The 144,179-nt window shown below is 37.6% G+C and overlaps 3 protein-coding genes and 1 long non-coding RNA gene across 5 annotated transcripts; 1 reads left to right on the top strand and 3 right to left on the bottom strand.

The window, feature by feature from the left end:
• Positions 1–54,907: 54,907 nt before the first annotated feature.
• LOC126633199 (uncharacterized) lies at positions 54,908–66,478 on the bottom strand. 2 transcript variants are annotated; one of them, XR_007626983.1, is made up of 4 exons: positions 66,194–66,476; positions 65,992–66,101; positions 65,366–65,432; positions 54,908–55,316 (listed from the first exon to the last, which is right to left on the bottom strand). XR_007626983.1 is itself a non-coding variant. In XM_050303774.1 (4 exons), the coding sequence occupies exons 1-4, from the start codon at positions 66,200–66,202 to the stop codon at positions 65,368–65,370; spliced, it is 351 nt and encodes a 116-aa protein (XP_050159731.1). In that variant the 5' UTR covers positions 66,203–66,478; the 3' UTR covers positions 64,709–65,367. The 2 variants fall into 2 exon arrangements, 1 of the variants encoding a protein (XP_050159731.1); XM_050303774.1 differs by lacking the exon at positions 54,908–55,316 and adding an exon at positions 65,512–65,678 and having other exon boundaries at positions 64,709–65,432; positions 66,194–66,478.
• Positions 66,479–68,077: 1,599 nt separating this feature from the next.
• Positions 68,078–113,883, bottom strand: LOC126633245 (uncharacterized). Its single transcript, XR_007627008.1, has 3 exons — positions 113,743–113,883; positions 68,301–68,384; positions 68,078–68,200 (listed from the first exon to the last, which is right to left on the bottom strand). It is a non-coding gene; the product is annotated as an uncharacterized LOC126633245 (long non-coding RNA).
• A 1,912-nt stretch (positions 113,884–115,795) lies between these two features.
• On the top strand, positions 115,796–118,571 carry LOC126629520 (uncharacterized). Its single transcript, XM_050299588.1, has 5 exons — positions 115,796–116,231; positions 116,663–117,470; positions 117,598–117,685; positions 117,768–118,025; positions 118,335–118,571. The coding sequence occupies exons 1-5, from the start codon at positions 115,796–115,798 to the stop codon at positions 118,569–118,571; spliced, it is 1,827 nt and encodes a 608-aa protein (XP_050155545.1).
• Positions 118,572–137,408: 18,837 nt separating this feature from the next.
• On the bottom strand, positions 137,409–141,503 carry LOC126633173 (probable WRKY transcription factor 13). The gene is made up of 3 exons (XM_050303727.1): positions 140,967–141,503; positions 140,570–140,824; positions 137,409–137,978 (listed from the first exon to the last, which is right to left on the bottom strand). Exons 1-3 carry the CDS (start codon positions 141,344–141,346, stop codon positions 137,801–137,803), a joined length of 813 nt encoding a protein of 270 aa, XP_050159684.1. The 5' UTR covers positions 141,347–141,503; the 3' UTR covers positions 137,409–137,800.
• Between the last annotated feature and the right edge of the window lie 2,676 nt (positions 141,504–144,179).

Here is a 144,179-nt window from a genome sequence, read left to right as displayed (position 1 = left end):
AACAATATGAAAAATTTATTTTCTCCAAGTAAAATTTTGTAGCGTGACAAGCAATGAACGATTCCCAAACATGATCATAAAAGTTATAGAAATGTAGAATATATTTTACCGCAAGTACCTCAACCATTGAACACAAATCTTCATCAACATTGTGTTTATCTAGAATCAGGGCAGAATCACAATCATTAGCACAATGAGTTTCAATTTACAGAGTAAATTGAATTTCATTAGCTACTTTAATCACCAGCATGTAATCTTCATCATACTCATCATAAATTGGTAGAGAACTCCAATCGACTAAATTATCGATTTAGTAAAATCCTGACAACAACAACATGATAACCAAAGAATCGATTAGGGCTCTAATAACCAACTAATGCAGGGCACAGCAGATAGAAATGAATTAAAATTACATATAAGATTGACAGGTAGGGTCCACTATCTCCTAGTGCGAGGAGAGGCCTGAAAACCCTATAAACTTTGGTTCTAGTACCAGCCTACAACGTAGACACTAGAAAAACAAAGCAGCAGACTCTCACAAAGAGAAAGGCACAAAAATGAGAAACAAATCTCTCTGAAAATTTCATTCATGAACCAAAATGTTCAACTCCTTCGTCTTACGTAAAGATGTCGTATTTATAATCATTTTGTAACATACATTCAGAAATTAAAAAGGGAATAAACTAAAATGACAAAAAACTGAAAATTACATAAAGAAAGTAATCCAATCAGCCAAAAAAGTCCAAAACGCCCTGGCTATTATTAAAAGCATACATGGCAAATAATACTCTGGCTGATCAAGGGTAGGGTTACCATTATTCGACGTTCCTAAGACATTTCTACACATAAAATCCGACCAAATCCTATAGAAAGGTTTTAGAAGAGACTTTGACACCTGCCCTGTAACATAAGGAATAGACGGATCAACATAGGCCTCATGATGGTAGGCACACAGGTCATATTGACTAATTGCAACATTATATTTTGATGACACGAAAGCAGAACAGATCAAGTTTAAGGACAGCGCAAACGATAAATGGATCAAAAGCAACCATAACACCATGAACATAAACAGATCCACCCAACTCAGGAAAGTTTGATGGAATGTTATAGTAGAACTCTTGAACCATAGATAAATTGAAATTGGGAGGAGGAGAATTTACTCTTGAAGTCAGTGGCGATCAACTCAGTCATTAGAACGGATAACATCATCAAAGGAGAGATCATCCCAGATGATCCTTCGTTTAAGCATTACCTTATGAGCAGCCACCATGGAGAAAAAGTTCGTGGCTTGAGTGGATGAAAAGATGAGAACTTGATCATCACTTGCAGCTCTAAAGGAATTCCTTGTAGTTTTTTATCGAGTAGAGCGACAAGGGGGCTGAGCATGGGCAGAAGTCGAGTTGCCGGCCATTTGTGAAGAAAATTTTCTGGCGAAAGAGTTTGAGAAATAAGGAAAAGGGAACTAAAAGCAAATGACACAAAATGAAAAGGGTAAAAACCTAGTTGGGTAAGAGAAGTTTAAAACCTAGGACATTGTGAAGAAATATAAGTCGTGCGATGAAAAACCAATGGATGAGATGTACCTAGTTAAAAACAGATGGTGTAAAGACAAGAATACCCTTAATGAACCTCACCTTTCTAAGTAGATAGCCTGACTAGTCAGAAGGTTGGAATTTACTACAACACAACTAATAAAGTGCAACAATATGTAATCACAAGGGAAGACAACACACAAACATAAGAAAACAAGCTACAGATACAAACTTAGCACCATTTGAGTTACAACCAACTACGAACTTCACAGAGAAAATCCAAGTACGAAAAGATTCAATAACCAAGCTTCCATGACAAATTTAAATTTTATTTTCTGACAAAGTAAGCATATTAGAAAAGAAACATGCAATGCAATACTTCAAGAACAAATCTTTAGAGTCACACATGTATAGCACAACATAGATTAACACTCGTTCATACCACATCCATGATGTGTCAGGGTATGGGAAAGGGATTGGTGATAGCCATTGAAAACTAAGTTACATGCAACTAAGCAAAGATTTAATTCAAAAGCTAATCAAACTTTTAATAACCCATTGAGATTAAGTCACAACCCTCACAACATAAATTGAGCCAAATCTAAATGCAAAACTACTCACAATGAAGAACCAAGCCTAAAAGAACTTATAAGTTGGCAAATGAGATACAATGCACATGACAATTTGATGCGTAAATTAACTTAACACCCAAATTAAACCCTCTTGTTGACAATTGTAGTATATGTATAAGTAGGGATTGTTCTTAAACCGGGGATTAGGAGGGATTGCTAAACACTCTAAACTGACTCAAATAGATAAAACTAAGCTTTAAAACACTTAACTAGACTCAAAAGACTCAAAACAAACTCAAAAGACTCAAAACAAGCTAAAAACACTCAAAACTGCCTAAAAACACAAACTGGGCAGTTTTGAGCTCTAAACACAATTTGGACGAAATTTGGGTTTCTAAAGGCTCAAAACACTTAAAAACACAATCTAAGACAAGTTCTAACTAATATGACTTAACAAAGTAAAGGGGGTTTAGTTTTGGACGAAAATAAGTAAATTAAAACAAGAACAATTTAAACAGATTCTTAAGCAAATTTAGGTGAATTGATGAGATATGGGGTAACTAGAGGGTTCTTCTCCACACTTGACACACTTGCATTCAAATTGATTTCCAATTGCTTCTCTCAATAAGTCATGAAACTCAATACTCCAGGTTAACTGTGACAGCACTTTTTTAACCTTCAAGTTCTCCTTAAGTTAATGAATTGGATGGGAAAGCACATACAACAATTCAAAGCATTCTCTAAAAGTCCCCTACGTGAAAAGCACTATAAAGGTACAATCAAAGATCATTAAGTTTCATGAAAACTATAAGCATTGACAAGGCAATTGTAACTATGAAAAGCATGAAACTTTTGCCAAGAATTCACTTAACACGATCGTTTATAAGCGACCTCCACTACTTGCAAATATAAGTTTGTAACTATTAGGTGAAACTCCCTTATATTTTAGCTTCAAATCCTTGCATGAAAGCTAAGTGTGCACTCTTAATAAACATACAAGAATAAGTTATCAATCAAACGGTGAAGCAAATTGAATTCACAACTTATGAAATAACAACTGAAGGTAATCAATTCATAATGCAAGTATAATCATGGTATTGAATAGCCCCCTAGCCAAGAGGGGCTTAGTTCCTCATGTTCGCAAAACAAAGATACATAAACTTAAACATTGCAAACAAAAGAAAGATTACACCTAGAAACGCTCCAACAATCCAACATCTTGAATGGCAAGCACGTCCAAGGGTCTCCTTCTTTCTTCTTTGCTGCGACACAAGGGTGTTTGGTGATGATTTGTGGTGAATTATGGTGGTGGATGGATGTAGGTAGGTTATGGTGAAGGATGGAATGCTTAGAGTGGTCATCAAGGGCCTTTATTTATAGGGGAAGGAAGGGCTACGAATTTGAAGTGGTTTTAGGGAAGGATTTATGTAGGAAAAGGAATGTGATTTTGGGTCAGAAAATAGGCAAGAAAGGTGCAGGAATTAAAGAGAAAAGGAAAGGGAAATTCGGCAGAAATTGTAGGACAGATTTAGGGATGTGTTTTGAAGCACAAAATAGGTAAAAAAAGATGTAGGGTGCGGCATAGGGTTTTAGGGAAAAGGAAATACGTTTTAGGACATAAAATAGGAAGGAGAATCTATCCCTTGTGCAGCAAGGGATGGAACAAAACAGGAATGTGGTTTAGGTGTAGAAAATAGGAAAGAAAGGTTGTGTCTTGTGCAACAAAGAACTAGATATTAAAAGGATGGTGCGGCAATATCTAGGGCAAGTTCTAGGACTTCTAGAAACATGTAATTAGGCAACCTAACATGTTTTGAAACCCTTTTGTGGCTGGAACATAGGTGAGGAAGGATTAGGAAACTTCCAAGCCAAGAATAGAAACTTTCAAGAATGGAAACCTCCAAGAATAGAAACTTTGGTTTCCAATTATGAACTCTTTGTTCTTCATTTTCATTTCTTCATTTCATTATTCATTCCTAGCCTCCTTTAATCTTCAATTTCGTCCATCCACCTTGCTCCAAGCATAAGCTATTCATTCCATGCCCAAAACTGCTCCAAAAGGCTCCAAAATGCACATGTTTGCATACTTTGTCCTTAAAACCTGAAATTGCACGAAAATAGCTTAAAATACTAAAATTACTAAGTACTAGCAACGTAAATGCAAGGAAACAAGCTAATTAAGTCGCAGAAATATGCTCCTATCACAATTGATAGGATTGGTGAGACTTGCACTTTGACAAACTAAAACACATTTTGAGACTTTCTTGTGACAGGGAGAGAGGAATTGAGTGATCAGGACATTGCATGAGACAATACTTTGAGGAATTTGGAATTTTCTTTTCTTCCCCCTTTTTTTCTTTTTTTGAATTTTTGAGAACTTTGCTTATAAGCGAAGTGATTGAAGCTCAGATAAATGATTTTACTTTTGAGAGGATCTGAGCACAATGAAGAACAAACTGGTGGTGTTTTGCACTAGAAAAGACACTTGGCCCAATTTATAGAGAAGAATTGTCACTACACCTCAATCAAGACCAAAGTAAGTCTAACCCTCAAATCAACAAGTGTTTTTGTCAAATGAGACAAATATTTTCACAAGCTAATAGCCATAACAGGGAGAACATTTGGCATCACAAAGAAGGAGTTAATCAAGGCTAATCTACAAAATGCCAACAAGTGAGACACTTAAGAAATGCATAAAGTGACACACAGACTTAACTGATGAGTTGATTGACAAGACAGATAATGAATAAGAAAAGAAACATGCAAAAGAATAACAACATGGAATCAAGGTTACATAACCTATTCAGTCAAAAGCACATAAGTCAATAGACCATTGAAGTCTTTTGCATCTTCAATTTTTCAAAAGACTTATGAAATACACAACTGACTGTTCCTCACATGGCATGAAGTTTATAACAAAAACATTTCTTTGCAGAAACCTACCAAGAGCAAAATATTTGATCCCAAGACACTTGGAAGATAAATAATTGACAATGATCATCCAAACATCTAATGCACAAACTTGATTAGGATACACATCATAAATCAAGTTAAGGCTATAAATCAGAAGAACAACCCACATTACAGAGATGCAATCAAACAAGGTATATGCAAAGTTTGCATTCACAAAAGAGAGGGAAGCATACCTTGGTGTTGTATTACCTCCAGCAGTCAATATGAGAGGCATCTCACCATGAATCCACAACGGAGATTGAATGAACATAATTTCATTCTCTGGATAATAGTCTTTGGCAAGATCAAAGTGATTCCTCTTTGTGTGAGATATAATAGGATGCCTTCCCAAAATGCAAGGTTCACACAAGTAACATTCGGAGATGAAGACTTGTAATTGTTCACATTGGACCATTTGTTAAAAAGAGTTAGTGTTCCAACTTGAGCAATCATCACACCCAAAGGCAACAATTGAATAGCAATTTTCCTTAAATCTTGGAACCACCAATATGTTCTTTCCATGTTTATCAACAACTCTGCAACTTGTCTTGGAAAAACAGACTTCATTGGCCACTGTGTCACAAAGTTGACCATTACTAAGAAGACTGGTGGACAACCCAGTCACATAGTAAACATCTTCAAGCATAGGAAGTTCAAAAATTTCCACCACTCATTTTCCAACAATCTCGGCCTTGTTTCCTCCACCAAACTCAATCATAAGAATCTTTGTCACCAGTCATATGATGAGAAGAACCGTTGTCAAGGTGCTAGGTATCTGGCCTAGAAGATGATGTTGAACTGTGAGCAATCAAACACTTCCTAAATCCACGTTGAAAGCCACTTGAACTTGACTTGACATTTCTTAAGCTTGAAGAATTAACAATATTGGACATTCTACTGACCTCTAAGGTTAAATGCTCCACTTGTTCATTTAGATCATTTTTCCTTTTTAGATGTAGTTTTCTACACCTAGGTCTAATGTAGCCAAGATCACCAAAATGATGGCATTTGGGAACGAATCTAAACATTGAAGTAGGGTCAGTCAAAAGAGATATAATAGATAATTCCTGAGAAGGAAGCAAGTTCAAACCCATGGAACTTGATCTACTTTCATCACAAGCAACCATATCATCACCTTCAAACTGATTCCTTATAGCGAATGCTCTTTCTGATGAGTCAGCACCCATAGACAGATAGTTTAACTTATAAGTAGCCTCATTCAATTTAGAAGTCAGCTTCAAATTAGCTTCCCTATACAGTTCATTGTTTTCCTGCATCAAATGAATTTGTTGAAGCAGACTTTAATGTGATATCATTAAACTCTGAACATGATCTTCAAGAGAGGCAATTAAGTCATCCTTTTCACCATCATCACCATAGAATGAGCTTGTTTCATTTAGCTTGTTAAGTTCAACCTCTAATTGTATAATTTTGTCACTTAGTTCTTATCTGACTAGTCGGAGAAACACTGTCACATCCTGATCCGGGCCCCCACCACATCCCGGGCTCGACTTGGCCGTAGCACGATATTGTCCGCTTTGGGCCTCGACCATGCCTTCACGGTTTTATTTCTGGGAACTCACACGAGAACTTCCCAATGGGTCACCCATCATAGGATTGCTCTCGTGCGAACTCGCTTAACTTTAGAGTTCCGATGGAACCCGAAGCCAGTGAACTCTCAAAAGGCCTCGTGCTAGGTAGAGTTGGGAATATACATATAAGGCTTACATGATCCACTCCATTAGGCGATGTGGGATCTTACAATCCACCCCCCTAAGGGGCCTGACGTCCTCGTCGGCACACTTTCGGCCAGGGATTGGCTATGATATCAAATTGTCACATCCTGGCCCGGACCTCCACCATATCTTGGGCTCGACTCCACTATAGCATGATATTGTCCGCTTTGGGCTCCGACCACGCCCTTATAGTTTTGTTTCTGGGAACTCACATTAGAACTTCCCAATGGGTCACCCATCATAGGATTGCTCTCACGTGAACTCGCTTAACTTCAAAGTTCCGATGGAACCCGAAGTTAGTAAGCTCCCAAAGGCCTCGTGCTAGGTAAAGATGGGATCTTACAGACATAACCTCTTCTTGCAACACAAATACTTTTTTGGTAAGCTCAGCATTATCCAATGCTGAAACACATATCTCATCAAACAACAATTCATATAAGCTTGACAATTCCTAAGCTAATGACGCATTAGTATCATCCAATAACGCATCTTTTTCACTGGAAAATGCTTCATCAATAGATGCAACGAATGCAACAATCTCTTCTTTATTATCTGATGACTTGTCTGATGACACATAATAGCATTTTCACTCCAAGTGGCCATCATAGCCTTTTCACGTTTCTGACGAAGAAGTCTAGTGTTGGCACACTCAGCAGCACAGTGTCCAGTTCCACCACATGTAAAACAAGGACTATAAACTTTTGATGGATTTTTGTCTTTCTTTCCTGAGGAATCACTAGATTTTTCACCATAGAAAGGTTTCCCACGATTGTTTGATGACCCCTTAGACCACTTGACATCCCTTCCTTTGTTTTTGAAACCTCTTCTAAATTGCTTTGCAACTAGGGCAAGATCATCTTTTGAGAGCAAATCACAAGAGTTACTTGTAATGTTGCTATTATCAACACTCTGAATAGCGACATCTTTTCCGTTTTTGGTGACACCTTCATCCATATCAAGCTCCATCTCATAAGGAAGGAGTTTCCTAACTAACTTTCAAAGTTTAACTCATTTAAATCTTGAAACTCTTGGATGACAACCTTCTTTCCTTAGAATCTTTTGGGCAAAGATCTCAAGATCTTTTGAACAATTGTCATTTTATAGATTGGTTTCCCTAATCCCAAGTCTTTATTCATCGAGATTTCAACTTTTCATAGAAGGCAGAGAAGGTTTCATACTCAAACATTCTTAGATTTTCAAACTTTGAGAGGGTCATTTGAAGCTTTAAATCCCTCACTTGTTTGTCACCTTCTTGAAGGATTTGAAGTTTATCCCAATCTTGCTTGGCAATTGTACAGTAGCGAATATGAGCAAACTGAGTTGTTGATCTGGCAGATACAATGACATTTCGTGCCTTCCTTTTTGCCATGGCAGATATCACTTCACCATTAGTCCATTCACTTTTAGGTTTGATCACCAACTCCCCATTAACAACTCTAGAATGAGCCCTCCACTCAAGAGTAAGATATTCAACAACAAGGAAATCCTGTTGTCGCACCCTGGACCCGGAGTTGGTAATAAGAACTCGAACCCGAATCCGAAATGTGAGTTAAAAGCTCAATAAATAAAAGGAAATAAAACGGGTTGGAAAATAAATTCCTCTTATAAAAATAATTCATGATTCGTAAACAAATCAAGAATTCTTTACAACGCACAGTAAATAGAGGAATAAACTTTCTCAACTCCAATCTAATCTGATCTCATTTTGCCTACGTTCTTTAATGTCTAGTTCGTAAGCCTACAGAACAATATAGGGATGAGCTTCAACAGCTCATTAGGTAAATAACCTTATCACAGTAAATTGACAATATTAAATTAAGTGTCACGAAATCATATAGCCAAATATCAAATAATGCATGAATGCAATGCAACCTCTTCAACTACCCCTATTAGTAAAACATGCAGACCTGCACATCCTATACCATGCATTTTACCCCTGCAAAGGTGGTTCAAATGTTCTATTGAAACTAACCCCCATTTGATATCCCAAGTTCATAAACCCCTTTTGCTAGTCATCTTATTTAATTCATTGATCCCAGCCTAAATCACCCACATTGACAATTCCCATCGATCCTATTCTAATGTGATGTGGTAAAAACTAACACACAAATTAAACCCTATTAAGATAGTTGTAGTATGCGTAAGTAGAGATCGTTCTAGGCCGGGGATTAGTTAGGGATGCTAATCAACACAAATTAAACTTAAAAACTGAAAACTAGACTAAAACAACTCAAAACAAGCTAAACTGACTCAAATAACACAAAACTAAGTTAAATTGACTCAAAACAAGAACTAGAGGGTGATTGGAACGAAAATTAAACTAAAAAGACTCAGAATACTAAATGGGGGTTGTTTTGACGAATTTAAAGTAAACCTATGTACATGCAGAAACAAACTAAAGGTAATATGAAATTGGATGTTTTTAGGGGTGAAAGGCTAGCTAGAGGGTCCTTCTCCACACATGACACATATGCATACAAATCGATTTCCAATTATTCTTCCTATAAACCATGAATGACAATGCCCCAAATTAATCGTGAGAAGCACAAATTAACTTTAAGATTTTCCTAAATTCATTGAATTGGACTCAGCGACGCAACCAAATTATTCTTATCAAGTTCCCCACATGAACTGCATAATAGAGATACATATCAAAGATCATTAAGTTCTATGAAAATCATAAGCATTGACAAGGCATTCATAACTATGAACTGCATGATACTCTTGCTAGGAATTTACTTAACACGATCGTGACTAGCAACCTCCACTACTTGTAAACATAAGTTCATAACTATTAGGTGAAATTGCCTTATACTTTAGCATCAAATCCCTGCATGCAAACTAAGTGCCCTTAATCAACACACAAGAACAAGTTATCAATCAAACAGACAAGTAAATTGCATTCATGATTTATGAGACAATAACTGGATGTAATCAATTCATATCACATATATGTTCATGGTTGAATTTTCCTCTAGCTAAAACGAATTTAGTTGCACATGTTTGCAATTAAACAAAGACAATTAAAATTAAACATTGAAAACAAAAGATAGAATACACCTAGAAACACTCTAGCAATCCAAAGGTCTTGAATGGTAGACACGGCTCCAAGCTTCTTCTTCTCTTTCCTTCCTTGCAAAGTTGCGGCACAATTGTGTATTTTTCTGATTTTAGGCTCTGTTGTGTGTGGTGCTTTGAATGGTGCGAATTTGGTGTATATATATAGCTAGGCCACGACACAAAGGTTGTAGAGGAGAAGGATTTGCATGGAAAATTTCTAGGGGGAAAAGAATTAATGTGTTAGATGGATTGGGACTCCTAAATTCAGATGGGAAGGATTTAGAATAGGATAATGACTCCTTTTGCAGCTGGAGATAAGTTTAGATAATGTTGGATTAAATAGGATAATGTTTGGATAATATAGGATAAGATAAGATAAGACTGGATAAGATAAGGTTGGTTAAGGATAAGGTTGGATATGATAAGGTTGGTTTGGATAATGTTCATTCTTTTTAGCTGATTCCTTATCTTATATGTCTTGAATTAATTCCTTCAACCCTTTAGCACATTCCTAGCCTCTTTTGATCTTCAAAAACATCCATCCATTATGCTCCATACACATGTTATCCATTCCAAGTCCAAAAATGCTCTAAAATGCTCAAAATTGCACTTTCTTGCCAACTTTGTCATTTGAACTTGAAAACACACGAAAATAGCTTAAAACACTTTAATAAGCAGAATATTAGCTATGTAAATGCAAGAAAACAAGGTAACTAAGTCGCATAAATATGCTCCTATCATAATGTGCACACCAGGCTCTCCTGGAACTGGTTTCACAATGAATAGATTCAACTACACAAAAGATTCTTTCCAACTACCCTCATTTCCATGCTTCCAATCTGAATACTGAAATTTCAATGACTTCAACATGAATGATGCACAAATAATGTCATCTTATCTTTCACATGTATCACAGTATATTCTCAACGAATAGCATTCCAGCAATAATTTCATAACCAAGAACAAGTAGACACTTAACTGAAGCAATTAGCCAATTATTATCCAATCACATTAATCAACCAAAAAGATCAAGAATATTAACTTCACGAAATTTAATAAAATCAATTTCCGTAATGGTTTGCCTTATTCCCCTACCTGGATTCCAAAGCTAAAACAAAGATCCATGTCACTATTGGAATAGCTAAGCTCCACATACTTATCCATGTCACTATCGAAATAGATAAGCTCCACATACTTATCCATGTCACTATCGAAATAGCTAAGCTCGACATACTTATACGTACTTATCCACGTCACAACTAAAATAGTTAAGTTCCACGTACTTATTCACATCACTACCGAAATAGCTAAGCTCCACACAATTGAGAAAGCTCCTTGATCACTCCTAACGCCATGTATTTCTTCCACTCTATTTTCTTTTCTAATCTCTCTTTCTAACATATACATACATACATACATACATACATACATACATACATACATACATACATACATACATATATAATTATGTATGCAAGACTACTATATGCAGGCAACCTGACTAAAGACGGATGGAGATGATATGAATGGGATTATGGAATGGCTTGCTATTTATAGGGAAAAGAAGCGGCTGAAACTTCCTCCTAATTGGTGGGTTTTGACGGCTATTGAAAGCTAGCATGAAACGTGCTAGTTTTGTGGAGAAGTTTGATAAGAATGTAACACAAATATGACAACTAAGGCAGGTGATAGTCCTCCTTGGTTGGCAACAAAGTGAAGGTGTCCAATGCATGGCTAATGACTCAAAGGTTTGAGAGACAAGTGTACATGACTAACCATTCGGCATTAGAGTATTCAACAAGTGTTTCTAACTGTCCAAGTGGCTAAGTGTTGGTTGACAAGTGGCAAATAAATACAGGTGGACAACAAAATCAAAACACATGGCAATTGAAGATGATGACAAAGAGAGAAATCTCTTCGTACAAAAACTGAAGGATTAGGATTTGGCATTCTAAGTTAATAACTATAATGGAGGGATGAGTAGGCTTAATTAGTGACTAAGCTATGCATGCAAACCTGTAGCATGCACGACACGATTTCATGAAAATATGTGATGGTTCCATCAGGAATTGGTTAGAGTAAACGGGTTGGCTAAGAGGATATTGGTCAAAATACTATATAATATATAAAATTAAAAATTCGAGTTCTCACACTTGTGCCTCAAGGAATATTTCAAACTTCTCACACCACGCCACATAGTTCACACCATCAAAGAATGGAGGAGAGTTACATGATCCAGCAACACGATCACGATCCATGATGTGAGACCATCCAATACTAGTAAAATCCTAGAGATTATTCTATGTATGTCTAGAGTAAGGCTCTGATACCAATTGAAATTGGTACCATGAGGAATACCCTACAATAAAAACTTAGAAGCAACTATACTGACTAGTCAATGAACTAGTCAACTGAGTACAGGTTGTTAGATATCCACAAGCATATAAACCAAGTAAACTGATATTACTAAAGCAAGACAAATGATCTCCAGTTATTGTTTTAGCCTTTTTTCTTGAGTTGAGTTTACTTAGTTAACAAAGTGTCAATACTAGCACAATTTTATCTCTAACAATGATTATTTGGACATAAAGGGTAACTTTGCAAAGTATTGAACACAAGTGAAGTTTTTTGCCAAAAAAAGCCCACCTCTGGGTTAAAAAACTGGGGACTCTCCAATGAGCCCAATCCACAAGTGTAAACAAGGTTTTTACAAAGACCACACAAACTCAATTCCTAGATCCCTATCTACGGAGTAGCTTTACCTTTGTGCAACTTTGCCTTACATGAGATGAACTCCTTCAGTCTTCATGAAGTGGCAACTCCTCCTGAGCTCTTCACCTTGTGGCACTAATATCAACACGACCACTGAAATGATATTATGTACTCACTGTAAACACGAAAATTTTGTATCGAATGGAACGAGAACAAGTGTACAAAGTAGATTTGTATTGATGAATTTATGGGGTCACAATCTTTGTTTACAATTTTCCTTTGACTTAGTCTTCAGATTTGATGTAGATGCGTAAATTGTTGATCCAAGGGTCGTGATGACTTGATCTTGGACAAACGATTGAACAATTTCTTCAAGTTTTGAGCTTGAAACAATGCATGTATAGTCTTTACCTCTAGATTTGTGTATAACCTGCGGCAAAGGTGATGTTGATGTGAGATTTTGTTGATTCAAGGGTCTTGGTTACTTGATCTTAAATCGAACGTCGTTGCAAGTTTTGAGCTTGCAACAAAGTCTTGAAGGAATCGACACTAGTGGTTGTTGATTATTCAAGGGAATGCTTCGGCTTTGGTCAAAAGAAAGCTTTGGCTTTGGTTGTACGTTCTTCGAAAAAAGCTCTGGCAGCGTAATAGTCTACAAAGATCTGGCAGAGGTTATTCTCAATGTGAGAATTCTAGCCCTTCAAATATAGAAATTATCAACCTTTTGCTTGTCTTGGGACCTTGTATTTATAGACTTCTCAAAACTTTCCTTTGGAGGGATATGGCTTTCATTTGTCTCTTGATTCATCCATGGGAGAATTTAGGCATGTTTTGTGTCTTAATTTCAGCCACTTTCCTTTGCTTGATTTGTGCCATATGTCAGTGATGACTTGTCCATTTGTAATGAGTCATATGCCATGTGGAGCTTTGTGATGCATCATTTGTATGCAACAAAATTTGTATGTCTACATTCATGAAATGAGGATTCAATGGCTAGTTATGTTCTCCAGTCAAACAGTTGAAGAAGAACCTAACATGCATCCAAATTCTTAGTCTAAGAAAGATATGAAACTTTGAAGATTAGACAAAGAGCTTGATGCAAAACCATGAAGACAATGTAACCCGAGTATACAGTGATTGGGTACTTGTGCATGAGATGGTTTTGTGGCTAGGGTTTCGGTTTTGAAACTTAAGAGGTAGCTTTAGGTTAAATGGTCTATTTTTCTTGAACTATCAATAACCTAGCCAAGGAACAAATGAAACGTTGAAAACCCTTGTAATGAAAGAGATGGATGTTTCAGACAAGGGAAACAAGGAGGCACATGTCATGAGCCAAAGAGACCTTCCCAAGTCAAATGTGATAGATCCACACACAGGAAAAGGTGTCAGATGGCCCATATAGGTTGTCTTATTTTGAGTGCCTAGATAGTTGGAAAACAGACTAAAATTCTAACTAAACAACTACACTAGACAAAATGATTCTGGAAAAAATAAGCTTGACATGCATATGCAAATGTATGATTCAACCCTTTTTAGTGAAGATGGTTGGTGCCTTCATGATTTAATTCTAGCAGAAATCCCAGATTAACATTACACCCTAATACTAAACTATGAGCATGTGTGGTACCATATACAAGATTAGACAAGGGTAGCCAAACAATAAAACTAGTATTTAACATAAGACTTTGGGCTGCTTAGGGGTCCAAGGATCAAAGCCCATACCCTTTGCATTTCACGCAAGCAACGTTAAGAGAGACCTATCCTAGTTTACCCCTTCAACGAGGAAGCCAACCTTCTTAGTTAGAACTAAACTCCATTCCTGCATTAAATGCATGCTAAGGCCAGTAAATCAGGCATTTAATGCTAACTTTCCCTTCCTAGCTTGCACAGACAACCAATGCACGAAAGCCATGAGGCGCACTACCAGAAGTAGTGCATGTGGAAGGCTGGCCTGGGAAAGCTGTGCCTCGAGGAGAAGCAAACTGTAGGCTTCAACATTGTAGCTATTTTACACCAAAAGGGAAATAATAAAAAGGCTAGGGAGAAAGGAAGGGGATGACCAAGCCACAACGGGAGATTCCGTTAAAGTGTAGAGAATAACCTTTCACTTACATAAGAAGGGAAACAAACCATTTGAAAGAGGGATGAAAGGTAACACAGAGAGAGATAGAGGAGAATGCATAGGGAGAAAAACACCCAAGAAGAAACCCATAGAGCCCACTTAGCCCAAAAGCATGCTTCAAGCCTTAAGAATCAACATCCATGCAACCCTAGTAATTCCTATAGCAATCCATTAAACATCTCAGCCATTAGAAGCCTTACTATCACCCTAGGAAAGCCCAAATCATCCAACCAAGGGAGACAAGAGGATGTTCTCAAAGCCCAAGTCCACTTCGACCTAAAAGTCCCCCAACATAAATTGGCGACTCTACTGGGGACAAGTTGCAATCTTGATTCAATGGCTCCAAGATCTAGAAGAACCACTATCAGGAGTGGCAATGCCTCAAACGCAGGCGAGCTTACTTTTTGACTCGACGAGTTTCAACGTGAAAGCCAGCATCAGTAAAGCTATGAAAACCTAGACGAATATGACATGTCAAACATCATCGCAGCCATTCATGCCTTGGGTAAAGACCATAAAGAAATTGCTGCCACTGTGAAAGAGTTAAAAAACTCAATCCGGATGCTAATCGAGAAAGTCAGTGACAAGGACTGCATGTTTAGTGAAAAGGCTTCTTAGGAGGAGTCAGCTGCTGTTGCTGGCAAAGATCCTGAGAAAACACCATCTTTCGTCACTCAGGAAGATGTCATAGTCATGCTAAAAAAAAAAAGCTGCATAAGATTTTAGACGATTGGAAATATGTTCTTGAGCCACCATATCCAACCAGCATTCTCCATATGCCATATCCTAAAAGATACGAGACTCCTAACCTTGTTCTCTTTGACGGAAGGAAAAGTAGCCCGGAGGAACATATAAGCCATTTCATCGGCACTTTGGGTCCTTATGCTAGCGATTGCAACCTCCATCTCAAGGAGTTCTCAAAAAGCCTAATTGACCTCTCTTATACTTGGTATAACACTCTGGCACCAGGTTTCATCCAGACCTGTGAAGCGTTGGCAGGCAGGTTTTGTAAAAAATACTTCCAACATGAGGAAATGTTTCATGATGACTCACTTAATAATATGAATCAAAGGCACGAGGAAGATCTGGTGACTTTTGTCAAACACTTTTGAAACCTTGGCCTTAACTGCTATCATGAAAAGAATGATGAAGCTCTTGTGGAGATTTGTATCAGCAGCATTGTCGCTAACTACAAGGTTTACTTGAAGAACATCAGTATTAGCCAGTTCTCAAGCCTCCTGGAAGAAGTGAGAAAGACCAGCTTGTTAGTCAAGCCTTCCATGGGGAGATCCTGGAAAGCTGACAAAAAGGAAGCTCATCATGCCCTAACTGTGGATGACAGATTCGACAACAACCCACGGAAAATGAAGCGAAATGAGAGTGAAAGGGAAATCTATCATCCACTAGCGTGCAACGACAAGGAATTCCAAGCCATCCTTGATGCCATGTTCGCAGATGGGGCCATCAAGCTGCCATAGCCGTACAAAGCCTCTTCTAGGGAAGATAGAAAGGAACCCAGATACTGTCATTTGCATCGGTATATGGGACAACCCTCTATTGCATGCCAAACTTTGAGAAAAATTCTCCATGCAAAAATCTGGGAAATGATGCTAGACCTTCCATGCAAGATGCAAGCCATAGACACCGACCCTCTACCAAAGCGTCGAGAGAAAGAGGTGAAAGTTGTCATCACATGCTCCGAAAATGACGATGCTTACCACCCATAGATCAACCATCTCTAGTCGCAGAGCTATGATACGCTATAGCTTCAAGCTAAATGATGGGGAAACAACCTTGGTAGAGCAACTGTTCAACTAGGAAATGACGGTTGTGACTTTGTACAGCTTTCTCGACATGGAAACCGACGTTGTTGAGTGTTAACTTTCCTAAAGGTAAGGGCCTACTGCAAAAAAGGCCTTTCAGGAAAACCTGAAGTTCAACTCCCTCTTTAACCAGCTTAATATGGCCCAGAAGTAAGGATCGCCGCTCCTGAAGCTCTTATACATGTTTCCAAGGACTATGGCTTTCAATGCTACACTGCCCAATCGCAGAGGGCTTTCTTTAAGAACAACAATGCCATTATCTTCACTAACGAATACATGGAAATGGTTTTCCTTAACCACTGAAGGCCATTGTACTTAGAAGGGCAGATTAGTAACGTTTTCATCAGGCCAGCTTTGGTTGACATTGGTTCCTCCGTCAACATTCTATCCTTAGCAGTGCTCACTATAGCAAGCGTCCCAATGTCAAAGGTGGTAAGGTCTCATATCTCTATCAATAGGTTTGGGAATAGCAATGAGAAAACTATGGGATAAATCAAGATTGACTTGAAGATTGGCCCTATCAGGTCATTTACTAAGTTTCGTGTGATTGACATCAATGTGGCTTACCACATTCTACTCGGACGACCATGGATAAACAAGCATAGATTCGTGGCCTCCACCTACTACCAATGCGCCAAGGGAAGATTTATCTAAGGCCTATTCGCATCCTAGGAAACCAAATGCCATTCGACCTAGATAAAGTTCATTATTCTGATGCTAAGCTTTATAATGATTTCCTAAGTGCTAAGACTGGGATATCACATGCATCAGGGATACCTTTACCCCATTGGGAAAAAGTTCGAAACCTCAGTGACCAAGAATTCCTAGCCACTATGGAAAGAGGTAAACACATACAGCCAGAAGCTAATGCCTTTGCCTACATTCCACCTCAATGCTCCAAGCAAGGAAAAGCTTTTAAAACTAAGCAATGTCAAGGATGCATGCAAACTAAAAGGGATAACCAAGAGGTACTTTGTGGATGAGGCAACTCTGAACCAAGAAGGATTCAATGAGGAACCATTGAGATGCCTTGGGCCATCCGAGTTATCACAAGTCATGCAAGAAGTAATAGAGAATGAGGTGAGCATAAGGAAGGAAGAAATTACACAAGCAACTGCTGAGCCTAGGATACTATTGGCCAACCATGAGAGAAGACACGCACAATATGGTCAAAAGATGCCATGCATGCCAAGTCCATGGAAACTTGATCCACAAGCCTTCAACACTACTCAAGACGTGCGCACTTCATAGCCATTCCATACATGGGAGCTCGATTTGATAAGAATAATTAACCTGGCTTTCAAAGGCCATATATAGATCTTAGTAGCCACTAATTACCTCACAAAGTAGGTGGAAGCAATCCCTCTCATGAAAGCAAGAGGAGCAACAATATCAAATTTCATCAGGGAATGCATCGTTTGGCGATTTTGGATACCTTACAATATAGTGAACAACAACAACACACCTTTAGTGAACAAACAAGTGCCATGCTAAATAGATATGGGATCAAGCACCGTAACTCCACATCGCACTATCCTTAGGAAAACGGTCAAGCCGAAGCCACAAACAAGTCACTAATGAGGATCATAAGCAAAATGGTTCACGACTACGCTTGGGGCTGAAGCACGCATCTACCAGATGTCCTATGGGCCTATATCACATCTCGAAGGAATGCTATGAGTTTTTCTCCCTACTCCTTGTTGTATGGGTCTGAAGCCATTTCCTTGTGGAAATGATGATGCCCACGACAAAAGTTTCAACATTCAACAATGTATAATAGGATGCTGCAACATGCGCAAGTTGGAGGTGGAAAGAGCTTGAGTTACTCGAGGAAAAAAAGGCGGAAACAACCTTATACCACCAACAAGTTACCAAGCCTACAATCTCACAATTAAGCCACGGAACTTCAAGGAAGGAGATATTCTCCTTAACACAGCTAAGGATATGAGGCATATCTCCGGACCTTCAAAGTTTGCCCCACATTGGGAAAGAATTTTTGTGATCAAGAAAGCCTATTGAAATGGTTACTACTACTTGACATCGGACAAGGAAGGTATGCTAACGGAGCCTATCAAGGAAAAATGGCTAAAGCCTTATTACTGCTAAAACACTCATGCTTATTTTAAAAGAACAAGCTTCTTCTATGCGATCACCATCTTGCTTACTCTATGAGGCCTTGTAAAGCCATGCAACGATTGATGTACTCCAAATTTTAATGAAATGAAGGAGCATTTTGTCAAAATCTTTGGTACATTCATCTCTTTACATCGGCAAAAGTAACTAAAAGGATTTTTTCTAAACATGCTATAGCAGTAATGAAGCCAAGGTTAAAAGGAAAGCCCATGCCAAGCAAGCTGCCCTAAGGGTCAAATCATGCTAAGTTTATAATAAAATCTCATGCCAAACAAGTTGCTCAATGGTTCAAAGTAATGCCCATGCAACATGCCAAGCCAAATTACGACACGCCATGCAAAACCATTCGAGTCAAGGGAATAAAGCCTTTTCAAAGAAATCAAACAAATCAATGCCAAGCTTAGCAATTCAAAATCAATGCTAAGCCTAACAAGGCAAAATCATTGCTAAACTTAACAAAGAAAAATCAATGCAAAGCCTAACAATTCAAAATCAATGCCAAGCCTACCAAGGCAAGATCAATGCCATACCTAACAATGCAAAATCAACGCCAAGCCTAACAAGGCAAGATAAATGCCAAGCCTAACAATGCAAGATCAATGCCAAGCCTAACAATGCAAAATCAATGCCAAGCTTAACATTGCAAAAATCAAGCCAAGCAAGGAAAAGCTTTTAAAGCCAGCAAGCCAATCAATGCTAAGCAGGTCAAGCTTTCCTGACATGCTCTTATTTTCTACGAAGGCTACAACATATTTCCTCAGGGAAACTCACTAGCAAAGTGCCAAGTGACAGAATCAACTATTTCTCCCAGGAAAGCAAGCAAAAGCTTGAGCCTATATCTTAAAGCATAAAAAGAATCTATCTAGCAAATTCTCATGCACTTGAAGTAAGAAAAAGCCAATGTCATTGCAAGATTAAAAACATCACAAGCTTCATGCTAAATTCAATGTCAGAATCTGAAGCCAAAGGTAAATGAGCAAAACATGAAATGAGGTGGCCTCATGGCCATTATTCAAAGAGCAATAAGCTAGCTATCTAAAAGGAAATTACAAAGAAAAGTAAAGGTGGAGTGAGGAAAACAACTTTCTTCATAGCTTGCTACTGCAACATCTCAAGGTTCATGCTTTGCCAAGAAAACAAAGTCGAAGGTTAGGAAAGAACAAACAATCAAGCAAAGTGCGTAGCTGTAAGAAGGTGAAGAGTTAAGCGCAAAACACCACCATTGGAATGAACTGCTAAAGGTGCCAACATGCAACTAATCCATTACGAGTTGAAGGCAAGATGTTATTTCCTTAAAGCTCCCATGTACCAACTTCTTCAACATGAGCTTCTCAATCCCTAGTTCCTTACACTGCAGTTCGAGAACACGATCCAGTTTGCTGGCTTTAGCAAACTGATCCAGGACCCTTTTTTTTTTCTCAAGCCAAAACCCGCAAATGGTATCACGCAACTCTACCAGCTCTCGACTAGATAACCCATTGGCACACCCAAAGCTGCCACATTGCTAATCACATATCACCAACATAGCAACATGTGCTATGTGAGTTCCATGACATAGAGCAAGACACTGAGCTCCTAAAAAATCATTACGTGCATGAAAGGAGATAAACTAATCAAGCTCACAACTGCATTACTGACATGTTGTAAGAACCTGCCCAACACATCAACCAGTCGAGAGCGAACCTTTACTCCCATGAAGTCAACCTGGGAAGAGAAAGCTTCGCCTGAAGGGATCAATTCCTCAATCGAACTTAATACCCTAGCTTCATTGGCAATACTATGCTTAAACTTCCCGAAGGCCTTATGCCACGATGCCCACACTTCAACCGAGGCTTGCTCTTCAGGGGAAATGACCTTTGGAGGAGGTGTGATTTCTAGTGGCTAAACATCGCTATCATTCGCAGCTTCCTCATGAAAAGTTGCAAACTCGGGAAAAACACCACTGAGGGCTTGAATACCTTTTGTAGCCTCTGCAACACCAACATTCACCTACTAGGAAAGCACGAAAACATGCACAAGTGAGGGGACAAATCAACAAGAAAAGACACAAAGTAGCACAGCCGACAAAAGCTTTCCAAGATGAAACTCCAACAAACCAACATGCTTATACATGCACACATGCAAAAGAGATGAAGAAAACATGCCAAGAAAAGTTTAGCTACTTCCTACATGTGTAAAATGCAAAAACTTAGGAAGAAGGCTAATAATCACAAATACACGCAAGGGCAAGCATCGACGAAGAACAGGAAATATACCTCTGTATCATCTACTCCCACTTAAACGTCATCGTTCAAAAAGTCGACGACTTCATCAAGATGAACATCCCCTGCCACTTTGTTATCATCCTTGCCACTAAGGGCTGGTTTTGTATTGATGTGCTTTGAAAAAAAAAGCTGATTCTGCTGTGCTGTGAGAATAAGCAGCTGTGAAATAAAGCATCAGAGTGTTTCGTAAACTTTTTTGTAAAAGTGCTTTTGGAAAAAAAAGCAATATGATAATGTTTGGTAAACTTTTATGTAAAACAACTGTGACTGTGTGAAATGACCAAAACGTATAATACTATATGTGTTATGACAAGCCACGACGTCATTCGCTGGTAACCTCTTCACCTTCTTTTTCCTCTCATTCCACATCTTCTTCTTCCACAAGGTTGTTGAAAATGAGACCCACCTCCTTACCTTCTTTATCGACCGCAACCCTGTTCTCAAATCCCTCATCTCCTGCCTCGACCTCACTAGCGTCAGTAATACCAACCATTGCTTTCCTAGATCTCCAGCCGAGTCCCCTTCTCCGATCTCTCTCCGAGGGAACCTTAGATGACGATTTCTTTTCCAGCGATGATGACGACGTTCGCTCCCTCTCCGACATAAAGATTTGCGAAAAGCTAGAACAGAGGAAAATCTTCAATGGGGCACTACCCGTTTGGAACCACCCCAAGTTCAGTGATGAACTTCTTCATCCAGAATGCTTCTTTGCCGGCTTCAACTGCAGCGACATATTCAGCCTCTGTTGTGGAATCATCAATTACACTCTGTTTCTTGCTCTTCCAACTGACAGCCCCACCATTCAGAGTGAATACGTATCCGGAGTTGGAACTTCTATCATCGACGTCAGATTGAAAATCTGCGTCTGTATAGGCTTCCACTCGCAACTCTGCTGCTCCTCCATATACAAGGAACATGTCCTTAGTTCTTCTTAAGTACTTAAGGACCGTCTTGACAGCTGCCCAGTGTTCTGGTCCTGGGTTAGATTGATATCGACTAGTAATGCTCACAGCATATGCGATATCAGGCCTTGTGCATATCATGGCATACATGAGACTCCCTATGGCAGAAGCATAAGGAATCATATTCATTTGCCGTATCTCTTCAGGAGTCTTAGGTTCCATGGACTTAGAAAGGTGAATTCCATGTCTCACAGGAAGAAAACCTTTCTTAGATTGTTCCATCTGGAACCTACTTAGCACCTTATCAATGTACATAGATTGGGATAATCCAATTAATTTTCTGGATTTATCACGATAGAGCTTTATCCCAAGTACATAAGATGCATCTCCTAAATCTTTCATGTGGAAGGTTTTGGACAACCACACTTTTACAGAAGAAAGTATTGCAGTGTCATTCCCGAATAGTAATATGTCATCTACATATAACACTAGGAATACAACTGCATCCCCAACGACCTTTTGATAAACACAATTGTCGTCTTCGTTTTGAGTAAAACCAAACTTTTTGATTTCAGTGTCGAAACGAATGTTCCAGCTCCTGGAGGCTTGCTTAAGTCCATAAATGGACCTTTGAAGCTTGCATACCTTAGTCTTTTCAGACTTGGACACGAAACCTTCGGGTTGAGTCATATAGAGCTCTTCCTCTAGGTAGCCGTTCAGAAAGGCCGTCTTCACGTCCATTTGCCAGATTTCATAATCATGGTACGCAGCTATAGCAAGCAAAATCCGAATGGACTTAATCATGGCTACAGGAGAGAAGGTTTCTTCATAGTCAATCCCTTCTATTTGCCTGTAACCCTTGGCTACTAATCTAGCCTTATAAGTCTCCATGTTCCCATCAACGCCTATCTTCCTCTTGAAGACCCATTTGTTTCCAACAGGTACAATGCCTTCTGGAGGGTCTACAAGAGTCCAGACCTGATTTTGATACATGGAATCCATCTCAGATTTCATGGCCTCTTACCATCTCTTTGAATCAATGTCGGACATTGCTTCAGTGTAGTCCCTAGGGTCCTCCTTTGTGTCATTGTCACCCAGAAGGTGCAATTCCGCAAAGTCATTGTCTAAGCCATACCTCTTAGGTGGCTTACTAACCCGTTCAGATCTACATGGAGCTAGGGGTTCAGGAACAGGGTTGTCAATATGTCGAGTGCTTGTTTGTGGTTCATTATTAATCTCATTAATTTCCATCTCTTTGCTTATAGTTCCTTTGAGAACGAATTCGTCTTCTAGAAACTTAGCAGTTCTGGCGACAAAGACTTTCTGGTCGTCAGGATGGTAGAACTCATATCCCATAGTTTCTCTAGGATATCCCACAAAATAGCATCTTACTGATCTCGCTTCAAGCTTCTTGACATATGCTTCACAACCCCAAATCTTAACATGATTAAGACTTGGCTTTCTTCCATGCCATATCTCATAGGGCGTTTGTGAAACAGATTTGGAAGGTACTCTATTAAGCAAGTAAGCTGCTGTATATAGAGCGTATCCCGAGAATGTTACTGGTAGATCAGCGGAACTCATCATAGAACGAACCATGTTCATCAAGGTTCGATTTCTCCTTTCAGAAACTCCATTAAGTTGTGGAGTTCCCGGTGGAGTCCACTGTGATATTATTGAAGGGAAAATTATAAGATTCTAGCATGGGATTTCATAATGACTATCATGCATATACAAATCAAATTTAATATACGAAAGCAGCGGAAGCATTTATAACATATTATCAAAGCTATAGTCATGCAAATCCCCTTCAAGGTTTATAGGTTTATATATAATGCATCAAAACAATTTTTAGAATCAAGAACAAAGTGAAGGTTAGTCTTATACCTCTTGATCTAGACTTGAGACCAAGGATGGACCACCTCCAAGCCCTTTGCTCCTTGAAATCCTTGAGCCTAGCTTCCCTCCTTGCCTCCTCCACTTTGTTACAATGAGTGCTCCTAGGTTCTCTTCAAGTTCCCAAAGTAGGAAACCTCTAAAGATCCTCACCCACTAGTGTAGTGAGAAGGATGAAGGAATAACCAAAAGGGTGTAAGAGATGTTAGTAAAAACCCCCTTTGGTGGCCGGCCTTTGTGGTTCAAGATGGCTATTTTCTTTTGCCTCTTTTGTTGTTCAAAACTCACAAAAACCCTAATGAACAATATCTTATAAAGTTGCTTATATAGACAAAAAGAAAACCTAGTCAACACTTAACTAAATATCTCTCCAAAACCCACATAATATGGCCGGCCCTCTTGTGTTGTTTTTGGGCTTTGGGCTTTTATTATTTCAAGTCATCCAATGCTTGAATAAAAGCCCAATGGGTTTAGGCCCAATGGGCCTAATTAAACCCGAACGTTTCTTTAAGCCCAAAACGATCTTTATCGCTTTTATGATTTTTCTAGACTTTTCTAAATTAATCACAACACATAATTAATCTAATTAATTGTTTCCATCATCCATTAGTTACTCACTACAATAGTGTTGTGGTGAACAATCTTTTAGGTTCTAATTAGCAAGGCAGTGAGGTGATTGGCATTAATCCAATTGCTTATATTTAATTCAATCACTTAGTGAATTAAAACCTCATTTTAATTCACCTTTCTTCTTTGACGACTACATCTAATCATTTAGAAGAACTCACAAGCTATGAGTGACATCTAACCATATGTCATAGCTACCCAAGCTAATGTAGAAGTTTATTCAAAGAACCTAGTCAGTTGGAATTACAATGTAATTCAATCCTTTTCTAATACAATACTCTCAATCACATCATTAGGGTATGGATATTTCATGTCAAACCCCTAATGTGATTATTCCTTCTTATATGATCCAATTGAGTCGTTTAGGAACGCTTTCCTTTATTACGCTCGATACTTCGGCCGAAGATTCCCGAATCATATCTTAGAGTATTCTTCCTCTCTTATCGAGGATTAGAGATTCCTTGTTGCGCATACACTTGCCTTCATGACTAAGTGGCTTAACCCCAACTATGCCGTTGACATTCTGATAGAGTGACGTTGACATAATCAAAGATTAAGTACTTAACCACAAGACAACGACGATGCCTCAGGTCAAAGGACTACTTACATTATTCCAACCATTAGAGTTACTTGCTTGACATGTGAGTAGACCTCCATGCAAGTACTCTCTTTCGATTGTGTTCAGTGAACTCATTCCCTTAATGAGCACCTACATACTTGTCTTAGTGTCACAACACGAATGGGATGAGACTTTCCATCCTTCCAATTGAAGCGGACACAGTATGTACCGGTCTAAGCATTGTCAGCATCCCTCCGACAATCCAACGACCAGGAACCTTTTGGACATAATGGTTATGTGAAGAAGGTCTCTGTAGTCTAACATCATTAGATTACTTCTTCAATCGATCCATTGTCCATGGATTCACTATTCAGGACATATATCGTTTATTGAGATAGTCCTAATTAGTATCTTTGCCATTTGATGTATAAGAATCATCCATACATCGATTCATTTGTCCTGAAAGATTTCTTCCAAAGATTGACTTTCAGGGCATATTTCCAACAATTATTCCACACTCTTTGAGATAATCTAGGAACTCATTACTCAGATATTCACCCCCTCGATCCGATCTTAGGATCTTTATCTGTTTCCCAGTTTACTTCTCAACTTCATTCTTGAATTCCTTGAACCTTTCAAAGGATTCTGACTTGTACTTCATAAGATATACATAGCCAAACCGAGAGTGATCGTCGGTGGATGTGATATAGTAGGAGAAGCCTCCTCTCGACGTAGTAGACATAGGTCCACATACGTCAGTGTGGATTAACCCTAGAATTTCAGTGGCACGCTCTCATTTTCCAGTAAATGGAGATTTGGTCATCTTCCCTTTCAAGCAACATTCACAAGTACCCATCTTGTCATTACCTAATGGGCGGATATATCCGTCTTTCGACATCTTGTGAATCTTATCAAGGTTCACATGTCCAAGTTTAAGATACCACATCTTTTCTTGGTTAATTTCTTCTCTAGCCCTTTTGGGTTTTGAGGTATTCCCGCTTGCAATACAGTGCATCCCACTATTCGTCTCTAGGTGAAAAAGTCCCTCTATCATATTACCATGAGAGATAATACGATCGTTCAAGTATAAAGTGCAACTCATTTTGTCAAACAATACTGAGTGCCCATCTCGTAAAAGCTTAGAGATGGAAATCAAATTCTTTATACATGAAGGAAAATATAAACAATTTTTAAGTTCCAGGACTTCCCCAGAGGGTAGGTCAAGCATGTAGGTGCCTATTGCTTTTGCAGAGATTTTAGTGTCGTTCCCAACTCGCACAACCATCTCCCCATTGCGCAGTGATTTGCTCCCCGCTAGTCCCTGCATCGTATTACAGATATGTTGACTAGCGCCTGAATCAAATATCCAGGAATTGGAGCTCACTGTAAAAGCACTCTCTATGACAGAAATAGTCTCTTCAAAAGTTCTTGTCATAAGGCTCGCAATGCGCACCCTGTATTTCTTCTTCCAACGTTCATCCTTTCCACAATGAAAGCATGTTCCTTTGGATTTCTTTGCCTTCTTCTTTTGCAACCTTTTCCTTGTGTTTGCATTCTCACTCCCACTGTCCATTTTGAAACCTTTTTCAAATTTACAGCACATGTCAATCATCTCGTTTAAAGAATGATCGAATCTATTCACTTTATAGTTTACAATAAACTTAGTGAAATCATCCGAGAGAGATGCAAGGAAAAAGTCTTGGACCATTTTCCCATCGATGGAAGTTCCTAAACTTTTAAGATCTTTAAATATCTTTTCCATCTTTTGTCCATGCTTATGGACCGATGTCCCCTTTGCCATTTTGGCATTCATTAGACTACAAACATTTGAGAATCGTACATTACTAGTCTCAATGTCATGCATCTTATGCAAACTTTCAACCATGGCACAAGAAGTGTCCATGTGCTTATGTAGCTTCATAAGCTCCTCACTAAGTGAAGTAAGGATTAAGCATTTGGCTTGTAAATCATCCTCATAGTGTCTAACATAATTTTGACACTCCTCCTTTGAAGCTAGATTCGTAGGAGGTATATGAGGAGGGGATTGCTTAAGCACATACAATATGTCTTTCACCTTTGAGACATTCTCAATATGGTGACACCAAGTAAGGAAACGTTGGCCCTTAAGGCCCTTTTGGTCAAGTATAACGGTGGGTATAATTTTAGGCATGTCGTTAACTACATAACATAACAGAAATCATATTAGATTGTTTGTTTAAATCTATTTGATTGGGTCTTTGAATCAAATAGTACCACCCACTATTTTTGGCAAATTCCACATCCCTCAATAGAATTCGAGAGTTATATTGAACTCTTAGCGGGGTATGGGAGACTCACCATTACCAAGCCCACCTCATGATGATACGATGTTGGTTAGCAAAAATAATGATGAGAGAATAACGCATTATTCATTTACAACCTTTTGTAATTACCCATCCGTTTGGCCTCTAGAGAATGTTGCCTCACGATGATACGATGTCGGCTCCATTGCACTTAGTTTAAGTTATTCCCACCATGCTTAGTTTGTGAAGGGGTTCAAGAATAGCCTCACGATGATACAATGTCGGCTATCCTCGTTGCCTACACTCACCTCATCATATGTTTATGGACTCCTCTTGGATGTAAGCACATACTTTGAACTCCCCCATGATAGGGTGAAGCCGGTGCATGAGTCACAAACGATTGGAGCCCACCACGGTGGAAGGCCTATGAAGAAATGTTCAAAACATCTCTCGCTTATCAACTTAATATTCGTTTGTCGAGGGAGTAGTTTTGGGCTACATCAAAATCATTTTAATCATATTAAAAGAACTTGGACCTATCACAACTATTGGTCCAAGTTAATATGAATTAGTAGCATATAATACTCCCACTATTTCGAAGAAATAAATGAGACTATATGGAACTACTAACGAATGCATTGCATCCTCATATGGACTATATAGTCATATTAGGTTTTAGGATGATTATGAACCGATTAATGTGATCCAACATGAGCCTTGTGTTGGACCTTGGGTTTAAGGTAGATAGTTGTTGATTTTAGTTACGCGTTTAATCCAATTAAACCGTTATTTCCTATTGGGCGTTGGACCCAACTATTCCATTTTGAATACATATAAACAAAAGGAATACGTGAAATAATAAGAAGGGCTTATGCCCATTTACAACACAAATGATGGACTTATGTCCATTTACAACAAATTGAATTAATCAAATTACATTCAAATCTACACTACCAAACCCAAACATTCATAATGTAAAGCGGCCAATCACATAGCTCAATTATCGAGACCTTTGGTTCATAATCACCCTTTTCTCAATTAATCACATTAACTAAGAAAGCAACTTAAACAATTGGTTTTTGGATCCATAGAATTGATTTAAATGGAACTAAATGAAATGAAAATCCAATTCTCATTAAAGAGACAAAACAATTTTGTTCTCATTTTATTTGGGCCAAAAGGAAACTATGACCACAACAATTGGGCCATAATGCAAATACAAAAACTTTTGGGGTCACTTTGTAAAAACACAATAGTCCACAACTTCATGTAATTACAACTAGATCCCAAAATTTTATTAATGTAAAAACATCATTAAAGGATCAAAACAATTCGTCCTTTAGAGTTTTTGGGCCTTAACGTAAAAACGTAAACTTTTGGGCCAAAGTGCAAATACACAAAAGTATCAAAACTTTATGTAATTGCATAAAAGACCCCAAAAGTACCCCCACTAGGGGTTGGCCGGTTTTGGAGTGTGAATGAGTGTGAAAGGGTTTTATGCAACTTGATTTTGGTGGGTGAGGTAAAGGTGAAATTGATGGTTTGTAAGAAAATGTTTTGTAAAACATTAATGAGTTTTGACAAACATTAAAACCAAAATTAATGTTTCACCAATAACTTTCTTTCACCCATCAAAATTAAACCAAAACTTTATGAAAAACATAAAACTTTTGAATCAAAACTTCAAACCTTTTTGTTCTTGGCAAGAACTTCAAGAACATTTGAAGAACACCATGAAAACTCATAATAGCTCCATGAATGTTTTCATTCACCAAAACTCAATTTTTCACCACTCAAAAGAGGGCTAATATCCTAGGGTACTTAGGGGTTCCAAAAGTCACCTTAAAACCATTTTAACAAGACAAACATGAACCCAAAAAATCACCCTAAGGATTGGCCGAATTTCCCAAAATACATGGCACCAAATTTTAGTTCCAATATTCATGCTTAAATGAAATACATCTACAACATTTGAGATGCTAAATTTTCTAGCAAAATTTATATATTCAAAAGCAAGAATAAAGCTTGTAACATTTACAACATTTAAATCACAAATCATGAAAATCACAAAACCCAAAAGGATTCCCCATAAACTAGGCCGAGGCTCTGATACCACTTGAAGGAAAAAATTTGTCCTAGCTAAGAACAAGTATGAACATTTGAATACTCATGCAAGCTATTAACACTTTAAAGTAGGCATGCATTAAAAAACAATTCATAAAACCCATGACTTTCAAAGCCTAGTATATGGTGAACCAAAATAAACTCTTTAACAACATTAAAGATAAGTAAAGATTTAGAGTTTCTTTACCCTAGAAGCTCATCCTTGTTTACACAAGGGATTCACCCAAGTGGAGGGCCTTCAAGTCACCTCCAAGCTCCTTGAATCCTCCTTGTGTTTTCCTCCCTTTAGTGCTCCTTTGAAGATTTGAGGAAATAAGGATATGTTCTCCAAAACACCAAAAGTTTGATGTCTCCAAGTCTCTTCACAAAGGATGTATCTTGTGAAGATGATATGGATGACTTAGGGAAGAAGAGATTGCTAGATGTCCCTCCCCTTAGTGGCCGGCCTCTTAGAAGAAAAAGAGAGAAAAATGTTTCACCCAATTTCAACAAGAAAACCCTAAATGAAATAAAGCTATAAAGTTGAATTTATACTTCATTACAAGTGAGTGGCAAACTTGTAATTAATCCAAGTTTGCCATATTCACCCTAATGGCCGGCCCTCATTTGTTATTGGGCTAATTTGCCCATTTTGTTTTAGTTGTCATACAACTTAAACATAATGGGCCTTGTGGACCAAAACGCTTTTGGGCCCCGAAACCTAAAACCAACATATAAGCCCAATACAAACATTTCGTATAATTAATTAACTATTTAATTAATCTTGACCATTCTTCAATTAAACCATTTAATTGCTTATCCATTTCATTTGATTTCTTCACATACATCCTTACTCGGTGTACGATCCATTAGGTTCCAATTAACGAGGCAGTGGGCGATTGTTACTCTTAACGATCGATTGTGAATTGAAACCACATTTCAATTCTCCCTTTATTGATTAGTGTTTGCTAACCATTAGGGCTTCCACAAACCATGAGTGACGCCTAACAGCATATCATGGTTACCCAAGCTAAGTAGAATTGGTTGGAGAACCTATCCAGTTACAACTACAATGCAATACGGTCCTTCTCTAATACAATACTCTTAATCACATTGTTTAAGTGTTAGTTTGTTTCATGTCCACTATCCAATGTGATACTTTCCTATATGATTCCCTTGAATATGATTTGGAACAAACTTCCTAAGTCATATTCATTTGTTTTAGCCAAAGACTTTAGAATCATATCTTAGAGTATTCTCCTTCCACCATGGAAGGTTAGAGATCCCTTGTTGTGCATTCATATGCTTACATGACTAGATAGCTTGACCCCAACAATGCCGTGGACACTCCGAGGGAATGCCGTTGACATGATTAAAGATCAAGGACCTAACCATTAGACATCTATGATGCCTCAGGTCAAAGGACTACTTTGCATATTGCAACTTTAGAGTTCATACATGACATGTATGTTCGAACTCTCTTTTGATCGTAGTTCAGTGTACTCGATTACTCTTTCGAGCACCTATGTGTTTGTCTTAGTGTCCAACACCAAATGACTTGAAACTAGTCATACTCACGCTTGAGTCAACATAACACATACTAACCTTAGCGGATTGTCAATGCCCAATTGGCAATCCTCTGGCTAGGAACTTTTTAGGAATGAACATAAGAGAATGGTCTCGATAATCTAACTCACTTAGATCACTTGTCTCTTAGATCAAATACATCCCTTGGATTCCCTTATTGCTTAAACACATGATACAATAAATAGTGATTAACAATAAGCTTTGCCCTCCATTAAACATATAAAAGTTTAATACATTAATATTCCAAAAAGCTATTACATCAAATGAGTGGCTTTGTGGGCATACTTCCAACATTTGTTGACCTTAGCATGATGTTAGTCAAGACTACGACGGGGTCACTGCCGTCGATTTGATCTATGGACGTTTGTCTTTCCTTATAAGATATTCAAAAAAGCCCGCTGGCTAAAGGTCCTGCAAGACTAACCGAGATAAAGGCATGGGTAAGCATTTGGAAGAAGTAATCTTTCACTTCAAAGAAACATCTGCTCATACAACAGAAGTCATTGATCTTAGCACAAAGGTGTCACCCCAACGCCTTCCCCCCAAAACGCGCCACTCAAAATTCAAGATACTTAAAATCTCCAACCCCTGGAAACAAAAACATTTCCTAGTGTGAACTGCATATATGAAGAACAAGAATATTTGGGAAACACCGAAAAGAGAGGAAGGTAGCATGCAAGAAACCCAGAATGATGGCTTCAATCAACAAGCCACTCACCATCTAGTCTAACATCTTGATGCTCTCTGAGCGAGATTTGGAGGATGTCTACTCACCCCATAATCGTGCCCTTGTCATCAAAGTTCAAATCTCAAACCCCATGGTCAGTTGAGTCTGGGTGGACAATGGGCCAAGGGTCAATGTCCACTTCAAGGATGCAGTAGAGAAGATATAGATCTTGGATAGCATTAACAAAGGAAAGACCACCCTCCACAAGTCCAATGGGGCACCGATTCGATCCTTGGGAACTGTAAAATCGGCAGTCCATGCAGAACCCTACAACCATCTAGTAACCTTCCACATCTTGGACTGCCCAACTCCCCACAATGCCATTCTTGGTAAGAATTGGGTACACAAGATGAAAATTGTTTCATCTAATTACCATCATCTACTCCACTACCCCCACTCCGAATGGGGTGAAGGAGATTAAGAGAGACCAAACAATGGTGTGCTGCTTGTTGGAAATGTGCCCTAAAACTAATCATATGATGATACTTTACAGACATTTCACATGTTAAACTAATATAGTTTAATATAAAGGGCAAAGATTATTGTTTGAAGCCGTCTCATATAAATGTTATACGCTTAAACGATAAGTCCAAGGAATATGTAATTGGGAGAATGCGATCTAAAGAAGTTAGATTCATGAGACCATTCTCTTTCGTATACATATCCTAAACGTTCCTAATCATAAGATTGCCCATTGGGCATTGATAGTCCGTTAAGATCAGTACGTGCTATGTCTTCTCTTAGGAAGAGTGACTGGTCTCGAGTTATTGGTGTGACTGACACCAAGATAAGCATGTAGGTGCTCAATAGAGAATGAGTCCACTGAACACTACTAACAAGGAGTTCTCATACACATGTCACATGAGAACTCATGGTTGGGATAATGCAAAGTAGTCCTTTGACCTAAGGCATCATAGTTGTCTTGTGGTTAGATCTTTGATCTTTGACTATGTCAAAGTCACTTTGTCAGAAGGTGTCCACGGGATAGTTGGGGTTAAGCCACTTAGCCATAGAGGTAAGTGAATGCGCAACAAGGGATCTCTAACCTTTAAACCATATGAGAGAGAATACTCTATGATATGATTAAGAATCTCTGGCCAGAGTATGAATGAGATTTAGGAAATCGTTCCAAGTCACATTCAAGGTAATCATATAAGTAAGAGAATCACATTGGATAGTAGACATGAATAAACTATCAAACCAAACAATGTGGTCAAGAGTATTGTATTAGAGAAAGACCGTATTGCATTGTAATCCTAAATTGAATTGGTTCTCCACCTCTTCCGATTAGCTTGGGTAACCATGACATACTGTTAGGTGCCACTCATGGTTTGTGGAAGCCCTAAACGTATATAATCACTAAACGGAGAATTGAAAGTAAGTTTCAATTCACAATCGATTAGAAAGAGTTCTAATTGCCCACTGGCTCGCTAAAAGGAAACTAATGGATCGTACACCGTGTAAGGTAATGCTTGAAGGATTTGACGGAGATGAGTAAGGAAAATTAAATGGTTTAATTGTTTATGGCAAGAATTAATTAATATGTTAATTAATCAAACAAATAAGTTAGTTTTGGGCCTTAAAGCCCAAATTGGGCTTCGAATCATCAAGCCCATTAGCTTAAGTTGAAGGATTTATTTTGAAAAACATGTTCATTTGAGCAACATCATATGGCATGCAATTAACAATTAAAGGCGGAATCATGCTTGCATGTACTCAAAAACAAAACATTACCATGAAATTCAAAGCCTAGTAGATTGGTGAACCAATAATCAACTCAAAACAAAGTGAGTTGAAATTATTACCTTTGTAGATTCCTCTTTGCATAAGCAAAGGCTAATCACCCAAAGAGATAGGGCCTTCATTCCTTGCTTCTTAGATCCATGGATTTGGATGGAAAAATAGGTTTCTCCAAGTTCCCAAAATAGGGAACCTCTAAGTCTCTTCACCAAGGTTTGATTGTAGAAGAAATGAGTGACCTTGGAGTAGTAGGATTGCTAGATGTACCCTCCAAGGTGTTGGCCTCTTTAGAGAGAAAATGGAGAGACAATACTCACCAATTTTCCCCCAAAATAAACCCTTAATCACTTAATGAATATTTGGCTATAAAATCATTTATATAGTCACTTCTTTAAGTGACCTAAACAACCAAAACCCTAATTCATTTCATCATGGCCGGCCATTTAGGGGATTTTGGGCTTTTGGGCTTTAATGAATCTTCATTCATTAAATTGTCATACAACTTAAGTTAATGGGCTTGACGTTCGAAGCCCATTGGGCCTTAAGGTCCAAAACTATCCCGAAATCTTTAACGAACTTATTCGTTTGATTAATTAACATATTAATTAATCCTTGCCATAAATAAATGATTAAACCATTTAATCATTCTTACTCATTTCCGTTTAATCTCCAATCTCTACCTTTTACGGTGTGCGATCCATTAGGTTCCTTTTAGCGAGGTAGTGGGCGATTAAAACCATTTTACATCGATTGTGAATTGAAACTATTTTCAATTCTCCCTTTAGTGATTACACACGTTTAGGGCTTCCACAAACCATGAGTGACACCTAGCAGCATATCATGGTTACCCAAGCTAATCAGAAGAGGTGGAGAACCTATTCAGTTCGGGATTACAAATGCAATACGGTCCTTCTCTAATCTAATACTCTTGACCACATTGTTTGGTATGATAGTTTATTTACTCATGTCTACTATCCAATGTAAATCGTTTGCTTATATGATTTCCTTGAATGTGATTTGGAACGCATTCCCTAATCTCATTCATACTCTGGCCAGAGATTCCAAATCATATCATAGAGTATTCTCCCTCAACTGTTTGAAGGTTAGAGATTCCTTGTTGCGCATTCACTTGTCTCCATAGCTAAGTGGCTTAACCCCAACGATGCCGTGGACACCCCGAGGGGGTGACTTTGACATAATCAAAGATCAAGGACTTAACCACAAGACAACTGTGATGCCTCAGGTCAAAGGACTACTTTGCATTATCCCAACCATGAGTTCTTATGTGACATGGAATATGAGAACTCTTCGTTGATCACGTTCAGTGTACTCATTCTTTATTGAGCACCTACGTACTTGTCTTGATGTCACACACACCAATGACTCGAGACTAATCACTCTCCCTGAGAGAAGACATAGTACGTACCGATCTTTACGGACTGTCAATGCCCAATTGACAATCCTATGATCAGGAACATTTAGGATGTGTCTACGAAAGAATGGTCTCATGAATCTAACTTCATTAGATTACATTCTCCCAATCACATATTCCTTGGACTTTATCGTTTAAGCATATAACATTTATATGAGACGGCTCAAACAATAATCTTTGCCCTTTATATGTAAAACTAGATTAGTTTAACATGTGAAATGTCCGTAAAGTATCATCATATGATTGGCTTTAGGGCACATTTCCAACAATCTCCCACTTGCACTAGAGCCAATCAGCTTGATCATCAGTGATGATACCTCTTCTGTAGTCATTTCATAAATGGCTGAGTAGTAGGCCTAGACAATGGATATCTATATGTTATCCATAGAAGCAACCTTGAGAATAACGACGTCACCATTATACATGATTCTCAATCATGTGGTTCAGTCTCTCATTTGTGTTTGGACCTTGATGAGACCTTGATTCCCAGGCTTGAGCTATCGCCCCATTAGTGTCATACACTTTCTGGTTGGAATCGAATAAAGAGTTCATAAATGAACTTTCCCACCCAAACAACATTGTTGTAAACTTCTATATGGCAATATATCTTGCATTCATAATGGAACACACTAAAGTCATTACTTTAATGTTTCCATCCAAATATCTCTTTAGTCATAATAAAGAGATATCTGTTTATCTCTTCATTCACAATGAAGAAACATCTAATGATGGATTAGATTCATAATCTAATACATTTACGCTTCCATTACGTTACTTTGATTCTTCCTCGATCTTTGAGGAATTTATCCTTTAGTATTTCTTAAATACTTAAAGACTCACTTGACAGTTGCCATGGTTCTGATCCTGGGCTTGCACTGATATCATCTTGTACCGTTCTAGGTACAACTCATATCAATGTTTTTCATACAATATGAAATACATAAATCACCTTTCTGCGTATGCATAAAGGATTCTATTTACGCATTATTTCAATGGGAGTCAAAGGGTACATTCCCTTTGAGAAGGGCAACTTGCTAGTCTTACTAGAATCGTCCTTCTTATTGAAGTTTATCATCATATGAGAAACTTCCTAGCATCCATTGTCTATTATTAGGGATTGATATAATCCAATTATATCATGAAATATATCATTATAGATTTCCATCCCATGTATTTAGACTATATCTCCCATATACATTCTATCGTTTATAGAATGCTTAAAGTCATAACTTTAACGAAGAAGTATTCTTTTCATTTCCAAAATTAATATATCATATATATTTAAATTTTTAGGAACATGATTAACTCCCACTAATCTTTTGTAAAACTAGTAAACAAAAGATTCATTTACATCTTTATGAGAAATCAAACGATTTGATCCTTTTCTCATAAAATGCAAATAGCTCCCACTAACTTGCTAAGATCCATAATGGATGGATCTCTACAACTTACATGTCTTGTGATTTATAGTTTTGGACATATATTATCAAGACTATCTTAATAATGGTTTCGGAAACCCATATTATGTCAAAACATTGAATCACCATTTTAGTTGTAGCTAGCAATCTTCGAATTAATTGAAACCAAGCCTATCTCAAAGATGGTTTCTTCAAAGTCAACCATTCTCTTTGATTGTAGTTACCTTAAGCTACCAATTAGCTATGAAGGTTTCATTATTTCGAGTCAAATGGTACTTTACCATTTCCTTGAGTATATATCATATATGCACTCAATGTAGTCATAAGGATTTTCATTCTTATCGACTACCTTGGAGCTTGTGGTATAGGAACTAGGTTGTTATATTTGTTGATTACTATCTTGTCTCTCAAAGAACCCATTCTTTGAGTTCTATCTCTCGTTCATTTGCTTTTAGGCAAATCACATTGTAGAATTACAATGAACTACCCAACAAAACAACATTTGTTAGTTGGTTTATAGAAGCGATATCCAAAAGTTATTTTAAGGATATCCTACAAGATTGTTATCAAACAAATATTGCTTATTAGCACACAACCCCAAATCTTTAACATGCTTAAGATTTGTCTTTCTTTTCCAACTACATCTTATGGAGTCATGAAAATATTGGAAGATCTTCTCATTGACAATCATATTGTTTTAGAAGTATATATCCTATATATGGGTAATAGATAACATTTAACGAACTAAATCTTATTCGAGTTCGTTCTTCTCCTAATGGAGAAATACATTATCTTATGATGCTATTTTCCTTGATATCTTTCAAGGAAACTTATCTAAAGTGTTACCTTTCCTTGGATCAAATCTAAGGAGGTAAATACTGTAGATGTCTTACTCATCAACTTTCATTACTTGAATTCTTTGAAACATTTTACAAAGTATTCGGACTTGTGTTTATTCAAAATAAACTAAAGTCCAACTGAGAGTGATCTTCGGTGAATGTTATTCAACATGAGTAATATTATGTTTGTGGACAAGTGCCACTAACATCTAAGTGAATTAACCTCAACAACTTTGTGATTCTTTCTTCTTTCCAAAAGAATAAAGATTCGAACATTTCGCCTCTATACAATTTTAACAAGAAGGTATTGGATCCGGATCTAACGATCCAAAGCATCCTTGTTTCACCAACTCGTAACTTATGTTTTAGAGGTATCACAATTTAGTTGGGATTAGTCACTACCTTGCAACCTTTTGGGTTTTTAAGCATCATTATTTTCTAAACAGTTAACACTACCATATCATCTCTACTATAGAGACAATCAATTAGATTACTATAATCCAATTTCTTTGGTAGTTCATATGAGGAAGTAAGTACTATCTGCTTTCGCAGAGATCTATATCTTATTCACGTTCCGTATGTGAAGCACCTTTTCTTCTCTCATATATCTTCTACTTCTTATTAGTCACACTTTTACAACGATTTGTAAAACATAGTTACTAATACGGAATCATACATTCAAGTAGAAGAACCAACTGTTTTGAACTATTCAAGAACAATTTACAACACCTTCGAAAGGTGTGTTCTTGACACTTGCAAGACATTTCTTGCAAATACCCCTTCCAATGTCCATCCTTTCATAAAGAAAGTTTGTTCCCTTGGAGTTATTTATCTTCTTTATTTGACTTTCACCTTTGACTACATTAGTCATGGTCCCTAAACTCCCACTATCTCTCTTGAAACCTTTTTCAATTGTGTTATACACATCAAACAATTTGGAGAGTATGTGGTTATTGTTCACTACATAGTTTACCATAAACTTAGTGAACCATTAGGATAGGGAAACAAAGGTGAAGTCCTTGCCTAGTTTCCGTCTCGTTAAGTGGTTTAACACTTCAACACTCAATGTTTCAAAATCATCATAAGTCCATGTTAATGGACTATTTTTGTCAACCAACCATTATGTTCTAAACATAATTACAAACTTTCAAGAGTTGTACAAGGCAACTCTCATTTCTTCATACAACAATTTGTAAGTGAAGAATCATGGCACATAAAGTGTCCATGCCCTTGTGCTTACTTCTCAAGTTCTTTGTTCAATTAACAAAGAAATAAGCACTAAGTGTTTGTATTGACTACGGGTTGTTCAAAGCAACTCTTATTTCTTCATACAACAATTTGTAATTGAAGAATTATGACATTAAAAGTGTTGTCCTCTCTATGATAGACCTTTTCTAACATATTCTTCTAATGATACATTATCAATAGGAAGATTGTGAGGATGAGACTACTTAGGTACTTTTACAAGCCATTAAAGACAATCTATGGTTTTGTAGTACCAAGTCCGGAAACTAAAACATTCGGTTTTGTCAAGTGTTGGATAGCGTTTGCAAATATATTGGTAAACAAATACATAACGAATATAGATTGATTGATTTTAAGCCATTTGATTCGGGTCTTTAAATCAAAATAGCACCACCCACTATTTTTGGCAAATTCCATATCCCTCATTGGAATTCGAGAGTTTTGGATGAAACTCTTAGTAGGTTATGGGAGACTCACTATTACCAAGCCCACCTCAGAAGAACTCCATATTGGCTAGCAACGATAATAATGAGAGAGTACGTTTACTCATTTGCAACTAATGCAAGTACCCATCTCGTTTGGCCTCTAGAGAATGATGCCTCAGAAGAACTCCATATTGGCACCATTGCACTTAGTTAAGTCATTCCCACCATGCTAGTTCAAGTAGGGGTTCAAGAATGGCCTCAGAAGAACTCCATATTGGCCACACTCGTTGCCTACCTTTCACTTCATCATATGTTTATAGGCTTCTCCTGAATGTAAGCACATACTTTGCAACCCCAGAACTGGACGAATACGGTGTATGATTCACAAACGATTGAAGCCTACCACGGTGGAAGGCCACGAAAGAGTGTTCAAAGCACTCTCCGCTTATCAACTTAATAATGGTTTGGTTGAGGGTTTTAGGTCTCATCACATATCAATATACATTTTAATCTCTATTAAAACAATTTTGGTCCTATTACAACTATTGGTCCATATGATTGTTTTAGTTGTACATAATACTCCCACTATGCTTTTAAAACGGTTTTTAAAGCAAGAGTATATGTTACTACTAACATAAGGTTTGCATTCATTTGATGGACTATATAGTTGCCTTAGGGCCTTAGGATGACTATGAACCTTTGTTTAGATTCAACACGAGCCTTGTGTTGAATCTCGGTCTAGGGATGGAGATTGATTTTAGTTACGCGTTTAATCACATTAAGGCGTGTTGTCTTAGGGGCGTTGGACCCAATTACTTCATTTTCATGCATATCATATAAAGCAAGAAAGAAATACTTCAAAGTAAAGGATGAGCTTATGCTCATTACAACATTTGCATAAAACAAATTACCTTAAAGTAAAGAAGGACTTATGCCCTTTTACAACATTTGATCAAATCAAATTACAACCAAAATCTAATCTACACATTCCCATGGTTCAAACAAATTTGAAACGCCTTTCACATAGCTCAATTATATTAGGCTTAGGTTCATAATCTTCCTTTAATTAATTAACGCTTTAACTAATTAATTGAATGCAACATTTTCATTTGGTTTTTGTATCCATAAAATTGATTTAAGTGGAGCTAAACAAAATGAAAATCCAATTCTCATTTAAAGAGACAAAACAATTTTGTTCTCATCCTATTTGGGCCATCATGCAATAACCACAACTTTTTGGGCCATATTGCGAAAACATAAACTTTTGGGGTCACTTTGTAAAAACACAAAAGTCACTACTTCATGTAAATACAACTAGAACCCAAAATTTAAATAAATTCAAAACTTCATTAAAGGAGCAAAACAATTTGTCCTTTAGCGTTTTTAGGCCTTAACGTCAAAACGTAAACTTTCGGGTCAAAGTACAAATACACAAAAGTATCAAAACTTTATGTAATTGCATAAAAGCCCCAAAAATACCCTATTTTATTAGGGTGGCCGGTTTTTAGGGATAAAAAGGAGTGGTGGGTGTTTTGATTTATTAGTTTTGTCAAAAAACAATCAAGTAGTGCTTTCACCTTTCATAAAAATAATATATGTTTTGATGATTGATATTTCTTTCATCATTTATACAAATATTTAACACTTTAAATACTTTCATAAAAATAATATATGTTTTGATGATTGATGTTTCCATCATCATTTATACAAATATTTAACACTTTAAATACATGATAAATCATTTGAAAAACATATATCATAAACTTTATGAAATAAATCAAAACTTTGAATCAAAACACAAACCTTTGTGTTCTTGGCAAGAACATCAAGAACATATGAAGAACATCCATGAAAACCCATAAGAGCTCCATGAATGTTTTCATGCAATAAAACTCAAATTTTTATCATTCAAAATGAGGCTAACATCCTAGGGTACTTAGGGGTTCCAAAAGTCACCTTAAAACATTTTTAACAAGACAAACATGAACCCAAAAAATCACCCTTTGGATTTGGCCGAAAATCCCTAAAATCATGGCACCAAATTTTAGCTCCAATATTCATCCTCATATGAACTACATCTACAACATTTGAGATGGCAAATTTTCAAACAAAATTTACATTCAAAGAAGCAAGAATAAAGCTTGTAACAATTACAACTTTTAAATCATAAACTTATGAACTACAAAACCCAAAAGGATTCACCAACTACTAGACCTAGGCTCTGATACCACTTGAAGGATTTATTTTGAAAAACATGTTCATTTGAGCAACATCATATGGCATGCAATTAACAATTAAAGGCGGAATCATGCTTGCATGTACTCAAAAACAAAACATTACCATGAAATTCAAAGCCTAGTAGATTGGTGAACCAATAATCAACTCAAAACAAAGTGAGTTGAAATTATTACCTTTGTAGATTCCTCTTTGCATAAGCAAAGGCTAATCACCCAAAGAGATAGGGCCTTCATTCCTTGCTTCTTAGATCCATGGATTTGGATGGAAAAATAGGTTTCTCCAAGTTCCCAAAATAGGGAACCTCTAAGTCTCTTCACCAAGGTTTGATTGTAGAAGAAATGAATGACCTTGGAGTAGTAGGATTGCTAGATGTACCCTCCAAGGTGTTGGCCTCTTTAGAGAGAAAATGGAGAGACAATACTCACCAATTTTCCCCCAAAATAAACCCTTAATCACTTAATGAATATTTGGCTATAAAATCATTTATATAGTCACTTCTTTAAGTGACCTAAACAACCAAAACCCTAATTCATTTCATCATGGCCGGCCATTTAGGGGATTTTGGGCTTTTGGGCTTTAATGAATCTTCATTCATTAAATTGTCATACAACTTAAGTTAATGGGCTTGACGTTCGAAGCCCATTGGGCCTTAAGGTCCAAAACTATCCCGAAATCTTTAACGAACTTATTCGTTTGATTAATTAACATATTAATTAATCCTTGCCATAAATAAATGATTAAACCATTTAATCATTCTTACTCATTTCCGTTTAATCTCCAATCTCTACCTTTTACGGTGTGCGATCCATTAGGTTCCTTTTAGCGAGGTAGTGGGCGATTAAAACCATTTTACATCGATTGTGAATTGAAACTATTTTCAATTCTCCCTTTAGTGATTACACACGTTTAGGGCTTCCACAAACCATGAGTGACACCTAGCAGCATATCATGGTTACCCAAGCTAATCAGAAGAGGTGGAGAACCTATTCAGTTCGGGATTACAAATGCAATACGGTCCTTCTCTAATCTAATACTCTTGACCACATTGTTTGGTATGATAGTTTATTTACTCATGTCTACTATCCAATGTAAATCGTTTGCTTATATGATTTCCTTGAATGTGATTTGGAACGCATTCCCTAATCTCATTCATACTCTGGCCAGAGATTCCAAATCATATCATAGAGTATTCTCCCTCAACTGTTTGAAGGTTAGAGATTCCTTGTTGCGCATTCACTTGTCTCCATAGCTAAGTGGCTTAACCCCAACGATGCCGTGGACACCCCGAGGGGGTGACTTTGACATAATCAAAGATCAAGGACTTAACCACAAGACAACTGTGATGCCTCAGGTCAAAGGACTACTTTGCATTATCCCAACCATGAGTTCTTATGTGACATGGAATATGAGAACTCTTCGTTGATCACGTTCAGTGTACTCATTCTCTATTGAGCACCTACGTACTTGTCTTGATGTCACACACACCAATGACTCGAGACTAATCACTCTCCCTGAGAGAAGACATAGTACGTACCGATCTTTACGGACTGTCAATGCCCAATTGACAATCCTATGATCAGGAACATTTAGGATGTGTCTACGAAAGAATGGTCTCATGAATCTAACTTCATTAGATTACATTCTCCCAATCACATATTCCTTGGACTTTATCGTTTAAGCATATAACATTTATATGAGACGGCTCAAACAATAATCTTTGCCCTTTATATGTAAAACTAGATTAGTTTAACATGTGAAATGTCCGTAAAGTATCATCATATGATTGGCTTTAGGGCACATTTCCAACATAAGTTGTATGACAACTTAACAAAAAAAATTCAAGAAGCCCAAAACAACCCAAAGGCATGGGTAAACCGGCCATATAGAGAGGGGTAGTGAACTTGGCTCAATTGCAAGTTTGCCACTCCATTGTGAGGTGGTATAAAGGGAACTTTATAGCCATTTCATCCTTAGGGTTTCTTTTGGAGAAAAGATGAGAACACAATGTCTCTCCCTTTCTCTCTAGGAGGCTGGCCCCCATGGAGGAGATTAGCTAGCAATCTTCCCTCCTCCAAGGTCACTCATCTCTTCTTCGAGTCTCTCCTTGGTGTGGAAAAATTAGAGGTTCTCAACTTTGGGAACTTGGAGAATCCTTTCAACCATCCTCATCCAAGAAATCCATGGAGCTAAGAAGCAAGGAATGAATGCCCTCTCCTTGGGTGATTAGCCTTTGCTTATGGAAAGAGGAATCAACAAAGGTATAAGATTTCTCAACTCACTTTGTTCTTGAGTTGAGTCTTGGTTCACCCTTCTACTAGGCTTTGAATTTCATGGGTAATGTTTTGTTTTGAGTGCATAGAAGCATGATTCTGCCTTTAATTGTTAATTGCATGCCATTGATGTTGCTCAAATGAACATGTTTTTCACAAAATTTCCTTCAAGTGGTATCAGAGCCTAGGTCTAGTAGTTGGTGAATCCTTTGGGGTTTTGTATTTTCATAGTTTATGATTTCAATGTTGTAATTGTTACAAGCTTTATTCTTGCTTCTTTGAATGTAAATTTTGTTAGAAAATTTGCCATCTCAAATGTTGTAGATGTAGTTCATATGAGCATGAATTTTGGAGCTAAAATTTGGTGCCATGTTTTTGGGGAAATTCGGCCAAATCCAAAGGGTGGATTTTTGGGTTCATGTTTGTCTTGTTAAAAGTGTTTTAAAGTGACATTAGGAACCCCTAAGTACCCTAGTATGGTAATATTTTTTTTCCCTTAAGTTTGAGAGTTTTTGGGGTGTCTTTGGGTGAAAAATGTTCATGGAGCTCTTATGGGTTTTCATGGATGTTCTTCATTGTTCTCGTTATGTTCTAACCAAGAACACAAAGGTTTGGTGTTTTGATTCAAAGTGTTTGATGTTTTTCATAAAGTTTTGTTTATGGTGGTTGGTGTGACTTTATTGTAATAAATGGTATGACATGATTTGTCCTTTTTCAATCAACACCATACCAATCACTTACACATTTTCCTTGTTTCAAGGAACCATGTTTTATGAAAATCACTTTTTCAAACCTACCCATCACCTTTCACTTTTGTTGAAAAATTCAAAAGTTTTATGACACCATCTCTCATCCAAAATCGGCCACCCTATTAAATAGGGTACTTTTGGGGTTTTTATGCAATTACATAAAGCTTTAATACTTTTGTGTATTTGTACTTTGACCCGAAAGTTTACGTTTTAACGTAAAGGCCCAAAATCACTAAAGGACAAAATGTTTTGCTCGTTTAATGAAGATTTTGTATTTTGATGAAATTTTTGGGTTCTAGTTGTAATTACATGAAGTAGTGGACTTTTGTGTTTTTACAAAGGGACCTCAAAAGTTTATGTTTTGCAATATAGCCCAATGGTTGAGGTTATTGCTTTTCGGCCCAAATTAGTTGAGAACAAAATAGTTTTGTATCTTTAAATAAGAATTGGATTTTCATTTCATTTAGCTCCATTTAAATCAATTCTATGGAAACAAAAACCAAATGAAAGTGTTGCATTCAAGTTTAATTAGTTAAAGCGTTAATTAATTAAAGAAAGGGTGATATGAACCTAAGCTTATGATAATTGAGCTATGTGAAAGGCTGTCTCAAATTTGTTTGAACCATGGGAATGTGTAGATTAGATTTTGGTTGTAATTTGATATGATCAAATATTGTAAAAGAGCGTAAGCTCTTCTTTACTTTAAAGTAATTTGTTTTGATCAAATGTTGTAAAAGAGCATAAGCTCTTCTTTACTTTGAAGTACTTCTTTCTTGCTTTATTTGATATGCATGAAAATGAAGTAGAGGGTCCAACGCCCAATAAGAAAACACGCCTTAATGTGATTTAACGCGTAACTAAAATCAATCACCATCCCTAGACCGAGATTCAACACTAGGCTCGTGTTGGATCGAATCAAAGGTTCATAGTCATCCTAAGGCCCTAAGGCAACTATATAGTCCATAAATGAATGCAAACCTTATGTTAGTAGTACCATATACTCTTGCTTTAAAAACCGTTTTACAGGCATAGTGGGACTATCATATACAACTAAATCAATCAAATGGACCAATAGTTGAAATAGGACCAAATTGTTTTAATAAGATTAAAATGCATGCTTATATGTGATGAGACCTAAAACCCTCAACCAAACCATTATTAAGTTGATAAGCATGAGAGTGCTTTGAACACTCTTTCATGGCCTTCCACCGTGATAGGCCCCGATCGTTTGTGACTCGTACACCGACTTCACCCTATCATGGGGGAGTACAAAGTGCGTGCTTACACTCAGGAGGAGTTCTATATGCATACATGATGTTGTGAAGGTAGGTAACGAGAATGATCAACATCATATCATTGTGAGGTTGTTCTTGAACCCCTACTCGAACTTGCATGGTGGGAATGACTTAACTAAGTGCAATGGAGCCAACATCATCTCATTATGAGGCTTCATTCTCTAGAGGCCAAATAAGATGGGTACTTGCAATAGATGCAAATGAGTAAGCATACTCTCTCATTATTATTGATGCTAGCCAACATCATATCATTATGAGGTGGGCTTGGTAATTATGAGTCTCCCATACCCTACTAAGAGTTTCCTTCAAAACTCTCGAATTCCGATGAGGGATATGAAATTTGCCAAAAATAGTGGGTGGTGCTATTTGATTTAAAGACCCGGATCAAATGGCTTAAAATCAATCAATTTATATTCTTTATGTATTTGTTTAGCAATATATTTGCAAACGCTATCCAAAACTTGACAAAGAAAAGCTGAATGCTTTAGTTTCTAGACTTGGTACCACAATCCCATAGATTGTCTTAAATGGATTGTATATGTACCTAAGTAGTCTCATCCTCACAATCTTCCTATTAATAATGTATCATTGGAAGAACATGTTAGATAAGTCTATCATAAAGAGGACAACACAAACAACCAATGCTTATTCCTTCGTTATATGAACAAAGGAACTTATGAAGATTAGCATAAAGACAAGGACACTTTTAGTGTCATAGTTCTTCACTTACAAATCGTTGTATGAAGAAATAAGAGTTGCTTTGAACAACCCTCAGTTAATGCAAACACTAGTGCTTGTTTCTTTGTTGAATGAACAAAGAACTTGAGAAGTAAGGACAAGGGCATGGACACTTTATGTGCCATGATTCTTCACTTACAAATTGTTTTATGAAGAAATGAGAGTTTCCTTGAACAACTCTTGAAAGTTTGTAATTATGTTTAGAACATAATGGTTGGTTGACAAAAATAGTCCATCAACAAGGACTTGTGATGATTTTGAATCATTGAGTGTTGAAGTGTTAAACCACTTCACGAGACGGAAACTAGGCAAGGACTTCACTTTTGTGTCCCTATCCAAATGGTTCACTAAGTTTATTGTAAACTATATAGTAAACAACAACCACACGCTCTCCAAATTGTTTAATGTGTATAACACAATTGAAATGAGTTTCAAGAGAGATAGTGGGAGTTTAGGGACCATGACTATTGTAGTTAAAGGAGAAGTCAAATGAAGAAGGCGAAATAACTCCAAGGGAACAAACTTTCTTTATGAAAGGATGGACATTGGAAGGGGTATTTGCAAGAAATGTCTTGCAAGTGTCAAGAACACACCTTTCGAAGGTGTTGTAAATTGTTCTTGAATAGTTCAAAACTGTTGGTTCTTCTACTTGAATGCTTGATTCTATATTAGTAACTATGTTTTATAATCGTTGTAAAAGTGTGGCTAATAAGAAGTAAAAGATTAATAAGAGAAGAGAAAGTACTTCACATTCGGAACGTGAATCAAATGTAGATCTCTGCGAAAGCAGGTAGTACTTACTTCCTCATATGAACTACCAAAGAAAATGGAAAAACAAAGATTGTCTTTACATTCCAATTGAATAAAGGAACTTAATTCCGTATGAGAAATGGATAAATGTTTTGTTTGACAAAACATTGTTCTTTATTAATGAATGATTAGATTATTGTAATCTAATTGATTATCTCTATAGTAGAGATGATATGGTAGTGTTAACTGTTTAGAATATAACGATGCTTAAAACCCAAAAGGTTGCAAGGTAGTGACTAATCCCAACTGAGTTGTGATACCTCTAAAACATAAATTACGAGTTGGTCATAGATGGATGCTTTGGATCGTTAGATCTGGATCCAATGCCTTCTTGTTAAAATTATATAGAGGCAAAATGTTTGAATCCTTATTCTTTTGGAAAGGAAGAAAGAATCACAAAGTTGTTGAGGTTAATTTACTTAGATGTTAGTGGCGTTTGTCCACAACATAATACTACTCATGTTGTATGACATTCACCGAAGATCCCTCTCGGTTGGACTATCGTTTATTTTGAATAAACACAAGTCCGAATACTTTGCAAAATGTTTCAAAGAATTCAAGAATGTAAGTTGATGAGTAAGATGTCTAAAGTATTTACCTCCTTAGATTTAATCCAAGGAAAGGTAACACTTTAGAACAGTTTCCTTGAAAGATATCAAGGAAAGAAGCATCATAAGATAATGGATTTCTCCATTAGGAGAAGAAGGAACTTGAATACGATTTAGTTTGTTGGATGTTATCAATTACCCATATAAAGGATATATACTTCTAAGACAATATGATTGTCAATTAGAAGATCTTCCAAAATTTTCATGACTCCATAGGATGTAGTTGGAAAGAAAGATAAGTCTTAATCGTGTTAAGATTTGGGGTTGTGTGCTAATAAGCAATATTTGTTTGAGAATTATCTTGTGGATGTCCTTAAATTAACCTTTGGATATCACTTCTATAAACCAACTAACAAATGTTGTTTTGTTGGGTAGTTCATTGTAATCCTACAATATGATTTGCCTAAGCACAAATGAACAAGAGATAGAACTCAAAGAATGGGTTCTTTGAGAGACAAGATGATAATCAACAAATATAACAACCTAGTTCCTGCACCACAAGCTCCAAGGTAGTCGAGAAGGATTTATAAACTGTCTCAGTTGAATGGTTTGAGCTTTATGACTATGTCATAGAGTTACACCTCTTATTTCGAAAGAAATAAGAATGAAAATCCTTATGACTACATTGAGTGTATATACGACAAATACTCAAGGAAATGGTAAAGTACCATTTGACCCGAAATAATGAAACCTTCATAGCTAATTGGTAGCTTAAGGTGACTACAATCAAAGAGAATGGTTGACTTGGAAGAAACCATCTTTGACATAGTCTTGGTTTCAATTAATTCAAAGATTGCTAGCTACAACTAAATGGTGATTCAATATTTGGACATAATATGGGTTTCCGAAACCATTATTAAGATAGTCTTGATAATATATGTCTGAAACTATGAATCACAAGACAGAGATCCATCCATCATGAATCTTAGCAAGCTAGTGGGAGCTATAAGCGTCTTATGAGAGAAAGATCAAATCGTTTGATTTCTCATAAAGATGTAAATGAATCTTTTGTTTACTAGGTTTACAAAAGATTAGTGGGAGTTAATCATGTTCCTAAATTTGAATATATATATATATACATACATATATGATATATTAATTTTGGAAATGAAAAAAATACTTCTTCTTTAAAGTTATGACTTTAAACATTCTATAACGATGGAATGTATATGGGAGACATAGTCTATAAACATGGGATGGAAATCTATAATGATATATTTTAGGATATAATTGGATTATATCAAGCCCTAATGATAGACAAAAGATGCTAGGAAGTTTCTCATATGATGATAAACTTCAATCAGAAGGACAACTCTAGTGAGACTAGGAAGTTGCTCTTCTCAAAGGGAACATACCCTTTTGACTCCTAAAGAAACATAATTCATAAATAGAATCCTTTATGCATACGCAGAAAGGTGATTTACGTATTTCATATTGTATGAAAAATATTGATATCAGTGCAACCCAAGGATCAGAACCATGGCAACTGTCAAGTGAGTCCTTAAGTATTTAAGAAATACTAAAGGATATATTCCTCAAAGAATGAGGAAGAATTAGAGTAACGTAATGGAAGCGTAAATGTATTAGATTATGAATCTAATCCATCATTGGATGTTTCTTCATTATGAATGAAGAGATAATTAGGTATCTTTTTATTATGACTAAAGAGATATTTGGATGGAAACATTGAAAGTAATGACTTTAGTGTGTTCCATTGTGAATGCAAAATATATTGCCATATAGTAGCTTACAACAATGTTGTTTGGATGGGAAAGTTCATTTATGAACTCTCTGTTCGGTTCCAACCAGAAAGTGTCTCCAGTGAACCCACACTATGACACTAATGGGGCGATAGCTCAAGCCAGGGAATCAAGGTCTCATCAAGATCCGAACTCAAATGAGAGACTAAACCACATGATTAAGAATCATGTATAATGGTGACGTCGTTATTCTTAAGGTTGCTTCTATGGTTAACATATAGATATCCATTGTCTAGGCTTACTACTTAGCCATTTTTTAAATGACTACAGAAAAGGTGTCATCATTGATGACCAAGCTGATTGGCTCTAGTGCAAGTGGGAGATTATTGGAAATGTGCCCTAAAACCAATCATATGATGATACTTTATGGACATTTCATATGTTAAACTAATATAGTTTAATATAAAGGGCAAAGATTATTGTTTGAAGCCATCTCATATAAATGTTATATGCTTAAACGATAAGTCCAAGGAATATGTAATTGGGAGAATGCGATCTAAAGAAGTTATATTCATGAGACCATTCTCTTTCGTATACATATCCTAAACGTTCCTGATCATAGGATTGCAAATTGGGCATTAGCAGTCCGTTAAGATCATACGTGCTATGTCTTCTATTAAGGAGAGTGACTGGTCTCGAGTCATTGGTGTGATGGACACCAAGACAAGCATGTAGGTGCTCAATAGAGAATGAGTCCACTAAACACAATCAACAAGGAGTTCTCATACTCATGTTACATGAGAACTCATGGTTGGGATAATGCAAAGTAGTCCTTTGACCTGAGGCATCATAGTTGTCTTGTGGTTAGGTTTTTTATCTTTGACTATGTCAAAGTCACTCCATCAGAGGGTGTCCACGGCATAGTTGGGGTTAAGCCACTTAGCCATGCAGGCAAGTGAATGCGCAACAAGGGATCTCTAACCTTTAAACCATTTGAGGGAGAATATTCTATGATATGATTAAGAATCTCTGGCCAGAGTATGAATGAAATTTAGGAAATCTTTCCAAATCACATTCAAGGTAATCATATAAGTAAGATAATCACATTGGATAGTAGACATGAATAAACTATCAAACCAAACAATGTGGTCAAGAGTATTGTATTAGAGAAATATCGTATTGTATTGTAATCCTAAACTGAATAGGTTCTCCACCTCTTCTAATTAGCTTGGGTAACCATGACATACTACTAGGTGTCACTCATGGTTTGTGGAAGCCCTAAACGTGTATAATCACTAAAGGGAGAATTGAAAGTAAGTTTCAATTCACAATCGATTTGAAAGAGTTCTAATTGCCCACTGCCTCGCTAAAAGGAACCTAATAGATCGTACACCGTGTAAGGTAATGCTTGAAGGATTTGACGAAGATGAGTAAGGACAATTAAATGGTTTAATTATTTATGGCAAGAATTAATTAATATGTTAATTAATCAAATGAATAAGTTCGTTTTAAACCTTGAGTTAGTTTTGGACCTTAAAGCCCAAATTGGGCTTCGAATCGTCAAGCCCATTAGCTTAAATTGTATGACAACTTGACAAACAAAATTCAAGAAGCCCAAAACAGCCCAAAGGCTTGGGAAAACCGGCCATATAGAGAGGGGTAGTGAACTTGGCTTAATTGCAAGTTTGCCACTCCATTGTGAGGTGGTATAAAGGCAACTTTATAGCCATTTCATCCTTAAGGTTTCTTTTGGAGAAAAGATGAGAACACAATGTCTCTCCCTTTCTCTCTAGGAGGCCAGCCCCCATGGAGGAGATTAGCTAGCAATCTTCCCTCCTCCAAGGTCACTCATCTCTTCTTCAAGTCTCTCCTTGGTGTGGAAAAATTAGAGGTTCTCAACTTTGGGAACTTGGAGAATCCTTTCAACCATCCTCATCCAAGAAATCCATGGAGCTAAGAAGCAAGGAATGAAGGCCCTCTCCTTGGGTGATTAGCCTTGCTTATGCAAAGAGGAATCAACAAAGGTATAAGATTTCTCAACTCACTTTTTTCTTGAGTTAAGTCTTGGTTCACCATTCTACTAGGCTTTGAATTTCATGGGTAATGTTTTATTTTGAGTGCATACAAGCATGATTCCGCTTTTAATTGTTAATTGCATGCCATAAATGTTGCTCAAATGAACATATTTTTCACAAAATTTCCTTCACTGCTAAGCTATAAAAAACATGAACATGATCCGAAAAGGGGAACAAAGCTTCAACATGTAAGTCAGCATAGCAACCTGAGTCTGGGGGTCAGCAAATGGGCTACAAAGAATTCAATTTAGACCTCGACCCTCAAGACAACAATATTCTGGAGTCAAAGGTAGATGAGGATGCCATGTACATCACCTCAATCCCGACAAACCAGAACAAAAAGCTAAAGCTGGCTCGAAGCTAACTAATTGATAAAAATAGTTTTTCACAAAATTCTTGTAGGCCAGGAAGGACGTGTTCACCCGGTCCACATAAAGCATGTCAAGAATTGACCGCTCCATAATCTGCCATCACCTCCACTTGGACCCAACTGCTAGACCAGTTATCTAGTGTAAATGAAGTCACGGAACAGAGCGGAGTAAGATTATAGAAGTCGAGATCAACAAGCTCAAAGACACAACTTTATCATGAAGGTGCACTACCCTGACTGGCTAGCAAACGTGGTACTGGTACAAAAAAAGAACAGTAAGTGGAGAGTGTGCGTGACTTCATGAACCTGAACAAAGCTTGCCCAAAAGATCCATATCCACTCCCACGCATCGATCTGCTAGTTTACTCAAGCTTAGGCCATGAATTGCTAAGCTTCATGGATGCCTATTTCGCGTAAAATCAAATAAAGATGTACGAACTAGACATCGAAGCAACATCCTTCATCATTGATTGAGGTATGTATTATTACAAAGTTAAACCCTTTGGTCTTTAAAATGTTGGGGCAACGTACCAATGACTTGTCAATCGAATCTTCAAAGAAAAATTTGGGACACAATGAAAGTTTATGTCACGACATGGTCATCATGAGTAAGGAAAAGAAAGATCATATAGTTCACCTACATGCATCGTTTGCCTTGCTCCAAAAATATACATGAAGCTAAATCCGGAAAAATGCACCTTCAGAGTAGCATCAGACAAATTTCTGGGCTACTTGGTCACCAAACACGACATCAAGGCCAATCTTGATCAAATCAAGCCTATCATGGAAATGAGATCATTGAGAACCATGAAAGAGTTATAGAGTTTGATGGGAAGGGAGGTCGATTTTAGCCGAGTTCTTTCGTGATCCACTGACAAATGCAAACTCTTCTTCACCGCAATAAAGAAAAGTAAAATATTCTCTAGACAGACAAATGTGAAGAAGCCTTTACAAAATTGAAGGAGCACCTTCTAAACCCTCGCTACTGTCCAAACCAATTGATAGAGAATATCTGTACTTATACTTGGTAATATCAGATTGCGCAGTGAGTGCTGATTTGAGAAGACTCAAATGAGCATAAATCAGTATACTAAGGGAGTAGAAATCAGTGTACTATGTGTCAAAATGTTTCCTCGCACCAAAGGCACGATGCCAGAAACTAGAAAAACTCATCCTGGCACTGGTAAGCAACCAGAAAACTCCGACCATACTTCCAATCATTCAGGGGGTAGTCTACATGACAAAGTACCCACTCTGATCTATCCTACACAACCCCAACGCATCGTCTAGAGCCACCAAGTGGGCCATTGAATTAGGGCAGCACGAAATCATCTACCTCCCCAAGACTTCCATCTAAACGGAAACATTGGCAAACTTCGTTGCTAAGTTCACTCCAGTAATGCAAAAAATCATAGAATCGGCAGACCCCTAGAAGGCACCAGAGAACTCCCGCCTTTATAATCATTGCTAAGTTCATACATAAACAAAGCTGGAGCATAAATGGCCTTAATGACACCAAATGGCACTATATTCGAATAGGCTCTGAAACTCGAATTCAAGGCGAGTAATAATGAAAAAAAATATGAACTGCTCCTAACAGGGCTTAGGGTAGCAAAAGAGGTCCAGGTAAAAGAACTATTGATCCACTGTGACTCAATGCTCATAGCTAACCAAGTCACATGAGACAACGTGACTCACCATCCACAATGGGACTTTACCTAAATAAAGCAAAAAAGCTACTTAGAAATTTTGAGAAGTATGAAATCATGCAGATCCTAAGAGGAGAAAATAGCCAACTGACGTACTGGAAAACATAGCCTCAACTGTTGATAATTATCTCCGACAAACGATATCTTTTGAGTGCCCTACTGTCCTGAGCATCCATGAGCCAAAGCTGGAAGTAATTGCTGTCATTGACGCCCGAGATAATTGGATGGACGAGATCTTTGATTACATATGAGACAAGAAGTTATCAGATGATTGCAACTTAGACATAAAACTGGTCCAAAGGGCTTCGAGATACATAGTAATTTGCAGAAAGCTCTACCGACGCTCTTATCCCATACCCCGCACTCTATGCATTACTCGAAAGGTAGGCTTGCAAATCCTAAGTGACATTCATTCTTAAATATGTGGCAACCATGCATAAGGAAGATCGTCGGCCCATAAAACACTAAACCTTGGATATGACTAGCCCACTATGCCACGAGACGTTGCTAGATGCACCCAAAGTTGTAACAAATACCAAGGGTACACCCATAACATGCCTAAGAAACTAATACATTAATAGGCTTGTGGTCTTTCATGTAAGAGGGCATCGACTTAGTTGGGCCTCTTAAGAAGGCTCAAGGAAATAGAAAGTACCTGATAGTGGCCACAAATTACTTCGCAGAGTGGATAGAGGTAGAACCACTGACGAGAATCACCGAACTACATTAAAGTCCTTCGTTTGGAAGATCATCATTTGCCAATTCGAGATCCAACATACAATCCTTACTGACAACGGACTACAATTCACCAACTCCGAAATCACAGATTGCTACAAAGAACTAGGAATTCACCACCTCATTGTTGCAAAAATTAGATAATTGAAATTAGGCTCATTTAGTCTCGAATTTTTGTGCTCGCAAGTATATAAATCAAATGACAATAGAGCATATAAGCACGGATATCGTCCCACAAAGATTGAATTGATTCTTAAAATCTTACTAAATAAATTGAAACAAATTGTAATTGAGAAGCTTTAATGGAAAAGAGAGAAAAATTAAATTAAACTAAAAATGAAATATGACTCGAAAATAAAATGCATGAAATAATAAAATTAAAAACATAAGAAAATAAAACCAAGGGCATCCGAATTCACCGTAACCAATTCTACTTAATTCCCTTAATATGTTATGCTCAAGTAGTTCCCCAATACTGATTATCGATTTTACCTAAATTATTCGATGACCATGCCATTTGGTTACATCAAAAGTATCCTCACATGTTAACCCTCTATGGCATCTAGATGGATTTAAACAAGTAAGAACCCATTAAGCTCTATGGAAATCGTTGGAAAATCACATAAACCCTAATTGTATGGCATCTACAAATAGGTGGTTATGGTATCAATTACAAAAAGTAAACCCCAATTAAGTATGGCATCTACTCTAACTTGCATCAAATCAACCTAATTTAAACCTAGATGGTGATCAAGCATCTAAATAAAAATCAAGCGCATTACGAATAGCAAAAGATACTCGATAAAGAAGAAAAACATAATAATAACAATGCCACAAGGCAATTAAATATTCATGACTAGGGCTACATCATAGCCCTAGTAAAGTAAAACTCCAAAGTAGCTCTTCTTCTTGGCCTTCCTTGCCGCAGCCCCTATGTAGAATAGATGATTTTTTGTTTTATTTTTGTGGCTGACTTTTCAGAAGAAGAATGGATCTCCTTAATATAAAACCCACGACAAGGGTATTAAAGGCTAATTGAAATCCAATTAAAACCCCACTAAAATCCTATCACTAATGGACTTGAAGTCCTTATTAAAGAAAATGAAAAATAAAGGGAAATAATAAAAACTAGAAATTAAGTTCCCTCCTAAGTTTCATTGAATAGCATTCCCATCTTTCTTTGATTCCAAAACTGTTTGGTTTCATCGTCTCGTTGTAATGCACATGTATTCGCGCAGCTAGTTAGCCTCTTGTTCCACTGAAATTACTGTAGACACCTGAAATCTCCATTTTTCACTTCTTTTTCACGTAATTCCCGTATTGAATGCCTGTAAATTATAAAAATATAAATTAGTGCATTTAACCCATTCATATAGACAAAATCCAAAGGAAATATATGATAATAATATATGAAAATATGCACCCATCACTCACTTCCACTCCGAGATATCCACAAGGTAGTGGGCATGCGAAAGCTTCAAACAAGACTATTTTGCAGTGTTTGAAGAAGAGGCTTGAATAGAAAAGTAAGTGGCCGGAAAAGCTACCTGGAGTTTTATGGGCGTATTGCACGAAATCCTGAAACCTACAAGGGAAACACCATTCTTCATGGCTTACAGAACAAAAGTTGTCATCTTGGTCCAAGTCACAACTATGCCAAACTTGCATACTAAAGAGCTGACCACCTTAGAAAACGTGGGAATCCTAAGTCCAATCTTAACTTTGCAGAAGAACGCCAAGAGTGTGCCTAGGTCAAACTATCCGCTTACCAGCATCAAGTTTGATCATACTATAACAAGGCCAAGTTGAGGATCTTATCCTAATAGAGGTCTTCAAAAATACGAAAACCCCAAGAAAAGGTAAACTTGAATCAAATTGGGAAAGACTATATAAGATCATCGAAGTAGGAAGCAAAGGAACCTACTATCTGCAACGCATGGACAGGACCTTGATCACCAAGAAGTGAAACATCACTAAACTCAGAGGATACTATCGTTAGACACATCACCATCCGAACTACACGCAATTTGATTCCCTTCCTAGGATATGTAGGCAATCCATTACAAACTCAATCGCAACGCCGCCATCTGTGTGAAGACAAGTCCATGAAGAACTCATCTCCTCAAACTCTACCTTAGGCTTATTATCAAAAGTGATCCGTGAGTTAATTTTTACATTATATCGATTTTTTTCTTTGAACTCTAACCCTGAGTACGATTACTTCCATCTCTAACCAACATACTAAGTCAAGTATGTTCTACAACATCATATGTTAGCAGGTTCGAATATGGCATCTAAACTAGGTAATCCCCAATAGGAATTTTATTCCAATAGAGCTCCAATACAGGGAAATACTTTGACCAAGACAATCAAACCAGTCTGATAAGAAATGCTCATAAGGTCTAAAAAACGATTCAAAAAGTGTTTCCGTCTCACGTGCTGACAACCAACTCCCTAAAGAACTTTCGTTTAAGATTCACAGGGAACGGACAAGCAACTCTAACTAAGGATAAATTCTTTCTTATCACATTGCAAATATTAAAATCTTTGGCCCAAGAATTAGGGCAAGGCAAAGAGGAGGGAACTATCTTACAAATTATTTTAGGTACAAATTCCCTCAATCTTAGTTCGATAAATACATCCTGCGAAGTACAAAGCAAAAGTTTTTTCATGGATTTAATGTTTAATTCCTGACACTGAAGTAAGATGGTATTCTGGATATCGTGGCGAGAAACTTTATGAATACTAAGTTTAGGAGGCAATGTTTTTTCAAATCAACATTATCAAGGGGGATTTTGAGCTCTGTCCCAGGCCTACAAACTTATTTGTATTCTGCTCTATTACTTGTTCTCTAAAAGTTCATTTACTTTGGAAAGATGTATTAGATCAAGATTTGGTTCTATAGTAAGTAAGCGAAGAAGAAAAAGGAACATTCATACAGACACATGTTTATTATCTAAGTCTTAGGACAAGGGCATGACAAAGTACAAACAACTTGGGGCCCCTGACGTGAAAATTATCCTATAAAGACTATGAAACAAACTTAGCCGAAATTATTAATTCTAGAACGGCTAGGCTGTCATTGTTATTCATTCCGAATGTGAAGAAAAAAGCGGTGACGAGGAACCCTCTCAAGAATCTCAACACTTTGCTGAGGATGAACCCGTATGAGAAGACTGTGAAGAAGGTATTGCATAGGGATGAATGTTATGGAACAAATCTTGAAAAGTGGAGGATGCTATTATGAGATTATGTCTTAAATCATTCTTATTTGATCTTATATGGCTAAAGAAGGAAGGGAAAACATGGGTTTTGGTTCAGGACCTTAAACGTTGAAAAATTAAAGAAAGAACTGGGCTCAGAAAGAAGATTATGAAATAGAGGGAAGAAAAAGCATTAGGTGATCTAACTGTTGAATACCAACAGACTTTGCCTCGAGATTGATGAATGTGAAGATCAGAACTACTTAGAGAAATGAATAGCCGTCTCTTGCAAAGTGTGCTAATATGATGCACGTAATCATTAAAATCTTTTACAGCATGACGCTCGAGGTGGCGTGATCGAAATTCAAAAGCATCTCCTCTACTCCACGAAGGGTCAGATCAACATATAAAGATAGAAGACCGAACAGTACTCATTCAAGCTTACTCTTCTACGCATGATCTTTGCAAAACTATCCATCCTCTTGCCTTTCTAAAGTGTATATGGAACAATGATTTTCCAAGACTGGAGTAAGGCTGATTTGAATACAGTTACCTTAGAAATCTAGTCATGAACTCACCAACTCCAAGCTAATCCCTATCAAACAAAGCGTGTCACCATTACCCTGTACCAGGGCAATAGGCAAAGTCTGAGCGACTTCACTAGATGCCATGTTTGATCCGCAAGACACGTGATCTAATCCAGATATGGACTCAATCAAATCCTTATAAGTCTTAGAGTTTTCATTATCTAGGGATTGACGTGCGCCGCAACTAATCACAACTCCTAAGAGAGTACAATATCTACTTCTAGAAATACTCTAGATTCGCCCGGCTTAGAACAAGGATTCTATCCTAAAAATGTCTCTCTTCCGCGGTTTAAATACACTCATCTAGGGTTCATATCTGGTAACGCATTCCTTATACTTGAATTCTCTTGCCCACTACTTGAGTCTAAAATTGTTCTGTGAAAACCTTCATTTAAATTACTGTTAAATAGTATGATTATTCTTTTTTGTAGGTGTAACTTGTTTTAGTTTTTAATTACCTATGCTTTAATGTAATTCACCATACAGTCTGTTTGTGCACGTTAATATTGAGTTTTTATAACATTATTAATATGAGCTAAATCCTATTTTTAAATAAAAACAAAAACAAACAAAAAAAAAAACAAAACAAAACAAAACAAAAGGGAAAGCCCACTTGGTGTCACATCTCGGCCCGGGCCCCCACCACATCCTGGGTCATCAAGGAATTATTCTCGCACGAACTCGCTTAACTTCGGAGTTCCGATGGAACCCGAAGCCAATGAACTTCCAAAAAGCCTCGTGCTAGGTACAAATGGGAATATACATATAAGGCTTCTAGGATCCACTTCTCTGGGCGATGTGAGATGTTACAATCCACCCCTCTTAGGAGCCCGGCATCCTCGTCGACACACATCCAACCAAGGATTGGCTCTGATACAAAATTGTCACATCCCAGCCTGGGCCCCCATCACATCTCGAGCTTGACTCTGCCTTAGTATGATATTATCCGCTTTGGGCCCCGATCACACCCTCACAGTTTTGTTTCTGGAAACTCACACGAGAACTTCCCAGTGGGTCACCCATCATGGGATTGTTCTCGCACGAACTCGCTTAATTTCGGAGTTCCGATAGAACCCGAAGCAAGTGAGCTCCCAAAAAGCCTCGTGTTAGGTAGAGATGAGAATATACATATAAGGCTTACATGATTCACTCCCCTAAGCGATGTGGAATGTTACACTGGGACAATTAATTGCTCGTACCCAGCAATCACAAGCCTTTTCCTATATTCTATTTTATTTTGTTTCCATCGTACTCTCCCACTCTCTTGACTATTCCCTATTCCTCTCATCTCTTCTGGAAACGAAGAATAGACATAACCGCTAGTCTTCTCAAGTATTCTCCAATTCTTATCCTTATTAAAAAAATTATTTCAGAGAGAGTTAAGCGGTGGACCGATGTTTTCCTATTAGATGAATTAGAGATATAAAGCAGGAGGTGGAAGTCTATAGCTAGGTGTCTTCCAATTTAGGTTTTAGCCTGCTCATTCATCACCCTAATTAGCTGAGTAATCCAGCCTGTTAGGTATAGCTGGAGGGTCTAGGATGAGGTGATATTATTTCTTTTCTTCCTCTAATAAGCTGCAGATGAAAACTCTTAACTTTAGTTTTCCCTAATTTGAGTTCCTGGGTATTTTGAGAAGAAAGTCTCAGCTCAATTTTTGTAAGTCTAAATGCTTTAAGTGTAGGTTTTATTTCAGCTTTTTGGGTACATATAAATTGTAAGGTTGCATTCTAATTTTAGTTTTATATTTTAGTTTATTTGTTTGATGGTGTTCGGAGTTAGATTCGAGTTCGAAATAAGAGTCGGCAAAGCTTTCGGAGAACTTAGTTTCAGTGAACCAAATAGGGGGTTCTGAGAAGCCTTCAATCTATATATTTGTATGTAACTTATGAATTCATTTCTGTTAGATTATCTATTATGTAAGTTTATTGCGCTATTTTATATTAGTATTTGTGATAAAATAACATGAATTCAAGAATAAGAAATGAGGAGTAAAACCAAACGGAATTGTACATCCAAATTTTTAAACCCAATATTATTGGACCTATACTCTGATACATTTTATGTAAAGTTTGTATATTAGTCCATAATAAATAAACTTGATGACACAAATAGTGCTAATTTAGGTTTTCGTTTCTTCATTTGTGATGCTTATTTAATATAGACTATCTAAATTTTTTTTTTATTAAGAGATAAAATTAAGTTGTGTTAGTAGAAACATATCATCTTCCGTACCTGTCTCTGGTCATTATTACATACCAATATCTAACATCTTTAACCTACATAACTGCTTTGTCCAAAAACAAAAACAAAACAAAAAACAAAAGAAAAAAAAAAAAAAAAAAAAACCTACATAACTGAATTAGATTATTACATATAAGAATCAAGCATATATATATCTGTTATTGTTGTGACTCTTATGAATTAGTAGTAAAATTTTAATTTCTATTACATATAAGAATCAAACATATATATATACACAATGAAAATAAGTTGAGTTTTATTCCGAACTAGAGGGTCTGTTATTGTTGTGACTCCTATGAATTAGTAGTAAAATTTTAATTTCTATTACATATAAGAATCAAACATATATATATACACAATGAAAATAAGTTGAGTTTTATTCCGAACTAAAGGGTCTATTATTGTTGTGACTCTTATGAATTAGTAGTAAAATTTTAATTTCAGATGATTATTTAATTGCCGAACTGCTTTGTGTTATCCATCAAAATTATTTATTTTCTCTCTGTCATATGAAAAATGAAATCGGAAATCTGTTTGTCATTGATAAGGAAATGTGGAGTTTTGGATAGTGGTTAGGTTTTTGTGTAGTTGAGCCAACTTTTGGCATGTACCAGGTTCTCTTGTCAGCCATAGTGCACCAAATCTTTACGGCAATTTGGGACTAGAGAAAAGAATTTTGGCAAGATGACTAGCAAAAAGGGAAATTTAGTAATGGTTTGTGTCATAGTCCGTCCCAGAAAATAATTTTTTTTGACGTAAATTGACGAAAATGCCCATGAACGTTAAATTGTGTGATGTGGTTTAAGTGTTGTTTTTGGGTCAATATTCTTAAATCCTAATTGTTTGGAACCAATTAGGATTAGGTTATTATGTATTTTGGTTGTTGACCAATCCTAGGCCACACACACATCCTCTCTCTTCATTCCCGTACTCTCTCTCTTTTAGACTTACTCTCTCTCTCTTCTCTCTTGTACGGACTACACCCAAAACCCATCGAAGGTGTGAAGATCGAGGGTGTGAAGCACACCATTGTGTTCGTGAGAACCATACGAGTTGAATGGTACCATTTTCAGGTAAGAACCCCTTTGAAAACTCGTGAAATCCAAACCCCGATTTGAGGTACTATTCATGCTCATGTAAAATGTTCATTTTTAGGGAATTTTAAGGACATAGGAAGCTTTAGGAGGTCCTAAAGAAGCTCAGAGTGGTTCGTTGGGTGAAATTGGACGTCAGGATCGTGAGTTTCAAGCTTGGGCGGATTTTGTGGAATTTCTCCAGCTTTCGTGACTTTTAGAGCTTCAAATTGGTAACAAAATGTTCTTCAAGTAGTAAGCTTCATTTTGGTGCAAACTTTGTAGGAAATGGATAAAAAATGAGTGAGATATAGCGATTTGAAAAATTCCCAATTTTTCGGCAACGGTGACGGTCGCTGGAGTCTGAGGTTGAAGACGACCGAATATTCCATCAATTCTGATGAAATATTCTAACGCCGTCAGTTAATTTTAACGAAATTTGTTAGGATTTAGGGGAATATTCCCTAACTGCCATTACTGTTTTTGTTAGGGTTTCCTACGCGTGGCCGCGCGTTTTGCCGTGCACTCACCGATGCGTGGCGGCGCGTGGGTGGATGAAAAATTATTTTAAAAATTTGGGAATGATACTGAGGTTGTGTAGGTCACTGTGGTATATTCAAATACCAAAATTGAGCATTGTATGAGAAGTTATTAGCTATTTTTGCCTATGTGCTTTAAATAACGTTTTTATAGTTAATTCGCATATAGGTGAGACTTATCCCGAGGATGAGCGTGTTCAAGGGCGACTCGGGGGCTACAACCCTTCGACATATCAGTGAGTGGGCTTTTGGTTTTCAGTATATATATATATATACACACACACACTTGATATTTTCCCAGAAATATGTGTTTAAATGAAAGTATGCCTTAAATGCCATGCATATGAATTTATATTTCTTATATGAATTGATATATGATGCATTATATATATAATTGTGGTGTTGTGGACACTCAGGTAAGCTCAGGTGAGTTATGTTTGGTTATGTGAATTATCAATGGTGTGATATGTGATTGAATAATGTTGAGCTCATAAAACTGCACCTATGGTGATTGTGTCACCTCCCGCACCATATGCTCATATTGGATCCAATTTAGGTGCACAGTCCTGTCGTATACTCGTAGGTGACTAGCGATTTATCGCCCAGCTATTATGTGTGAGTAGCATTGAGCATGATTATTACACCCATTATTGTCGTACAGACATTTCTGACTCTTGTGCAGTATAGTGCCGTATAGGTCATTGTAGTGACTCCGGTTAGATTGACTTTTGAGCTATGAATTCAGCCGTACATATTACCACAAGGGTTTCGGCTAACATGTTATATTTATATGAAATTATTCTTACCTGAACTGCTTACTCTGCTATATCTTGGCATGGCATACATATGAATATGATTATGTGAAGCATAATTTGAATTGATATAATTACATATATATTTATGTATATGCATATATCTTGATTCTGGGAAAAATTATACATGTTTTACAGCGAGGGGTTAGATATGTTGATAAATGAAATGGTTTTATAAAACATTTGTTTTTGCCTACTCATGTTTTCTGTTTTGTGCCCCTCCAGGTTTTAGATAAGCTTGCTGTTGCTGGGTTCGAGGACTTCGGCGGTTATGACATATCTAAATAATAGTAGGACATTCCTGGTACTGTATAATTAGTACTTGTCCTACTGGACTACACCTAGACTTATTATGCTTTGATTAGGAGTATTTACGTTTGTAACTAACTCCTATCATTTCCTGCTTTCTAGTGCACTCTAGTAGATTCAGTTTTAATTATTCGTATATTTCTTATCTTAATTGCTTCCGCACTGTGCACATGGCTACGTCATTTTCACGTGACGGCTAGCATGCCTTGATCTCGGTCGGGGTGTGTCAATTTGGGTTTGGGCAAATTTCAAATAATTCTCACTTGGAATAGCATGGTATGGGACGTGCTAATTCTAAGTATTTAATTGTTTGAACTCATGGGAATAAATGAAGTATATTGCATTGCATCCATACATCTTAATATTCTGGTGGTTTTGTTTTTGATTTGTTTGTATTGGAATTATAATAATTTACTCTTATACTACATAAAGGTATAGGTTCCTACTAAGCTTGTAGGCTCACCCTATCTAAATTTTGCAGGTATTGAACTAGAAAACTAGATGTTTACTTTGTTGAGATGTGAAGTTTGTTCATATCAAATAATGAGGGAGTTTGGCTTGTTCTAAAACCTTTTTCTTTTATTTGTTTTTTATTGAATAAAGGACTACTCGTACTCTGTTTTGAGTAGTTTCGAAGGTGTATCGTTAATGTAGAATACTCAAGTACAACTCTATTTTCGATAAGTTTGTGAATAAATAAGTTCAGTTTTTATTTATGTTTTAATTTTCACATTTTAAGTATATTATTTTAGACTTTATAGTTAAGGTGTCTATCATGTCCTATGCCCGGATTCGAACTTAATTTGAAATCGGGACGTGACAAGGTGGTATCACAACTTATGACTATGAAACCAGGTTGTGTTTGATTTTATTTTTTATTGGTAGCTAACCTTTTTATTTTTGGTGTCTAGGATGAACCCTCCTCCTTTTCATACCGATGCTCGGGTTGGATATAACTTGGGTCCCGAGGGTCTTGAGCCGTATGATGAAGCTTATTTTCAAGCTTGTCTTCGTCATGAAGCTCACAGTGAATTGGTCAATAATGTAATGCGGATATATCGAACAAAAAGGTTCTATCGTCCTGAGATGCAAAGGGCATTAGCGAGGTACCATAACAAGTTAATGCATATCAAGGACCATTATAGGATGGAGATAGAGGCAAGTGATCATTTATTTTGGCCATGTGATGGAAGATGTAGCTGTCCTTGAAGGGAATGCTTGGTCCCCGATAGGAGTTCATTTGCCTCAAATGCCAATACCAGAAGTGAACCCAAATTTTATTCCACAGCCACCAATACTGCATACTACTACTCTGCAGTCACAAATATCAATACCACAACCTCCTGTTCCACTTTCAGATTCAGAAGTTGAAGAAGTTCCAGTACCTCCGGTTAGTTCACCTTCCATTATTCAATTAGTTCTGATTCCGAAGAGGAAGAGGATTCTGATGAAGAGGAAGAAAACCCTGATGAGGAAGAGCTGGAAAAGTGGAGTCCAATATATTCATATGTAGCTGGTCCACTTCTTAGGTATGGTTTGGGGTTGAGGTGATTTTAAAAAAAAGTTGGGATGAAAAAAAGCTAGAGTAAAATTTATCTTTGGTAACTCAGCTTATTTTCAAAATGACACACCCCGACCTGGAAAGGTCGAAGCATGCTGGTCGTCACCGTGAGGTGACGTAACCATAAGGGTAAGTGATGCAAAAAGTGAATAAAATTAAAACTAATTAGGACTAAACAGTGAAAGAGTGCCCAATTCGTGGGTTGAACCCACTGCAATTATTCAGAGCGTAATAGACAGTGAGACTACGAAAGAGTAGTCAAGGCAACCAAAGTACACTTATTACATAGTAGTGATAAGTTCATACGTCTAAACAGAAGGAAATGTCATAACTGCCGTGATTCCTCGAGTGCCACAGAGAGTACAGCTATCTAGGTCTTGGAGGGGCGAAAAACAAAGTTGAGTGGGTCAGTAAAACAATGCTTATAAGAAAACCTTTATCTTTGAATATACTAACCCCTCGCCGTAAAACAAGTATAGTTTCCTCAAAACATACTACGTAAGTATGAAAATCCAATATATCAGCCATATAACCAGAAATATGCCAAGTAAATGATGTATCATATGCCACAATAATAATCATGTGATAATCAATATAACTAAGTGCTCATCCATCTAAGCTGACACACAAGTTCGAACATATGGTTTCTGACACGAACAGGACTGGGTGTAATCAATATGCTCTAGTACTACGATCACGTGAAACTGGTACAAAAGCACATCACATACAAGTCGGATCGCCTAATGCAATCTACCCGACAAGACTGGCACCTAAACTTGGATCCTAGGTGAGCGAACGGTGTGGATGTAAACATACACGTGAAGGACTGGCCTTGGCCCTGGGGCGAGTACTAACACCTGGTGCAGCAAGATGAGCATGTACACAAGCACGTATGCATGCCATGACAGTAATATCACAACCATATAGCAGCATTTATCACAATTTATATTACAATAATGATACTAGGCAATGTAGGCGTAAAAATGACATAATATGCATTTATGGAAACTATAAATATATATATAGGTATAAAGTAACTGCCCACTCACAATTACGTCGCTGGGTCGTAGCCCCCGAGCCTAGCTTGGCCTCGAAAATCCTCGGAATAAGTTTTCCCTATATGTGAAATAACTACATAACATTAATTAAAGCACATAACGGAAACCTAAATAAAACGCCCATAGTTTGCTCAAACCTAGGGTATAAATATATGAAATCAATCTACTTGACGACACAAACACGTACGTACTAACCACGCGCCGGCCGGATGCCGGACGCGCCCCCACGCGCCGCCTAAAGTGGCGGTCCACGCGCGCCCACGCCCCCCCGCGAGTACACTGTACTTGCCTTCTTCGCGAAAATCTGCAGTTTTGCAGATTTTTGGGTCGAATTCCAGAGCCCATAACGAGCTCGATTCTCAATCAAATTCACTTCTAAAAAAGCAAAATTAAAGCTAGGAAGTTGATCTACCGATCCCAATTTAGAGAAAGTTCAAATATAGTCCGTGTTGTTCAGAAATTTGGTCTGAAAGTGGCCAAACGACCACGGCTGAAATTTTCCAGAAAACTAAAATTTTCTTCCCAACTTCCAGAGTTGATTTCTAACTCGTTACTTAACCAAACTCAGTGATTCAAAAGCCATTTTGAAGTTAGGAATGTAGAGAACAAGTTTGTACCTAGAATAAGTCCATTTGTGGTCGAGGTTGACCAGAAAAATGGTTTGAAAATGACTAAATGGCCACGGTTCTTGTACGAAAAACTTCGGGTTCTCCTTCTTCTCGAGTTTCTGGGTAAAACCACACGTTCAAAACACAAACAAAGGATCAATAACAACCCATAGAAGTGAAATGAAGGTTCTAAGGGTTTCTTAAGGCTTACCTTAGCCATGCATGGCTTGAAAACCGTAGTATCGAACTCGCCGAGTCGGACCTTCCGAGTTGGACGTTCTAAACTCGGTCAACACGCGAACCAGGGGTATGGTCGTGATCATGGGACTGAGATGAGCATGATGATGTAGTTTGTTTGTTCGATCTACAAGCTTTGGAGCTTGCTCATGGAGTTGCAGAGGAAGAAGAAGAAGAATGTGGCGTGGGAGAGGGAGAAGAGAGAGAGAGTGAGGTTTTTGAAATTTGCTTTGCTTTTTTTGATAGAGGGGGACAAAATATAAGGAAAAGATGGGATAGGATGGCTGAAAGTGGAGTGATGCAGAGAGTGCACGGGATGAGTTTAAAAGGAATCCAAGGGATATATTTCTATATTTCCTACAGTAAAAGGAAATCGAAATCTATCCGAAGTAGATATTTTTACACTTTAAAATCTACGTCTACTCGTACTAGCGTGTACAATTTAAATGCGATAACGAGAAATAAAATGGAAAGCGATAAGAATAAGTCCACGTCACTTGCCAATAAGGCATAGTCGTCAAAACACATACTCGGGGAGAAATTACATAGGAAAATTAGGGATGGGTCGTCATACAAAATCACTGTTAAGTGGCAAAAAGTTGAAGCAGCAAAATGCAGCTTCTCAAAACCAGCTTTTTTTTTTTTTTTTTCAAGAGACGGGTGAACAGTAGAATTTAATGAAACTTTCACAATCTCAGAAATACCCTCCTCCATTTCTCCTTCTTGCTGCGCAAAGCTCTTCATGAGTCTTTGTCTCTCTCTCTTCTTTCTCTCTCTAGAACCAGAAGCTCCGAGTCTTTAAGGTTCGCTTTGGCTTCAGATCGGGTCCTGCATTTGTTTAAATCGGAGCCGTTTGATCGGCGTTGGAAGGGATTCGAATTTCAACGATCGAATTCGCTTTTTGTCTGATTGGATGGTCTGATTGGGGTTAAAGATGAACCCACTGTGCTGCATTGAGCCAGTTTCGGTCGATCGGAACCGGGGCACCCCGGTGGTGGTGAAAATGAAGAATTTTGATATGGATTTTCTTTCACAAAAAAAAGAATAGAAGGTGATTAAACTTTTCAGAGAGAGAGAGGATTTGGATGGAGTGCTTGCAATTATATCATTGAAAAAGAAGACCAGAGGATAATGGAAAGGAAAAAAATGGCAAAAGTGGATTAAAAAATGGCAATAGTGGATTAAAAATTGTAAAGAAAATTAACCTATATTTGTTAAGAAAATTAAATTAATAGCACATCTAGTATTATACATTTTTTTATCATTTCATATAGTCACAGCTGTTTTACATAAAAGTTTACCAAACATTATCATACTGCTTTTTTTTTCAAAAGCACTTTTACAAAAAAGTTTACCAAACACTCTGCTGCTTTATTTCACAATCACTTATTCTCACAGTACAGCAGAAGCAACTTTTTTTTCAAAGCACAGCAGAAGCAGCTTTATTTAGACTGATGATGAATAGTTCGTTGTTGTTTACTTTGTTCTATGTTTTATGGTTTAATAACAGACCTTTGCAAGAGTTGAAAATGATATATGTTTATGATTTTCCTAATTAAAAAAAAAAGAAAAAAAAGTGTGAATCTATTGGAATGATCATGGCTTTTATGTACTGTTATGCTCAAACTGTCAAATAGGTTGGAATGGTTCTGGACATAAATATATATAGATATATTTAAAGGGAATTTTTATTTAAGTCCATCTAATCTATTTCTACACAAAACTTCGTTTTTGCACCAATTTGATTTATAACTAAACTATTAATATCTCTTTAAACCCAAATTTAATACTTAATATACCCCCATAAACCCAATTCAATATGTAGATTTATTTTTACACCCATTTCTTCAACAATATACCACCATATTTACTGACTGCAGCAATGGAAGCTTCAAGCGCTTCAGCCCAATTCTTTGAGGTGACAACTAATTGGGTGCTTGCTTTCAATTGAACGTAGGCTACCTTACAAAATATATCATACCTGTTTCAAGAATAGAGATGTAAAAATTCATGTCAGGGTAAATGCAGGGAAACTTCAAAAATTATGTCTAACTTATTGAAGAAAAGGGGAAGTTGAATACAGGATCCCACTTATGCCCCCCATAACTCTTCTGATAGATGATCCAATTTTATTGACTGTTTCGGTTGCATCATTCAGAGGATAACTGCAAAACAATAATAAGTATAAGACCTTTGATTATTACTGATAAATTGTCGAAATGCTTGTGAAAAACCATTTTAAGTTAGTCTTCTATTGAAAGAAGATGGTAACCACTTAAAAAGATTTTTCATAAGCATATCAATAATCGAATAAGAAAGAAAACTGAAAATCAAACGTACTTTTCATGTCTTCCAAAACTGCTGTTGCACCTCTATACATCTGCAATCGAAAACACAGGTACAATAAATGCTAAACTTCAAGGTTACCTAGGCACACAGGTACAATAAATGCTGCAAGCTCTTGGAATCTCACTCCTTTGCACCAGCAACCGGACGGAGGATCGTCCCATGATAAAGGGCATAAGGTTTAATTATAGTGTTTGGGTTTATTGATAAATTCAAGTTTTATTATTAATTTCATTTTGTACTTAATAGTAATTATGCAATAGAGTAAAATAGACAATTAACATTTAAAATTTAAGTGAGGTGTAAAAAGAGATTAAATGGGTTTAAATAAAATTTCCCATATTTAAATTTGTTCAAAAAAATAACGTTGATATCATTTTCGTTTTTACTATTACCTTTTATTTCTTGTGTTTCATTTAAGTTGGTTAGACTCCTAATTTCATGTGCTGTTACTTTTTCCTTTGTCAAATTTTTTATTTATTTTCAATGCTTTTGTTAATTTCAACGATTCTATAATTTTGGGTTTTGTTTCTTTTGTGCGTTTCCACTGACTTAATGGTTTTGCATATGGTGGAGGATTCTCTCCCCTCCTAATCTCTCTTCTCTTCCCTTCCCTTCCCTTTCCTCCCATCCTATTCAAACGGTTAAGGTTTAGCTATGTCAACATCTTACATTGATTTTTTTATAAAGACAATAAGATAAAAAACAATATGTGAGAGAATGGGAGGGAAGGAGATGAGAATAGGAGGGGAGAGAATTCTCCTCCGTTGCATATAAGTGTAACTTATTGTCATTTATTTCTATAACCTTTTCCAATTGTTTTGATTTTATAAATCTATATATTATTAGTGATAACCTCATTATTATTTTGGTAAAATTATTTGAGAAGGATGGCTGGAGTAGAAGTTTTCGCTGACTATGGTATGAAAGGCAATATGGGAGTACTATTAGCTTTTCAGGTATGGCATCTGCCATTCGTGAGTCGAACCAATACAACCATTTGCTTCGTCAAGAAACTGAGCATGACCAAATAATGAGGATTCAAGAGGAATTTCGTAAGACTCGACCTTCAGTATTTAAGGGTGATCTGAATCTTATTCAAGCAGAGGAATGGTTACGACAAATTAGTAGAAAGATGAATGATCATAGGTGTGGATGTAAATTTTCGCCTTCTACTTTTTAGATGAAAATGTACATGTAAAACAGTTAACACCTTAGGTCAAAGCCAAGAGTCTCACGCACCCACGATGAATTGGGGGGGAAGGAGGGGGTTTGGCCGAAGAGCCTCCGATGCCAAAGTTAGAATTTGAGAGAGCATGTGTTTAGATAAATTTGGAGAATTTTAGAAGAGAATTGGACTTCGGTTTCTGGAGAAATGTGGATGTTTATATAGGGATGTGGCCAGCCCCTTGATGCGATGAAAGTTAAGCACTCAAATTAAACCCTCTTGTTGTCAAATTGTAGTAATAATGCAAGTAGGGATCGTTCTAAACCGGGGATTAGGAGGGCTTGCTAAAACCTCTAAACTAACTAAAAAACTTAAAAACAAAGTTAAAAATGTTTGAATAGACTTAAAGGACTCAAAACAGATTCACAAGACTCAAAACAACTTAAAAACACTCAAAACTGCCTAAAAACACAAACTAGGCAGTTTCTGACTCTAACACAACTTTGGACGAAATTTGGGTTTTGACTTGACTCAAAACACTCTAAAACACAAACAAAACAGATTTTAAACACTTTGAAACAAGAAAGTAAAAGGGGGATTTTAGTTTTGGTGAATTTGAAACAAACAAACAAGTTATAAAACTAGGCAGATTGTAAAACGAATTTAAGAAATAAGATGATGGATGGATTAGTTAGAGGTCCGTTCTTCACACATGACACACTTGTATATGAATTGATTTCCAATTGCTTTTCAATAAACTATGATGCTCAACATCCCAGATTAACCGCGATGCACAAATTAACCCTCAGATTTTCCTTTACTCATTGAATTGGATGAATGCATGCGACAACCCAAATCATTCTCTAAAAATCCCCTATATGAATGCATAATAGAGATACAATCAGAGATCATTACGTTCAATGAAAATCATAAGTGTTGACGAGGCAATTATAACTATGAATGCATGATACAATTGCCAAGAATTCAATTAACGCGATTGTGATAAACAACCTTCACTACTCATGAATATAAACTTGTAACGATTAGGTGAAACTCATTTATATTCTAGCATCTAATTCATGCATGAAAACTAAGTATGCATCCTTAATAAACATACAAGAATCAGTTATGAATAAAATAGATAATTGAATTGCAATCACATCTTATCAAATCACAATTGGAAGAAATCAATTCAAATCTCAAGCATGTTCATGACTTCAAACTTCCCCCTAACTAAATAGGGGTTTAGCCACTCATAATTGCAACAAAATTAGAAAATAACAAAGTAGACATTGAAAGCAAGAACGAAGTACACCTAAAACGCTCCAAAGTTCCAAGCTTGAAACGCCAAGGACCTTTGTTTTCACCACCTTGTTGTAGCACAAGTGTCTAGGATGTGTATGGATATATGGATGGAATGGATTTGCACGGCTAAGAGATGAAAGTGTATGGATTGGTGAGATGTAGTATGGCTAGATGAATGGATGGAATGGATTTGCACGGCTAAGAGATGAAAGTGTATGGATTAGTGAGATGTAGTATGGCTAGATGAATGGATGGAGGTCACTACAAGGAAATTGTGTTTGTGAATGAAGCTCTTTTGATGGATCAAGATTGTGTTTAGGAAGGGGAATGGTGGATGTATTTGTAGGCAAAGGAGAGGACCACTTCAATTCCTTGCATGTGCAGTTTGTATGGGTGTGTGATGTCCATGTTTCCCTTTACATTTGCAGACACATGACCTCCATCATTTCAGCCACAAATCAACCCATTTTCTGCCCATGTGTGTGTGTTTCCTTTGCCCATGTGTGTGTGTTTCCTTTGCCCATGCGTGTGTGTTTTTCCTTTGCATTTGCACACACATATTCTTCATTATTTCAGCCAACAATCCACCCATTTTCTGCCCATGTCAAACTGTCCATGCCATGCTCTCTTTGTGTGTGTGTTGTCCATGTTTCTTCCATGTGCCTTGTTCATCTTCTAGCTGTGCATTTCCACTTGCTCCAAAGCCAAATGAGTGCAATCATAACCCCATTTGCTGCTGAGTGTTGATGACAAAGCAAAACACAAAACAAGTGCCTTTACTTTCTCACTTTATTAGCCAAATCTGCTTAGCCCTTTTCTGAACCTTTTAGTGTTACAATGCCCATAACTTCTTCTAGAAAAATGATATTAACAATCCGTAAATTGCTCCAGAAAATAGACATCCATAGCTTTCCAAGCATATAAGGTTCATTCTCTCATTCATTCTGAGATCGTAAGATGCTTCCAAAGTCAGCTAATCTGCACAGGCAGTTTTGACGAATTTGTTACTTAATAACTCACTTGCGCTACTTTTCTTTTCTTTGCTTGATAAATCACACAAAACACAAAAACATAGTAAATAGCTCAAAAATATAAGGAACTAACTAAGAAAAGACAAGTGAATTTTATGTAAAATATATATAAATATGAGCTTATCACCCCTATTTGGAGAAAAGGGGGCCACTTATGGTGGTTTTTGGCTCTAATTGCAAGATATTATGTAAAAATAATATCTTGCAATCAATTAGAAAATTAATTAATTAGGAAATTAATCAATTAATTTAGGTAATTAATCCTAATTTGAATGAATAATTGAGGGTTACCTTGTGGGGAGGATTTGATGAGGATGGATGAAATAGGTTTTGAATAAATACCTATTTTGATCACTTTTGATCTTGATTGAGTAGTGATTGTCTGTTGCTTGTGCGTGGGAGTTCCAGTGTGCCTCGAGGGTAATTTTGTCTTTTTAACCCAAAAATCCACGTGTCGCCACCATATTTTTCTTGATTATTTTTTGCTCAACAAATGCCCCTACACCAGTTGGGCTACTCACAGGAATGGGCAGCAGGTGTAGAGTTCTTCTTATTTTAGGAAACATAGGATTGTTTCCTGTTTTGATGTAGATTCCCTTTTAATTGGAAATTAGGTCCTTCTAGTAAAGGGAAATAAATTACTTCTAAAGTCTATTTAAGTCTACCTTAAGTAGATTATTAAATAAACTATAGAGCAATTTATTCTACCCTACAAGAGAGAGAGAGTTAGAGGATATTTGTTCCCCCTCCCTTAGCAATCTTCTACACTTGCCTGTGCAAAGGATCGTCTTTCGTTACTTTCTTTGTTTTCACACCGCTCCAAGGTAAGAAAAAAATTAATTTTTCCTTGTGTTCGTAATTTTTGGGAGCCTCGAGGCCTGAAATTTGACTCGACGAGGGTCAAGAAGGTATGAAAAGGTGGTTGGGAAGCCATAGTTGGGCTACTGCCATGTATGGCTCGGTTCAGCGTTGACTCAGCTCGGGCCGTGGGCTGGCTTAAGTTTAGGCATTGGGGCGCCATGGTCTAGGCCGTTGTGCCTGGGCCTACGTTTGGACTGTTAGGCTTGGGCCTTTGCAGGAGAAGTGAGAGGAAGAGCGAGGGCGTCAGCCCCCTTTTGGTTGGATTGGGCTGCAAGGCCTTTGGGTCGAGAGGGAGAGAGGGGAGCCAGTGTGGGCTGGGCTCCCTAGGTTACTGACCTTGGACCATGGGGCCTGATGCCTTTCCTTCTTTTTTTATTTTTATTTTTTTAATGTTGGGCTTGGGCTCGTGTTGGTATATGAGCAAGAGAAAGGCAAAAAGTCATGTTGGGCCATGGGGCCTGTTGTGCCGTGCCCCTTCCTCTTTTTTTTTTTTTTTTTTTTTTTTTTTTTTTTTGTGCAGCCGTTTAACAAATTTTTCTCGTGTCTTTGTAGAATTTCTTCAAGCATGTCTTCCTTGAGCCACAAGAATGATGATGGTGTGCCGCCATTGTAATGTCAAGGTGGGTCTTTGAGCAACATTGGCTACTTCAAGGCTGCTCACTTGAAAATTAGCTCTGATGACTTGTTTAGAGACTTTCTTGAGGCATATAGGCATGTTATTATGTCGGGAGTGCGTGTGAAGCGTGTCAAAGATGGTAGCAGCCGTGAGCCGTGTAGTGGGGCTCGAATAGCCATCAAGTTTCACCATTACTACTTTGTGTTGGGGTTCACTTTTCCTATGCCGTATTTCTTCCAAAAAGTGCCTTGCTCCATGAAGTATGCCCCAGCTAAATGTTCTCCGAACGCGGTCCGTGTGATGGTAGGGTTCTTCAATCTAAGCCAATTTTTTTACTTAGACATGACTGTTAACGAATTCTGGTACTTCCTTGACATAGGCCACATCGTGGGAGTTGGGCAGCTGTGATCCCGCCATAGGTTCTTTGACCATTCGAGCAAGGGAGATCATGACTGGACCAAGGAGACTTTGGAAATAAGTGAAGAATGGGAGTCTGATTCTTCTTCCAAGCTGCGTGTTCCAATGGTTTTCATCTCTGGTAAGTAGACTGCTTGATTTCTCGGCTGCTTTGTATTTGTGCTAAGCTGCTCTCTAATTTTTTTATTTTTTCCCTTTTTTCTGGTAGATTTGGAATTCAGCTCGACTCCTAAGACTTCTCCAGATATGAAGAAGGTGCATATTACCCTAGGTATCCCTCTTAAGTACTGTGAGTGGTGTTGGCTGCTTAGTCCTCTTCGTCGAGAGAAAGGTGAGCTACCCCCGAGATATGAGTGTTGGAAGTATGCCCACAAGGCCACTCATTTGATGTAATAGCTTTTGGAATACTTATTGTGTTAAACTATTATATGTTTAATGAAGGGTAAATCTTATTGTTAATCACTATTTATTGTATTATGTGTTTAAGCAATAAAGGAATCCAATGAATGTATTTAATCAGAGAGAGAAGTGATCTAAGTAAGTTAGATTAACAAGACCTTTCTCTTATGTTCATTCCTAAAATGTTCCTAGCCATAAGATTGCCAATTGGACATTGACAATCTACTAAGGTTAGTATGTGTTATGTTAACTCAAGCGTGAGTATGACTAGTCTCAAGTCATTTAGTGTTAGATACCGAGACAAACACATAGGTGCTCAAAAGGTAATTGAGTACACTGAACAACGATAAAAAATGAGTTCGAACGTACATGTCATGTAAGAACTCGTAACTTGCAATATGCAAAGTAGTCCTTTAACCTGAGGCATCATAGATGTCTAATGGTTGGGTCCTTGATCTTTGATCATGTTAAAGGTATTCCATTGAGACTCTCCACGGCATTGTTGGGGTCAAGTTATCTAGTCATGTAGGCATATGAATGCACAACAAGGGATCTCTAAACTTCCATGGTGGAAGGAGAATACTCTGAAATATGATTTAGGAGTCTTTGGCCAAAGCATACAAATATGACTTAGGAAGTTTGTTCCAAATCATATTCAATTGAATCATATAGAGAAGTATCACATTGGATAGTAGACATGAAACAAACTATCACTCAAACAATGTGATTAAGAGTATTGTATTAGAGAAAGACCGTATTGCATTATAAATGTAACTGGATAGGTTCTCCAACCACTTCTACTTAGCTTGGGTAGCCATGACATACTGCTAGGTGTCACTCATGGTTTGTGGAAGCCCTGAGGATTAGCAAACACTAATCTTCATCAAAGGGAGAATTGAAATGTAGTTTCAATTCACAATCGATCGTTAAGAGTAACAATCACCCATTAATTGGAACCTAATGGATCTTACACCGAGTAAGGATGAAAGTGAAGAAATATATATGAGATGGATAAGCAATTAAATAGTTTAATTGAGAATGGTCAAGATTAATTAATTAGTTAATTGGGCTTTTAAGTTGGTTTGGGGTTTTGGGGCCCAAAAGGGTGTTTGGTCCACAAGGCCCATTGAGTTTAGGTTATGTGAAAACTAAAACTAAATGGAAATTAACCCAAAAACAAACTCAAAACCGGCCAAGGGTGAGTGGTAGCAAACTTGGGTTAATTGCAAGTTTGCCACTCACATATAAGGTGGTATAAATGCAACTTTATAGCCATTCTCTCACTATGGTTTTCTTGAAGAAAAGAGGAGAAACTTTTTCTCTCTTTTTCTCCATAGAGGCTGGCCACTTAGAGGAAGGATAGCTAGCAATCTTTCTTCCTTTAAGTCATCCATTTCATCTTCACACCTCATCCTTGGTATGGAGACTTAGAGACACTAAATCTTTGGTGTTTTTGGAGATCCTTTCCTCACATCCTCAAGGAGTAAAGGAGTATCAAAAGGAAGAAAAACACAAGGAAGATCTAAGGAGCTAGGAGGTGACTTGAAGGCCCTCCACTTGGGTGAATCCCTTGTGTAAACAAGGATGAGCTTCAAGGGTAATGAATCTCAAAATCCTTTCTTCTCTTTAATGTTGTTAAAGAGTTGGTTCACCATTCACTAGGCTTTGAAAGTCATGGGTTTTAGAATTGTTTTTTAATGCATGCCTACTTTAAAGTGTTATTAGTTTGCTTATGTGTTCAAATTTTCTCACATGTTCTTAGCTAGGTCAAAATTTATCCTTCAAGGAGATAAAGCGAATCAAAGCTGAGGTGTTGGCTCATCCAATCACTATAGTTAAGCCTACCGCGCATGAAGGTGGAAAGAAGAGATCTTCCCCCAAGCTCGTGATTAACTTGACTTCCTCCAAGCTCGTGATTAACTTGACTTCCTTCAAGCTCATGATTAACTTGACTTCCTCCAAGGGTGAGAAAGAGAGGGCTGCTAGATCTATGCCAGTGATGCCTGTCGTTCCGAAGGTGGCTAGTTCGATTGTTGATAAGATTACTCAGCGTAGAAGCTCCGTTGTGCCCTTAGTGCCAAAATTTATGTCCAAACGTCTGTTAGGGGCTAAGTCTAGTTTAGCTTCAGAAAAACTTACTACCATGAAAAACGATATGGTGGACTCTACTGCCAAAGTGGTGCCAAAACCCTCTCCCTTTGTTGCTGGGACAGATTCACCTGCTGAGAAGAATGAGATTGCTCGTGCAGGCAGTTGTGAGAAATCCACCAAGTCTATTTCTGGGGAAGCTGCTAAGATTTGTGTGCTCTTAAGACCAAATCTGCTTGAGGACATGGATGTGTGTGCCAAGTTTGTTGATGGTGTCAAAGGGGTTATTAGCCCAAGTTCTTTTGTGAAGCATACGCTCTGCTGGCTATGATGAAAGAAACAATTCTAGCAGCCGAGTTTATGCTCCTTGATCAAAAGGACACCAAGGCAGCCATGGAGGGTGGCAAGGACTGTGGCAGTCGAAGCTTACTCATCGGTCGAGATTAAGAGATTGGAATCTGAGCTTGCTGCTTTGATGGGGTCTAATATCTTTGCCCCCACTTCTCTGCAACTTGAGACCGCTCGCTAGAAGATCGTGAATTTGAAGATTAGACTTGACGCGATCCAAGTTAAGTATAAATGTGAAGAGAAAAAGGTCAGGTGTTACATACCTCAGATTTAAGACCTTGAGTGTGCCGTCTCTGAGCTCCACTCTACTGCTTATGTAAAAGATGAAGAACTGATTACTACTTATAATCAAGTGATCCATTTCAAGAAGGTCGTTGATAGACTTGAACCTTAAGTGTTAGAACTCCAAGGTGCTTTGAAGATCAACGACAGTTTGAAAAAAAAAATTAAAGGAGTTGCAGCGCTTCCGTGCTGGTCTCCTCGAGGAAAATGAGCAGTTGAAGGGTGAGAAGGCTGGGTTCGAAGCTTCACTTACTCATAGTCAAGTCAATTTCTACAAGCTTGGTTATGTAGACCATCTCTTTGGGTGGTCATCTGACTTTGAGTTTTCTAGTAAAGACTTCGAGACCTTCTCTATTTCTCTGAAAGGCTTCCATTGGTGAAGTAGTCAAAGAAGCCGATGCCTAGGCCGGAACAACTAAGGGTGAAGCGTCAGATGGTTTTGTTGCTGAGGGTGCCGCTGCTGCTAAAGGTGTGCCGACCGAGTAGTCGTGGAGCGTTCAAGCTGCTGAGGAGTAGTCTTCTAGGTAGTCTTTAGGATTTTCTTTGTTTTCCTTGTTGCTTTTTTTTTTGCTTAAACTCCTTCGGTCTTGACTAGTCGTTTATCAATTTTGCTAGAAATTGTAATAAACTTACTTCCTTCACTTTTCTCTATCTTTGCTTCTTTTGTTCGTGCCCTAACCTTAGACTTTATAGACCAGTGGCAGGCGTGCTACTTTTCTATAAGCAGACAGGCCTACATAGCCTATACAGTCGTAGGTGTTGGTGTAGAACTTTAAAAAGTTGTTAGCCATAGGGTCGGCAGCCAGACGCCTTACTTACAGAAACAGACGAGTCCACATGACCACTTGGCTGTTAACTTTGGCTTTCTCCAATTCCGTAGGTTGTGTAACAAGTATCACAACACTTTAGGACTTGGTGTAGGTCGTTCCATGCTTTGGCAGAAATGAAGCCCATTGACTGCGTAGCATGTCAGCTAATGGATGAAGCTTCGTATATGTGCGCTAACTTGTTTAACCTTTCATATAAATGTGTGGTTGTATAAGTTTAGCGCGGCTTACTGCTCGAAGGGCAAGTTGATAGGAGCATATTTATGAGATTTAGTTGGCTTGTTCTTGTGCATTTATGTCGTGTTTCCTTAGTTATTTTAATGTTTAAAGTCATTTTCGTGTGTTTTCAGATTTTATGGACAAAGTAGGCAAGAAGATGCATTTTGGAGCATTTTGGAGCAAAATGGAGCTTGGAATGCATGTCACATATTTGGGCCAAAGTGGATGGACGAATTTGAGAACTAAAGAGGCCAAGAATGTGAAGAATTATGGTCCAAAAGATGAAGAACTCAGCCCAAAAATTTGTCACCCCAACTTGCCTTCATTGCCATGCAAAACAACATAGAATTCCCTTTGGATTCCCATGCCATGCTTGATCACTCTTGTCCCCTACATAATTTCTGATTTCATGCTTCAATTCATTTAATTATTACACTTAATTGCTTGATACCTCTTGTTCCCTTCACCCACAAAATTTTATACAACTTTCACAACCATAACATGCACCAATTGATGCTCCATCATTCACATTTGGAATCCCATGCCTTGTGTACCACATGTTGCTGCACCTTTGACCCATTTATTGACACATTTTCACCTCCCTTTCCATCTCTATGCAATGTACACAATCATTCATGCCCCCTAGCTACAAGACCACTCCATTTTACCCTTCACACTTTGCATCATCACTTCATTTTCACCCTTGGACCATTGCACACCACATACACTCTTTGCGGTGCATTCTCCCTAGCCTAACCTGATTCTCTAAGGTTTTTGGGGCCTATATATACATGTTTACACCCCTTGGCAAAGGGTTCACACTCTCATATTCATCATTCATCATAGAAAATTCGTCCATACAACCTCTAGGTAGCAAAACACCCCAAAAACACCATTCTAGTGCCTAGAAAACATAACAGCCACTCCACCTTCTTCCACCCTCTTTGCCTAGTTCTCCACCACCCTCCAACCCTCAAACACTCCTCCACACTTACCCTAAACCTTTCCATACCATTCCCCATCCATTCTACATCATAAAACTACCTAAAAATCCGTCCACAAAGCAATCTGCCGCAAGCAAGCAAAGGAGAATTCTTGGATGCACTTGCTACCCAAGTTGGAGCATTTTAGGTGTTTTCTTTCCTTTGATTTTAATATCTAATTTTATGTATCTTTGCTTTGTGAGTATGAGGAACTAAATCCCTCTTAGTTAGGGGGTGATTCGAAACCATGTTCATACTTGCAATATGATTTGATTACATCCAGTTGTGATTCATAAGTTGTGAATTCAATTTACTTATCCGATCGTATAAAAAATGATTTGTGTATGTTGGTTGAGAGTGCACGCTTAATTTTCATGCATGAATTTAACGCTAGAATATAAGGGAGTTTCACCTAATCGTTATGAATTTATATTCACAAGTAGTGAAGGTTGCTAGTCACAATCACGTTAAGTAAATTCTTGGCATAAGTTTCATGCAAATCATAGTAACGAGTGCCTCGTCAATGCTTATGTTTTTCATAGAACTTAATGATTCTTGCTTGTATCTCTATTATGCAATTCATGTAGGGAACTTGTAGGGAATGTTTTGGGTTGTCGTATGCAATCATCCAATCCAATAACTTGTGGAAAAACTGAAGGTTAATTAGTGCAATTCACGGTTAATTTGGGGCGTTAAGTATTCATAGCTTATCGAAAAGCAACTGGAAATCGTTTTGTATGCAAGTGTGACATGTGTGGAGAAGAACCTCCTAGCTAGCCTTCCATCCATAAGTTTCATTCAAATTCATTTTACAATCTGTTTTGATTCACTTAAATTTGTCTAAGAATTTGTTTACTTTGTTCTTGTCTTAATTTAATTATTTTCGTCCAAAATCAACCCCATCTTATTTCTTTGAGTCATATTAATTAGAACTTGTCTTAGATTATGTTTTTAAGTGTTTTAGTTCATTAGAAAACCAAAATTCGTCCAAGTTTGTGTTAGAGTCCCAAAACTGCCCAGATTGTGTGTTTAAGGTAGTTTTGAGTGTTTAGGGGCTGTTTTGAGTCTTTTGGTTTGTTTTAGTGTTTTAAAGTATAGTTTTGCATTCTTTGAGTCTAGTTAGTGTTTTAAACTTTGTTTTTACGTTTTCAAGTCAGTTTCCAAGTGATTTAGCAATCCCTCCTAATCCCCGGCCTAGAACGATCCCTACTTACATACTTTACTACAATTGATAAAAAGAGGGTTTAATTTTGTGTGTTAACTTATTTTTCACATCACAAGTCGTAGGTAGTCTTCCGAAAACCGTAGGCTACCCTAGTGCACTTGGTAGTAGCTTTAGGGTTCCAGGGTAGCCGTCCATAAGGCGTACTACATTATGTGCACCCTCAGTCTCTAGGGCCCGGTTCCTAGCAGATTAGGCCAAGAGACCCAAAATCCTTCTGTTAGCTAAGTCTTGAAAAAAACCATTATGGCTACTTCTAGGAATCCTGACACAAGCCATTGTGCATCTAGTTAAACTAGGGTAGCCTGGCTCATCCACGTCTGGATATCCAGAGTGTAGAGTTTATCCTTCCACTTTGGAGAGCATACCTATGTGGGTGCTGGGGAATTGGTTTACCCTCTCACACTGGAGAGCATGGTTGGTCCCTTAGGGGTGCAATTCCTGCGATGAGTCCCTAAGAAGGGTGCGGTCTTCTTTTAAAATGCAGGAGTGATCGGTTGTTGTAAACATGTAGTCGAGCCAAGTTATAAATTACTTCTGAATTATCATTGAAAAACGAGTGAAATGAACTAAAACTTAGTTGTAATGTAGAGAATGCATAACAACTGGATAATCCTCAACTCACGAGATGGTGCCTGTTGAGCTACTTGAGTTCTTCGGGCTTTGGTGTAGTGAGAGGTCACACATGGGACTTCCTCAGATTGTAGGCATTCCACTACTTTTCGATCTATTTGTCTTTCATGGTGGCAAGGGTGTAATTACCCTTGTCGCCTACTTTGCTGATCTTGTAAGGACATTCCCAAATGGGATCCATCTTTTTGGAGCCTTCTCTACGAGCAGTGATGATGGCTTTTCTTAGGACTAGATCTCCAAGTTGGAACCGTCGGCTCTTGGCCTTTTTGTTGTAGCTAAAGAGGAGCTGCTGCTAATAGGCTGCGACTTGGGTGATGGTCTACTCGCACTTATCCTCTGGCAGATCTAAGCTTATGACCATATCTTTACTATTCTGCTCAATGCTTGGTAGTAGAGTGTTGATACTTGGCACGATGACATTGGGAGGAATGATTGCTTCTGAACCAAATGCCAAAGAGAAAGTAGTTTCACCAGTGGATTGTCGATTGGTCGTATGATATGCCCACATACATCTGGGGAGTTCGTCTAGCCATTTTCCCTTCTTATTGAAGAGGGATTTCTTGAGGCAGTTGAGAATCATCTTATTCGATACTTCAGCCTGCCCATTGCCTTAAGGATATCTCGATGTGGACATGTGTTGCTTGATGCCATACTTTTGGAAAAACTTCCCTAAATCTTTGCCCAAGAATTACAGGCTGTTGTTGGTGATGATAGATTGAGGGATGCCAAATCATGTTCCTCCATATGAAACACTCTATGTCTGCCTGAGTCGTGGTTGTCATAGGGTCTACTTCTACCCATTTAGTGAAGTAATTCATTGCCACAATCATCATGCCTCTGCCCCCAGTAGCGGGCGACATTGGCCCTACCAAGTCGATTGCCCACTGCATGAATAACCAATGCCTCGTCTGCGGGTGTAGTTCGCTGGTAGGCAATGCTGGTACCGACTTGTAACATTGGCAATGATCGCACTTTTGTGTTAATTCCTAAGCATCTTAGTACATGGTAGGCCAGTAGTAGCTCGCGTTAAGAGCCTTCTATGCTAAGGATCTACCTCTGGAGTGATTGCCACAAACGCCTTTGTTCATTGAGCTTAGAACCTTTAGCTTGTCGGGAGGTGCTAAGCAGCGGAAATATGGTCCGATGTAGGATCTTCGGACAAGAATGCCGTTCCACATGTAGTAGTGAGCCACCTTTATTTGGAGTTTTGTAAACTCCAATCTTTCAGTGAGGAGGGTGTCATTGACCAAGTAGTCTATAATATAACTTTGCTAGTTGGGAGTTGTACTAACCTATGACACTTAGGTTGCCGGCTCCGCCTCTATGCTGGGCTTGTCTAGATACTCCACCAGAATAGAGCGTTTGAGTTGGTGGTTAAGGGCGGAGTCTAAGCCGGCTAACGAGTTTACGTGGGCGTTGTCTGCCCATAAAACTTAAGTGAGAGTGTAAGTCTGAAATGCCTCAAGTTACTTGCATACCTTCTCTAGGTATTGCGCCATCCTTGGATGTTTTTCAATGTATTGTGCCATCCTGGTGATTAGCTGGGAATCAGAATGAATTGTGAGCTTTTTCACCGCCAAGTCTTTCGCCATATGGAGGCCTGCTAGTAGGGCTCATACTCCACTTCGTTGTTGGATGCTTTGAAGCCTAGAGTGATCATCTGTTCGAGCATCAAACTGTCTGGGTGACAAGGACCACGCCTACTCTAGAGTTTTTGTAGTTAGATGCGCCGTCAACATACAAATGCCAGAAGTCTCCTTTGGTTGAAGCAGGTGCGGCTAGGTTGTGCTCGGCTACTTTCAGGGCATCATTGAGCCACTTTGTTGTGTCGTCTAGGCTAGGCGTGAACTTTGTTATGAAGTTTGCCAAGCTTGGGCCTATATTGCCGTGCGAGGTTGGAAAATTAAGGCGTATTAGCCAAGTTCCAATGCCGACTTCATTACTTGTTGAGAAGCATCCGAACCATGTAGGATTGATCGTAGAGGATATTAAGTCATGAAGATGACTGTATGAGCTTGAAAGTATGGTTTAGGCTTCCAAGCCATAACAACTAACGCCAAAATTAATTTTTTGATCTTCAGGTATCTAGTTTCTGCATCGAGAAGAGCTTTAGAAGTGCAGAATACCGGCAGTTGGGCCCCCAACTCTTCTTGTATGAGGGCCGAGCTCACTGCTACTGCTGAGACTGCCAAGTAAATGTATAAGTCCTACGCTGCTTCCGACTTGGATAGTAAGGGAGGTGAAATAAGATACTTCTTCAAGTCTTGTAAAGCTCTTTCTCACTCATTATCCCATTTGTCTCGTTGTGCCCTCTTGATAAAGCGGTTGAGGGCGGTTTGCATCAATCAATGGACCGCAAGAGAAAGCGGTTGAGGGCGACTACTCGTCTAGCTTTGGATCTCCTTTAAGTTAGTTGGAGACTTCATCTCTAGGATTGCTCGAATTTATTTGGGATGTGCTTTGATTCCTCGTTGGGTTTCTAGGTACCCTAAGAATCTACCTAAAGATACTCCAAATGTGCATTTGGTAGGATGGAGCTTCATCTTGTACTTTCTAAGGATGTCGAAAGTTTCCGCCAAGTTGTTGATGTGGACTGATCGCTACTTGACTTTTACCATGATGTTGTCGATGTAGACCTTCATGGTTACTCTACTTTTCTTCTTGAACATCTTATTTACCAACCTTTGGTAAATGGCTCATGCGTTCTTGAGGCCAAAGGGCATGACCTTGTAGCAGTAGGCACCTCGCTCAATCAAGAATGCGGTTTTCTCCTTGTCGGGCTCGTACATGGCTATTTTGTTATAGTCGGAGTATGCGTCCAAGAAACTGAGCAGCTGGTTCCCATAAGTTGAATATACTATTAGATCGATTCGAGGAAGTGGATTATGATCCTTTGGGAATGCTTTGTTAAGGTCAATGTAGTCTACACAAACCCTCCATTTGCCCTTCTCTTTCTTTTTCACTAGTATGACATTGGCGAGTCATGCTGAGTGTCCTACCTCTTCTGTGAATCATGCCTCCAGTAACTTCTCAATTTCTACTTCGATGATCGTCACTCGTTCGGGTGCAAAATGCCTTCTTTTTGGGATCACTGGTTTGGTAGCAGAGTTGACGTGCAGCTTGTGGCAAGCTATCATAGGGTCGATGCCTAGCATGTCAGAAGGTGACAACGTGAAAATGTCACGATTTTCCTTAAGGAAAATCGTGGGTTCTTCATTTTCCTTTGGGCTCAGATATGAGCCGATACTAGCAGTCTTATCCGGCTGCTGGGGATCAAGAATGATGTGTTCGACATCCTATTTGGGTTTCCATCCCATCTCGTCTTCTAGCGCGTTGGTTTGGACACCATTTTCTTGATCCGCTTGCTATAGTTACTATTTGGTAGCTTCATCATCCTTTTGGACCTTGGTAGCTTCTACAGGGGAAAATGTCTTCTTATTTGATTCCTTCAATACTTACACAGTGCATTGTCGAGATGCAGCCTGGTCAGACTTGATTTCTCCAACTCGTCCTCCTAGGATACGGAATTGGATTTTTTGATACTTGACGAAAGTGACGGCATCCAGCTTTATTAGCCAAGGTCTCCCTAGAATCCCATTGTAGAGAGATGAATCGCTTACTATTTTGAACGTCTGCTTTGAGACAACTGGCGGTGTTTTCATGTCAAGTGTGATATGGCCAATGGCAGTCGAGGTGTTTCCGTTGAATCCAGTGATTACCTCCGCTCGACGTATAATTGTGTTTTCCCAGCCCATCTTCTAAATCACTAAGAGTTGAAATAGGTTGACTATGTTTCCATTATTAACCATCATTATGTCAACTATGACATAGGCCAATTGGACAGATACCACCAACGCGTCGTTGTGTAAAAAGTCAATGCCTTCAGTATCCTACTCAGTGAAACCAACGATGGGTCCAGGTTGGGTGTCGACTACGTGGACCTACGAGACTAGTAGAACCTCTTGGATCTTCCTCTTCTTTGAATTGTTGGTGGCCCCTAAGTGCTTAGATTCGACAAAAATGTCATTAATCTGAATCATCTTGTTGGGCGGTTCTTCGTCAGCATCTGCGTTCCTTATAGGCTGCGCAACCGGCTTTTCCAAGTATCAGTCGACTTTGCCTTTTTTCACAAGCTTCTCTAGGTAGTTTTTCCAAGTATAGCAGTCATCAGTTGTGTGACTGAGACCTCGGTGGAATGCGTAGTACTTTGTGTGGTCTAACTTGGAAGTATCTCCATTTGATTGTTTCAATAACTTGAACCATGGTTGGCTCTTAATGTCGCGGAGGATTTGGTGAATCGAGATCGAAAACTTAGAGTAGATCTTGGATGCCAAGCCTTCTTTAATTGTGGGTCAATCCCTACATTTAGCGTCCTGCCTGCTTTTGTTGTATTGCTTCCCAACCTCCTGTTTGCTTTTGCTATCGAGTCGTCGCATCCGACTATCTTTCCCTTCTCTGCTATGAACCTTTTCACGTAGTCACAATTTCATGTTGAACAAATGGTCAGACTTTTTCTAGATCGAGCGGTAGGATGAGTATTCTTTGGTGAAAACCAAGGAAAGTTCATCAAAACTGTGGATGGATCGTGGCGATAGGGTGTGAAACCAATCTTGCACCTCAGCATGCAAAGTGGTGGTGAATATCTTGCACATAAGGGCATCGTTGTTCTGATAAAGAACCATCCCACTTCGGTAGTACTTCAAATGTCTCTCTGAGTCTCCATCTCCTTTGAAATATGTGAAATGTGGCATTCTAAACTTGCATGGAGGCTCTGCCTACTCGATCTCATCCTTGAAGGGTGACCTGCTCATGTTGGTCATGTCCCGTCATAGCGCTTCATAGGTGATTTCGTTGCGTTGGAAATCATGCAATCGCTTATTTAAGAGCCTCTTCATTTCTTCCTGAATTTTCCTTTGTTAGGGTAGCGGAGCTCTCGATTGCCCCAGGTCTTGACCTGCTGATCTAGGCTATTCTTCTACATTCTCTACTCGTCGATGCCGCGATAGTAGTGCATGTGGTTCATTCCTAGCAGGCAAGGGAATTCTTCGTAGGTTGCTGGTTGAACTTGGGCTGGATTGAATGAATGCTTCTCTCCGTCCATCATGTTGCCTACTCTAATGTGAGGTAGATAATGTTTATTCGGGCCTAGCCACGAATGAACACTTCGCCTCGAAGGTTACTCATGTTGATTGTCGAAGTATGGTCCCAACCGTGAGTGTATGCTCGTCTGTGGGCCAAATCAAGAGTGCACACTCCTCTGCACACTAAGACAAGAGTATACGCTGTCTCAGGGATCCAGTCGAGAGTGTACACTACCGGAACACTTGGTTCATGGTTCGTCGAGTGGCTGCTTGCAAGGACACTGCTAGAGAGGTTTCTCGTCTGCCCTTGTCCTACTTTGGGACATTTAGTCAGGGGCACGTTGCATGTCAATGCACTGCAAAAGCTGATTCACCAAGGTCGTTTGCTATGTGATGGCGCTCGTCAGCTCTATGACTTGTCGAGATAAGTGTTGTTCTCCATTTAGGTTGGAAGAGCTCGAACGGAATGTGTCTCCTTGAGTAGTGTAAGTGTGGTAGATTCTAGGCACGAGATTTGAGTTGGGAAATGTCAAATCCGCTAAGAAATGGGGTGAAAATGCCCTCAGTTTAATCGTCAGCCCAGAAATCTGGAGCTAAGATGGTTGAACCAATCTTGGACCAACTTGGGTTAAGGCTAGGGGAGTGGGCTAGGCTTCGAGTTGGACCGTGGGAGCGGTCGAGTCTTGGGGACAGATCGGGCCACTAGAGCGTTGCGCTTGTCTTGGTTCTTCTTGGGCTTGCGCAACGCCTTGGGTTTGTAAGCCTTGGCAGCTGCGATTGCAGGTTGGGCCGTGCTAGGCTCTTTTGTGGCGTGGGCCTAGACTCGCTGTTGCAAGGTGGCACGAGCCTGGGCTTGTGGCTGCAAGGTAAGGCCTTCACCATGAGTCCCCCTCTCGCTGTGAGCTGCCTCGGTGGTTGTCGTAGGCCTAGCCACAATGGTGTCCCTTGGGGGTAGTGCCGCTCCACTTGTCGTCGTGTTGAGCCTGGTGGATCACCGTGGTCCAAATCCTTGAACGTAGGAAGTTCCGTTCATCATGGTTTCCGAGTTTCTAGTCATTGTACTTTTCTTTTACGTTTTATCAAAAAAAAATTATAAACAAAAATACCAATAATAACAACGTACGAAAAATCTACAAATGAGCAAGAAAACGAAAAACCTTGAATGTGAGTCTTTTTCGAGAATCAAGACTCTCAATGAAATCACCAATTTGTGGATGCATATTTCCGCCTTCTACTTCTTGGATGAAAATGCACCTGCAAAACAATTAACGCCTTAGGTCAAGGCCAAGAACCTCATGTGCCCGCAATGAATCGGGGGGGGGGGGCTTTGGCCGAAGAACCTCCGATGCCAAAGTTAGAATTTGAGAGAGAATGTATTTAGAGATATTTGGAGAACTTTATAAGAGAATTGGACTTCGGTTTTTGGAGAAATGTGGGTGTTTATAAAAGGGTGTGGCCAGCCCATATTTGGAGAAAAGGGGTCCGGCCACTTACGGACTTTGAGGGAAAATAAGTTATATTCTAAGTTAAGCAAATATGAGTTTTGGTTGACTAAAGTGAAATTCTTAGGACATGTCAACTCGTACAAAGGCATTGCAGTGGATCCTTCAAAAGTAGAAGCAGTGTTGAATTGGAGTCAGCCAAAAAATGTACATGACATATGAAGCTTCCTAGGTTTGGCCGGCTATTAAAGAAGATTTATTAAGGATTTCTCTCGGATAGCCATTCCCATGACCAGGTTAACACAGGAAAGAGTTAAATTTATTTGGATTGATGAATATGAAGAATCATTCCAGGAATTAAAGATTCAATTAACAACTGCTTTAGTGTTGATAATTCATAAAAGAGATGTCGGTTACGCAATTTTTACTAAGGCATCATTACATGGGCTATGATGTGTTTTAATGCAATATGGCAAAGTTGTTGCTTATGCTTCCCATCAACTGAAGCCACATGAGAGAAATTATCCAACACATGATTTAGAACTAGCGGCTATTGTTCATGCACTGAAGACATGGAGACATTATTTATAGGGAGAACGATTTAAACTCTTTTCTTATCATAAAAGTTTAAAGTACTTATTTAATCAGAAAGAGTTGAATTTAAGGCAACGATGCTAGATGGAATATCTTAAGGATTATGATTTCGATTTGCATTATCATCCAAGTAAGACCAATGTAGTGGCAGATGTTTAAGTAGAAAACCCCAAACACTTGCAACTCATTTGTTTCATCAAAAGTCAAAGATGGTAGAATCTCTTTATGATTTTGACTTGCATGCGGGAATGCAAGAAGATTGTGCATATTTGTGTAATTTAGTCACTCACCCCACTTTGATTAAGAGAATCATTGATGCACAACAAAGAGATTCTATGTCTCAACCTTTTTGAACAAAGATTTCAATTGGGGAAACACTTGAAGGCTGGAAACTTCATGCGGATGGTGGATTAAGATATTTAAATTGACTATATGTACCAGAAAGTTCTAATTTAAGGAATGAAGTTCTCTAGGAAGAGCACTATTCACCTTATACGATCCATCTTGGAGGAACCAAGATGTATCAAGATCTTCAACATCAATTTTGATGGAGTGGTATGAAAAGAGATGTAATGGATTTTGTGGCAAAATGTCTTACTTGTCAACAAGTGAAAGCTGAACATCAGAAGCCTTAAGGTTCCCTACAATCATTACCAGTAGCAGAATGGAAATGAGATCACATCACTTTGGACTTTGTAACTGGTCTACCGAGATCACCAACATAATGAGATGCAATATCGGTTATTTTGGATCGTTTAACCAAATCGGCACATTTCCTACCGATTAAAACCACATACTCCACTGAAATACATTGAAAGCTTTATATCAGAGAAATAGTTAACTTGCACGGAATTCCTATTTCGATTGTGTTTGATCAAGATTCTAAATTCACTTCAAATTTTTTGGGAAGTTTACAAAATGCATTAGGTACAAAACTTAATTTCATTAGTGCTTTTCATCCCCAAACTAATGGACAATCAGACCAGACTATTCAAATCTTAGAGAACATGTCAGGAGCCTGCATTATGGATTTCTGTGGAAGTTGGGAAGATCATTTGTCACTAGCAAAGTTTGCTTACAACAATAGTTATTAATCAAGCATACAGATGACACTACATGAAGCATTGTATGCAAGACCTTGTCGATCACCTATAGTTGGACATAAGTAGGAGAAACTGTTTTGTTAGGACCTGATTTGGTACAAGAGACAACTTAAAAGATTAAGATTATCAAAAAGCGGATCCTAACATCTCAAAGTGGAGAAGAGAGCTATGTCGATTGAAGGATGAAACCATTGAAATTTAATGTGGGTGATAATGTGTTTTCAAAAGTATCAACTCAAAGAGGAATTAAAAGGTTTGGAAAATCTGGAAAATTGTCACCAAGGTTTACTGGACCATTTGAAATTCTAGAAAGAATAGGAGAATTAGCTTATAAGCTGCCTTGTGACAGCCCGTCCCAAATTTTGCATTTTTATTAATTTTAGAAGTGTGAATTTACGAAAATGCCCTAAAGGCAAGGACTTGACTTTCGCGGATATCGGTTAGAGTGGCGTATGACTTATTCTTTTAGCATATCCTCGTAGTACTCGTCACTACGAACGCATAGGCGAAAGCCGTTTGCGAATCCGAATTATAACGGTATAGTTACGGACATTTGAAGTTGGTTATTTAAAGGTAGTTAAATTATTTGAACTCCCACCTTGTGGGAAGACTAACCAATCAGCCTTTAAGCAAAGAGAAAAGGGAACCAATCACATAAAAGGAGGACAAAGCCTCCAGCCAATCAGAAAAAGAAGAAACAAAAGGGGAAAGCTGGAGCTTTCTCGTGAGTTTTTCCGCTCACAACCACCCATTTTCCAAGGCTAATGCCGGCCAACTCCGGCGGAGTTTTTCGAAGTCACCACCACCATCTTGAAGCTCTCATTCCCCTCTACAAAACCCACCCAAGAACCACCTTGGTTAACCCCTGTACGTGGCGGTTCGAGGCCACAAAACCTGATGAAAACCAATGGTGTTCCGGTCACCCTTTTCATTTTTCCGGCAAATCGGCAAAACAATGGCTGACACCATCACTTGGCTTTGTAGCCCATCATCCCAGGAAAAAATCACGACCAGCCTTGACCCCGTTGGAGCACCGAGGAAGAAGAATCGAAGTTCACCCAAGTATAGGGTTACTGACGGGTTTTAACAAAATTGAAGCTCTTCCCGGCCTATTTGGCCTGGGTCACAGGTATAAATTGATTCCGCATGTTGTGTAGATCAATTTTCATGTTTGGATAATGTGATTTGGTGGAGAAATGAGAAAGTTATAACGATTTAAAGTTTGCCCAGTTTCCAGCAACCTCCGCCACTTTCGAGGCGTTTTCCGGCCAAATCACGGCATGATAGCCATCATGTAAGGTACCAATTTCTTCGTCTCGTCGAGAAATATGATATTTGTTTTTGAATCACTTGTTTTCATTGAGTATTGACAAAGTTATGGACTTTGAAAGGTTGCCCAGAAATTCCGGCGAGTTACCAGTTTTCCCGCGGACAGTCGTCTTTCAGACAATTTTCCGGCAACCTTCGGCCACCATTTGGACTCCAAGCTAGTATAATCTTGTTCTACATTTCTCTAGCTTCAATTTGGTATATTATGGGTTAAATTTAGTTGAGAAACAAGTGAGATATGGAGTTCCAAAGATCGCCCAGGAAATCTGCAAAAACTGCAGAATTAGGCAAAGTCCCATTAAGGTCCACCACTTGATTAGAATAGTAATCGACGATCCAACCATTGGTTGGTCACTAAACTTTAATACATTATAGTACGTAATATTTGAGGACCATAGAAACCTACAGATCAGGAATCCGACATACGGATCTTCCTGAATTGGATTTGTAAGTTTATAAAATAAATTGTAAGGTTGCATTATAATTTTAGTTTTATAGTTTTGTTTATTTGTTTGATGGTGTTTGGAGTTAGACTCGAGTTTGAAATAAGAGTTGGCAAAGCTTTTAGAGAAGTTAGTTTCAATGAACCAAGTAGGGGGCTCTAGGAAGTGACACACCTCGACCCAGAATGTCCACTAAGACCTCGAATCGAGCCGTGCTGGTCGACACCTGGAAGGTGATGAAGCCATAAAGTGTGATAATGTATACAATGTGAATAAATTAAAATCTAAAAGTGCCTAAGTACACGAGTGTGCGGTGAGTAGGTCATGCGTGATATAGAGCATAAGTAAAGTACAGTAAGGTAAGATAACAATTATATCATCAAAAGAAGCCACCTACACTGGGAAGTGCCACGAATCCTCGTCGATACAGAAACTCATCTGCTAGAACCTGGAGGGTGCATAAATAGGAAATGTGAGTGAGTGAAACAAACTTTTCAAACCAATTACAACTACCAAAGGTAGTATCCCCTCATTGTAATACCTGTAAAATTTCCCGGACAATAACAGGCGTGACTATAAATCAATATCATAACCAAGATAATAGTCTCACAGTTATAGCATATCAAATATCTCAATAAGAATAAGTACTCAGGTGAAATAAATCAATATGAAATGGCATATTAGCCGGATCCACCTATAGTGGCCTATACGGCTGAAATAATAGCTCATCAACATGCTAGTCGTAGTCACCTCACATGACCTTTACAACTTAACTATATCTCATCAATCAAGGCTAGCTCATAAGTCAGAGTCACCTCTAGTGACTTGTACGAATTATCCATATCTCATCACATATGCTAGCTCATCACATATCTCATCATATATGCTAGCTCATCTCATCGCATATCTCATCATATATGCTAGCTCATCAATATCTCATCAGATATGCTAGCTCATCGCATATCTCATAATATATGCTAACTCATCACATATCCCATCATACATGCTAGCTCATCACATATCTCATCATACATGCTAGCTCATCACATATCTCATCATATATGCTAACTCATAAGTCGGAGTCACCTACCTGTACAACTTATCCATAGCTCAATAAGTATACCTGCACACGAGTCGGAACCACCTAAATTGGTTTGTACAACATGACTGGGTGTAAATAAATACATTTAAGTGCTACGATCACGTGAAGACTGTGCGAATAATCGCGGGTCACCTACGAGTCGGAACCACCTATAGTGGTTTGTACGACAGGACTGTGCAACAACCTTGGATCTAAGGTGAGCATATGGTGCGGGAGGTGAACATCACGTGAAGGAATGTGCCTTAGCCACGAGCGGGAGCACTAACACCGGGGTGCAGGTTTATGAGCTTTAAATGTATTTCATGTGACACATACGACTCATATGCAACTTGTACGACAATGTTGGAGTTGCCTAAAACATAATGTGATCATGCCATAATTCAATCATTTCAACTAATACCATAACTCACCTGAACTTACCTGTGTGTTCCGCGTTCATCTTCGCACTTCAAAGCATTCATAAAAATTTTGTGCAGGTAATATACACATGGATATGTCATAATGCAAATCTAAAACTCAACCATATCATAGTATTTTTCCATATCATAGTATTTTTCCAATATATACATATATATAATGTAACGTAAAATGCACAATCTATAATGCCCTACTCCCAAATTATTTACTTTCGGGAATAATTATCAAGGATAAGTCTAACTAAACACTAGTTTAATTAAATATCATTACTTACGTTTCCTCATTTCAATTTCTTGATTCCTTCCACATTGATTTATGACCAACATCTAATCACTAAAAACATAAGGTTAAATCTCATATTTTCATCAATTTCCTTCACTTTACTCAATTCCCAAACAAGGTCTTTGTTTCCATTATTATATGGCTGCATCTAACGTCTCGTTAGACTGCCTAAGTACCTTAAACAGGGATCAAGCCATTCATAGTTCACAGTAATTATTTGTAGGTAACATGCATAAATCAATTTAGAAGCGTTTGTGGAATTATCAATTATGTACATATAATAAAAAGGGAAAGACCCACTCACCTGGAGTCCACGCTATGATTCTCTAGCACGCACATCAAGGCGTCCCGAACAATTGGCGCCTGTGACTAAGGCCAATTTGGCTTGGAAACACCTCAATTTCACTAAAATCCGTACGGAACCCTTGAAATTGGGTGTTCTCGATCCGACTCCAAAACAACTCCGCCGATCCCAAACTTGTTTAGGCTTTGTTCTAGACCTCAAGAGGATGCTATGGGTGGTGGTGATCGAAGGAATTTGTTTCAGGTTTGCTCGATTTAAGACAAAGAACTCCCTCACCCACGGGTGCGGGTTTCACCATTTCTAAACTAAATTCTCTCAAATTTTTGGGTGAAATAGGTAGAAGGATCGATTGGCTTCAAGGTAAGAATCATTTTGGTACCAACCTTGCCGTTTATGATGATTGGAGGTGGGAGATAGAACCGGGTCGGGTCACGGGTTATGGTGAACCCGGCCGGTTCCCTTCTCCTATTCCTCTCTCATTTCTCTCCTCCCTCATTGGTCCCCTCTTCCCCTATCTTCTCCTCATTGCTCCACTTATCTCCCATCTCTCTTCTTTTCTTTTCATCACAGCCATCCATTTTACTTTCTTTTAATTTGGGCCACACATGTGGTACCCCCAAATTTAACTCCCAAAATCTGCAATTTTCCAATATTTGGTTATTTCCTAAAATGTCCCCAACTTCAAACGTTAATATCTTCTTCATTATAGCTACAAATCACGAACCGCTTGTGCCCACACATCCGTAGCAATGAGTACTATGAGAATATGCCAAGAAAATAAATCTTATGTGACCCGACACTGCAGTTAACCCCAGCCAATGTACGTGCCTCAAAGGGTATTTTAGTAAAATCACTTATTAAAATTATAAAAATCATAATTTTTAGGAACGGGTCGTTACAGGAAGCCTTCTATCTATATATTTGTATATAATTTATGAATTCATTTATGTTAGATTATCTATTATGTAAGTTTATTGTGCTATTTTATATTAGAATTTGTGATAAAATAACATGAATTCAAGAATAAGGAATGAGGAGCAAAACCAAACAGGGAATTGTACATCAAAATTGTTAAACCCAATATTGTTGGACCTATGCTCTGATACATTTTATATAAAGTTTGTATATTAGGCCATAATAAATAAACTTGATGACACAAATAGTGATAATTTAGGTTTTCGTTCCCTTTATTTGTAAAGTTCATATAATATAGACTATCTAAAATATTTTTTTACTAAGTGATATAATTAAGCAGTGTTAGTAAAAATCATATCATCTTACATACCTGTATTTAGTCATTATTACATACCAATATTTAACATCGTTAACCTACATAACTGAATTAGATTGTTACATATAAGAATCAAACATATATGTTTATGTTTTATGGCTAAACTTTGTATCATATATTTATATTTTTAGTTTGTACCCACTTTTAATTTGCAATATTTTTTTTTTAAATTTGTAGTATTTTCTTTTTAGTTTTAATTTGTACCCATATATTAATTTCTTTTAGCGCCCATATTTTTTAAAAATTCATTTGTATTCATAATTTTTTAATCTTTTATTTGTACCCTAATTTATTTGTATTGTACTCATTCTTCTTTATTAATGTACCACTTTGTTATATGTGAAATGTATCATTTTTTTTTGTAAAATGTACCATTTTTTTTAACACTATGGATACATTCTTTTTGTCACAGCCCGTCCTGGCATAATTTATTGATGGCTGCAAGGACGGTTTTACCCTTAAACATGGGTAGTGGTGTGTGTACATGACTTAGTTTTAGGTCCAAGTTATTTTCCTAAGTATGTGGAACTAATTGGAAATTAAGTTGTTTTGTTGTTTTGGTTGGTTGGAGTGGATTACTTTGGACCACACAAAAACACATAGACACACACCCGTGCCTTCTCTTTCTCCTCCCTCTTTCGATTTTCTGCAATGTCCGTACAAACCGTACGGACAACACCAAACCGAACCATTTAGTCACAGATCAAGGTTTTGGAAGCCATCATCATCATTCTTATGAGTCCAGGAGTTGATCCATACTATTTTTAGAACTTGAAACCCTCGAAAACCCGAGAACCCGAAATCCCAGTTTGAGGTATTGTTCATGCACTAATTATTGCAGGGTTTTTAGGAGATTTTGAGCTTCTAGGGAGCTTTAGATCATCTCCACGAAGCTCAGAGAAGAAAAACGAGGTGAATTGGATGTCAAGTAGCTCGGGAATAGTGAGTTGCAGAGGTGATCGGAATATCGCGATTTTTCCGGCAAGATTCCGTCGTTTTTTTGGGCTTTAGATAGGTAAGGGAATATTCTACAAGTTAAGAGCTTCAATTTGGTACTGATTTCATGAAATTTGGATGAAAAACAACTAAGATATAAAGGTTTAAAGTTTTTTCCAGTTTTCCAGCAACGGCGACCGTCCAGCAAACCAAGGAAGGAGACGACGGAATATTCCAACAGCGTCAGGTTAGTTTTAACGGTAATGCTACTTTTTAACAGAATGTTCCCTAGCACCGTTAAGGTTACCGTCAGTGTGCACGGCACGTGCCCGCGCGTGGGCGGCACGTGTGGCCGTGCCTTGGCCGGCGCGTGGGGCATCGAAAAAAATTTCTAAAAATATGGGGGTGTTCGGGAGGTTGTGTAGATCACGTTGGTATATTTAAATACCCCATTTGAGCAATGTATGAGAAGTTATTAGCTAGTATTGGTTATGTGCATTAAATTAACGTTTTTATAGTTGTTTCGCAAATAGGGGAGACTTATCCCGAGGACGAGCGCAATCAAGGGTGACTCAGGGGCTACGACCCTTCGACATACCAGCGAGTAGGCTTTTGGTTTTCAGTATATACTTATATACTTGATATTTTCCCAAAAAATGCATTTAAGTGAGTTATGATTTGAATTGCCATGCCAAACATTTTATATTTAGAATATGCATATGATGTTTGTCTATATATATATATATATTTGTGGTGCTGAGGAGTTTCAGGTATGTTCCCAGGTGAGTTTATGAATTGTGAATATGAATAACGGTTGTGATTAATTGAGAAACTTGAGCTCATAAATAGGGGTGGGTTCAAAAAACCGAAAACCGAAAAAAACCGAACCGAAAACCGGACCGAGGCCGAAAAAAACCGAACCGAAACTGTCAAAACCGAACCGAACCGAATATGGCTGGTTCGGTTTCGGTTTTTGAGGTTCGAAAACCGAACCGAACCGAACCGAAATATATATTTAATTATTTTTTATAATATTTTAATTATAAAAAATCATTAAAAAAAACTTCGAAATTCTAGAGTCATGGGGGTTCGAACCCATGCACTGCAGCTTGAGAAAGCTTCCCTGAAACCAAGTGGGCAGTGGGTTTTGTTTTGCTATGGATGTATGACTAAATTATTTATAAAATTGAAATCTATAGTCTTTTGTTAATGATCAACAAAACCCTAGGCAGCCACACCTTTTCTATTTTAGATTCCCCTCTTCTCTCTCTGGTTCCTGCCGCAGCCACCAACACCTTTAACCCTAGCCACTTCATACCCAATTCCCATCATTCATCATTCTCTTCTCTGTTTCCCTCTCTCTCTCTACCTCCCTCCAACCAACTCTCTCTCTCTCTCTACCTCCCTCCAACCAAAAACACAACCAAAACCCAGAAATCCCACCTCAGAACCTGCGGCAGCTTGTAAGATTTTGAGCGAGCAGTCCTCCCAGGAATGGAAGACCATGGCCCGAGCTTGGCTGGGCTCTGCTTGTTTCCCGATGTCAAAGTTGTCTCCATGGACGAGGTCGAAGCCTGGATCGACTCCACCTTCGATTTCATACCCCAAGGCATCAAATCCATCTTTATGATTTCCAACCCAATTGGTTGATGGGCATGCTGTTTTGTTTATAAAAGATTCAAGTAGGTATTTACATTAGTTTTGTTGTTAGTTAGTTAGTTAGTGTTTACAATTTTGACAAGCTTGCTGCAATGGGATCAAGGATTCTCCTATCTAGCAACCTACTCAGTTAAGCACGGAATGTATATATTTTCTCTTTTTAAATGTGGATTTATCTGTTGTTCAACTTGCATGATGATTTCTCACTGATGATGCTCAAGGCTTCAAGCTCCAGATTTAAAAGAAAAAAAAAAAAAAACTCATGAAAAAAACCGAACCGGGCCGAAACCGAACCGAAAAAAATCAAAACCGAAAAAAACCGAACCGAAAAAAACCGAAGAAAAACCGAACCGAACCGAACCGAACAGTAATTTCGGTTTGGTTTCCGGTTTCGGCCAAAAACCGAACCGAATGGAACCGAACCCACCCCTACTCATAAACCTGCACCCCGGTGTTAATGATTTAGCTAGAGATATGGCACAGGCCTGTTTATGATGTCACCTCCCGCACCCTATGCTCATATTGGATTTTATTTAGGTGCACAGTCTTCTCGTACAGACCATTATAGGTGGTTCCGACTCGTAGGTGACTAGCGATTTATCGCATAGCTATCATGAGTACGTAGCATTGAGCATAACTATATTACACCCAGTCTTGTCGTACAGGGGTTCCGACTTATGTGCAGTGTAGTGCCGTATAGGTCATTTGTAGTGACTCCAGCTAGATTGACTAATGAGCTATGAATTCAGCCGTACAGACTTCTGCAGGGGTTCCGGCTAATGTGTTATTTTCCATGAATTTATTTTCACCTGAGTTACTTATCATATTTATATCTTGATATGGCATACTTATGATTATGAATATGTGTAGCATGATTTGAATTGATATATATAGATATATGTATTTATGTTTATATTCTATTTCTGGGAAAAAGTATACATGTTTTACAACGAGGGGTTAGAGCATTTGAAAGTTAAATGTGTTCTCAAAACCTTTATTTTAGCCCACTCACGTTTTCTGTTTTACGCCCCTCAAGGTTTTAGGTAGACTTGCTGTTAGTGGCATTTGAGGATTCGACGGTTCTGACAAAATATATTATTCGTAGGACCTCTTCTGATACTGTATAACTAGTACTTGTCCTACTGGACTGCACCTAGACTTTCTATGCTCTGATTAGGAGTATTTACACTTGTATCTCATTCCTAATACTTTCTACTTATAAGTGCACATTAGTAGCTTTCAGTTTTTATTTATTCATATATTTCTTATCCTTATCGCTTCTGCACTATGCACATGGTTACGTCACCCTCACGTGACGGCCAGCACGCCTTGATTTTTTGGTCGGGGTGTGTCACTTTTGCCATTTATTATTTCTTATTGTTACATAGTTTTTATCAATTTATTCAATCAAAATGTTTGAATTTTTTTATTGTAACCGTTTCTAATAGTATTATAACGAGGGACTTTAAATTTATAGGATTATAAATCTCATAAAATATCAAACAATTAATGTCAAAACTATAAAAATATAAATATTAATAGTAATATAATGAGGTGTACAAAGTCAAGGGACTTTGATCAAACTTTGAAAACCATTAAGGTTTTAGTTAAAGAATGTTAAGGATTAGGGACCGTATCCAAAGTATCCCATATATATATATATATATATATATATTGAAATTCAGTTGACTTTGTTCTAAACTAGAGGGTCTGTTATTGTTGTGCTCCTTATGAATTAGTAGTAAAATTTTAATTTTATGAGATTATTTAATTGCCGAACTGCTTTGTGTTATCCATCAGAATTATTTATTTTCTCTCTGTCAGATGAAAAATGAAAACGGAAATCTATTTGTCACTGAGAAGGAAATTTGGAGTTTTGTTTATTGGTTAGGTTTTTGTATAGTTGAGCCAACTCTTGGCAGGTACCAAGTTCTCTTGTCAACCACAATGCACAAGTTATTTAGGGCAATTCAGGACTGGGGCAAGATGACTAGCAAAAAGGAAAATTTAGTAATGGTTTGGATTTTTGGACAAATTTCAAATAATTCTCACTTGGGATAGCATGGTATGGGAAGAGTTTATTTGCTTGAACTCATGGGAATAAATGCAGTAACTTGCATTGCATCCATACATCTTAATATTCTGGTGCTTCAATTTTTTATTTGTTTGGATTGGAATTATAGTAATTTGCTCTTATACTGCATAAAGGTATAGGGCCCTCCGAGCATCTAGGCTCACTCTATCTAAATTTTGCAGGTATTGAACCAGAGAACTATATGTTTACTTTGTTGAGATGTGAAGTTTGTTCATATCAAATAATGAGGGAGTTTGGCTTGTTTTAAAACATTTTTCTTTTATTTGTTTTTGGTTGAATAAAGGACTACTCGTACTTTGTTTTGAGTAGTTTCAAAGTTGTATCATTAATGTAGAATACTCAAGTACAACTCTGTTTCGGATTAGTTTGTCAATAAATAAGTTCAGTTTTTATGTATTTATTTATTTATTTACGTTTTAGTTTTCACATTTTAAGTATATTATTTTAGATTTTATAGTGAAGGTGTCTATCATGTCCTAATGCCGAATTAGAACTTAATCTAGAATCGGGGCAGGACATGTTCAGTAACTTGACCATCAAAGAGCCTTTGGTTGGGACACACACCCTCTCGGTCCTAGGCTTACTCACAGTTGTTTATTATTTTGCAGGTAGTCGAGTTCGATCACTTCCTCCACACACAATGGTGCGCGAATTTGGTTCCAACACATGGTAAGCAATCAGACATAGTTCCAGGTAATCAGTTCCCAACCAGAAGTTTGATTTCAGGTTTCAACTAATTCCGCTTTTTCTCCTTGTCTTACAGGTAAGGGCAAAGGAAAAGACAGGAGAAAGTATGATCTGAGATACTTTTGCTCTCGACCCTGATGATATGAGATATTTTTGCTCTTCAAGAAAACAGTAAAACAATTTGATGTTGATGTAAAATTTGTCGATCAAAAATATTTTTTTGCTGAGGAAATGAGTTTGCCATTTTGAGGGATTTGGCTGGAGTTCTCAAATAAGAGAAAGATTGAGTATTTTGAGATGCTCGGTTGAAAATGCATTCTCAGAAAATAAGAGAAGTTAGGCATTTTTGGAAGTCTGCCTTGCCATGGATGACAGAGGTTGACATATATATAGAAATTTTTCAGTAGCAAATTGTGGTGAGGTTAGGACCTTGTCATCCACGCTTGTCGGCAATAGTGTTGTGGTTGGAATAGTGAAATTCACACGTTTTAGTCTTGTCAGAGATATTTTGGTCGAGTTGTCCTTGATATCTGACAAGTTGAGGTGGAGTCTGAGAAATACCAACGAACTTTATTCAGGAAAATTCAGGCTTTTGAAATTCGGAGAGGTGTTTCCCTTCAATTTTTGAACAATTGGCCATGTTACCTCTCATTTTATTGAGACGTCAATTGTATCCAAAATGCATACTTCGAAAGTTGCTTGCATGTGAAAATTGCCTATATAGTAGTTCTGAGATTTCAATTTATTTGATTTCCTTTTTTTCATATGTTGTGGAAGATTCACACAAGCCTCTTCAGGACAATGTTTGGTGCTCATCCTTCTTATCCTTTAACGGTCCACTTACGGTTGGGGATTTTGTGATGAAGAATGGTATAACCACCACAGTAGTAGTTAAGAACCTTTTCACTCCCAAAGATAAAAGATTACTTTCAAAATGGTCTGTTGAATTGGTTGTTCAAGGCTCTTTGGCTTTCAATGCTCAGTGTGTGATTTTTGTATCCAACATGGGCCAACATCTCCTTATTCGAACTTGCCAAGTTTAATCATTAATCACTGAGGTGGCAAGCATTAGACAAGAGATTGAGGACTTAAGCACAAGAATAGAGAGTTGCACAGACTTGCAAATAATTACTCGACGAATATGAAAGAATGTTCGACCAGCTGCAGGAATCCGAAAGTTGGATTGAAAGTGACCACCAGAGGTTCGTGACTTTACTTCAATGACACCTGGTGGCTCCTCCTTCTGGAGTTCTGCCAAGTACTGAGATCAACCATTGTGAAGCTCTTTTTTTAATTATTGTAGTTATAACTCATATGTATGCATGTGTATGTATAGAAAAATTCTCTCACTTCTGGTTTTATATATGTATGGAACTTTTAGTTAAGCTTGTTAGATGTAGGAAACTGTGGAAACTTCTGGTTTCGTTAATATGAAACAATGAGCTTTTAAGCAAAGATGTTTCCTAATATTATATGCTTCCACATGAATTCTCGGGCATTATGAATTCATGGAAATATTTCTTGCCTAGGATGTCGATGGTAATCAAATTGAGTTTTGCTAGGCTCACCATTTACAAAGGAAAACTAATGAAAATGGCTTGAAAACTTTGAGTTTTAATGATAAGGACAAAATAAAGGGTAAAGTGAATAGTACCAGGATTGACTTTTTAGTGTAAAAATGTGGTTTTTCGTTAAAGTGAACAGTACCGGGTGCTTTTCATTAAAGTTCCCTTTCTTATTCCCAAAAAGGAAGAAAACGAGGTATGACAAAACTTGCGATAATTAATTCATGTCATATAAACACATGTCTACATGAAAAGTTAGGACTTCAAGTTCTTAACATTATTAATATTTTGAACTTCTGGTCAAAATGTTATACATATGTACTCGAAATTTATTCTCGATATCGACATTATTAGAACCTTTAGGTTCATGTTTTTGGAATTCATGCCCATACTTAATCTGTACGTGGATTAAGGAACTTATGGTTTTCATTTACATGAATCAAGGAACTTCTTGTCCGATTTTAATAGCCTGTGAACTAAGCCGCTCATGTCATCATCTCAAATTGAGGAAAAACTAATCTTTCAATTGATTCAAAAACCTTCATAGTTTTAATTTTGATCAAGGAACTTCGAATCCAATCTTTTTATATGATGATGATCAATGAAGTTTAGGTACAACATTTTTACATGATGATGATCAATGAACTTCAGCTCCAATCCTTTTACATGATGAGCATCAAGAAAATTCAAGTCCAAAATCCTTTCATATGATGAAACTTCAGGTCGAATCTTTTTATATGATGAGGATTAAGGAACTTAATTTGGATCCTGGTACTTACTCATCATAAAAAAAAATATAGTATAATGAATAAATTAAAGCAAGGGGCGCTAATTCCTACCACTATTCAGCACCATTCACATATAGAGAGAGAAAGAGTCTGTCACATCCCGGCCCAGGCCCCCACCACATCCCGGGCTCGACTCCGCCGTAACACGATATTGTCCGCTTTGGGCCCCGACCACTCCCTCACGGTTTTGTTTCTGCGAACTCACAAGAGAACTTCCCAATGGGTCACCCATCATGGGATTGCTCTCGTGAGAACTAGCTTAACTTCGGAGTTCCGATGAAACCCGAAGCCAGTGAGCTTCCAAAAGGCCTTGTGCTAGGTAGAGATGGGAATATACATATAAGGTTTACAGGATTCACTCCCCTAGGCGATGTGAGATCTTACAATCCACCCCCCTTAGGGGCCCGACGTCCTCGTTGGCACACTTTCGGCCAGGGATTGGCTCTGATACCAAATTGTCACATCTCGGCCCGGCCCCCACCACATCCCAGGCTTAACTCCGATGGAACCCGAAGCCAGTGAGCTTCCAAAAGGCCTCGTGCTAGGTAGAGATGGGAATATACATATAAGGTTTACAAGATCCACTCCCCTAGGTGATGTGGGATCTTACAATCCACCCCCCTTAGGGGCCCGACGTCCTCGTCGGCACACTTCCGGCCAGGGATTGGCTCTGATACCAAATTGTCACATCCCGGCCCGGGCCCCCACCACATCCTGGGCTTGACTCCACTGTAGCATGATATTGTCCGCTTTGGTCCCCGACCACACCCTCACGGTTTTGTTTCTGGGCACTCACACGAGAACTTCCCAATGGGTCACCCATCATGGGATTGCTCTCGTGCAAACTCGCTTAACTTCAAAGTTCCGATGGAACCCGCAAGCCAGTGAGCTCCCAAAAGGCCTCGTGCTAGGTAGAGATGGGAATATACATATAAGGCTTACAGGATCCACTCCCCTGGACGATGTGGGATCTTACAGAGAGAGAGGAAGGGTGAGCGTGATCAATCTGTACCATTCATATTATAAAATATATAGCATATGATGGACGATTATACCGCACCAATCACATTAATAACAAAATTAATAATAATAAGAAAAGAATAAATATTAACTTACTATACTCTCTTTCTCCTTTTTAACGGTGGTCATGTATCAAGGTAGTGTTTGAGAATTATGGGAAGCTCTAACTATTGGATTTGACCCATATTTTAGTATGGTATGAATAAAAGGGTAATGAATAACTTCAATGAAGAAAACCTTTGCATTCGAGACCAGAAAGTTGGATTTTAAAAGCCGTTAACATGGATGTCTGTTTTTATGCAGATTTCGAGTATATAGTAGTATTTTTATTATCTATGATGAATTAATAGTTGGATCTTATTGGGATTTTGTTATGTTAGGGGAGGGAGAATAAAGAGCAACTTTTATCAAAGAAAGATTTTTCTTTAAGCACAGGAAGTTGGAGTTTTAAAGCTCATAACACGATTGTTGGTTTTTCTGCGAATTTCAAATCTGTACCTTTTTTTCTTCTGTAAATAATGCTATACAGTCATACAACAAGATACATACTTGCATTAATAAAATAATCGCACAAAGGTATTAGGATAAAATAAGAGGATTTTCTTATCTTGAGATTCTAATCGACAGAGGTGAGAGATAGGTAGTGGTTCACGAGATTTATGGCGTTGTGTTTTCCGCTAACACCAGAGCTTCACATGCTAATAAAGTGTTAAGGATATGTGTCCAGTGGAATAAAGTAACTAGGACACAATATGTACGATGTTTGGCAAGGGTACCTACGTCCCCGGACTAGCAATAGTACTTTCTTTCATTATAGGAATACAAAATAACTTGTACTTTCTTTCCTTTCTTTCTATCTCTTCTTTCTTTTTTCTTTTCCTTTCCTCTTTTCTTTCATTTCCTTCGTATGTTTCTCACCTCTCTTCTTTTCTTTATTCTTCAATCTTTTATAGGCAAAGTCAAGACCTAACAAACCCATTATGGGTTATTTTAGTACATTAACGGAAATCAAAGTTATCAAGTGAAACGTAAACTTTAATCATATTTCAAAGTTTTCATTCATACTACTTTTTCAGGGGACTTCACACTACTTTTATAACACACCACAAATTCAAAGAGAAAGTGTCTTGAAAATTTAAAGAGTGTTGCAACACCAAACCCAATCTAATTCTTATTTACTAGCCTTCTGCCATATTCGTACGAGTGTGACAATTGATTTTTTTTTTTTAATTTAAAATTAAGCTATATTTTTGTTTTAGATTTATTTTTGAATTTTTTAATAAAAAAAGTTCAAAAATAAAAGAAGAATAATTAACCACCCACATTCATTGAAAATTACCATTTTGTCCATATTTTGTTTCGGTAGTTGTTCATCGTTTTCCTGTAACAAAATGAGGCCATTATAAAGATATTGAAAGCCTCACCTATGTAGTATGTGAATTTAAGTCTATAATAAGAATTCGAGCAGGAAATTTATAATTTCACAACGAAACACGAAACGCATGCCAATCAATCGAGTAATTAAACCGACCCGTCACCCAAACTCGTGCTTGAAGACCTGTAACCTTCGTCCTCTTCAATCGGTCTGTGGCACTGGTCAACCAGTTTTCATTGGATGACCTCTCCATTGTTGCTTCTCTGCTTCTCTTGATCGGTCATTCGATCGATCGGCACTTTCAAATTCCTATCCCAACACTTGAATTGCGGCCCAATTTAAAACAACATATCTACCCTTCTGACCAATACTTCAAATAAAATAATTACATCAGACCTCCATGAAGATCGTATCAAATGATCAACTCTTTAAGCATATTTTGTTAGGAGTCTCGGACAGATGGAAAGATTAGCTGAGAGTTAATGGGAATTAGTTGGGAATTGGGTGAAAGGAGGGTTGGTTAGTTAGAAATTAGTACAACATGTATAAATAGTGAGATTGTAAACGGAGGAAGTCGTCAATGAAATATTGTTAGTTACCTTTTCCTGTTACTTCTCTGTGTGCAAGAATAAGACATCGTGTAAGATCGTAACAATTGGTATCGAGCCAGTCGTTCCGCTCTCTCAATCCTTCTCTGTTGCATGACGCGGCAAGCTACGAGGAAATCTATGGAGTCCAGAGTATTAAGCTTGGAAGAAAAGTTCGACGAATTCAAGAAATCGAATGAGGAGTTTCGATCGATTCAGTCATATCTCAAGACGAATCAGGACCCAATGATGCTACAGCTGCAATCGATCATGACGCGATTGAATTGTGGGATTGTGGGCGAATCATCCGAGGCAACACACGACGATCCCCATATTCAAGAAAGGTTGCACCTTGACCCCAATCGTCAAGATTGGTGGCAGAACTTCAATAATCTCTCTCGACCTCCATTTTTAAGATGGATTTTCCAAGATTCAATGAGTCCGATGATCCAATGGAGTTGGTTTATAAGGCGGAGCACTACTTCGACTTTTTCAATATCGAAGAATCCTAGACAGTCAAGATGCATCCTTTCACATGGAAGGAGATGCACTGCAGTGGTTCAAATGGGTGAGGTGTTTGGAAAACTACTCAATTTGGCATGATTTCACATGGGTCTTATGCCAGGAATTTGGTCCTTAGAATTGGATGATTCTGTAGAAAGTTTGGTTAATTTGAAGAAGACAGAGACATTGAGGGACTATGTGATAGAATTCCAGCGACTGGCTAATCGAACAAGGGACATCAGTCCTGCACTGTGGAAATCATGCTTTGTGGGAGGCTTGAAACCAGAGCTACAACACGATGTGAAGATTTTAAGGCCTTGAGATGTGCTGGTAACTACTGCTTTTGCTCAGCAGTTGGATGTGTTGGAAATTTGAATAGTTTGAGTAGAAATTTCTTTGTCCCACATTGGCCATTCCCAAAAGATTTTATCACTTTATAAGGCTTTGTTCTTTATAGAAAGTGATTGGAGTAATAGGCCTGGAGAATAAAATTGGACTCACCATTGGGGTTGGGCTTTGGGGTGCACTAATTAATTGGTAATTAATTATAATTAATATATATATAATTAATATATAATTAATTATCAAAAGATGGGCCTTGGGGCTTGGGCTCGGGCTCTAATAATTAAATTATTTAATTAATTTCTAATTTAATTAATTATTTGTTTTTTACCAACAGGCTCATCTTTTCAGATGAAGTCTGAAGAACACAGAGCAAAGCACCCTTCTGGAGAAGATGTCTCCCAACAGACATATCACATTCTCATACCTGTTGCGAACATGCATCCTTCTATTATATATACATCCATTTGCATGGCATTTAAGACACAAAAAATCAATATTCTTCTTCTACAATCTCAAACATCCTTTCTAAGAGAACCACACAGAAGTTCGCCAGAAGTTAAGTTTTCCGGTGTTGGAATTCTAACTTGATCGTTGAATCCTGATGAAGCAGACGTCCGTAGAACTACAAGCACTGAGTAGGGATGAATTTCTGTTTCAAGGACATTGCTGTACGCAAGCCTCAATCTTCAATCTTTCTGTTTTAAATTATTTTGTTATTCATACTCTGTTCAATATTTATTCGTATTTATTATTTATTAGCATATATAAAATTATCACAGATTGTTGACATATATCCAACAGGATGCTAAGATTGCAAATCTTAAGGTGAAAACTCTTTCTAAAACCCCTTCAATTCAACCCAATTTTCGATATCCACTGCAATCTATCAATTCTAATGCACCATCTGAGACTCGGATGAAACCTAGTATTATTAGGAGGATGACACCTAAGGAAGTACAGAATTGTCGAAGAAATGGTTTTGTTTTCATTGTAAGGAGAAATATGTTAGGGGTCATACTTGTGAGAAGAAGCAATTGTTGTTAATTGATGTGTAAGATACTATATGTGATGAGAATGAAAAGTTCGAAGCTGAAGAACCTGAAATAAATGCATGTGCCTTATTTGGTACTCCAGCCCCCTTCCATCAATACTATGAAAGTCTGTGGTTCAATAAAGAATTGTCCAGCCACTATACTTATTGATTCTGGTAGTTCCCATAACTTTGTGGATGTGGGATTGGTAAAAAGGCTACAAAAACATTTGGATACTAAGCACTTGTTTAATGTGAATCTTTCCAATAGAGGGAATGTAGCTACTAAAGGCACTTTAGCTCATGCTTCTGTTAAGATTCAGGACTTCCAGTTCATTACAGATTTGTATGCTATTCCTTTGGGGGGGTGTGACATTGTATTAGGGATCTAATGGCTGCGAACACTTGGTCCTATTCTTTGGGACTTTGATAAGTTGTCCATGCAATTTTCCAGGGATTCTAGAACATTTTGCATCACAAGTAATGCTAATGCTAGTAACAGTTTTGAGGATATCTCAGCTTTACAAATGTAGAAATTGTTACAATAAGAAACCACCGTAGGTGCAGTACTTTATCAATTGGAAATTGAACCCAATGTGTAGCACATGGCATCACATACTGCCAACTTTATTTATGAGAATCTCACAGATCAGCAACAGCTGGAATTGAATGAATTGTTGGCCAAGTTTGAAGGCATATTTCTAACATCAAGTGCTCTTCCTCCTCATCGAAGTCAAGACCACAGAATTCCTTTGGTAGAGAGCATCGTTCCACCAAATAGCAGGCCCTATAGGTATGGTCCTGTGCAGAAAACTGAAATTGAAAAGTGTGTGAGGGAGCTTTTAGCAGTTGGGTTCATAAGGGTAAGTAACAGCCCTTATTCTTCTCATGTGATCCTAGTTCGAAAGAATAAGGGGACATGGAGGATGTGCATGGATTATAGAGGGCTTAATAATATCACAGTCAAAGATAAGTTCCCTATTCCTCTTATTGATGAACTGCTTGATGAGTTATTTGGTGCACAATTTTTCTCGAAGTTAGATTTAAGGGCAGGTTATCACCAAATAAGAATGCACCCTCAAGATGTGGAGAAAACAGCCTTTAGAACACATGATGGCCATTATGAATTTTTGGTCATCCCCTTTTGTCTTACAAATGCTCCAACCACCTTCCAATGTCTCACGAATGACATATTTCGACCCTACCTAAGGAAATTCATTCTAGTATTCTTTGATGATATTTTAGTCTATAGCACCTCATGGTCTTCACATTTGCAGCATTTGAGAGTGGTTCTAGAGACACTGCAACAACATTCTTTATTTGTGAAAATGTCGAAATGTGCATTTGGCAAAGATCAAGTGGAATACTTAGGGCATATAGTGTCCAAGTATGGTGTATCTGCAGATCCCACGAAGCTAGAAGCAATAGCTCGGTGGCCTACACCTATATCGGACAAAGTACTAGGGGGATTCCTTGGATTGACAGGCTACTATCGAAAGTTCATACCTCAGTTTGGAAAATAGTGAGCCCCCTTACTGCCTTCACGAAGAATGATGGATTCAAATGGTCAAGTGAGGCTACTGCAGCCTTTAATAATCTCAAACAAGCAATGCTTTCACCACAAGTTTTGGCTCTACCAGATTTTACCAAACCCTTTGTAATCGAAAGTGATGCATCTGGGTACGATATTGGAGTAGTGTTACAACAAGGAGGAAAACCAATAGCATTTACCAGTAAAGCCCTTTACCTAAGGAACCAAGCTCTCTTAGCTTATGAAAGGGAGATGTTGGCAATCATACATGCAGTAGAGAAATGGCAGTCATACTTGATGGGAAATCATTTCATTATTCAAATTGATCACCACAGTTTGAAGTACTTCTTGGAAAGTAGGGCCCATACCCCTTTTCAACAGAAATGGGTCACCAAGTCAGTAGGGTTTTATTATGAAATGCAATATTAAAAAGGCTATGATAATCAAGTTGCAGATGCATTATCAAGGGTAACTCCTGAATTTGATAGCTTGCAGGCCACGGGTTCCATCTGTGCTATTTCGTATCCTTACTCTTCTTGGTTAGATGAACTACAACGGCATAATGGAGAATGACACCTGGATTATGGCCAAATCACAGCAAATCTTACAATCTCAAGGTGTAGGTGCTCTAATTAGTATGTTGAGATTCCACATTGACAATGGGTTCTTAAAGTACAAGTGTCGAATTGTTTTTAGTCCACTTAGTCCTTGGAGGGATAAGGTCCTTATGGAGTTACATGCAAGGCCTACAGCTGGTCATGAAGGATTTGTAAAGACTTACAAAAGGATTTCTCGAGCGTTCTATTGGGAAGGGATGAAGAAAGACATCAAGAGTAAAGTGGCAAGCTGTGCCATTTGTCAACAGCAAAAGTATGAGAACTTGTCACCCCCTGGTCTCTTGCAACCATTACCAATTCCAGGAAAGGTATGGTCTGATATTTCGATGGATTTCATCACAAATCTTCCCCCTTGCAAGGGTAAAATGGTGATTTGGGTAGTGGTGGACAGGCTATCGAAATATGCTCATTTTACTACATTGAGTCATCCTTATACAGCTTCCACAGTGGCTTAACACTTTGTTGACAACATATTCAAGTTGCATGGGATGCCACAGTCTATAGTGAGTGATCGAGACACGGTGTTCATGAGCAAGTTTTGGAAAGAATTTTTCAAGTTGCAAGGTTCTGAGCTTTGTTTCAGTTTAGGGTATCACCCACAAACGGATGGGCAAACTGAGGTTCTTAATAGGTGCCTAGAAACCTACTTACGATGTTTCTACACATTACAACAACAAAAAATGGGTGTTATGGCTATCTTGGGCTGAGTAGAGTTACAACACCAACTTCCATTCGGCCATTAACATGACGCCATTTGAGGCAGTGTATGGGTATGTTCCTCCTCTTGTACCTGCTTATGAGTCAGGCACAACCAAAGTGGACTCAGTCGAACAATCATTGAAGGAGAGGGACAGTAACCTATCTTTACATAAGAATAACTTGGCAGCAGCTTAAGGGAGGATGAAAGTTCAGGCAAATAAGAAGAGAACTGAGAGAGTCTTTAAGGTAGGAGATTGGGTTTATCTCACATTAGTACCTTACCAACATAAATCACTGGCTACACACCCTTTCCACAAGTTGCAACCTCGTTTTTATGGGCCATTTCCAATACTAGCCAAGGAGGGCAATGTGGCTTACAAGATCCAACTCCCAAATCATTCTAAGTTACACCCTGTATTCCATGTATCATGCTTGAATAAGCATTTGGGAGAAAAAGTGCAAACCACAATTGCTTTACCTGTTCTCATAGACACTGCATATTACAACAGGTACATGTTGTCATCCTAGCTAGGCGAATGGTGAAGAAGGGCAATACTGCAACGACAGAAGCATTGGTCCAATGGCAGAACCACTCAAAGGATTATGCAACTTGGGAGAATTATCATGAGTTGAAATTAAAGTTTCCAGAAATAGTTCATCTTTGAATTCCTTGCTAAATTTTTTCTTTTGGAATTGTGAAATGTAAGCTTGGTTTCAAGGGGGGTATTGTTAGGAGTCTCGGACTGGTGGCAAGATTAGTTGAGAATTAATGGGAATTAGTTGGGAATTGGGTGAAAGGAGGGTTAGTTAGTTAGAAATTAGTACAACATGTATAAATAGTGAGATTGTAAACGGAGGAAGTCGTGGCTGAAATATTGTTAGTTACCTTTTCCTGTTACTTCTCTCTGTGCAAGAAGAAGACTTCGAGCAAGATGGTAACATATTTCCTACCCGAATTGCCTCGAACTAACAACCTTGCCTTGTGTGCGACGCCCTAATTCATTCACATCCAAGCCCTCTTAGAGTTGCCTGGAAGGCTAAACATTGTCCAGCCCAAGCGCGAAACTGACTCTCACGGTCCTACACTTCCCTTTGCTACAGCTAGCACATGCCAGGCAATTTTGTATGCCGCCTATTGTTATGAGTCCACGCCAACTTCTTACACACGTTAGCTTAGTACTGTTCTAGTGGACCTTATAGTCTTAAAACTCTATAGTCATTCACCGTTTGATTTTAACGCAACAATAGAAAATTATTTAAATTTTATTGTTATACCTTCTATTATACTGTTGGGTTAAGATTGAACGGTGAATAACTACAATTATCTCGAACCAAGGGTCTAGGAGAAAGGGACTTGTAAATTAGCCATCCATGCACATCCACTGCATTAGATTTGATTGTTGTAGTGGTCTTTCAGAGCTGGTTTGGGATTATGGTGCTTCTTAATAAAAAATAGTTTATAAAAAATTTTGGAACACCAAATGAGTTTGGTAAAACAAAAAAAATTGTTGTCAATGACAATAGAAAAGCAGAAACAACATCTACCATGCTTCTTAAAGCATAGTGAACAACACCCTTTTAATGAAATTTTTAAATGATAAGTATACCACGCATATTTTACAAAATTACAATCTTTGCCCCTGTATTATTCTCTCTGGCAATTATTATATCACATTCAATACCATACACTACAACAAATTGGTCCTTTAGCGAGAAACGTTTCAACGAGAATATTATCTTTCACGCTGTAGAGTTTCTTTTGGCGACGAAAATTTTGAGTTCTCACAAAAAGTGAGCTCATTTGGTCTTCTTACATCTCTAAGAAACAGCGAGGAAAAAATAATTTCGGCGAGAAAATATTTTTGTTGTTGTACATAATGCTAGCGAGGAAAAATTGTTCTTTTCGCTCTAGGTTTAGAGGGAATTATATTCCCTTCCCGCCAAAATATTAGCGAGGAAATTATTGTTTTTCTCACTGAATAAATTTTTAGCGAGAAAAATGGGTTCTCGCTGTAGCATTCCCATATAATTTTCCAAAAGTTTCAAATAGGGCGCATTTTATTCACACTTATAGCGAGAAATTTTACATTTGGGTTGCATAAGTGTTCAACGAGAAAAATATTTCTCACAAACGGCCCAAGTTTGTGAAACTTAATATCTTTCTAAGTGTTATAAGAACAATACAGTGTTATAAGGATGATCGAATGCGTTCATCGTACTCTTATAGGGTTGAGGAGTGTGTTTGTAAAAACTCATCAAAATCGGAGTTAAAATAACCATTAAATCGTGAGTTTTCATTTATAACCGTCAAAAGGTTTCGTCCCGTTACCTAATATCTGAATGTCAGTTTTTTGCCATTTTTTACATATGCGATCTTGGAGCATATGCAAACAAGTTTGACGGTTGGGTCGTTGAAACTAGTTTTGTAGAATGTGTATTCCGTCAAAACGATAGATTCAACAAACACTTGGAGTTTATTTTATACTTCCATTAAATAGAACATAATATTTTGTAGTATCCATCAATGCAAATATTTTAAATTGAAGATCAAATTTGTTCATAGTATTCTTATATGGTTGAGGAGTGTGTTTGTAAAAAATCATCAAAATCGGACTTAAAATAACCATTAAATCGTGAGTTTTCTTTTATAACCGTCGAAAGGTTTCGTCCCGTTACCTAATATCTAAATGTCATTTTTTTGCGATTTTTTATGTATGTGATCTTGGAGCATATACAAACAAGTTTGACGGTTGGATCGTTGAAATTAGTTTTGTAGAATGTGTATTCCATCAAAACGATAGATTCAACAAACACTTGGAGTTTATTTTATACTTCCATGAAGTAAAACATAATATTTTGTGGTATCCATTAGTGCAAATATTTTAAATTGAAGATCAAATTTGTTCATCGTATTCTTATATGGTCGAGGAGTGTATTTGTAAAAAATCATCAAAATCATAGTTAAAATTACCGTTAAATCATGAGGTTTCGTTTATAACCGTCGAAAGGTTTCATCCCGTTACCTAATATATGAATATCAGTTTTTTGTAATTTTTTACGTATGCAATCTTGGAGCATATACAAATATGTTTGACGGTTTGATCGTTGAAACTAGTTTTGTAGAATGTGTATTCCTTCAAAACGATAGATTCAGCAAACACTTGGAGTCACACCTACAGCAAGGAAAATGGATTCTTGTTGTAGCATTCCCACTATAATTTCCCAAAAGTTTCAAATAGGGCGCCTTTTATTCACACCTACAGCGAGAAATGTTGTATTTTGGTCGCATAAGTGTTCAGTGAGAAAAATATTTCTCGCAGACGGCCCAAGTTTGTAAAACTCAATACTTTTCTTTGTGTTATACGGAGTCGTTTATGGAAAGGGTGGAAAAAGGAGGCGGCCTGAAGAAGGTGGAGAAGAGAATAGGGGAAAACAAAAGGAAAGAAAAAGAGGTAGAAGGAAGGATAACGAGGAGAGAAAACTATACTCGGTTTTTTAGAGAGGTCGAAGAAAGTATAGAAGACTGCATTTGAAGAGGCAAAGTGAATCATAACAAAAGTACGGTTTCACTCAGTAGGTTACCATTCCCTCACTCTTTCTCCCTCCAATTTCATATTTTTCTTTGATGCTGATCATGAAATCAGAATTACCCACATCACAATTTCACATTTTTACTTGGTTATGGATGTGGGTTTTCATTGTTCTACTGCAGTCTATGATCCATCCACAATGAAGTTAATTAGTATCCCCTGTAATCTGAATTGGGTAAAACTTGATTGTTACTTGTTAATGGTTTTTGGGCTCTCATTGTCTTACTGTGAAGTTAGATTTCATATGGGAATATGATTTAGATTTCATATGGGAATATGATTCTCTGATTGCTCTGTAATCTGAATTAGGTAAATCATAATTTTGTTTTAGTAATTGTTATTCATTTCTAAAAAGGTCGCACTTGGTGCGATGACAAGTGTCTTCGCCCATGAGCGGTAGGTCTCGAGTTCGAGACTTGGGAGCAACCTCTCCATAAATGGGGGTAAGGCTAGCCAACATTCACCTCTCTCAGACCCTGCATAAAGCGGGAGCCTTGTGCACTGGGTACAACCTTTTTTTGTGAGTATAATTGAAATCAAAGTTATAGACATGATTTTGGGATTGTATGGAAGTATTCTGAAGTTATAATTACAAGAGTTTGGGCTCTAAGTTGCAGGGAATTTATGTTTTCTGCGAAGAAAAACTATGTTTCAAATAGCCTACTTTGGCTCTTGATTTGTATGTCCTTATGCATTCATTTTGATCCATTATCATGTGTTTTGAAACTAGACATGTCCATGATCAAAGACTATATGATTTCACATAATTCCATTGAGTTTTGATATGTCAAAACCGTGTACAAACTTGAGTCATGAAGCTGCCAGACAGCAGCAAATATTGGGTTTCCAGTTTCAGGGCTCTATTTTGTATCTTGCATAACTTTCAACTTAGAACCCTGTTTCCTACAAATTGTAGATGCTTTTAATGAAATCAAAACAAGCTTCGAATCTCATGTTTGTTTGCATCATTTGGTATAGTTATGGGTATTCAAAATCGGGCTTAATATTGGTTGGCTAAAACTATTTTTCTGGGGCTTTTGTAGAGATGAGGCTGCTGCTTTTGCAATATTCATTCTTGTCACAATTTTTTTTTTCTAATTTACTTATCTATATTAAGTTTGTGCTTAAACCACTTAACCTACACAAAAATTACCCATTTCTCTAAAGTCATGAATTGATGCATCTTTCCATCACAAAATGCTTATGTAGGCAAATTAAATGAAAGTTACTATAGCCTTTTAAGTCCAAAAGTGAGACATATACTTTAACCATGACCTCTTGTAAGTTTCAATTCTAATTGTGTTATTAACTTATATCTTTTCAGTTGGCAGCAGAGAGAACTATCATTTCTATTTGGAAGGCATTGAAAAATTGTATACCATCTGCTTTATCTCCTCTTAGGTAAGTTGCTTGACTTCTAATTTTATTGTTTTAACCTCTCATGTTGTTGAAGTTGTAAAATATATGTGGATCATTGGTAATTAGGATCATAAACATGATATCTTTGGAATTAGAATCATAAACATGATATAGGACCTATTTGATAGGTGATAAAGACGTAGGTCATACTTTTTTGTTTTACTAGTATTGGAGGATCATGAGGTCGGGGCAAAAAATAATGATGTTTTGATTGTTAACAGTTCTTAGCAATGGATTGAAGTTGGATGTCCCTTAAACATAGATTTTGTGATGCATTCACTGCTGGTGTAAACTCATTCATATTGGCTGCAAAGAAACATTTAAATGAGGAATACAAGACACGTTGTCCATGTAGATACTGCCTAAATGGGAATCTTCATTCTGTGCATGTTATCCGTTCCCATTTCTATAATAGCGGGTTTGCACCACACTATAAAGTTTGAACTTTACATGGGGAATTTCAAGAAACTGGGTCAAGTGCCCAAATAGAGGATGATAGTGAAAATGATAGTGACAGTGAGGATAATGAGATGTTTGAGATGTTACATGATTTTCAAGGCCCAACAGATATGGGAACTAATGTTGATGCCACAAGTGGCAATGACAACTCTCACGTTAGTAAATATGAGTATTTGTTTGGCAAAGCTCAAACGGAGCTTTATCCTGGTTGTGAGAACTTTTCTGTTTTAAGCTTTATTGTAGAGTTGATGCATATTAAGTGTCTCTCTCTTATGGGTAACAAGCATTTTGACATGCTACTTAATTTGTTAAAAAGATCTCATCCAAAAGAAGCATATATTCCATCAACAAATAATGATGCAAAAAAGATGCTACAAGAGTTGGGGTTGAGGTACGAATCAATTCATGCTTGCAAGAACAATTGTGCATTATTCTGGAAGACTAATGAGAAACTTGATAAATGTCCCGAGTGTGGTGAGCTGAGGTACAAGCCTTGTTTTGGAAAGCGCAAGAAGATCCCACCATACTGCAAAAGACATGAATTGGCACAAAGAGAGAAGGGTTAATGAAGAGGGGTTTCTTAGGCATCCAGCTAATTCAAATGAGTGGAAAGAGTTTGATAAACAATATCCTTTGTTTGCCCAAGACTCGAGAAATGTTAGGTTAGGCCTTGCTACAGATGGTTTTAATCCGTTTGCAAATATGAGTAAACCTTATAGTATGTGGCCAGTTATTCTTGTGTGTTACAATCTTCCACCTTGGAAATGCATGAAGGCAGTGTTCTCCATGTTGACTTTACTTATTCCTAGACCAAATGCACCTGGGAAGGAGATTGATCTGTATCTTTGTCCATTAGTGGATGAGTTAAAAGAATTGTGGGTGGATGGTATTCAAACTTTTGATGCATCTACAGGGGAAATTTTTCGTATGCATGCATGTATTTTATGGACCATTAATGACTTTCCTGCCTACGGTAATTTGTCTAGTTGGAGCACAAAAGGCTACTTAGCATGCCCGATTAGCAATAAAGATATAACATCACAAAGGATAACAAATAAAATATTTTACATGGGCCATAGAAGATTTCTACCTTGTGGTCATGCTTGGAGAGAAATGAGTATTGAATATAATGGTCGTACTGAACATAGGCTTCCTCCTAAAGTTCTCTCTGGTGCTGAAATATTGCAACAATTAGATAAAGTCAGAAGCTTTAGTCCTAGAAAATATGAGAACAATAGAGAAAGGGATCAACCACGAGTGGCTGAAGAGTTGAATTGGACAAAGAAGAGTATTTTCTTCGAGTTAGAGTATTGGTCGAAGCTAAGGTTGAGACATAATATTGATGTTATGCATGTTGAAAAAAATATATGTGATAGTGTAATGGGGACATTGTTGAATATTAAGGCAAAACAAAAGACACAGATAATGCTCGTCGAGACTTGGAAGCTATGAACATCAGGTCAAATCAGCATTTGAGACTTGAAAGCGGAAAAATGAGAAAACCACATGCTAGATATGTACTAAAAACGCCCCAGCGTAGGGAATTTTGTAAGTTTCTAAAATCTATCAAATTTCCTGATGGGTACGCTGCCAATATCTCTAGAAATGTGAGCATCAATGATGGAAAGATATCTGGTTTAAAGAGTCATGATTGCCATGTTTTACTTCAGCGCCTTCTCTCAGTTGGTATTCGTCCCTTTTTTGATACAAAAGTGTGCAATGCTCTTATTGAATTATCTATTTTCTTCAAGAATATTTGTGCTAGAACGCTAAGAGTGTCAGACTTAGAGCGTATGGAGAAGGAGATTGTTATAACTTTATGCAAACTTGAGATTATTTTTCCTCCTGCCTTCTTTGATATAATGGTTCACCTGGTTATCCATTTACCTCGTGAAGCCAAACTTGGCGATCCTGTTAACAATCGATGGATGTATCTGATTGAAAGGCTCTTAGGTAAACTGAAAAAATATGTTAAAAACAAAGCTCGTCCTGAAGGTTCACTAATAGAAGGATATATTGTAAATGAATCAATGACGTTTTGCTCATTGTACTTACGTGGGGTTGAAACAAGCTTCAATCCAAATGAGCGAAATGATGACAGAAGAAATGATCAAAAAGTGGGTGGTTTGTCAGTATTCTCCCAAAAAGTACGTCCATTTGGAGGTAGAAAGTTTATATTGTTGCCTAAAAAGGAAATTGATAAAGCTCATTGGTTTGTGCTCCACAATTGTGATTAGGTTCAACCATATCTTATGTAAGTAATCTTCTAGGTCATCTATATATTCTCATTTTTATGTATTATAGCATTAATTAAATATTTGTTTTTCTTACTTGTTTAGTGAACATATGGAAGAATTAAAGCTAAAAAGCAATGAAAATTTATGTCAAAGGCAGGAACAAGAGTTTCCTAAATGGTTTGAAAATCGGGTAAGTTTTGTAACATGTTTATGTTTGAAAATATGTGTCATTATTTTCCTATAAATAATTAGTGTTTTTATAATATTACTAGATATATGGCTTGAGAGAAATGGGATCATTGGAAGCCACTGATGATCTACATTATTTGTCATTCAAGCCTGATGTCCGCGTGCATACATACACTGGGTGTATTGTTAATGGAGTTCGCTTTCAGACAAAAGGTCGTGACAATAATCGTACCACACAAAATAGTGGAATTTTTGTCTCTGTGGAACATAGTGATTGTAGTCATGATTACTATGGTGTTTTAGAAAGTGTGTTGGAACTAACTTACATCAATTGCAATAAGGTATTTTTGTTCAAATGTTTGTGGTTTAACACTGACTCGACTCACAAAGACCCTAAGTAGAGAAAGATACGTCAAGATTATCATCTTTCAAGCATCAATGTAAATTCATTGTGGTATAAGGATGATCCTTATATACTTGCTGAACAAGCATAATAAGTGTTTTACATTGATGATTACAAGTTAGGTTCTAGCTGGAAAGTCGTGCAAAGAGAGCAATGCAGACATGTATGGGATGTTCCAGAAAATGATGCAACTGAAGAGGTAGATGAAGATATCGAACCAACTACTAATAATAATGTTTACTAAGAGGATGAGTTCAATGAAGTTCGATGGGCTGTTCAAGAAGATCAAGAAAATCTCTTATCAAGTGATGATGAGATGGACGAAGATTCTGAAGATGAGCCTCCTATCTATGCTGTAGAAAGTGATCCAACTTATTGGGTGAATTCAAGACACGACGACGAGGATTCTGAAGAAGATAATCCATTGGATGATGGTGAAGATGAAGAAATTCTAAGTGACGATAGTGATGGCAGTGACTACTAAGATTTTTCTAATGTAGTTTTTGATTTTTGAACTTTTGGTAGTGCCATGATGTGCTTGCATGTTTTTAATTTTTGCATTTTCATATGGTTATTGTCTTTGGCATCTGAGGGGTAAGGTGCGATAGTTTCCCCTAATCAATTGTAATTATTCATTGTCCATATTCATATAACTAATTTGTCGTGTTGTTAAGCTTTCTTAAATAACTTGCATATTTTAACTTTGTTAGTTTTTTTCTTCTCGAATAATATCACTATGGTAGGCAAAAGGAACCGAATCCCTCATGACTCTTCAAGTGAGGCATCAACTGATAATCCACAAATTAGAGTTGCTGATGTGATACCTTTAAGCAATACAGTTGCTGCTGTTATATCATCAGTCAATACCCAGGGAAGTGCTAATGGTATGCCTTTTTATTTTGAATGTTATATTTATTAGGTTGCTTAATTGAAGTGATTTTCTTCTCAAGTGTTTGAATATATTCTGTGTCAGAGTTATGACGTGTTAATGGTGCAAACATTATCTTAACACACAAATTTAACCCTCTTTTGACAATTGTAGTACAAGTATAAGTAGGGATCGTTCTAGACCGGAGATTAGGAGGGCCTGCTAATAACCTCTAAACTGACTCAAAAACATAAAACTAAACTTAAAAACACTTAACAAGACTCACAAGACTCAAAGCGAACTTAAAATACTCAAAACAGCTTAAAACAACCAACTAAACTTAAACTAGACACTAGGAAGGACTTTGGACGAAAATTGACTTTTACTTAAATCAAAACACTTAAAAACACAAACTAAAACAGATTTGAAACACTTTGAAACAAGAAACTAAAACGGGGGGTTTTGATTTGGATGAAGTTGAAACAAACAAACAAGTATGAAAAACTAGACGGATTGTAAAACGAATGTGAGAAATAAGATGATAAATGGGATAGCTAGAGGCTTTTTCTCCACACATGACATGTATGCAAATAACTCGATTTCCAGTTACTACTTCATTGAATTATGAACGACAATGCTCCAAATTAACCGTGACATCACTAGTTAACTCTCAGATTTTCCTTGTTTTATTGGATTGGATGACATCATTCGACAACCCAAAACATACTTCTAAAGTTCCCTACATGATATCATAATAGGGATACAATCAAAGATCATTACGTTTAATGAAAATCATAAGCATTGACAAAGCACTTGCAACTATGACATCATGTCACTCATGCTAGGAATTGAACTTAACGCGATCGTTTATAAGCGACCTTCACTACATGTGAATATAAGTTTGTAACGATTATGTGAAACTTCCTTATATTCTAGCAATGGATTTATGCATGCCAATTAAGTGTCAACCCTTAATTAACAAATACAAATAAGTTATCAATCAAATAGTTAAGCCAATTGCATTCACGATTCAAGAGTTCATAACTGGAATTTATCAAATTATATTGCACACATAATCATGGCTTTGAAATCACCCCTAGCCAAGAGGGGTTTATGTTGGAAATGTGCCCTAAAACCAATCATATGATGATACTTTACGGACATTTCACATGTTAAACTAATCTAGTTTAATATCAAGGGCAAAGATTATTGTTTGAGCCGTCTCATATAAATGTTATATGCTTAAATAATAAGTCCAAGGAATATGTGATTGGGAGAATGCAATCTAAAGAAGTTAGATTCATGAGACCAGTCTTTCGTAGACACATCCTAAACGTTCCTAATCAAAGGATTGCCAATTGGGCATTGACAGTCCGTTAAGATCAGTACGTGCTGTGTCTTCTCTCAAGGAGAGTGACTAGTCTCGAGTCATTGGTGTGTGTGACATCAAGACAAGTACGTAGGTGCTCAATAGAGAATGAGTTCACTGAACACGATCAACGAAGAGTTCTCATATTCATGTCACATGAGAACTCATGGTTGGGATAATGCAAAGTAGTCCTTTGACCTGAGGCATCATAGTTGTCTTGTGGTTAAGTCCTTGATCTTTGATTATGTCAAAAGTCACTCCAAAAGGAGGGTGTCCACGGCATAGTTGGGGTTAAGCCACTTAGCCATGGAGGCAAGTGAATGCGCAACAAGGGATCTCTAACCTTCAAACCGTTTGGGGGAGAATACTCTATGATATGATTTAGAATCTCTGGCCAGAGTATGAATGAGATTTAGGAAAGTCGTTCCAAATCACATTCAAGGTAATCATATAAGCACACGAATCACATTGGATAGTAGACATGAATAAACTATCAAACCAAACAATGTGGTCAAGAGTATTGTATTAGAGAAAGACCGTATTGCATTTGTAATCCTAAACTGAATAGGTTCTCTACCTCTTCTGATTAGCTTGGGTAACCATGATATGCTGCTAGGTGTCACTCTTGGTTTGTGGAAGCCCTAAACGTGTATAAACACTAAAGGGAGAATTGAAAGTAAGTTTCAATTCACAATCGATTTGAAAGAATTTTAATCGCCCACTGCCTCGCTAAAAGGAACATAATGGATCGTACACCGTGTAAGGTGGAGATTGAAGAAACAATGGAGATGAGTAAGAATAATTAAATGGTTTAATTATTTATGGCAAAGATTAATTAATATGTTAATTAATCAAACGAATAAGTTCGTTAAAGACCTCGGGATAGTTTTGGACCTTAAGGCCCAATGGGTTTTGAACGTCAAGCCCATTGACTTAAGTTGTATGACAATTTAATGAATAAAGATTCACAAAGGCCCAAAAGCCCAAATCCCTTATGTGGCTGGCCATGTGTGTTGAATTAGGGTTTTTGGTTCTTTAGGTCATTTAAAGAAGTGACTATATAAAGAACTTTATAGCCTAAAATTCAAAAAGGGTTCTTTTGGAGAAAATTGGAGAGAACATGTCTCTCCCTTTTCTCTCTAGGAGGCCGGCCCCCTTGGAGGGATTAGCTAGCAATCTCACTCCTCCAAGGTCACTCATTTCTTCTCCAATCTAACCTTGGTGTAGACACTTAGAGGTTCTCAATTTTGGGAACTTGGAGAACCATATTCTTCCACACAAATAAACTCACAAAAACAACTCTTTTTGGGTTTTTCAAAACAAGTTTTCAAATTTTTATGAGATTTTCGGATTTTTATGTCAAAACACACTAAAACACTCCAAAATAGCTTTAAAACACTTAAAAATAGCAAGGAACAACACTAGAAGTAATGGGTGATAAACTCCTACGAATTTCATGCAAATCAATTTGGTTACCCCCCCCCCCCACACTTAAATCAAACATTGTCCTCAATGTTTCAAGCATAAACTCACACAAAAACAAGCAAACAAACAAACAACAAATAAACATGACAAGTATAGCAAAGTAAAAACCAGACAGAGTAGAGTTTAAGAACGCAAATCTAGTTTTGGAGATAGATGATCTTGTTGACTTTCCACAGCTTTGATCTCGAACTAGTTTGGAATTCTGAGTGAGGAATATTAGAGTTCCTTGGTTGTGCAGTCTGCATTCTTCTCTGCTTGTTTCTTCTGCACGGCAGGCAGGCACGAGATAGAGGTGATGGTCTGTTTCTTTCTTCAATCTTTCCAAGTGCCGACCATTTGCTTTCTTTCTCCTTGTCCTTAGCTGAGGATGAATTAGCACATTGTCTCCGCATGCTTCGAGGTATCATTTTCACTTCCCTTATCTGTTCCCCAGGCAGAAGTGGTAGACGAAGAGGAAGCATAAGATGTTAAAGATGAGTACTCGATAGCAAGACTAGGTAAGCAATCAGGAAGGGGTTCCAGATCGGCTGATTGCTCTCTTTCTCCTTGTCCCGCAGATGAAAACAACGACAAGAAGAAGGATAGGGAGAAAGCATGATATGAGATACTCTTGCTTTCAACCTTCATGATATGAAATACTTTTGCTTTTGATGGGTTATTTGTAGAGGTATCCCAAGGAATAAGGAACACTGAGTGACTCGAGAGGCTTTGTTGGGAAGGCATTCTCGGAGATGAAGAAGGGTTATGTATGTCTGCCTTGCAATGGGGGGTGAAGGTCGACATTTATATGAATTAATAACCGGTACTATTCTTTCACTCTTGTCGGCAACCGTTGAATGATTAAATAGTAATCTTCACGTGCTTTCTACATCACCAGAAGTCTTCGACAGATTGCCCATAATTTCCGCAAGGCTGAGTGTGCATATGACAGATGCTGACACATCTGGAAAAGTAAATGCCTCTTCGATATCTGAAATCGGTGCTTCGACAAATTGCCCGTGATTTTCGCAAGCTGAGTGTGCATGTGACAGATGCTGACACGTTTGGAAAAGCAAATGCCTCTCCAATTTCTGAGCTTGCCTCTTCAATTTCTGAGCTTGCCCCATTGATTTCTGAGCTCCGTCCAGTGCAGAGGTTGCATGTGACAAGTGCGGACAAATCTGGAATAGAGGATGGCCCGTGGTTTCTAAGCAAGCCCAGCTTTTGAGAAAGCTAGCGCCTCTTCGATTTTTGAATTGGCCTCTTCGATTTCTGAGCTCGCCTCTTCGATCTTTGAAATCCCGTCAAGTGCTGATTTTTATAGAGGATAAGCAGTTCGTTTCTAAGCACACTTGAGTTTCTGCCCATAGAACTCCATTCATTGCACTTCTAAGATCTCGATTTGTTCGACCTCTTTTTTCTTCAACACCTTTGAAAATCTATGGCCCCTCCGATCATCGTTTTGACTTGAACCTTGGTGAAGAGGCATCCATGCCTTCTCCAGACAACATATGGTGCCCATCCTTCATATCCCCTACTGGTCCTCTTACCGTTGGGGATTCAGTGATGAAGAATGATATGATCGCTGCGGTGGTGGCCCGAAACCTTGTCACTCCTAAAGATAACATACTACTTTCCAAACGGTCTGATGAGTTGGCTAATAAGGATTCTCTGGCTCTCAGTGTGCAGTGTGCGGGTTCTGTGTCTAATATGGCCCAACGTCTATTTGCTCGAACCCGTCAAGTTGAATCATTGGCTGCTAAAGTGATGAGTCTCAAGCAGGAGATTAGAGGGCTCAAGCATGAGAATAAATAGTTGCACAAGCTTGCACATAACTATGCTACAAACATGAAGAGGAAGATTAACCAGATGCAGGAATATGATGGTCAGATTTTACTTGATCATCAGAGGTTTGTGGGTTTGTTCCAATAGCATTTGCCTTCGTCTTCTGAGGTTGCACCGCGTAGTAAAGCTCCAAATGATCAACCTCTGATACCTCCTCCTTTTGTGGCTCCGCCGACTGCTAATGCTCTGCCGACTACTGAGACTTCTCCTGAGCAGCCTTTGTGAAGGCTCCCTCTTGTATTTTTCTGCCTCCTGTTCATTTTCAACGAATTTTAATGTAAAATACCTTGCATATCTGTCAATGTTTCAAAATAAACCCACAACAAAAACAATTAAACAAGCAACAAATAAAAATGACAATCATGGAAAAATAAAATTGCAGAAAAGGGAAGGTTTTTAGGAACGTAAAACATGGGTTGCCTCCTAAGAAGCACTTGCTTTAACGTCTTGCAGCCGGACGAAACTTCCTTCTAAGCTTGGATAGGGCCCACGACACTGAGTGAGATTTCTTCCACAATCTGCCCCACATCACTCTCATAGTATAGCTTCAGGCGATGCCCGTTCACTTTGAATTCGTCGTCGTTCCTTAAGCTTTTAACTTGGACTGGACCATGGGGAAAAACATTAGTGACAACAAATGGCCCAATCCACTTAGACCGTAACTTACCAGGGAACAATCTTAGACGAAAATTGAATAGTAGCACTTTCTGTCCAATTGAGAATGTTTTTCCCCGAATCATTTTGTCATGAAACGCCTTTGTTTTCTCCTTGTAAATTCGTGCATTCTCATAGGCTTCGTTCCATATCTCCTCAAGTTCATTCAGTTGGAGCTTCCTATTCATTCCAGCAGCATCTAAGTCCAAATTGAATGTTTTCACAGCCCAGTGCGCTTTGTGCTCCAGTTCCACAGGTAGGTGACACGGCTTGCCGTAGATTAGTCGAAATGGAGACATCCCTAGAGGTGTTTTGTAGGCAGTACGATATGCCCACAGTGCATCATCTAAACGCAAGCTTCAATCCTTCCGGTTTGGCCCAACAGTCTTCTCCAAGATTTGCTTGATTTCTTTATTGGAGACTTCGGCTTGGCCACTTGTTTGAGGGTGGTATGGTGTGGAAACCCGATGCTTCACATTGTACTTTTTAAATAGCGCCTCAATGGTGCGATTGCAAAAGTGGGAGCCTCCATCGCTTATGAACACCCTCGGCATGCCAAATCTGGAAAAGATGTTAGCCTTGATAAAATCTGCCACCACTCTAGAATCGTTAGTATGGGTGGCTTTGGCTTCCACCCATTTCGACACATAATCCATGGCCAGCAAAATATAAGTAAAACCATATGAGGGCGGAAAGGGTCCCATGAAATCCATACACATACATCAAAGATCTCCACATTAAATATGGGGGTTTGCGGCATTTGGTCTTTGGCACCGATTGTACCTGTTCTTTGGCATCTATCACAAGTTATACAAAATGTTCTAGCATCCTTAAACAATCTAGGCCAATAGAAACCACTCTCTAAAACCTTAGGGTTGTCCTTTGGGTGCCAAAATGACCCCCACATGCATAACTATGGCAAAATGCAAGAATTGAATTAAACTTGGAATTGTGCACACATCTACAAATAATCTGGTCAGGACAATACTTCCACAAATATGGATCATCCCACACATAAAATCGTGCATCATTTATGAGTTTATCACGCTTGTATTTATCTAGAGTGCTAGGAACTTGTTTTGTAACCAAATAATTGACCAAATCAGCATACCAGGGCACACTTACCTTTAGGGACTGTAATTGCTCGTCAGGGAAGGTCTCTAGAATGGGTAAGGAGTCATCCTCGTGCACCAAACGGCTGAGGTGGTCAGCCACCACGTTTTCACTCCCCTTTTTGTCTCTTATTTCAATGTTGAACTCTTGAAGTAGGAGCATCCAACGAATCAGCCTTGGTTTGGCCTCCTTCTTGGTGAGGAGGTACTTCAACGCTGCATGGTCAGAATATACAATCACTTTAGTGCCAAGTAAGTATGAACGAAATTTATCTAAAGCAAATACAACTGCAAGAAGTTCTTTCTCAGTGGTAGAATAATTCAATTGAGCATCATTTAGTGTCCGGGAAGCGTGGTGGATGACGTGGGGCTGTTTGTTCCTCCTTTGGCCTAAAACAGCACCAATGGCATAATCAGATGCATCACACATTAGCTCAAATGGAAGGCTCCAATCTGGTGGCATGATGATGGGGGCCGACGTCAACATGTCCTTGAGGGTTTTGAAAGCGGTCTCAGACTCCTTGTTGAACTCGAAGGCTACTTCCTTTTGGAGTAAACGGCAAAGGGGTTGGGCGATTTTTGAGAAATCCTTGATGAATCTCCTATAAAATCCTGCGTGGTCAAGAAAAGAATGAACCTCCCTCACCGAAGTGGGAGAGGGTAAGTGACGTACAAGATCTATTTTAGATTTATCAACCTCAATCCCTTTTTCTGATATGATATGCCCCAAAACCATGGAAGAAAATATCCAAAATATCGCCGATATATCGGCGATATTTTCGTTTTTTTGGGTTATCGATATTTTAATGAGTATCCAATGAGTTTTCGTCAAAATATCGCGATATTATCAATATTATCGATAATATCGCGATATTAGATATAATATCGCTGAATATCGCGATATTATGCTATAATATCGCGATATTAATCCAAAAATTCCTGAAAATTTTGAAAAGTCTCAAGTTTGAGCATGGAGGGGTTCGAACCCCTCCCACTTAACTCCTTAAGGCCTTAACCACTATACCACTTGTGTTGTTGTGATAATATGCTACAATATTAATATATATGCTTTTGTTTTGAATTCTTTTTACAAGAAACAAATTTGCACATTTTCCAAATTTTTTGTGGTATTATATTTTAAATTGTGTTAATTAATTACTTAGTCAATGGCATGTGGTTTTTAATTTTTCTATTTTTTATTTGGTCACTTACATGGTAGGGCTGGAAAAAATTCCGGAAAATCCCAAACCAAACCGAAAAAGTCTCAAACCCAAATCGAAAAATCCCAAACCAAAACCATCCTGAAGTTCAGGAATCCCATCCCGAAAAATACCGAAATTTTCGATATGGGATTGGTTTCCAAATCCCATTTGTTTGGTAATCCCGAAAAATACCGAAGTCTTCGGTTTCCTATTGACTTTTGGGTTTTGGTTCTTGAAAACCATTGCCATGGTTGCTAACTACTCTTCAAAATACACTCACTCTACACATAGAGATGATGAAGATAGTGAAAATTTTGAACATCATAGGAACTCTATGTGGTACTAAGTCACTCATGTATCTTACCATACAATGTATAAAGTGTAAAATATTGTACTAATTCATTATATATAAATGATTATGGTGTGTTTAGACTTCTTTCATTAATTTCTACATATTTTCTACACTCACAATGTTTGTCAGCTCGCTATATAATCAACTTGATAATGTTAAATTCATCATGCAATGCATTTCCTTCCAATTTTTTGTGATAAACTAATAGATAATTGACTAAATAAACATCCTGCAAAGTTTCAATAAAAATTTCCAAGTTTTTCTTACAATTTCCGTGGTTTCCATGTAATTTTTATCGATATCGATATTATCCCGATATTTCCATCGATATTTCCGTGTTTTCGGACTACCGATATTTCCGATATTACCGATATTTTCTTCCTTGCCCAAAACTATACCTTGTTTTACCATAAAATGGCACTTTTCCCAATTCAAGACAAGATTAGTTTTGATGCATCGTTGTAAGATCAGAGTAAGATTATTCAAGCATGCATCAAATGAGTCACCAAAGACACTAAAGTCATCCATAAACACTTCAATGATCTTTTCCACAAATTCTGAGAAAATACTTACCATACACATTTGGAATGTGGCTGGTGCGTTGCATAGCCCAAATGGCATGCGTCGATAAGCAAAGGTACCAAAGGGACATGTGAAGGTAGTCTTTTCTTGGTCATCGGGAGCTATCACAATCTGATTATAACCCGAATAGCCATCAAGAAAACAATAAAATGAATGACCGGCTAACCTTTCCAGCATTTGATCAATAAAGGGCAGCGGGAAATGATCTTTTCTTGTCGTAGCGTTGAGCTTCCGATAGTCAATACAAACTCTCCATCCAGTTTGGATTCGGGTGGGCACAAGCTCATTATCTTCATTTTTTACCACAATGACTCCGAACTTCTTAGGAACAACTTGGACCGGCGAGACCCAATGGCTATCAAAAATTGGGTAAATCACTCCACAATCTATTAGCTTGATGATTTCCTTCTTTACAACGTCCATCATGGGTGGATTGAGCCGGCGTTGTGGTTCTCTAGATGGTTTGGCTCCTTCTTCCAAGAGTATTCAATGCATACAAGTGGTAGAGCTAATTCCCTTGATATCGGCCAATGTCCACCCAATGGCAGTTCTATATTCCCGAAGCACCCTCACCAACTTGTCCTCCTCTTGTGCAGTGAGTGAAGAAGAGATGATGACGGGCAACGTCTCTTGCTCTCCCAAAAACACATATTTCAAATGGCTAGGCAATGGTGTAAGCTCTAGTGAAGGGGGCTGGATTACAGAAGGAAGCAACTTGTTAGTCGAAATGGGAATTGAAATTAGGTTAGGAGACTTACCAATATGCCTTGGATTTGACTCTAGGGCAACAAACCATTTCCACCAATTCTTCTTGAATAGGCACGGCAAGATGTTCCTTATTGTTGCCGTGTGCATGCCTAAGTGCTAACCCTTCGTTTTTTAGTCTAATGCTTTGCGTGAGAGTCTTTTCAAGTGCATCCTCATTCAAATCATCAAGGAATTCCTGCGCCCAAGAGTCAATCACATCAATAGAGAAACAAGAGTGACCATCATAAGGATATCTCATAGCATCAGAAATATTGAAATCAATAACTTCCCTATCAAATTCCATGGTCAATGTTCCCTTGAATACATCTATCTTTGTACGGGCAGTCTTCATGAATGGTTAGCCAAGTAATATTGGTAATTGAGAGGAATGGCTCGAGTCTTCCATTTCAAGCATGTAGAAGTCTGCCGGAAAGACTAGGTGATTCACCTGCACTAAAACATCCTCCAAAACACCTTTTGGATACGCATTAGATCTATCTGCCAGTTGAATGACCACTCCATCATTTTTTAATTCTCCCAAGTTCATAGATGCATATATTGAATAAGGCATGACATTTATTGATGCACCTAGATCTAACATGGCAGATTCAAAGCTAGTATTTCCTATAACACAAGGAATTGTAAAACTGCCTGGATCTTTGCACTTAGGAGGTAGTTTTCGTTGTAACACAGCTGAGACATTCTCACTTACCCTTACCACCTCTTTGTTTGAAGCCCTCTTCCTTGTAGTGCACAGCTCCTTCAGGAACTTAGCATACTTGGGGACTTGTTTAATTGCATCTAGAAGTGGAATGTTGACTTGCACCTTTCTAAATGTATCAAGGATGTCTTTGTCACTCTCATCCTTCTTTGATTGTATAAACCTGCGAGGAAAGGGTGCATTGGTTGGAATGGAATTAGAAATCATGGAATTTGAACCCAACTTACCTTTGGTGGTCGAATTAGGATGTGTAGGTGGCTGCGGCAACGATTGCTCAATCCTTGCTGAGGGCAGGCCTTGTTCTTTCTCCTCAAATTGCATATTTTCGTCCTCCTTTTGATTGGATTTAGATGGGCTGGGATCAGATCCAACTTCTTGTCCACTTCGCAAGGTGATGGCTTTGGCAGATTCGAAGCCTCCCTTTGGATTCACATCCGTCGAACTAGGTAACTTACCTGGCTCTCTACTAAATTGCCCCATGAACTCAACCATTTGTCCCATCTATCTCTTCAATTCAGTCGCATCTCAAGCTTGATTTTTCACTTCCTTGGCGTAATTGTGCATATCTTTGGCTTGATTTTCCTGACCCTTCGCCAACGTAGTTAGTAACTGAATAACTTGAGCATTATCAAAAGACAAACCTGAGTTATTTTGGGCAGGCTGTGTTTCGGGTTGTGAGGGTGCATACGACCTTTGATAGAATCCCAGAGGTTGTTGTCTGAATGCACTTTGTTGTTGGGTTTGTTGGGGCTCCCTCCATTTGAAATTTGGATGATCTATCCAACCTGGATTGTATGTATTCAAGAACGGATCATTCCTTGGTTGGTTTTGACTCCCAAAACCCACGGCGTTGGCAGATTCCCACCCTCCATTCTCGATCAATTGAGGGCACTTATCCGTGAGATGTCCATTCATTGAGCACACGCCACAAGCAGCTACACTTTGTTCTTTTGGTTTTTCAACCACCTATGAAAGAAGAGTAGTAAGTTTAGCCATTTGATTTTGAAGTTCGGAAATAGCACTTACCTCATTAACTTGTTGTTGTCGTGGGTTGTCTCTTTGACCAACGCCTTCATATTGTTAAGCATTCAATGCTTGATTAGCAATTAAGGTCTTGGCAGCCATGGGTGTTTTGTCCACCAAAGCTCCTCCCGCTGAGGCGTCTAACATTTGGCGTTCAATTGGTAGAAGCCCTTCGTAGAAATATTGAAGAAGAAGCTCCTCCTTCATCTGGTGTTGTGGACATGAAGCAACAAGGGTTTTAAAACGCTCATAGTAAGTGGGAAAGGATTCACCTTTGTTTTCCTGAATGCCACTAATCCTTTTGCGTAGTAGAATGACTCAAGAAGTTGGGAAAAACTTCTCCAAAAATGCCCATTTCATTCTCTCCCATGATGTGACGGTTCCGGGGGCTAGCTCATACAACCAATCTTTAGCCTTTTCCAAGAGATAAAAGGGAAAAGCCTTCATTTTCATAATGCTCCCATCAACATTCACAGGGGTCATGCTCGAACAAACAACCTCGAACTCCTTCAAATGTTTATTAGGATCTTCTATGGACAACCCATGGAACTTAGGAATATGATGCAATAAAATGGACTTTAATTCGAACTCGTCGGTCTTGTTTTGGGCCGCCCTTGGATATTGAATGCATAAAGGCAGAGCATTGTCCAATCCCGAAGCGGAAAGCTCCTTGATTGTTCGATTGTCTACTGCCATATCTTGGACTTCTTCAAAAGTCCTTGTCGTGGCCTCCTCTTGCTCTTCTACTTTGTCTTCTTCAATATCTGGTGCAGGTTGAGATGGTTGGGGATCTTGTTGATTCCTTGCTCGTCTCAAAGTTCGTTCAAAATCGTTGTCAAATTCAAAGATGTGCTTATGAACAGGTTGAGAACTTCGAGTCATAAACCACCTAAAACAAGAAAACAAGTAAAATTAGCAACTAGGAACAAAAATACATGAAAATAAACAAAAAGAAATTATAAAGGATTAGCAAAGTTGCTAATCCCCGGCAACGGCGCCAAAAACTTGGTGCGAAAATTATCTTAACACACAAATTTAACCCTCTTTTGACAATTGTAGTACAAGTATAAGTAGGGATCGTTCTGGACCGGGGATTAGGAGGGCTTGCTAATAACCTCTAAATTGACTCAAAAACATAAAACTAAACTTAAAAACACTTAACAAGACTCACAAGACTCAAAGCCAACTTAAAATACTTAAAACAGCTTAAAACAACCAAATAAACTTAAACTAGACACTAGGAAGGACTTTGGATGAAAATTGACTTTTACTTAAATCAAAACACTTAAAAACACAAACTAAAACAGATTTGAAACACTTTGAAACAAGAAACTAAAAAGGGGGGTTTTGATTGGGATGAAGTTGAAACAAACAAACAAGTAAGAAAAACTAGACGGATTGAAAAACGAATGTGAGAAATAAGATGATGGATGGGATAGCTAGAGGCTTTTTCTCCACACGTGACATGTATGCAAATAACTCGATTTCCAGTTACTACTTCTTTGAATTATGAACGACAATGCTCCAAATTAACTGTGACATCACTAGTTAACTCTCAAATTTTCCTTGTTTTATTGGATTGGATGACATCATTCGACAACCCAAAACATTCTTTTAAAGTTCCCTAGACATCATAATAGGGATACAATCAAAGATCATTACGTTTAATGAAAATCATAAGCATTGACAAAGCACTTGCAACTATGACATCATGTCACTCATGCTAGGAATTGAACTTAACGCGATCGTTTATAAGCGACCTTCACTACATGTGAATATAAGTTTGTAACGATTATGTGAAACTTCCTTATATTCTAGCAACGGATTTATGCATGTCAATTAAGTGTCAACCCTTAATTAACAAATACAAATAAGTTATCAATCAAATAGTTAAGCCAATTGCATTCACGATTCAAGAGTTCATAATTGGAATTTATCAAATTATATTGCACACATAATCATGGCTTTGAAATCACCCCTAGCCAAGAGGGGTTTAGCCACTCATATTTACAACAAAACGAAGGGAAATGAATTTAAACATTAGAAACAAAAGAAAGAAAACACCTAAACGCTCCAACGATCCAAGTTGGACAGCAAGCACGTCCAAGCACTTTCCTTCCCTTCCTTTGCTACGGCACAAGGTGTTGATGAGTGTTTGAAGGTTTGCTTGTATGGAGGAATGGATGTCAAGATGAATGCATGTGTTTGGATGAAGGATGTGTTGAAATGGGAGTGAATGATCTAACCAAGTATGAACTCAATTTATGTTACACACACTTCCTTTTATAGAGGAAGTGCAAGGCAAAGCATGGGTAAAATGGAGTGGTGTTGAAATGATTCAAAGGTGAAAGTGAAGTAATGATGCAAAGCATGGGTAAAATGGAGTGGTGTTGAAATGATTTAAAGGTGAAAGTGAAGTAATGATGCAAAGCATGGGTAAAATGGAGTGATGTTGAAATGATTCAAAGGTGAAAGTGAAGTGATGATTGATGCAAGAATTAAACATGGATGGAGTGCGCGGCAAAGGTTTGTTATGGTACAAGGAACCCTTAATTTGTGTCCTAAAATGCATAGGAAACCTTCAATGTTGCTGGAACTTGGGGACATTTAGGATTTAGGAAAGATCAAACCAAAATAGGAAACATTGGCTTAACTTTCCTACTTAAAGTAGGAATCCTCATCTTTAGGTCTTCAATTTCGTCCATTCCTTTAGTTCCAAGCATGTGATATTTATTCCAAGCCCAAAATTGCTCCAAAAGGCTCCAAAATGCACATTTTTGCATACTTTGTCCTTAGAACCTAAAATTGCACAAAAATGACTTTAAACACTAAAACTACTAAGGAATAACAACATAAATGCATGAGAACAAGCTAACTCAATCGCATAAATATGCTCCTATTAGTTAACTATTACAACTTTTCATTAATGGATAAAAAGTTAGAACAACTTTTCATTAAACCTCAAAAGGTGTTCTGTTTTATAGCAAGAAAATGTGGCTCTTTTCTTTTAGGATGTTATTAGTGTGTTCAATTGATTTTTTATTCTTATGGTTTTCTTGGTCCTCGGCCTAATTGTTCTACTTGTTTTGTATTGTCTTTGTTTCTATTAAAGGTTCTTGTATCATATGTAAAATAAATTTTGCATTAATGATGTTTTAGGTGAACAGAAAAAAAAAAGTTCAAAGACCCGTAGGAAGAATTCTGATAAATTGCAAGAGCAACTTGGTGGTTTGAAAATGCCAATTACTTTGACAAAACTAAAAGGGAAGCCCACAGGTCCGAATTCCTCATTTCTTGTGAATGATATTGGTTTTGTGGTTCGAACCTATGCACCACTAAATGTGAAGCAATGGAGGAATGTAGAAAAGAAGGATGTGGATAAGATGATTGAAAGAATAAATGTGAGTAATATTTTCATTTCACATTTTTGTTACATTCAGTATGTAAAAGTCTTTCTTAAATTAGATTTATTATAAATTGAATTCCATGCAGAGCAAGTACGATATTGATATGTCACTAACTCATGTTAGTATATATATTAAGAATGCATTACAAAGGTGGTTTGTTGATTTTCGACACAAGCTGAAGAAGCATTTTGATTCATTCCCAACTCTAGAAGAAGCAAAACAAAACAAACATGAGGATGTAACTAGTCAAGAGGAATGGAATTTTCTTTGTGATCATTATGCAAGTGATCAATTCAAGGTACACGTGTATATTAATGAACTGAATTGCAGTTGTCATGTATGCTATTTATCTTCTTCACGTCACCAAATTTATTTTGCTATGCAGGAACGCTCAAATAAAAATGCAATTAATAGGTCTCATTTGACTTACAATCATAAGGGAGGGTCAAAATCTTTTAGGGCCCATGAAGAAGATATTGTAAGATGTGTTTTTCATAATTTTAATCTATATTCTAGGTGGATAATGAGTTATTAACTTTAATTTGTGATTCATGTATTAGGAAGCCAAAACCAGAGAACAACTAAGTGCAATTGATTACTTTGAGGTTGTGCATAAAAACACCAAAAATGGTTGGGATGAAGGAGCTAAACTGAAGTGGGTAAGTTAGTTATGTACATGTTGGTTGTGTATATTCTAGTCCTGCTATGTCAATGTATATGTTTGTATTCAATGTTTATGTGTATGTCATTATATAACATATAAACTTTTGAAAGCGTGTATCGTTTCTTGCTTATTTCTCCTACATAAAAGAGTCTTGCCACTTATAAGACGTGTAAGTATAAATGTGTTGTCCATGACTTGTGGTGTTCAATGTCCCCTGTCACTTTTCTGTCATTCCTTGGACTCAAGTTTGGCACACTAAGGTTTTTGCTTGGGGAAAAAAATATAATTGTTTGACAATTACCTCTTATTTAGCTCAAGAGCTTACATGTATTTCGAGGCTTGATAAGTTGCAGGGCTTTTTTTTTGTTCTTGTATGAGTTTGATAATGTCATTATGTTGATAAAGGTGTATTATTGATCATAAGCAATTATAATTATAGACAAGTCATTTGCGACTAAATTGAGATAGAAGAATATGTGAAGCTTTTATGTTTATGATATATATACGAAGGAACCAAATGTGATAGATTTTAGGGATACTTTGGATGCGGTCCCTAATCCTTAACATTATTTGACTAAAACCTTAATGATATTCAAAGTTTGATCAAAGTCCCTTGACTTTGTACACCTCATTATATTAAAATTAATATTTATAGTTTTATAGTTTTGACATTAATTGTTTGATATTTTATGAGATTTATAAGCCTATAAATTTAAAATCCCTCATTATTATACTATTAGAAACTGTTACAATAAAAAAATTCAAACATTTTGATTGAATAAATGGATAAAAAATATGTAAAAATAAGAAATAATAAATGGCAAAAGAATGTATCCATAGTGTTAAAAAAATTGGTACATTTTACAAAAAAATTGGTACATTTCACATATAACAAAGTGGTACATTAATAAAGAAGAATGGGTACATTATAAATAAATTAGGGTACAGATGAAAGATTAAAAAAATTATGAGTACAAATGATTTTTTAAAAAATATAGGCGCTAAAAGAAATTAATACATGGGTACAAAATAAAACTAAAAAGAAAATACTACAAATTTAAAAAAATGTTGCAAATTAAAAGTGGGTACAAAATAAAAATATAAATATATGATACAAAGTTTAGGCATAAAACATAAATATACCATATGTAATTTTTTCATCATTGATTAAATATACAATATCACGTGACGGTATATACATGGGTACAAACACAAATTAAACTTTAAAAAATATGGGCACAAAAAGAAGCTAATATATGGGTACAAATTACAAATTAAAAAAAAATTGGTACAAATTAAAAATAGGTACAAACTAAAAATAAAAATATATGATAAAAAATTTAGCCATAAATATAAATATACTAATTGTAACATTTTTAACACTTACGGAATATATTTAAAAATACAAATATTTTATTATTCAAATAATTAATGATGCTATTAATATCCAAGGACCTTGATCAAAAATTAGAAATGAATAGGATTTTAATCAATGGAGTAGCAAAAAAAAGGATGTGAACCTAATTTCTCCTAGATTTTATGTTTGTGTACATGAAGGAGCTAAGCATGATAGTTTATTTTTCATTTGTAGGAAGAGATGCCAAGTATGAAAAACGAAACAACTCTTCCAGAGGGTACGGTGACATTGACAGATGATGAAATTGTTCTAGGGGTTCTTGCTCACAAGTTTGGGTACTTCAAAGGTCCTTCAAAGTCTATCTCTCATGAAGACACTATGTTGGACAAACATTTAAAAGAAAAACTTGAGACTCAATAGCAAGAGCTTGTGACAACAAAACAAGAGCTTGTTGAAACAAAACAAGAGCTTGGTGAAGCAAAACAAGCGATCCAAGAATTGAAGGAGAACCAAAAGAAATTTAAGGAACTCCTACACAAAATAATGGAAGGGCAACAACCACCTCCATAAGTAGTCCTTTTGTTTTGCTCGAATATGTGAACTTTTTGTGAAAACAATGTGAACTTTCATAGTGTTAACATTAAGCATAACTAATTTTGTAGACTATGAATTATCATTGTAAGCTATTTTGGTTTTGGACTAATATTAATGAACTTTTAGTACCTTTGATCATTAATTCTTGGCACTAAATTAATTCAAGTTACAGGGAGAAACCAACTTCTCGTGGTAGGTTACTCATGAGAATAATTATCATTAACTTACAGCAAGGAATTTTACCTTCGTTTAAGTTCTCGCTATAGACTTGTTACAACGAGGAAACGAGTGTCTCATAGATACTTATCAACGAGGAAATTCATTCTCGCAACATATGATCTGCAGCGAGAAATAATATGTTCATCGCAGAAAACTCACCTACAAATTCCTCGCCAAAAGATATTTACAGCGAGGAATTTGATCATTTTTGCGAGGAATTTTATCCTCGCATAAGTTATGGAATGTCAATATTCAAGTTGTCAAAAGGTTTTGGCGACCACATTCCAACCCCTTTAGCGAGGAATTTGTCACCGCTCAAACTCAACTACAAGAAAACGTTCCACTCTCGCTATTCATTTATGTGAGGAAATAATTCCTCGCTGTACACATTTCCCGACGGGCCTACTACGAGGAACGAGCGAGGAATTTTTTTCCTCGCTGAAAACCTTCAACGATAAAACAGCCGCTTTCAACAAGGACAAAAGTCCTCGCCAAACAGCTATTTTGTTGTGGTGATATCATTTTTAGTCATTAATATATTCATATAAAAGTTACCAAATACTCCAAGCAGTGTTTTTTTTTTTTTTGTTAAAAGCACTTTTACAAAAAATGTTTACCAAGCACTCAACAATTTTATTTTATAGTTGTTTGTTCTCACAACATAACATAAGGAATTTTTTTTTAAAACACGGCAATACCAAACTAACCTAAACTCATATCTATATAAGTACTTATGTCAGAAGAATTATTATTGAAACTATCATGAGATCATTTCTTTCTTTCCAATAAACGCCATAAATAAAATAAATTTAATTGACGTGCATGGCTAACAACAGAACAAGGTTTTGTGATTTCGGTTGAAAATATGAATACCACATCCAATAAAAGAAACCTCGTATGTACTTGAGCCCCTACTTTTATAGCCAATTAGTTTTATAATGGAACCTCGATTTTTTACAATTTCACAATTGCTCTTAAAAAGAAATCTTAACCCCAAATGAATGGCGAACAGATCAGTAAAATCCATGACTGATAATTCAGAACTATATTAGATGGTGAAGGCTCAACAAAATTTTGGAGTAAAAGAAACAATAGTATTATTTTCATTACCTTAATAGAATAGGAGGCCTAACAAACCAGGTATCCAAGCCCATGTTTATTATTAATCTCCAATGCATTGAGAAATTTTTATGTGTAATCAGAACACAAGCTAGTATAACACGTGTTATAATATAAGTGAACGATACATCGCATTCTAAAGTATATTTTCTGCTGTCCCTCTATTTAATATACCGCTTTGTGTTCCAGATGCACATAAAATTTTATCCAATGCATGCAGTTAAAGACACAGCAACAGCTAAGTACACATGCATACACAACCAGAGTGTAGCAAGTTAGGGATAACACAAGGGCGATCGTTTGGAATCCATAACCCCAAAACAATATAAAAATACCAAAACAAAACAAAACAAAAACCAGAACTGAAAACAAAAGCAAAAACGAGAGCTCATGAGCCTATTACGAGTTAATATACTACCAGAAGAAGTTGTTTAGGTGAGACGGAGATCGTGAATCTTGATCCTCAAGATCATGAGATGGAGAATGCACGTGTCTCCCTTCATATGTTGTGATCACCATTCTCGGGTCCTCGGCTAATCGCTCTACTCGTTTCTTTACGCGGCAGTTATCCATCGTACAACGATAATAACTCCTGCAATTTGATAAAACAGAAACGTACGTTAGTTCAGTAACAAGAAACAGTAAAGGCTGTGTATTTTTTGTTTTTCTGGAATTCAAAAAAGATGAGGATTCATCAAGCTTGTGAAAATATAAAAAGAGGATTGTAAGCTTATACGAAGTGAAATGCAATTACGAAACCAAGTAAAATTCTCATAATAATTAGTGCTAAAGACTAATTGCACTTAGTTTAGAATTAGTTTCCATATCAACATTATAAAACATTATATCAAAACATAAACTGACAAAGAATTCATAAGAATCCTACTTTTGACACTGTCCTTGGAATTTCTCTTAAAATTTTCAGAGCTTATAACAAACAATTTTGGGAATGAAATCATAAGAGGACCTACTTGTGGGACCTATTCAACCTCGAAATTCCAAGTCAAAATATGATTCCTGGATACTTTAGCAAAATAAAAAGGATTTCCCTTTAATTAAATAGATGAAACACACTCACATGTTTGCTTATAATTCAATTTGTTGACTAGAGGATTCTACAAACTCTTAATTTTTCTTCCCTACAAACTACTCCTCACAAAATTTTGATCTACTCTTTGATTGATCTCCTACGGAAAGTCAATCTAATCAATGGTATATTGGTAATAACTAGTAACCACACCTTTGCAAGGCCAACTTCACATTGTATATAAAAAGGATAATACTTGAGTACTGACCAATAATCAATATCCAAATATATTGACTTTTTATATAGTCCAATAATACACGTAGTATAAAACTCTCTTCCTACTATCTCCCACCTCTTACTATTCGTGAAAAATTGGACGGTTTAAGTTACGAAGCTAATGGTTTGACTCCGATCCCGTCATCGAGTTCGCTACCAAATTTTCTTTTATTCTTTTTTTTTTTTTCCAAACTGCTCCATCTAACTTAACACACCCAAACTCTTATGGAACAGTTTAAATGCTTATGACAGACCATTTCAGAGGTGGATGTATTGACTCAATTATCCATCAACACTATAAAGTCCTAGTCAAGTTCATCTTGGGGTAGGTGTTTTTGATATTTTGCAAGATATTATAAATATATGTCAATCATAATTCCTACTTTTGACATTGTATACATTTCTTTTCCGAAAAATGACATTGTATACAATATAATTGAACACCCCAATTAATCATTTCTGAAGAAAACAGGAGACCATACAATTCAACAAATGAGGCCTATCACATATGATTATGCATGCTATATATACAGACACATTCAAGGTTCAAATCATTTCTGTAGAATTTTGCTGCGCTTAATTTCAACTCCCATGGTGACAAAGTGGAGGAAGAATGTCAATGCAAATATAAAAAGAATAAAAATAAACTGCTTCAGAAATGTCATATATTATATGTAATTAAGTTAATATTTTCTTGTCTAATAATTAAACAAGTCATAGAAGTTTGACAGACTGAATTGTGCAATGCACAGATTTAAACAAGATTATACCTAACCAAGATCAACAGTCTCGACTGACACTGGCTGGCGAAATTTATAAATATACATATATATATATTGACATCTGAATCTGCAGAGAATTAGTACAATGTGTGTACCCAGGCATGCCCTAGAGTCATGCAAAGTTTCCTAAATTCCGGTATAACTTATGCCCATTCGGTAATTTTTTTTTTCAAAGAAAGTTGAAGTTTCATTATAAAACCATTAACAATACAGAAAGTAGCCTAACTTATAAGCTTATGCAAGGTCATTTCCCCTATTAAGTGGGATTCATTCTCAACACGTCATCTCATATGTGGCTAATTTTCAAGTCAAACACGTGGACAACACAAACAAGGTGACGTGGAGTGTGTGTGGCCATTGGCTTCACACGTGAGACAACCGGCTCTGATATCATAAGAAAGTTAAGGTTTCACCATAAAACCAATTTGAGAATATGAATTAATTTCATCATTATTAGTTGTTAATTCTTGTGATTAAACATGGTCACTAAAGTGGTGAAGCTCCACTTATGTATATACTAGCTAGTACTTCACCTAAGGTAGTGATGATGATTCGTAATCTTGTTCTTACTAACAGCTTTCTTCAATGGAATCTAATTTTTGGAAGGTACATTAATTCAATATGTGATGAAAATGTGATTAAGAAATATTATCCAACCCCTTAATTATTCTGCTTTGGCATATATATGATGATTAACTGGTAACCCTTGTATAATTGATCAATCCTTGCAAACTAAATGAATTTTATAACATATGAATTTCATCGTTGAAGAGTAGTAATAATTATAGTTCTTTTTTAGAAATTGCTTTTGCTATTGCTACAATAACCATCAAATCTGCAGCGCCAAGCCTAGCCTGCAAAAGCCTAATGATGACAGACAATGATACCAATGACAATAATAAAAGAGAGAAAGAAGGAAAGAGAGAAAAAGGAGAAAAAAAAGGAACACATCATGTCTAATGGGTACAAGTAGTAGAGAGCTAATATATCGAATGAGACGTGCAAATAAAAAAAATAATTGGAGTGATTATAGCAAAAAAATGGAAGGAAAAGGGAGGGAAAATGATCAGTACAATCTGAATTTTGATGCAATTATACCTTGGATGCTGTGTGTTCTTTACCACTTTCTGTCCGTACTTTCTCCACTTGTAACCATCATCAAGCACATCCACATCGCTCAGGGTTTTGAAGCAAAACCTAGGCTCCCTCACCTTCCTCCTAATTGCCTTCATCTTCTTCATCTTCATTGCTGAAACCCCTCCTAAATAAGGATGATGTTGGTCGTCTCCGCCGCTTGATCTCTTGCTGTTCAGGCAATACTCATCACGATCATCACTCACGTCTCCCCATGCCCTAGAATATATATAAACACGCAGATAAATGATTTCGGTATATATTTACATGATTAATAGTGTTGATGTTATGTAAAAGTATAATTAAAAGGAGACATTCGAGAAGACTGCATGGTTAATATATATAATTAATATTATTTTACCAGAGATTTGCGGTGGATCTTTGCAAAGAAAGGAGATGGGCATGGGCTCCTCCTCCTCCACCGCCAAATTCAGAACTAGTAGTAGTGATGTTATGATCTTGTTTATGCCTTAGAGGGGAAGGAGTAAGTGATGGCCGGGGGACTAAGGTTTCAGAGAGAGTGGTGGTTGAAGGTGCATCATCAGAAGCTATGCTAGCCGTACTGAAGCCGCCTTTGAGAGATTGGTGACCTAAAAACGGCAACGACGAAAAGGTCAAGTTTGGTGGGAAATGAAAGAAACCCATCTGTGTATTACAACCCTCTCCCTCTTGATTCTCAAACAAACCCAGCTGCTGCTGCTGCTGGTTGAGAATGGCTGCCTGGGACGTTCTAGATGCCATCTCTCTCTCACTTGTACGGTGTAGACAATCGAAGAGAAGGATTAAGGAAATCTATCTAGGAAGAAACATACGCAGAGTAGATTAAAAGCACCAGGGTCTCTCTCAAACTTCAAGGATATATAGATTGAAAAAAGAAAGGGAAATATGATTGGAGGAAATAACGAAATATCTATAAATAACACATGACTACCACTTTCCCTTGTTACTTGTCCTCTTTTTTTTTTTTTTTTTTTAACAAACTTGTCCCCTTTTTATAAAAAATAATAAGCACTCTCTTTTGTTCACACGCTTCTGTTTAATTATGATCGTTGTTTTTGTCTGTTTTATTTAATTCGATTACCAAAATAAAAAATTAGTGAAAATATTCTCTCCTTTTTTTCCCATGAAGGTTTATTGGCCCACCCATATTTTGATGAATACACACATATAACAATTTATAATTATCTTAGGGTAAATATCAATTTACTACTTTTAAGTTTCGTGGTTTTCAACATTTGATACATGAAGTTTTTTTCGTCTCAGAGTCATGCTTAAAGTGTTAATTTTGGGACAATCTCATACATCCATTAGTCAAACTATTAAGTCTGCTGTTAACTGATGACGTAGCGCTCATGTGGACAATAACTAGACATCACATGTCAATATGGACCCATGTGAATATTAAAAAATTAAAAAATTTATAAAAATAAAAAATAAAAATAAAAAGTTATGGGCTTTCACCCCTCCCTCCTTCTCCCTCCCTTCTCTTCCCTGCACCCATCCTCCCCGCATACCCACCCATTCCCCTCCTTATCCCACCCCTCACCCACCCACATTTGCCCTTTTTGTTTTAACTTCTCAATTGTTAAATTTTGTGTTTGTTTTCTGGGAAATTGTGGGAAATTGAAGATTCCTGGACTTGTTTGGTGGATTTGGCTTCGTGGGTTTGTTACAAAATGATCAAATTTTGTTTAATTTTATTATGACTTTGTAATTTGGAAGCTTTATTGTGCATATTCACCGAAACTTGTTTTTCGAAGGTTTGTGTGCTTCTGCTGCTCTACTGTTTCCTGGAGAAAATAGGCTCAAACAAGAGCTTGCACCAGATCAGGTTTTCCGATCTGGGTTCGCAATACGAGCAGCGGTTGTGGAGAGAGAAGGGAGGGAGGGTTGGGTGGGTAGGAGGGATGGAATTTTGGGGGTTTGGGGGAAGGGGAAGGGGCCAGGTTTTGGGGATGGGGAATAGGCTTGGTGGCGAGGGTGGGTATCTGGGAAGGGGGAGGGTGAGTGCAGAGGAGAAAAAGGAGGGAGAAGGAGGGGAATGGGTGGGTGTGCGGGGAGGATGGGTGCAGGGAAGAGAAGGGAGGGAGAAGGAGGGAAGGGTTGGGAGGGGTGAACGCCAGATTTTTTTTTTTTTAATTTTTAATTTTTTTAATATTCATGTGGGCCTATATTAACACGTGGCGCCTGGTCATTGTCCGCGTGGATGCCACGTCATCAGTTAACAGATGATTTAACAGCCAGACTAACAGATGTATGAGACTGTCCCAAAATTAACATTTTAGGTATGACTCTGGGACGAAAAAGACTTCATGTACCAAATGTTGAAAATTACGAAATTTGAGGGTAGTAAACTGAGATTTACCAATTATCTTTATACTCTCACTTTACTTGTAGAAACTAGAATGATGATTCTCTCCGGATTCTCTTTGTGAGGATTTCGAGAATCCTCCAATCACATATATATGTTCATTATAAATCGTGCGGCAGTTGTCGTCATATATTGTTTATATTTAATTTTAAATAAAAAAATTTACAATGATTTCTGGTCACACGATATACGACGAACATATGTAATTGGAGAATCCCCGAAATGCTTACAAAGAGGATCATGATAGGATCCTCATTCCTTACACCCCAAACTCACGAAATAAAGTTTCAACAACTATCTACTGAAATTGTGCACCCTTTCAACAGGTATATGCTGAATTATATAAAATTTCAGTAGATACCTAACAAAGCTGTGCATGTTTCATTATATAAAATTTCGAGGAGACCTACCAAAAGAGAATCACTTTCATAGTAGAGATCTACCCAAAACCTGTACGAGGATTTAGAGTTTCACAAGATGTAAAACGTGGTTCAAATTGATCCAAAATGAAGAAAAAAAATGAAATCATATAACTCATGTGGAGCTTCCAAACAACTGATTTCATGATCTATTCATCAAACTAAGTTTTTTTTTTTTTTTCATAACGTATTTGTGCCTTTAGTAGTTAAGTTTTGTTTTGCAATGGAGAGTGGGACTGGGTTTGAGAACTTGAACAAAAAGAATTTTAGGATTTAGATTAGCTGACGTTACAAATGACTTATGGTTAATTCATAATTTTTTTTTTTAGAAAAAACAAATTCTTCTAGGGTTTAAATAAGCATTTCATATTAGAGCATATATGTCATTTAGAATTAAAATTTTAAGTGAGGTATATTAACAAAATGTGAGGTGTCTTAGGGCATCTCCAATGGAAATATGCAAATTTGAGATGTAAAAGCCAGATTTACATCTCATTTTATATTTTCGAAAGGTGTATATTTTAGTTCTACTCCATTGAAAGAGATGCAAATTTGGGATCTCATTTATTTTTTTCTCTGTAACCGGTGGAATCCACCTCCAAAAGATGTAAAAAATAAATAAATATATGCAAATTGCTTTTTTATTTTCATCTTCCAATTAGGATGGGAGTTTTACATCTCTCCCACTGGAGAGCTTTCCAGCTAACAAAAAAAATGTATAATGCTCATTTCAAGGTATTTTGAATCTTCCATTGGAGATGCTTTTAGTGACACTGACACCCTT

This window comes from Malus sylvestris, chromosome 1 (genome assembly GCF_916048215.2).
Source record: "Malus sylvestris chromosome 1, drMalSylv7.2, whole genome shotgun sequence".
NCBI lineage: Eukaryota > Viridiplantae > Streptophyta > Magnoliopsida > Rosales > Rosaceae > Malus > Malus sylvestris.
The sequence above is the reverse complement of the archived record's forward strand: the minus strand, read 5'-3'. Positions and strand labels throughout refer to the sequence as shown.

Excerpts from the sequence above, each read along its gene's own strand:
- LOC126633199 (XM_050303774.1), bottom strand. Across the intron at positions 65,679-65,991 it reads CACAAATGGACTTATTCTAG|ATTTTCGCGAAGAAGGCAAG; the intron begins GTACAAACTTGT and ends GCAAAACTGCAG. Across the intron at positions 65,433-65,511 it reads TTCATATATTTATACCCTAG|GGAAAACTTATTCCGAGGAT; the intron begins GTTTGAGCAAAC and ends TTTCACATATAG.
- LOC126629520 (XM_050299588.1), top strand. The coding sequence starts at position 115,796 with ATGAATTGGCACAAAGAGAGAAGGGTTAATGAAGAGGGGTTTCTTAGG. Across the intron at positions 117,471-117,597 it reads GAAATTGATAAAGCTCATTG|TGAACATATGGAAGAATTAA; the intron begins GTTTGTGCTCCA and ends TTACTTGTTTAG. Across the intron at positions 118,026-118,334 it reads CTTACATCAATTGCAATAAG|GATGAGTTCAATGAAGTTCG; the intron begins GTATTTTTGTTC and ends GTTTACTAAGAG.
- LOC126633173 (XM_050303727.1), bottom strand. The coding sequence starts at position 141,346 with ATGGCATCTAGAACGTCCCAGGCAGCCATTCTCAACCAGCAGCAGCAG. Across the intron at positions 140,825-140,966 it reads AGATCCACCGCAAATCTCTG|GGCATGGGGAGACGTGAGTG; the intron begins GTAAAATAATAT and ends TATATATTCTAG. Across the intron at positions 137,979-140,569 it reads AAGAACACACAGCATCCAAG|GAGTTATTATCGTTGTACGA; the intron begins GTATAATTGCAT and ends ATCAAATTGCAG.